General features: G+C 39.6%; 1 protein-coding gene across 2 annotated transcripts; it reads right to left on the reverse strand.

Annotated features, from left to right (window-relative positions):
• Positions 1–41232: 41232 nt before the first annotated feature.
• Positions 41233–103254, reverse strand: meis1b (Meis homeobox 1 b). Of its 2 annotated transcripts, XM_084392136.1 has the most exons (13): positions 102567–103254; positions 100980–101200; positions 99591–99732; positions 99313–99363; positions 98838–98888; positions 97763–97909; positions 89037–89148; positions 73505–73650; positions 57671–57747; positions 47034–47092; positions 46056–46145; positions 45451–45544; positions 41233–42059 (listed from the first exon to the last, which is right to left on the reverse strand). In XM_084392136.1, exons 1-12 carry the CDS (start codon positions 102576–102578, stop codon positions 45486–45488), a joined length of 1167 nt encoding a protein of 388 aa, XP_084248262.1. In that variant the 5' UTR covers positions 102579–103254; the 3' UTR covers positions 41233–42059; positions 45451–45485. The 2 variants fall into 2 exon arrangements, with proteins under 2 accessions (XP_084248262.1, XP_084248261.1); XM_084392135.1 differs by lacking the exon at positions 45451–45544 and having other exon boundaries at positions 102567–103212.
• Between the last annotated feature and the right edge of the window lie 40925 nt (positions 103255–144179).

The following is a 144179-nucleotide window of genomic DNA, read 5'->3' on the forward strand; positions in this document are numbered from 1 at the left end:
TTTTGGTGTTCAGTTCTAGATAAAATGTGAATATTATCATACTAAATCAGCGGCTCCCAACTGGTGGGCCGCAAACCAAAAATGGGCCGTAGGCCTCTTCCTGTAGGGTCACGAACAGCAGGGAAAAACAATGCTATGTAAATAATAAAATGCAAATCACTACATAATTGTGTATATATATAGGATAGTAAAATAAAATGATCAGCCTATCAAGTCTTATCTAGTCTACAGCAGGCCTATCACTGAATGTGCTTCCTGTTCAGCACATCAGTGTTTCCCACAGAGTAAAACAGTCGTTTTCTTATTAATGATCATCATTTCCTGCCGCTTGTGTTCCAGTAACTTGAGTGCATGGCAATAACATTGATCTGAAGATCCTTTAGCCCAGCACTTGATCCCCTGGCCTGTGCTACTGATAGTCAAGCCATGTTTTATTCATCTCTAATTAACTATTTTCATTTCAGATCATGAAACTATACACCACAGGTGCGGGCATTGAACTGTGATCAAATCATATTTTCCCATCTCAGGTCTACATAGCACTGCATTATTTCCTTTTAAAATAAGTTTAGAATTTAAGTGATTCATCATTTGTATAGACTTTGTAAATCACACATTATAATGGAAAAAAATATTACAAATCCATGACATTTTAAAACATATATTTTACCAATAACCAAACTATTATTTTTAGTCTAAATGACATGAATAATAATAATAATAATAAATATAAACTTTTTGAACACAACCCATTAAACAGTAATGTTAATGAATGGCCATATGCAAATAACCTGATGTTGAATTATACATTTTAAAAGTATTTTGCTTTACATCAGATCATTTCACTAACTATATTTGTAGTAAGTCAGTACAGGACATACGTACACATATGGGCATGGCACTGTTTCCCACATTGACCCAACCTAACCTCCTTTAAATAAAAAAGGACAAATTTACAATGTAAAAATGTGAGCATCTGTTTTCATATCCAAGCCTGTATGTTATAAATTGGCCTAGTGTCATTGAAATGTATGTGTGTGGTCCTTGTAAACCTTACATTTTGGATATCCCCACAAAGATGTCAATATCTGAAATTCTTGTCCTTGTGGGGACATTTTTTGGTTCCCATGAGGAAACCAGCTTATAAATCATACTAAGTGATGTTTTTTTGAAAATGTAATAATGCAGAACGTTTTGTGTGATTGTAGGTTGATTAGGGTTAGTGTAAGGGAGAGAATATAGTTTGTGCAGTATAAAAACCATTACGCCTATGGAGAGTACTCACAAAGATAGCGAAACCGAGTGTGTGTGTGTGTGTGTTCCTCACATGTCCAGTGCCAATATTCTGTGAACTGCAGATGTCTCACAGGCTCATTGAGCTTTGACAGGCTGGGATGTTCATCAAAGCAGTAGGGAAGCCTCCATTTCATTTCCATCTCTCCACACATACTAATTACCGTGCCACCACTAATTAATTTACACCACCTTGCAAGTTATGAAACCTGTTCTCATACCTGAATCAGAATCTGAGCTTCAGACAAAAATACAACCACAAAAACATCCCAGACCAGACCTTAAAACGTCTAGGATGCACGAATCTCAGTGCTCAGTTGTTCTGCGGGTCGTCTCGGTTGACAGACAGGCCCGGGTGTGTCTTGAAGCGGCGTGGGGTGACGGTGGACAACAGTAAGGCCTGTGCCATGTTGTGTCAGCAGTGAAGACGCACCATATTCCTGTTTTTAGCGAGCAGGTTCACAGCACAGCAGGAGAATGTGCACACAGTCTCCACCTATCACCCTCTTTCTCACACACACATATCATTAGCTACTACACTTTAAAGTAAACGGCGGCAAAAGGCGGCGAGTGCCTCAACACTTTAAATTCGATTTAGCTGTGCATGTGAAAATGCTCTTTGTGCACTTGAATAAATGAATGGGTAATTGTGCTGTCTGCGACGTTATAGAGGGGTTGATGGCAGCTCGACAAAGTCAATGTCGGAACGAGGTCGTTTTCGCATACGGTGTCGTTGTCTGCGTTAGTCTGTCTGCGAGATCTATCCACACCTTCGCGGTCTAAACGCAGGCGTCTTTTTGCGTCTGTGCCAAATCGCTGACATCGCAATTAATCACATCCTAATGAACATCCGCCTCCCACCCGTGTTGCGTCGGAGAGCTTAATGAGCTTAAGATTCGAGCGCGTTAGAAGGATAGTTTTCATTTACCCTCCTGTAAGCAGTGAAATAAATGATGCTGTGTTCACCGTGTTCTATTAAATTTCTCATGACCTCTTTTCAACGAGCCAAAGCCACAGCTCTGCGTTATGAGCCAAACAGGAGTGGTGAAAGGACGATGTTAGAGGCGCGGGTTGTTCGCCCAGTGACGCCCGGCATGTATGATTCAGTAGTGTGGTGTTAAACACACAGTTCTCCTCATACTGAGGCATCCGCAGTGGCTCCTATACGGGGAGACGGCTCCACTGTTGCCCAAATAAGGGGCTGTTGGTTGGCGAGGCCGTGTAACTCATGGGTGTTTATATCCTCTGATGTGGAGATGGTGTTACCTGTGACGGCTCATTTGCTGCATTTCATCCTGAAGTTCACTTCAAAGCGGTGCTGACGGCTGGAAAGTAAGGGAGTCACTGAGTGAGTTATGCTGAGGTATCAAAGCACCTCCCTTATAAACAGTGTGCTCATTTGTTTCTTTAATTCACTTTAAAATGGCGTAGTATGATGTGTCTGTTGGAATGACTAGCCTGTTAAAGGAAAAGTTCACCCCAAAAGGCAAATCCAGTCATTATTTACTATTTTACATTATTTCCAAACCTTCTTTTATGCAACACCAGAGAAAATATTTTAAGGGAGCTTTGACAATAGATTAAAATGACCTCAAAAGAACCAGACAATGTGATCCATATGACACATGCACTATATTCCAAGTCTTTTGAAGCCATATTATAGGTTTGTGTGAGGAACAGACTGAAATATAAGTAGTTATTGACTGAAAATGTCTCAAATCTCATTCATCAAATTTGAACTGGTGCATTTTGACTGAGGCTGGCCACACTGGACACGTCAAAGCGTTAGGATTAAAGATTATTATTTTACAATAAATGACTCTAGTCAGAAATGTACAGTGAAATCAATGCACGGTGCATGATAATTTTCTTCTCAATTACTGTTAATCAACAGCAAAATGATGCTGACATCACAGTAATTTACTACAGTTTACGTTTTTTACTGTGCATTTACATTATAAAATTGTCTTTAACCATGCCAGTGTAAGAAATTATATTGTTTAATGCTGTAATTGTTTTGAAGTCACCATAATGATGATCAGTGTTCCAATTGCTTGGTATCTTGGACCTGGTATATTCCTACTCAAATTTCTGATCTAGCCAAGTCAGAAGTGTGACAAATGAAAACATTTCTTAAAACAATGACAAGCTAGAATATAAAATAAGCTAATTGGCTGCTTTTAAGTCAGTCAAACTATACTATTATTTGCATTATTTCAGCATCAAGATTACCAATATCTTATTTCAAATTCATAATTGTTTGCAGATGGATATTTCACAATAGCTGCTGAGATTTATCTTTGAAAGGTGTAAAATCATCTTGCAACACAAGATTTTTGTTTAATTTTCCATCACCTAATTATGCACAGATGTCAATACTCAACAACAATGATGACTCTCAACAAATAATAATAATAAAAAAGATAAATTCTGAACATCACAAAATAAACAAACAAAACAAACTGCTTAAAGTGAACCATAAGTTCAGCAGCACAGATAAAACCAACAAGAATCAAGAAACTCCACAGCATAATATATTCATGCCACACTGCATGCTGGGTACCTTCACAGTACATATGCACTGTAGAAATACAGTATGATATTCCAAGAGTGCGGTTAGATACATGAGAAGTCCTACTATGTAAATACTGTAAAAGTCATGCAATTAGTAACCTGGAATATACTGTACTTTCACATTCAAATATTTTACAGTGTATGGGAACATGCTACATCAAGTAGCATCAAATATGTGTTTGATGTGATGGATTTTTAATAGATAAGATAGTAAACTATATTTTATACTAACCATGATTCTAACAATTCTAACATATAAACCTTACTTCCCCTTTCAGGTCTAACATTCTAACAACTTTGGACAGAACGTACTAAAAAGTTCTGTTCTTTGTCTATTTGAGTTATGGAAAATTCTCAAGTGCTGACCATGACAAAATCAAAAATATACTGTCTGTATTATGTCATGATATATTGAGTAATCAACTGAACTCTTGACCCTTTACAATGTTTTTTGATGATTCAAGATATTTTTGCTAATGCCAGTAACAGAGGGTAAAAAGGTGGGGGCTTGCTTTACCAATAGGGATTCTCTCTGAAATTTGTCTGAGATCGTCCGGCCGTGCTTCTTCTTGGGGGAGATTCTCTGATAATTGCTCGAGTACTCTCCCGGCCGTGATTAAAGCATTTAAAGGACATTTGCTGAAGTCTGTCTGTTTATTATTGCTGCGCAGCAAGTTAGAATAGTGGAACAAGTTATTTAGCGAAACACTGGAGACCTTACTAACAAGTGATAGTGCGGAGCAGATTAAGAACACTAGAGACCTTATTCCCAAGTGATAGTGTTCAATAGGGGACGAGACGTCTTAGGCGTGGTTAGATTGCAGCTTAGGTGTCAGCCCGCGCGTTCAGAGGTAACTCAACTGAGTAAAATATTTTCAGGTGTCAAGGACACCAGGTTCAACCTAAGTCAGGTGTGAAATAGGGAAAAAATCTACCACAATTACGATGTCCAGGGTCACACCTGCAGCGTTCTGATTCCATCTGAGAAGTGCTTTTTAAATTCTTTCCCTTTAAACTGATGCAAACAGGGCCGCGGGACTGCCAAAAGTTCTCCTTCCTCAAGTCAACAGAGCAAGGGTGCTGTCAGCTTATCTTGGGCTGGACTTCAATTCAAACTCGGGAGGGTTGGCCAGAAATACGCTCCTGTGTCAGGCTAAGAGAAATCTGAAGGGAGAAAAAACACGTGTGAAATGTACAAAACTCTGACCTTCAGTGCCCTTGTGAATTTATTTAGATGAGATTTTGACAGTGTTGGAGCGATGCCGTGTGCTCTAAGCGTATTAAACGGAGCTGCATGTGGCGGGAATCTTTCGTGGAATGGCAGCGCAACTCCTGAACTGCTACAATAACAAACCTCCATTACGTCAACTGATATGATGTATATGCAATATGATTATTTTTTTCTGTTAGACTGAAGTGACGCGTTGAACGTATAACTCCACTGATGTGAAAAGAAAAGCAAAGTTTACCTCACACAATAGATGGCTTTTAGTGAACCTGGCGGTCTTTTGGATTGTATGTCACAAAGCGCAGCAGTACGTCAATCTTTTTATGTCCAGTCTCTATTGATTTTATATTTTTGTTATTCTCCAAAGATCATGAAGTGTGCCCTTTTCACAGATCGGGTTTTCTAATTACATACTGGTCATAACCAATTAGAAACCTTTCAAAAGCCCGATAACCTTTCGTGTATTTTCTGGTTAAGTTCAGCTTGATCTTGATGCCTGACAATTAAATTGGGCCCTTTCATTAATCTCAAGTTGTCGTCTCTGTTTATGCAGGTTGTGATGATGGGTGGGGGTTGAGTGTGTGTGTGTCTTTATAATTGCATCTGCCACCTCAAAGGCATTACCTCACAGTGTCCTTGAGATATTTTCTGAATTGCTTTGAAATGTTTTTAATGGCAAATCACAGGCACCGCAATTATGCCTCAATGCAGAATAATCATGATTGTTTTAAGGGCAGATCACTTTGAGGGATATTTCTTTTGAGGTTTTATGTGTATAGCTGGTTTCTCGATATTCCTAATGTGGTAATGGTGTTGACGTCATTTCTTTTCTTTTCACTCGCCTTTTTTAATCTCTCTACCTTCGCATTTTCCTTGCATTCATTTGATTTTCCACTTTCACAACGTATCTTCTTTCAGCTAAGCAGCCGTTCTTGACTTTGTAATGAGAGTGTACTTATAAAGTTAAGGGGAAAAATCTTCTTCCTTTTCGAACAGAGAGACTAGATAAGCGTGCTATAGGGGATGGGCCTCTCAGTTGCCACTCTCAAGGGCTCATGGGTAATTATAAGCTTTCATCATTTGTCAGATCACCAGGTATTTCCTACATTAATCTTGTCTCGTGCCCTCCCACATCTTCTTGGATAGGTGCTCTAAGTGAGGAATAAGGTGAATGGGCAAGACATACTGCCTGAGACGGATCTTCGACGATGACCCCCCACCCCTCGTCCCAGCAGGAAGGGGGGGGGGGGGGGGGGGGGGGGGGATTCGTCCCTGTGCTCCGGGGCTGCTGCATGCTAATTTGACCTATTGTTTCGGGGTGACTGCTTTCTCAGTGCCTCCGAACAAAAGGCCTTTGCATGGATCTCTGTTTCGCCTTGTTTAATATTTACATTTGAATATTAGCCTGGCTCCAGCGCTAAGGATATCAAAGCTACTGTGAAGAAAGGAATTTTGCTCTCTGCTTTTGACTGAAGGATTTCGAGAAGGGATTTGTTGTCGATGTTTTGAAGTTTGAGATGCTGCACGCATCCTCGTTAGCGCCAAAAGCTAGAACACAGAGAATATTTATTTGACAATGATTGTTGTGACGTATGAGTTCAAACCCATTTTGTATGTCAAATGTTGTTCCTTCTTAAAAATAAAGTCTGTCTGCACTAGTTTACACCCTAGCATAGAAGCATATTAATGATAAACACAAGTTAATTATAAGCGCTACACATTTCTTCAAAAGGTTTCAGTATAACAAACCAACACATTCGTAACTATTTTACATTTTGGTGAATTGGTGGCGAAATCGTATGAAATCATACAATCTCATTTGCACGTTTTTATATGATCTGCTTATGCTCCACTGAGGGTTAGGTTTGAGGGTATAGACTTTTAAAAAGTTGCAGACTTAAATTTTTAAGAACAATCATCTTGGATGTTTAAGTCATTTCAACTTAAAAAAAAAAAGTGTTGAATCTTATATTATCCGGACCACATGTGATGACCTACCCCAACCCCGGCCCCTAAACTTACTCGTCACTGGGGTTACGACCAACCAAGAGCGGTTGTGGTCACGTGTGGTCAGGTGTGGTCCGGATAACCGTATAGTACCTTTATTAGTTTTTTGTTTTTTTTCTTAAAGTAGCACAATTTTGAGAAAAAATCTTAAAAATGAACGAATTCACGAAAAGTAAAATAGTTTTCTCTTGAGCTCAGGCTGAAAAAAACTCATTAACTGTATTAAAGCTAAACTGTGTCATTTCTGTTCCACTAGCATCAGCAAACAGAACTAGAAACAAATTTCCTGAGTTTACCTCCACATTGTCAGCCATTGATCAACCAATATAGTCCCGCCCACAATCTCACAGCATTGGTTGTTGCTATGTTGGACCAGTTGTGAAGCACAAAACAGAACAAACTATTTAAACACTTTATTTTCAATGGTCCACTTTAGACATTCTTCTAACTATAAGTAACTTTGCAACTACATGTCAACTAACTCGCATTAGAGTATTAGTAGAGTGTCTGCTTAATATCTGCTAACACTTTATGGTAATGTTCCCCCAACAGACATTCTACTGACTATAAGTAACTTTGCAACTACATGTCGACTTATTCTGCTAACTCAAAGCCCTAACTAACCCTGACCTAACAGTCTACTAATACTCTAATGAGAGTTAGTTGACATGTAGTTGCAAAGTTACTTATAGTTAGTAGACTCTCTAAAGTGGACCATCAAAATAAATTGTAACCACAAAAACTATTACAATCTAAATGAGAAAACCAATGATTCCAACAAAATCTATGGTAACACTTTATTTTAAGGTGACATAATTACACATTAGTACATGTACTTACTATAGTAATAACAGTAAACCATAAAAAATTACAAGTTACTAACCCTAAACCAAACCCTAATCCCAACTGTAACTCGTATGTTAATTAATATTACTCAGTGATTATTTGAGTAAATACAATGTAACTACATCACCTTAAAATAAACGGTAACCAAATCTATTAAAATAAACACGAACATATACACTATATCAAAAGTACACACTTTCCCATTTGAAAAGTGCTTTAAATCAGTCTTTCTATTCTAATAATGGCTCTTGAGGAAGATGAACCGTGTGCATGGCTGAAGGAATCTGACAACCAAGTCTCATCTAAGGTTAGTTACCCACAGCACAGCCCCCTCGCACAAGCCCCATGTTAATTAACACAAACTCCATGCATCCGCCGTGGACAGTACGGTAACCCTGCGCCATGTGATTGCGGTGAGGATGGCCGACCAATCCCGGATCAGAATGAGTGCGTCTGGCTCCTTTAGGCCAGTGGGGAAGGAAAGGAGACGTCTCGTAATTAGGAGACATCCACTATAGATACGTCTGCTGTCAGGATGGGTGCACGAGGGTGGCGTGTGCCGTGGAGAGGAGTGTGTCGAGGCCTCGCTGAAGCGTCATTTCTGGAACGCGTCCCGAGGAGACAGATTCGTGGCAGGTTGCTGTGCGGTAATTGGAGATTTCTGGTGATTAAAATTCATTTTCTTTTTCTTTTTTTGCATTCTCTCGCATCTGCATAGCCATGGGAGAGCCCTGGAGCTGTGCGTCTGTGGGTTTGGGACATGTCTGAAGAATGGGTCACTTACTCTCCCCCTCCCGTCTTCTATTTTCCTCCTGAACGAGCGGAGCAAGACCAGACTTGCTGTTGCATCTGAGGGCGGATAAGGGTCAGAGGTCACTTGTAATGGCTTGTAATGGCAGAACTGTAAGAGAGCACCGGGTGCCGATCCACTTCACTTCACTCCCCGTTCTTTATGCCCACTGCCCTTCTCACACAAATGACCTGGGATGGGCCTGCACTCACTAATGGAGCGTTTGTGTGTGTGTCCATGTTTCTAAGTGAAATATAGGAAGCCCAGATATTTCAGCTGATGATCAAAGTTTTATGTCTACTTCTTTGTTTCCAGCTGTTCACCACATAAGAGATAATGTTCTAGAAATATATTATAAAACCTCTTTAGTTTTTAAAAATGACTATAGTTTGATATTTTCACTGTATTTTTGCAACTACATGTACATGTAAAGTTACTCATAGTCAGTAGAATGTCTGTAGGGGAGCATCAAAATAAAGTGTTAGTATAGATATCAAGGAGACTCTGCTAATACTCTAATGACTGATAGTTCACATGCAGATGCAAAGTAAGTCATTGATCAAAAATACTATTACAATTTAAAATAACTGTTTTCCATTTGAATATATTGTAAAATGTCATTTATTCCTGTTATGCAAAGCTGCTTTTTAAGCGTCATTACTCGAGTCTTCAGTGTCACATGATCCTTCAGAAATCATTTTAGTGTAATGATTTGATGATCAAGAAACATTTCTTATTATTATCAGTGTTGAAAACAGTTGTGCTGCTTAATATTTGTGGAAACCATATGTGTGCGATATAAACTATAACATAGTTGTATGTAAGATGTATGTCTAGATGTTGTTGAAAATAATTCCAATGAAATTATTTTACTTGTTGCACCAGTTGTGGTAACAATTGTAAATCTTGAGTCATCCAGTTGGCTGGGATAACATTTGTTCCACCAAAGGCGTGAGTTTGTAACGAGACCTGTTTATGTTTAGTCAAGCAGTGAAAAAAATTCAGTTATTGAAAATTATTGAACTAGTTCATTCATTTTTGCAATTTGTCTTACAGTTTTATTACTCAATTCACTAAAAATGTTTGAAAATAGAAACATGTTGTAACATGTAAAAATGTGTAATTTTAGGTAACAATTTAGTTTAGGGTCCAATTCTCACTTTTAACTAGTTGCTTATTAGCATGCATATTACTAGGATGTTGTCTGTTTATTAGTACTTATAAAGCACATTTTAATCTCTAATCCAACACAATACCTCAATTTAACAACCTTACTAACTAATAAGCAGTAATTAGGGGTTTACTGAGGCAAAAGTCAGAGTTAATAGTTCCCTAATCTAAAGTGTAACCAATTATTATAAATATATTTGATTTAATTATTTAATTCATCATCAATTATTTTAATTTATTAATTGACATGACACATGCAGAATCTGAAGATTACACAACAAAATAACCACAGAGGTGTGAATTAGGGTGTCATCATTACAGGTGAACATTTATTTTTATAGAGCTTTTCACCATTTATTTCAAATTATAATGTTAATGTTTATAATATATTAATCTTCATGCCTCATAGTCACATTTAGGAGATTAAAGATACATTTTATGCAATTGCAAGCAGACAAATGTCAAGTTTGGCATCCTAAAAAGTGAAACTGCTAATATATCCTGCATTAATCTTGTTATTCAAAGATGAGGAGATGTCTCTCTATGGTGTCATGTGTATTGACAAATGAATTTGTGCCAGAGATTATAATGTTAGATTGGACGTCAACGACAAGAGATATGAAGCGTTTCCTCCTTCCTTTTATTTATTCCTTTTAAAGTTGTCTTAAGTATGCATGATCATATGATTAGCTGCATTTTATAATATGTATTTAGCACTGTTCTCCCTGCTGTCTGAATCGATCAGGCAACAACCCACCAGTTGCAAACATCTACTCTAAGCCATATGCTATTTCATAACTAAACGTTCCAATGTCCAAAATCCCAAAATGTCAAAAACAGCATACCAGCCTCTTCTGCCACAGCACTTGAACCTTAAAGTCATATGATATGTGTCAGATGCCTTTCATCCTATACTGAACACTTAAACGGTACAAACATCCCTAAGTAGAGTGTTTTGTGCTCTGAGCGGGATGCACAACCATGCGTCCTGGTACCGATCTGCGCTCGGCTCTCATCGTGACAGCTCAGAAGCAGTGTGTGTGCGGATGTATGGCTTGTGGTGTTGCAGCGCTGTGGTGAGTTGTGACCGTTGCTGGCTCTTTCCTCTGTGGCTCTGTGTCAGGAAGCAGCTAATCTCAAAGCTAAGGAGAAGATGACTACAACACCAGCCGTGAGAAATGTGCTCGCTTCGTCCTCACAGAGACAGACATGATGTTCATATTAGACGAAAAGTTTAACATTTAAGCACATGCAACTGGGAAAATACGCCTTAGCTGTAAAAATAAAGAAAAAATAAAGAAAGGATATGGTACAGGATGATATCAGATGCTAATCGTATAGTACTTTGATATATTAAAATGCTATACATTTAATAAACAAATAATGAATGTATGAGAATTATTTAATAACCAAAGTTGGGTGTAGATACTAGCTCTGCTCACTTATTCACTCATAACTTCATCAGGTGCATCCTGGGATGCTTTTAAACAGTATTGGAAGGAGTTAACTTTTTTGTTTTGTTTTTTTGCTCCAAACAACCAAGAATGAATGAATAAATGAATGGGTAATATAAGGTGGACAGATATGGGTTATTAAGATATGGGTTAAAATGGGTTATGGGCCCTGTTTACACCTGATATTAAGATGTGTTTTGTTCAATTGGATCACAAGTAGACGAGGGAGACACATACCCGTTTACACCTGGTGTTTTAATCCGTCTCTTTTGTCCATTTCAAACACTTCTGTCCTGATTTCTTCGAGGGCAGGGTCTATGGGTGGGTAAATGTATGAGCTTTTTCAGATCTTTAAATCTAATGGACAAAATAAGCTCACGCAATTAACGAAATCAGGAATGGTGAGAGAACATTGTTCTTGGTATATTTTTCACCTTCAAACCAAACTAGGGTCTCCAGCTGACAGAGTTTAAATCCCGTCTGGCTAGTGCGCTTCCCATAATGTTTACGCATTAGGTCAGTAGGCGGAGACTAGAGTCTTTTGTGGCTGTTTGAACACATTCGACCACATGAGCGTTTACACTACGAAAGCAATCCGGTCGAATGCTTTTCAATTCCCTCGTAAAGTGGTCGAAAGTGGACAAGCTCAAACCGTTTTAGACCCCGTTTACACCGATATTTAAAGTCGTCCACTTGTGATCCGAACGAACAAACCACATTTAAGCCTAGGTTAGGTTTAGGGGTAGGTTCAGTGTAAAGGCCTCATTATACTTCTGCGTCGGACCTACGCCGGAGCCTATACGCCGTAGGCAACGTGTTGGTTTTAATTTATACTTCTGTGTCGTTGTCCGCGTTGACGCGCACCTAGGGAGCATGTGAAACCCCGAGGGAGGGGTTCTGGCAGACCAATCACAGCGCTTGTGTCCGCGTAGAATTGACGCGTTGTTACATTTTTGGAGAGGTGCACGTCAGGGTACGCCGTAGGGTACGCGCGCTACACACAGCCTACGACGTAGCTACGGCGGCAGTTCGACGCAGAAGTATAAATAGGCCTTAAGTACATAGTTAAAGACACCTAATATAAAGTGGGACCATTAATTTGAATAAATTGTTAATACCCATCCATGGTCTCATGGTAAACCTTTCTTTGTGTAATGTATGCGTTAGGGCATTTGAGTATGCTGGTGGCAGTGGTGTGTTGATCCCCAGCGGAGGCGTGTGTGTTTGGGGGAGTGAACACACTGTTGTGGGATTGAGTTCAGCTCTGGCGCAGGAGGTGTGCTGGAAAGAAAGGGGATCCACATGATGCTGTTTTATTTTCCTGTGCAGACAATGGGATGCGCATACCTGCTGTCTCGCTGATGGGAGTAGACGTGACCTCCGAATGTGACACCAGAGCCTGCTGGAAAAGACAAATTTAAATCTGCAATTACACCAGTGAAATCCAGTGAAATATGCAGTGCGGTAAAGAACATCAAATCCTCAAGATCCTTTTACTCTTCTCCTGATGATAGATAAATGAGTGTGTTTGAGCTGTCTATCATCATCCACTTATGCATGTTAATTATTTCGTAATACATAAAGCTGCACAAGATAAAATATTGATTTATTTATTTTAATACGGTGCTTGCTAAGGCAAATTACACTATTATACATTTATTGAGAAGACTTTACAATAAGGTCTCGTTTGCATTATCTAACACTAGCTTTGAGAAATTCATTTTTAAAGCATTTATTTAAAATTGGTTAATTCACAGTTAGTTAAAGATACAACTTTTGATTTAAAACATTAGGAAATGTTGAAATTCACATGATCTATGGTTAATAGGCTGTAGGCGTAGTGTTCATTTTTAGAGCACATTAACTCATTTAGTTGACTAATGTTAACGAATGAAACCTACCCTTTTATAGTTATGGATTTGACTATTATTAACTTTCTATTAAAGACATGAATGACCGATTAAATCATGTGAGAGAGGTGGTATTACCTTTTTAAAGGGTTAGTTCACCCAAAAATGAAAATTCTGTCATTAATTACTTACGCTCACGTCGTTCCAAACCCATAACACGTTTGTTCATCTTCGGAAGACAAATTGAGATATTTTTGATGAATCCGAGATGTTTCTGACCCCACATACACTGCAACGTTATTGCACTTTCAAGGCCAAGAAAGGTAGTAAAGACATTGTTAAAATAGTCCATAAGTTAAACCTTAATGTCATAAAGCGACGAGAATACTTGTGCGCAAAAAAAACAATAAAAAATAACGACTTTATTCGACTTTTTCAACATGAACGACATGAGGGTGAGTAATTAATGATGGAAATGTCCTTTTTGGGTGAACTAACCCTTTAAGTGATCAGATTTGATGTTGTGGATAATGAAAATAGTAAAATGGTATTTTAATTTGAACTAGCCAAAACAAAACAAAAAATACAACTGCATAGCAACACCCTGGAAACAATCTACAACACCCACTGTGCCATTGAGTTCTGCAAAGGCTCACAGTGCTCACATTTATACTGGAAATGTAGAAAACTGCATTATATATTTTTTTTTCTACCATGTTAAATGTGTAATAGAATATATAATTTATCGTTTTGTGGTGTTCCGTCAATTATATCAGCGTTGAAACGGTTGTAATATGAAGCAGCTCTGCAGGAGCGCTGTAACAGCTCTCATTATAGCTCATCTCCTGAAAAGGACAGCAGTCTCTCTATAAGGAGATTTAAACTTCAGTTACAGGTTCAAGGTCTTCTAGTGTGCTTGAATCAAAGCAATTACTTTTAGACAGTTTCTCTCTCTCTCTCTCTTCCGGCACTCATTGCTCAATACAAAGTGGTGACCTTGCTAACTGTGTGAATACAATGAATTCTAATGAGAACATTACAGCCTTAAAAATATGTGTGTTTAAAGATCCACCTCTTAATCTATAAATGACTGCTGTATTGAACTATATGCGGTGGAGTCAATATTTACTTAAGTGCGTATTTTGGTATACTGTGATTACGTTCCTCCATAATGTGTGTGAATGTCATGCGGTGATGTGGTGACGGGGGGCTGTAGGGGGCAGCAGGGCTTTGTCTCTCAGCAGCAGAAGCTCTATGAGTGTGTTTCTCATCAGGTCAGCGCAGGTCAGTGTCACTGCAGACTCACACACTCACACACACACTGCGGCAGTGAGTGAGATAAGGCATGTGTGCCGGCCCGGAGACCCTGTGCTATGCTTTATAATTGCTGGGCACAAACAACTTTTTTCTTCAGGTTTTTTTTTTTTTGCATTTTGCATTTTAAATTTTAAATTGTAAAATGTATTGAAATGAATTAGATTTTTATTAAATGACTGAACCTTAAAGCAAACACCCATAAATCTAATACACATATAACAAAATATACATATACTTTGTGTATTGTCTTATGTATTTATTTATTATTATTGTTTATAACAAAGAGTAAAAAGGGTGAAAGAGATTGATAGTAACATGCAAAGTAAATGGATAAATATATGGAAAAAGAAAAGACAAATATGTCCAGAAGAATGTCAATCACATTGCATTTTAATATACAAATAATATGGTGACATCATTGTGGTTACTTTGATTTTAAATGCTATATACATATAATCTATTTATTTGTTTTATGTGTGTGTTTATGAATTGTTCATCCCTTTATTTATTAATTTGTCTATGTGCGTAACTATTTGTTTACTTTAAAAATTCACATAATAATAATAAAAATGTCAAATAAAATGTCTATGCTATATTTCTACTATTTCTGTATATTTCAATATATTCTGTCCTATAAAATTTATATTTTATGAATACTTATTATTGCTTAATTGTATTGTATATAATTGTTATATATATATATATATATATATATATATATATATACTTTATTTATTTAGCTAGGATAGTAACAATATCATATATATATATATATATATATATATTATGATTATTTATTATTTTGTGCCAGGGTAACGTTAAAGCGCCTTGAGATTTTGTGCATTGTGCAAGAGACAAAGAAAGCCCAGGCACCAGGTGATGTTTATTCACGGTGAATCCAAACAAATGGTAAATAAGAGAAGAAAAACAAAAGAAAATCAATTAAAATGACACACTGCCCAACATGTGCGTTCACAGCTTAGAGGGGGGGAAAAAAAAATGGAAAAACAAAATAATTGTATTTCAAAGAACAAACAAATTAAACTGACAGTAATCAAGGAGAATCACATTTGTTGTGTGAGAGAATTGTATTTCAATTATGATAAATTATTTTAAAATGAGTATGAAATAATGGCCTGCAATCAAGCTGGAAATGTCACAGCATGTCTTGAATAAGGTGAATAAGGATGCCAAAAAATATGATTTCCATTTATTTACATTTGTATATGTGCCCTTGAGAGAACACAAATTAATTTAAGACTCAGGGAGTTTTACTAAACAAATAAATGTATTTAAATAGTGTAAAACTCCTCCCCAAAAATGTATTATGGTTTCAAAAAATGAATCTTAACTTCTAATTATGAAAAAGAAAAAGTAGTATCAAAAATAGTCTTGTCATATCAGTTTGGACATCATGTCATTATGATAGGCTATCGTAAGAGAAACTGTTAGGCTGCATGAGAGAGACATTTAGGCTGTGTGTGTGTGCGTGTGTGTGTGTGTGTGTGTGTGTGCAGACAGATTTATAGGTTCAGGTCTCTGTCTGTATATTTACAGTCTCACGGCCTGAGCAGATCCACAGTTCAAGAGCAGGGCTCTAGTCCTCCTTATACACAAACAATCTGAAACGAACGTATAAACCTTTTTGTCTACAAATTCTATTCATATAAACAAACCTCCATGCTAATTTTCCAAAGCATTGGGTCTATTTGTCATTATTAGAAAGGTCCGAATAACAATATTGCCCAGTTATGTTCATTTCAGTGAACTGTGGAATCGGTAACACTTTATTTTACAGTGTCCTTGTTACATATGTTACATGTACTTACCATAGTAATAACAGTAAAGTATGCATACTTACATGCAACTAACCCTCAACCAAATCCTAATCCTACCCTAACCCTATAGTGAGTACATGTAGTTGCTTAATATTACTGAGTACTTAAATATATAATTACACTGTAATAATGACCGTGGAATTTAATTGAGATTTGTGAATATTTTTGAAAGAAGTCTCTTATGCACACCAAGGCTTCAGAAATACAGTAAAAACTGTTTTAATGTTTAATTTTAATCTATTTTAATGTTTAATTAAGCGATTTATTCCTGCAGTCTTCAGTGTCACATGATCATACAAAATGCAATATTGCTGTTTTTCACTGTATTTTTGATCAAATAAATGCATCCTTGGTGAGCATAAGAGAAGGTATATATTTTACTATATTTGAGAAATGCAGCATACCTGTCAAAAACTGATTAATAAAATTAAAGTTAACACTTCAACTGGGTAATAAGTTGATACTAACCCTGAACCTACCCCTAAACCTTTACCCATGTATATTACATTATATTATATGACCCAGTACTTTCTTAAGTACACTGTAAGTACACGTACTGAAAAATAAAGTGCATTTTGGAACAAACCCCTAAAGTGTTAAACAAAACCCCTGAAACCCTGAGCAGTGAGCAGTGACATATAGAGTCCTGCCTGACACCCGCTCTCCATAATCCCCTAAAACACACAAACTCTGAAAGCAAGCACACAGGGAGATCCAGCTTACGTCTCTATTTCTTTCATACGTTTTCTCAGACGCACACATGGAGAGAATGATGGATTGCCGCTATGCTAACAGCATTAGCTGTCGTGCTGAGGGCAGACGGGCGGCTGAGATTTCCGACTCGTGAAGCCGGCAGACTCGGACCCAACAGTTAAGACACAGAGCATTAAATAACACAACAGATGCATGTTTATTTATCCAGCCCCCAGGCCAGCTCGACTGGTGAGTGCATCAACACCAGGGACATTTCCATGCAAGCAAATGGCGCATGTCATGGGTGGAGCAAACATGAAAATGGCTGAGAGGGTTTTTTAATCAAGAGACAATGCTTGATTTTTTTAACCCCCACTCCCTCCTATTGTGTGTTTTTTTTTTTTTTTTTTGCGTACTGGCTTTTTGCCTACTGGCTTCTGAAAGCTTTTGAAAGGGACAGTTCTCACTCTTTCTCTTTATGTGTGTTGGGATTAGTTTGTCCCTAAGTTAAATAGGACATAATTTCCCTTTGGCGACAGTTGGAATATTGATTCATAAATAAATAAGGAAGTAAATAAAAGAATTATTGGTAACACTTTATTTTACAGTGCCCTTGTTACATGTGTTACATGTAATTACCATAGTAATAACAGTAAATTATGCATAATTACATGCAACTAACCCTAAACCAAACCTAATCCTACCCTAGGAAGTACATGTAGTTAATTCATATTACTCATTACTTAAATATATAATTACACTGTAACACGGACACCTTAAAATAAAGGGTTACAATTTATTTTGAGGTGTCATTGTTACAGTATAATTATATATTTAAGTACTGAGTTATAATAATTAACAACATGTACTTGCTATAGGGTTAGGGTAGGATTAGGTTTTGATTGAGGCTTAATTTCATGTAATTATGCATCATTTACTGTTATTACTACGGTAAGTACATGTAACATATGTAACAAGGACACTGTGTTACCAAATAAAGAGTAACCAATTTATTTCAAGGTTACACAGGTTAAGTATGGTATGGTTTAGGTCAGAATTAATCTGTAGTATTTTTTTTTTTTGCTTTGTTTAAAAAAATGTGTGTGTGTGTGTGTGTGTGTGTGTGTCCACTAGGATAGTAAAACTTGAAATCGCCCACAGACAACTGTCCCCATGAGGAAAACGGCTCAATAAACACATTGAAAAATGCCTGAATAAAAATCGTAAAATGCAAAAAAGGTTTAGGGGATGAAAAAAAATACATTTAGCGAAGTGTAATACAATAGATGTCCTCATTTAGATAAGTAAACGTGTGTGTGTGTGTGTGCGCGTGTGAAAGTCTCTTTCCCTCCACTAATCATGCGGTGGTATTCATGGCTCTGCTTTTCTTCCCAGCTCTCTTCATGCCAGTAGAGCTCCAGCCGTGGCCACTCACTGCAGCTTTTCACTTTGCAGACAAAAAGAGGCGACACGGCGCGGCCACGAATAATGCGGTCAAAAAACGCGCTGAGAGGAATTGCTGTGTTTTATGAGCCATTAAAATTTTATTCATCCCTCCTCTGAAGCAGGTTTTGGCCAGGGGTCGTCATGCTTTAAATAAACTCGAGTCACTTCAGCGCTCCACCCCGTATCTTGCCTTCAGACTCAATGGACTGTTTATTAGTGGTGTTTGCTAAGGCAAGCATCACTATTACTCTTTCTCATATACTTATGGATCTGAACGAACCCCTAACACTCAGAACTATACTTTGGTTTGATATTTGTCCAACACCATCTGTGCTACTGACATGAAGGATACCTCAAATCATGTGGCTTACTGAGAAGAGGTGTGTTAGGCGTTTTCCAAGCAATCAGACTTACAACTTTCCCCTTGGAAACAAACAACAAAAAAAAAGCTCAAAGACTGACACGGAAGAAGGGAGCTGTCTAGAAAGCAATCCAGCATATAGAGACTTATCAGACTGGGCCAGTAAACAACCACTTAGCAACCGCAGAGAACACCATAGCAACCACAGAAGCAATGTGCTGTAAACAACTCAGAGCAGTGAGTTTTGCATAGGCAAGCACCATTCACATTTTCTTTTACTAATGTACAGGTGTGTGTGTGTGAAGGTGTGAACAATGCAGTTTCTTCCCCTTTACCCTCGTGTTTTAGAGTCGATTGCACTAGTAAAAATAAAGGTTTCAAACAGGGACCGGTGCTATAAAAGAACCATTTTTGGTTCCACAAAGAACCTTTCTGTAAAAGAACCATTTTTTTGTTTTTTTCCTAGCGTGAATGAGATTTAAATCATCGAAAGTGGATGTTAAAGGTTCTTCATAGAAACGTAGATGCCAATAAAGCACCTTTATTTTTAGGAGTGTGCCTTTAAAAATAAAGCACCCAAACACCAGTGCTGTCCACTGGCAGATAGGTATCCAGTTCAGCGCTCGGCTCGCATGTTGTGCTGCTGACCCTCCCCTCAACTTTGACTCTTGACCCGCAGAGGTATCCGTCATGACAGGAGGCTGCTTAACACAAAACGCTGCCCGCTTCCAAGGGAGAGGAGAAAACAAGGCACAAACACACACAGTGGATTCCTTTATACCAGCCCTCCTCTTTTGTTTTGGACTGAAGAACGTGTTGCCTTTCTCCCCCCCCTCCCTTCTGCTTTCTTCCCCTCTCCTTTTTCTTTTCTTTTCTTTCTTTTTCCCCCCCTGCGCCAAGCAGTGTTCTCGTTCCGCAGCAGGTAGTGGCTGGAAGCAGCAGGATTCTGGGAGATTGTAAGAGAACGCCTTAATGAGCTGAAGGCCTCCTTGGCTGGAAACAAATGTATGCAAATGAGATGCACAACCCGAAAAAGGATGGTGGTCCAAGAAGAGAAGACGAACTGCAGCTGACTGAGAGAGGAGTGAGTCCTCCCTCCCCCCCCCCATCCCCAAACCTGCACCAGGATGAGCTCTACTATCTCTCTCATCTGAGAACTGGTAACAAAAGCACATTTTCTCATCCTCCACTGTAGGCGACCGGCTTTTGCTCAATTACACCCGGTGGAATCGTGCTTAACTAGTTCAGCTAATCAGGAGTCAGGGTGAAGCTGGATGTTGATTCCTCTAGATATATGCAATCAGGTGTAGTTAGAATAATTGGAAATGTCAGGAGTATCCTTATGGATAGGAATGTTGGCAGAAAGAATGATTGAGTGTTTTGCTGTATGTAATCTTGGCACATTAAGTTTGAAATTTAATTCTTAGGCATGGTGAACCAATGCTTACAACTCATATCATGTTTTATTAGCTGATGCATTTTTGTGTGTGTGTGTGTGATGTTTACAGTTATGAATTTTATAAATAATTAAAGGTGGGATTTTCTCTTTTTGGTAAACTTATGTATTGCTATTGCAATACATGATTATTTATTTGTATGGTTTTATTTTTACACAAAAAATACATACATTTCAAATAAATACAATATATTAAATATATGATGTTTTCGTATGATGCAAATTAATTTGCTTACATTTAAGGAAATAAAGGCAGTATCGATTTTCTATGCTTTATATAAAATAGTTTTAATTTATCATGTAACTGAATTTGTGCAGAGTCATCAACAGTTGTCTGAAGCGTGTCGTCTTCAGTGTACAGAAATGTAATATTTTTTTCCTTTTAACTGATATTATATTTGCATTTTAATGCGTGTTTTTTTCCCCCGTTAAACATCATTTTAAATTTTCAAAGGATTTTGGTATTAAACATTTTGGAATTAGCTAGTCTATGTATCGTTTTTAATACAAATGCTCGTTTAAAAATTAAAGCAAATGACTGAAGGCTGATTTTGATTTTGAAAATCGAGTTATTTGACAAAGGTGACATTACAAGTGACAATCATATCAAAGTTTATTATATTTTATAATACAACATTTTTTAAATATGATGTTTTATTTTACATTAATAATATTGCTTATTATTTATTAATTTTGGCGCATCTTTAAATCGAAGAATAGAATAGAATAGAATTACATCAAATCAAGAGGAAATGTTTTGTAAAATTCATGGCAAAATACGTGTCATTTCGGGGTAAAGCATTTTAGCCTGCAGTAATGTTATTTGAGGGTGTGTTTGTCAGCAACGATGTCGCGAGCGCTGCGATTATTTCTCGTAAAGCATCCGTCTTATTTGATCGCTTCTAATAGACAGACATCGAGTGTCGACTGAAGGATTCACAGAAGAGCTGTGCACGCGCCACAGAAAAACAGAAATCTGCAGAATCTGACTCCCACGCGTGCCCGCGGGTATAGACACAGAAAAGAAAGAGGAAAAAAATAAATAAAAAATGCAGCCCTTTAGTGAGAAAATTCGAGAGGCACCTGATGATGGCGAGTTTGACATGTGTTAATTGCTCAACAGCTCTCCTCATTAGGGATTTTGGAATAGTTGAAGCGCTGCAGGGCGGAGAGCTGATGTCTGTCCGAATCAATATACAGCTCATCACACGCCATTATATCAGTATTCAGAGGATTTTACAGTTTAGCGTATTTTTTTCTCTGACTTGTTTATAAAAAAAAAAAAAAAATTGTAGGCTATTAATAAATATTACTGCATATAGGCTATAATGATTGTAATATTTTAACATTGTAAATGTTGCCCATATAGGCTATATAATCTAGGCTATATGTATGTATGGCTGTCTGTCTAAATATCCATCCATCCATTTATTGTCTATATATTTTAATATTGTACATTTTGCTCATATATAACCCAACAATTTGTTTACAGAAACAACCTAGCATTTTTTGAGTGCACATATTAATATTGTAAATTTTGCTCAAATAGGCTATATAATTTAATGTTACATACATATCTATCTATCTATCTATCTATCTATCTATCTATCTATCTATCTATCTATCTATCTATCTATCTATCTATCTATCTATCTGTCTATCTCTCTGTCTGACTGTCTGTCTGACTGTCTATCTATCTATCTATCTATCTATCTATCTATCTATCTATCTATCTATCTATTTATCTGTCTATCTCTCTGTCTGACTGTCTGTCTGTCTGTCTGTCTGTCTGTCTGACTGTCTATCTATCTATCTATCTATCTATCTATCTATCTATCTATCTATCTATCTATCTATCTATCTATCTATCTATCTATCTATCTATCTATCTATCTCTCTGTCTGACTGTCTGTCTATCTATCTATCTATCTATCTATCTATCTATCTATCTATCTATCTATCTATCTATCTATCTATCTATCTATCCAGTCTTTAGTCTTTTTTATTGTATTGTGAAGTTGCACACTCCACCTTGCGCAGTGGTTTACCGTGTAATTTCTCTAATGGCTGAATTCCTGTTTCTTGTTATCACGTATGTTTCCAGCGCCCGGCTCTCATTTGCCCCCGCAACAATGAAACGCGTCATGTATCGGGATCCATTCCTCTGGTAAATTACTTGTTACCTGCTGGCATTTATTTATGTGGCTGTGAATTATAAAGCTTTGTTATTGCTCTGCCTTGGGTGAATTGTTTATGACACCAGTAATCGGAGTAATTGTTATTGTTGAAATGACCTGTCAGCTGGCCCTTGCAGCAGAGCTTGTCCTACTGACAGATAGTGACAGCAGAGAGGACTCCTGGACCCGCACCTCTGATGAGTTCTCCGCTGATAATAAGGAGCGCCGGGCCCCTGATAATTCGCCTGTCAATGCTGCCTGCACATCCCAGATCCTCAGCCAAATTGTTGTCATTCATTTTGACAAAGACAGCAAAAAGAGAGAGAGAGAGAGAGAGAGAGAGAGAGATTACCAAAATAAATTAATTTGTTCACACTTCCCCCATCTCTGGGAGGCTGCTCTCCAACCTGACTCGTAAATCGTGCTCGTCTCGAGCTCAACGTCTACTTCACCTGTGAATGCTTTCGGAGCATATCTGAGCATGCATGAAGCTGTGTCAGCCTGATTTAAAATCTCTGTCAACGCAAACTTTCAACAAATTCAACAGAAATAACACCAGGCAGAGGGATTTTACCACAGTTCAGGCGGTAGAATTTGACCAGAGTCAGATTTCCCTTTCTACCCAGAAGCTCTTGCTCTAGACATATGGCATTAGCAGGTCAGTCTGACTGCGCTGGCGGCCAGATCAACCTCAGAGAGGCTGAAAATCATAATCAATGTCATCGAGTCCGAGCGCTGCTTACAGGAGACATATCAGCCTGCGTCATATCGGCCTTTCTCTGCGTTAAAACAAATCTGGAGTGTTTATGTGTTAAATTCCGTCTCCATTCACTTTAAGAAGCGTGTCACCGAGTTGAATTGACGTATAACGTTTCTGTTTTTCTCGCAGCCAAAGCTCACACTCATCAATAGCGGATGAAATCACAAGCAGTGCGATCCATCATATTTAATTGGGCCTTTGAGTTCCCAGTAACAATCTTTATTATTTCCTGAACCTATGAAAATCAAGGAAATAGTATTTATTGAATCGTTTATTCCGTGTCTCTCTTGCTTTGAGTTTCTTAGATTTCTTAGAACCCTGTCATTTCTGACAATTGCTCATAAAAAATCACCTAATCCCACAATATGGTTCACCTCAAAGAAAAGGAACAAGCTACCAAATCTGAAATGGAAGATTATGATAAATATTCTTTGAAAAGCCATAGCATGGAAATCAGAGGACTGTGTGAAATTAGTTCTGCAGGGTCCGGATGATGATATGACATGAGCAAGGCTCAAATGGCAGGTGATGACAGAGGCTTGATTGCGGCGATTTCATTTATTTGGGAATTCTAGACAGAGTGATGTCAGTGCATGAAATAGCTTTCTTATCTCGGTTTTATTTTTATGATTATTGAACTTTAAAGAATGCCCCCAGTCTTCAAAATAACCGTTAAACATGGCGCAGATTGGACCGTTTTTCATTGCAGATCAACGCTCGCCCGGTCCCCTCCTGCTTTTTTTTTTTAAGCTTTCATTTTTTATTCAAATGATACCATTAACAATCTATTCATTTATCAAGGATGCAAAAATTAGGTTTTAAACAATGCCATTAATTATTGTTTCCAGATGCAGCATGCACAGCAAAGTTGATTATGGTGATTTGAATATAACACAAGCCCACACAGATGGTAGACTTTAGGAAAGAGAAGCCTATTTGAATAGGCTAGCAGACATTAATGGCGATAATGATTTATTTGTCCAGTCTGGCTTTTAATGATATTGTTATTCCACAGTTATGTGCATCCTCATCCCAAAACAGCAACTAAACTCTCCAATATTATATGATCTCTATAGTCTGTGTAATGATTTGTAAAATGATCATATAGTGTAAATTTAAAAAGAAAAAAAAAATTATGTTTTCATGTTCAATTGAATTTATAGCGAAAAAGATAAATAGCATAAAATCATTATTCACCACTTGGCTATAAAGGTGCTAAATGATGATTTTTCATTTTAATAATCTGTATCTGTGCAGAAATATTCTTTCGTTGTGAGAATCTGAGGCACATGTTGAGTGCTGAACCGTGGCTGTCCATGTCCACATGTGTTTTTTATTAATACCACTATTTTTACAGAGAAACCTCTTCAAGAGAAAAGGCTGAGCTGTGTAGGTGAGTTTCATCTCTGATGAGGCGTGGGGTCTCCACAGGGTCAGACACACCATGACACCTCCACCATCTGCCCCACCTCCCTTCCCATCACACACACACACGCACGCACGCACGCACACACACGCACGCACGCACGCATACACACACACACACACACATGCGCACACACACACACTCACGTACACGCACGCGCACACACACACACACACACACACGTACACGCATACACACACGCACGCACGCACAAACACACATGCACATTACCTCCCTATTGCATTGTGAGAAATAAGCACTGGATTGTACAGTATGATTTAATACGGCGTTTATTCCTTTAATCCATCTCGACTGACGTTTCCTATGGGAAGAACAGAGGCTGGTTAACCTGTCAGTGTTTAATCAGTGAGATATGAGTGAAGGTTGTTGTGGTGAGAGTTGGCCAGATGCTGTCAATGAGATTTGCTTTAGGCAATATTTGGGTTATGATTTGATAAGATGACCTGAATACACACCTTCTTTTAAAGGTACTTTACCTAAAACTAAAATTAAATTTTCAGATTTATAAATGGATGACTTGGAATCGCCATTTGCTTTCTTGCGTCAAACATGATGCACCAGTTTGAATTTTCAGAACGATTTTTATTAAATATTAAAGTAAATGTTGTTTGTTGGAAAAATGCTTGTGTTCCACCAAATAAATAAATAAATAAATAAGAACACACATTTTATGGGGACGTTTCATAAACATAATGATTTTTATACTGTACAAACTGTATATTCTATCCCCTTCCACTAACCCTACCCCTAAACCTACACATTATAGAAAACTCTCTGCATTATTACATTTTCAAAAACATCACCATATGATTTATAAGCTGTTTTCCTCATGGGAACCCCCCCCCAAAAAAAATGTTACCCAAAAAGAATTAGGAATTTTCCATCTTTGTGGGGACATTTTGTCTTCAGGGTAGGGTTTAACAAACACACACTGTAAAAAATGTTGCTGCAATTAGTTATAACAACTTAAAATTGGTTGAGATAACTTAAATATCCACTATTTTGAAACTAAACTTAATATTTGAAGTCAAGCATTAACACATACTTTTTAAAGTTGAAACAACACATTGTTTCTCATTCTAATTTTGAATTTTAAGTCATTTTTTGAGAAGATGATATGAAGGTGAGTATGATGACATTTTCAGTTTTGGCTGAGCTATTCCTTCTGATAGAGAGAGGCAGAATGAGGACGTGTGTGTGTGAGCAGGTGCCAAAAGAGAGGCTAATAAACACCAGCTACAAGCTGGATCCTCACTCCAAATAATGTCTTTTGGCTATAGCTGAGCCATTGATGTAACAATACTGTGTTTCGGTAATGACGCCCATGTTGGGCATCAGTTACGGCTCTCTCTGCTGCTGGCATTGGCTTTCAGTCGCTCTCCGTCCATCTCACTTTTGGTTTTGGCTCTTGCCGTTTCTTCCTCGTTCTCACCTTGCCGTCTTTCTCTTTTCTCTCTCAGCATCTCGTCTCTGGATGCGATGCGGGCCAGTTGGGACTTAATCAGAACCAGATGGACACGGTGTCGAAATTGTCCAAAAGGGTCTGAGAACGTGGGGAGCTGTCAGGCCTGTGGAGAGAGTGGAATTCTTCAGTAATAAAACGTGGATTTATCACCTCTCTACCACAGTCATAGCCCTTTCTGTTAAGAGCCGATAGAGAGAGGGAGGCCACTGTCCATTATTCTCGCAAAACTCCGGCTCGGGTCCTCAGCAAGGCCCGAACCATAGCAGCCTTGGGTGAAGGCGCATTAACCGAGAGCTTTCGCGTCCCCTACTGAGTCAAATGAACCTGCTAAAATAGCCGCTTTTCACAATAGGCTGTGTAATTGAAACCAGAATGTGGAGGATTTGATAAATTGCTTGACCCTGTAGGAATGTTAGAGCTGTAAATTTTTAGTGCATTTTGGTTATGTGTTTGGGTAAATGCATGTCTGTTCATGTGTCTTTCGGCGCGTGAGTGCGTCTGTGTTTTTATTATTTTTAATAGTAATGGCTTTTCACTGTCGTTTTAGCAAGGGCATGCACACACACGCATACACACACACACACACACACACACACACACACCAAAACCTTTGTGGGCCTTAAAGCACCTTTCCATTTTAAGATCAAATGGTCCATAAATCTTCCGAACTCTATGGAGTTCCTTCACGTACTTGCTGGTTTACATTAAAGATCGAAAAATCCTTGGAAGGCGAACCATCCGATGCATTTTGCAGCATCAAAAGATTTAGGGGCATGCAAACCAAAAATTGCACTGTTCATATGAAAAACAATATGAAAGTGAATGATATTAAATCATTAGGAAAACTAAATAGGAATTTGATTGTAAGTGAGTAAAAAATAAAGAATTTTGGGTTACACTTTATTTTACAGTGTCCTTGTTACATATGTTACATGTACTTACAACAGTAAATAATGCAACTAACCGTTGACCAAACCCTAATCCTACCCTAACCCTATAGTGAGTACATGTAGTTGCTTAATATCACTCAGTACTTAAATATATAATTACTCTGTAACAACGACACCTTGAAATAAAGTGTAACCGAATTTTCTTAAAAACATTTTTTAACAGTTTTGCATTTATACAGGTCATGCGTCGTCCATGCCGCAGATAGAAAACGATCAATCCGTTGGGGCGCTGTGAGGTCAGCGCAGTGTAAACACAGCACACGGCACGATTTATGGCGTTTGCTGCGGCTACAACCAGAGGTCTGTATATTTTCACATCATAATTGCTTTTTGCAGCTTTTCAATCACTGAGAGCTCTTTTTGTTTTGTCTCTCACCCTATTCTAAGGACTGAAGCATACACAACGGCCCAGGGGTATTTTCACCTCATTCTTAATTCTTAATTTCACCTCAAGTCTTAATGTCTTTCTTCTCTTTTTTTCAGAGTCAAATGAATTGTGCAGCCCTGTTAAAAGGACCACATCACACTTGAGACTTCGTACCGCGGGGTTTCTCACTTGTTGACAGTAGTTACCTGTGCCCTGGCAGACCCTTGGCCCTGGGATAAAATGGCTTCTATCATGGGCCAGACACATAAATATTTCCCTTTCTATTTTCCAAAATAGCTTTTAATTTAACAAGTTTTATGGCTCTAATATTAAGTGCATGTGTTTTACAAGACACTGTGTCCTCTGAGTCACCCCTTGGTTTTCGGCTGCTTTTTTACCTTATGGAGAAGGGGGAAAGACGGGGGGGATGTTTGACTGGGCCTCTACCAGACACTCCCCCATGCTCCCCTTGGCCTGGGCCTCTCCTTCTATGGGACGGCCATGTAGAGCGTCTAGGATTAAGGGACGGGCAACTCCCTCTGTCCGCACTAGTGTGTTCTGGCCCGCTGACCTCTCCCTTGGGGATCCGAAAGTCCAAAAAACCTCTCAATCACTAAAGTTCCCGCACGATGGGGATTCCATGTGTAGACAGCACTAGGAAAAGAATGGGCTCTCGAAGTTACAATAAATATAGATGTCCCTTGATTTTAACCACGGTTAGCATTACGTTTATAACAGCACCCTGGTTATGGATTTATCACTGGGTAACAGAGTTCTGAATGTGTGTGTGTGTGTGTGTGTCCCTCTAGGGACAAGTTTATGTAAAGCTGTTCTCTTTGTCAGGATTAAGTGTCTGTTTGCTTTTTGCTCACATGATGCAGTTTGATGAATAAAAAAGCTCTTTTGAGCAAATCAAAAACTTCCTGTTTAAAAAGCGGGATGGAAACAACTACCTTATAATGAAAACCTGTCATCATTTACTCATCCTCATATTGTTCCAAACCAGTACAAACTGATTTTCTTCCAGGGAAAACAAAAGCAGAAATTTTGAAGCATTTTGCTGTCACTCTTTTCCAGGTAATTACAATAAATGGTCACCAGAGCTTTTGAGCTTCCAAAAGGAAGAAAAAGCACAGTAAAAGTGATTCCGTCACAGTATTGTACAGCACAATGGAGTGGAAAGTTTTTAAGGGATAATTAGCCTACTTACAATTTGGTCAAATGACCAAAAATCGAATTACTTTAGAAGACTTGGAATATAATGTACTCATCATATGGACCATGTTCACTTTTATCACAATCTTTTTTTTAAAGCTTGAAAGACATGAAGGTGAGTAAATGGTTCATTTCCAATTTTTCATCCTCTAATGTCCAAAACAGGTAACAGGTAAAAAAAAAATTTTTTTGTGCATGTATGTTTTAATAAAGTGACATGCTGTCAATTCAAAAGTCTTATACTGACATTGTGTTATTTCTATTCCTTATAAGCTAAAATATATAAGCAAAGTGGTACAACAAAGATGGTTGTCAAAAAATACAGGTTAACAAATACGATTATCAAGGGACCTGCACTCAAAGTGCTGTAAATAACTATAAAATTATATATATTTGCTAATATATTAAAAGTGGCGATACATAACTTGAAATGGGAGTGATCACTCTTATTCAGAGTCTTATTCATTTGTTTATGGGAAGTAATCTGATATTGCTATTGAAAGGAATAATGAGCGTTTGATATAGAAATCAGTGACCTTATTTTCTCATGCTGTGACCAGTTTCAGCTCTATAGCAAGAGTTAGCAGAAACTATTAGAAACAATTCACACATATGTTTTTTATCTGTCAACATCAGGGACCAATTCAAATAAGTGATTTTTAAGAACATATGCAATTGGCTCACAGTATATCTTGCATTTATCAAGCATATTCTCACTGGTTGTTAATGATTTCTTGCGTTTTCATCTTTTATTTAATCTCTCTCTTGGTCTGTCCTCCTGATGTATTAATTCTTTTGATTATTTCTCAAAACAATCTTTTAATAATTCCATTATTCATATAGTGTCTGCTGATTGCAAATGCATCGTGAGCTTGCAATCAGATTTTCAACATGCCTCAATTTCACTAGAGCATTTAATCATAAACATTGATTTTATTTTAAATCAAACAATAAGACGTGAGTGAGCGACGGACAGATGCATTCATGAGAATATAAAAGCCTACGACTTGTACAAGATAAGAATCTCCATCATCTGTAGGCACATGTAGAATAAACAATAGAGGTTTTCTTCACAGAAAAAAACACATACATCTCCAGCGAGCTCCTGAAATTCAGCATGTCATAAATCTACCCCTCTGAATACGCCTGGCATGTTTTAAGGTTGCTGTGTCCATAATACCATATAACATAAGCACACTGCAGTTGATTGGTAGACATAAACATTGACTGCGGCCCGGACGCAGTTTAGCACCCAGCTACAATTCATCGGTAAACTGAACTGCTGCTGTAAGTGAAAAATCAAGGTCTGTTGTCCCAAGAGTGGGAATGGACTTCACCGTCACAACGAGAGAACGGGAGAGAAAAGGCAATTTTGCATCAGCATTTTCTTTTCGAAATATTTGAAATACTTTTGCCTAAAGCTAAAATGTGGCATTCGTCTAGTCACATTTCTTAAAATGGTACTTAAAGGGATAGTTCACCCAAAAATGAAAATTAGCCCATGATTTACTCACCCTCAAGTCATCCTAGATGTATATGACATTCTTCTTCCAGACGAATACAATCGATAATTATATAAAAAAATGTCTTGGCTCTTCCAAGCTTTATAATGGCAGTGAATGGTTGTTTCTGTTTTGAAGTCCATAAAAGTGCCTCTATCCATCATAAAAGTAATCCACACTGCTCCGGGGGGATTCTAGCTTCCGGCCAAACGGCCATACGCAGTCTACTTACGCCTAAAGCACAACTTACACAACTCATGACGTCGGAAGTAGCGTAGTACGTAAATATCAGCAGTGCGTCACATTACGCGCACAAGTTGCGTTTAGACTTAAGTCTAATCTGTATGTTCGTTTGGCGGAAGCTAGTTATTTTACTTTATAAAGTTTCAAATATGAATATTTTTCTTACACAAACGCATTACTTCACTTCAGAAGGCCTTTATTAACCCCCCGGAGCAGTGTGGAGCACTTTTATGATGGATAGAGGCACTTTTATGGACTTTAAAACAGAAACAGCCATTCGCTGCTATTATAAAGCTTGGAAGAGCCAGGAAATTTTTTAATATAACTCAAATTGTATTTGTCTGAAAGAAGAATGTCATATACACCTAGGATGACTTGAGGGTGAGTAAATCGTGGGCTAATTTTCATTTTTGGGTGATCAATCCCTTTAATATGCTTCTGAACCTGTATTTGTTCCATAATGGAAAAGAAAACCTACACCACAAATACTTTGGAGCACTGGCCTGAAATGCTCATGACATCATACTAAAACTGTAGAAATATTGGTATCCTTTTACCATGTATAGGAAATTAGCATAACTCACTGAAACACAGGTGAAACCGATGAAGATGAATGATAACGTGTAGTAAGGGAAGGGAAAGTAATTTTAATACAACATCAGAGCACCGCATAAGTCTAGAACAAAGATGTACCGGATTGAACTAAAATAAAACACGACTCTGATGGATGTAAAATCGAGTCAGAAACACCTGGCGGCATTAGAGCGGTTTGCCTGTCCTCTTAACCCTTTAGCCAACACCCTTCAGTTCAAATAATGCTTTTATCCCGGATCTGCGGAGGTGCAACTCAGGTTACTCATTTAAAGCGCTTATTATTTATCTTCGTGTTGTGTTTTACCCATTGACATCCATTTAGTGCCGATGACCCTGCTTTTACAAACCCTAATAATTCAAAAATGTTATAGCGTGTAACACTAACATTCTCAGGCTAATCCATCACAAAGCCTAACAATAGCCTGCCTCAACTGTGGCACGGTGCACTAAAAGCTTTTATGCTAAATGTGTAGCTTCGTCCAAAGTAAAGTGTGAGGGGTCGGGGCAAAGGGGTCCCTTATCAGATGGATTTGTTTCCTCTACATCTAAGTGGAGAGGGATTTATCTCATACATAAACAGTTGCAGGAATGGATGGACATCTTTGAATCAGCTCAAATATTTGGGCGTTCTGTTTCTCACGCGTCAATGACTTTGTCTCTTACTCACACTTCAGTTAATCCTTCATTGGTCTTTCAACATATTGCCACAGGTATAGAGGTTTAATTACCGTGGAGTGGGAAATAATATTAGGTCAAACAGAGAATTACAGGGGATTTGAGATCAGGGAAAACTATAGCTTTGTAACAACTATAATTTTTTTTTTTTATAACTTTCGGTAACACTTTATTTTACAGTGTCCTTGTCACATATGTTACATATGGTACATTCAGGTTTAGTACTTTTATTAGTACTGGGTATTACCCAGTTGTACACTGTAAAAAAATAAATAAAATAAAAAGTTGCTGGCTTAAATTTTTAGTACAATAAACTAGGATGTTTAAGTCATTTCAACTTAAATTACATAACACTGACTTAAAAAAAAACTTATAAAAACAGCTGCTTAACATGTCCTTAAACATATGTTGTCATAATTGATCATATCATTTTGTACAGTGTAATTACTATTAGGTACATAGTATGTACATGCGGAACATGACTGCAAAATAAAGTGCTACCAGAAAAAAAAAAAAGAAAAAAGATCACTATCAATACATTATATGAATGAATTCATTATTTTTTAGAAATGAGAACCATAAATGGTACAATTTAATTCTGTTGAATACAAATACAACAGCACAGAAGCATCAATACATAGCAAGTCAAGTCGTCCATTTATCATGTTCTCCTCTGCTTTTCAGTTTAAAGAGGTAGAAGAGTCTCTTCCACTTGCTTCAATGTTTGGTTTAGGGTAAGTAGCCGATGGGCTCCCCACTGTTACCTGAAAACCTCCACAGCACTCTTTCTAACTGAATCTCTTGTGCAGAGGCAGTCAGCCAGTCTGATAGACTACATTGCTCTTTATAAACTGTCTATGGTCCATAAACTACACAGCAGAAAGCGTGGCTTTGGGTTCAGGATTAAGACCTCTGCAAGCTTCTATTACTGTAACCGGGTCCCTTTCTCTACATGTAATACAAAGACCCGCAAGCATGTTACTTAAAGTGCTCCAAAGGTTTGCATATTTTTGATTTGGGTAAATTCTTTCCCAGTCGTTGTAATATTTTGGCAATCATGACACCATGGCAGCTAAGATGGTAATCCAGCCAAGTGCCCATCCCTGCGTTGCCTGAATGGGTGCGCCTTAAAATGCTTGTGTAAAATAAACAGTCCTACTGGTATAAACTTGCGGCCTGTCACATGCTCTAACGCCCCATTCACAACCAGACATTGCAAAGCGTTAAAAAAGGCGAAATATTCGTACTGAAGCAGTAAGCTTACAGTGAGAGATGACTGAAAAGAAAACAAAACAGATGAATAAATGGATAAATAGAAAGATTTTCAATTGGATGCATGAATGAGCCAGCAGGATAATCTATTTTATTTGATGCCTCTGCAAAAACTGTTATAATGAGCTGTCAATCACGCTAAAAAGTCTGCTCTACAACGATAATAACTTATACCACGATTATACAGCCTATTGCATGTTAATGATATGAAGCTGCACAAAGAAATACAACCGTCTATGATACGTGTCTTGAACATATCACTGTTTCACCCTTGAGGAATTTGCATTCTATCTAAATAATAGTTTATCCGCGCTTGCACGGTGTTTACAAGTGTGATAAAGTGTGAAAATGACTCCCGTTGATTAAAAGTAAAAAAAAAAAAAAAAAACAGCATGCATACCAAAACTTATAATTAGATTTACTTAATGAACAGTGCGAATACATTTTCTGAGAGCATCCTGTGGATTTGCGCGCGCTTCTTCACTGCAACAACAATAACAAAGTATATCGGCGTCTGATTCACGCACGACGACTGCAGGGTGGGAAAGTGAAAACACGCAACTTCGGAAAAACTGACAAGGTGAGAGAGCTTCTTGCTGACATTTTTAACCCGCCACGGATGTGTGGCTGATAATTATGCGCGCTGTAAAGGCACATATACACTCTGGGTGTTACTTTGAGATCGCTACCGGATTTAATTCATCATTAGGAAATGGTTGTCTTAAAACGGAGCTTGATGTGTGAATAAACAACTGTTTCATTTACAGCATTACTAGAGAATCAGCCCAGAGCACAAAGAAAAGCAGACCGACGTGTCAGGACAAAAACTCAATGCCTGCTGGGACAATTTTAGGGTTTAAATATATTATATAAATATTTATATATAATCTTATGCTTTACTGCTTGATTATTATTATTATTATTTATTGACCAACATGCAAGAAGTCATTATATTGCCAAGTGACAAAGAAAATGATAAAACAGGTAATGATATCTGCAAGGATAAACCCTCATAACTGTGTATGATCAGAATTTTTATTTTGACTTTTGAATAAAAAGTCGGTTATATAAAGGTCAACGAGACTAATCCCAAGTATAAACCTCTAATTTCTCAAAACAAACTGCATTTATTAGTTTTTTCCTTGAACATTTTTTTTTAAGTGTTTATAAAAATGAAGTGTCTTCAATAGGCAATTTTTTTTAATTGTTATAATTAATAAAAGTGTAGCAATGTAGTAATATTGTTATTATTAATATTTCATTCACCGATATGCCAATCCACTGATTTAATTTTCGAGTGTTACCATGATGTTAGCCTATTCAAACTGAAAAGAAGACCATTATAATAGACTACTGTAATTCAGTAATGCAATATCGAATGGTTCTTTTTGATGTATCGGTTTTGGTCATTCTTGGCCATCAGATTCTTGCAGCAAAACTGGCACATCAAAAAGACACGTTCCCATAGACCGAATTACAGCCTCCGAAAATAAATAAATGAGGAGGCCACTGGCCTCGGGTCAGAGGTTTATCACTCTTCTGCTATGCGAGTGGAATTTGTGACTCTCTGCCTTGTCTCAACTTGCAGCTCACATATTTACCTAAAGTAGTCGTGACCTTTTCACCTTCGGTTTCAGTCATGTGACACACAGGGATTTAATACTGTATCAAAGTTTCTCTCAAGAGGTCTCTGCATTCATACCGACTTAAAATGAAATTAATAATAGGATTTTTGTCTTCATTAGATGATTTATCTTCACAGATTTGTTGATTTGCATATAGCAATTGCATATTAAGACACTCTAAATAATTATTTCCAATGGAATATTGTGATTAATTGCTTCAAGGGTTATTGCGACAAACACAACCTTATACTAACAAAGCGGTGTAAGAGATAAAATAGCATTATAATAATTTATTATTACAAAGTAAGTAGAATGCATTCGTTAATATATTTCCGTAGGTGCGTGTGCTACTTTCAACTCAGTGTGAGTTTCTGTATTTGCTCGCAGAATCAGCAGTAGCCTTTAATTATATATTTTGTTGAAATGTTACAGAATTATCATTACTAAATTACTCAAATAAAATGACTTCACTTCCGCAATCGTGCAAAAGTTCTCATAACTTGATAGGCTCTTTTAGTTTGCTCTTTGAATGTGTGTTGCGTTTATCTTTCGCCCCTAACAGCAGATGCATATACTTCACTGTCTCACCGGGATCAAAGCGAAGAGAGAACATAAGTGGTTATTGTAAGCGAAACATAATACCTCATAACATAAAAGAGAGCGGAGAGATGATGCTGCTGAGTGCGTTTTGGCATTCATCGGGACTTTTGGGCAGGTGGGGGTCGGTGAGCTCTCATTAAAGCCTAACACACAACGGCTATTATTGGATCGGATCTCAGCAGGTGAAGATGGGAGCCGGGCTGGCGCACCTTTCCCTGACATCCGAGGCTGCTTTGCCGGCTCTTGTCCTTCGTAAGCTGCAGCCGTGGTGACCTTGATAGTGATCGAGAGAGAAAGTGAGAGAGCGGTTCAGAGATACTACGCGGTTCTGTTGCACGATGCCCCGATTGTAACATAGCAGCGCTCCTTAGCCTACTTTTGCCATTCAAACAGACGAATGAGTAGCCTACCACATTTCCCACGAATGAATAATAATAATAATAATAATAATACTATGTAAAAAAAAAAAAAAAAAAAGATTGTTGGTTTAACTTAAAAAAAAAAGTAAGATGCTTGCCTTAAAATTTTGTGTTCTTTGAAATTAAAAATGTGAGTTAATACAATGGATATTGTCAATATTAAGTTGTCTGAACCATATTAATTATCTAAGTTGATTTGACAAAAGAAAAAAAGTTGTGATAAATAATGAAAATATGTTTTACAGTGTAATAGTAATAATGTCTGTATACGTAACAACTTTCACATTTAGAGATACAGACACTTTTCCAACGTACGCGTCATTGTATTTGCAGGAACCTACACGCCGTCTCATTAATATCTATATTATTATCCGATGTCAGCAGCTCTTCTGTGCCATAAGAGCTTAGGTTATACATCAGTAAATAAATAAATATATGGATATTTTGTCCTATGGCGTTGTCGCCATTCAAAACAACTACACACACACACAATAAAATAAAAACAGATTAAAATAATTATGTTTTTTTTTATTTTTTTATTATTATTATTATTTCTAGTACATGCAGGCTTATTGATAAATCATTCTCATGTCTCTTCATGTGTTGCTATCAGTGGGAAAGCTACTATTGTTCGTCATGCATGGCAAAGGACGCATGTGTTTGCTTCGTGGCTTACCAGCTCTCCCTCTGGAAGCTCAAACACTACATTATTGCTTAATTTGCGTGCTTTATTTTGGACTCAATTTCTTTAAACCAGCAAGTGCACTTTGATGGGGGAAACAGAAGTCACTTGGTGTGTTTAAATATATTCTTCAAGTCCGTTCTGGCACAAACAATAAATAGGCTTTTCGTGCGTTCAGTCCTCATAAACAGTCTATTCCAAACCTTATTTGAAAATTAAATTTTGTGCTCTTTACGCACGTAAAAAAAAAAAAAAGTAGTAATATGTCGAAATGCTGTTCATCATTTTTATACTGTTTGTTTTTACGAGGTTACACACACACACACACACACAAACAGCTATTCTCTATTATGTGTATCAAATATTTTTTTTCTTTAATTGTGGAGTACGAAGCTGTATAATAAGCGCTTATTGAATTGAACGGACAAGAAAGCAATCCTGCATCCTCTGACCCCCGAAAGCAGCCCGCTTTCATTGATCACCCCCTTATGAGATAATGCAATTACAAACATCAATAAGGAGCTGCGAGGGGAATCATTACGTGCTGACAGTGATAGATGATAGTGCAGAAAATAGCGCGTTTCTCTCCAACAATCCTGGAGCCCAGGGGCTTTCAGGGGTGGGCGAAGTCACCAAGGAAACAGATGACATCCAAAATGGCCCTGCAGTTTTGGACAGTCCATCTCTTTTCTCCAGACTTCTCTCTGTTATAGTCCACCAGCTGCCACATAACATTATTCTATGTGGTAACACGCTTGAGACGTTAGTGAAACAAAGTTGCAGTATCATACAGACACACCATCGCTTTCTCACAATTCTATTTATTGGTCTTGCAATGTTATATAAATCGACCTGACTGTTCATCTATTTAGGCTATTGTTCATTTGTTTGGGGTTTTATGGTGTGATTGCCGAAATGTATATTTTAAATTGGTCGTCTGTGAGACCTTCAAAATAAACAAGAAACTAAAAAGCATGATTTGATTCGGGTAGTTAAAAAGAAAGTGACATAGACTATTTACTATATCGTAAAAATAATGTTAAATAGCTATACTTCACTTGAACAACGGGAAATGTTGCTTGGTCTTTACAACACTTTCATTCTTTACAATTGCATTGCAAGTGCTTGCAATACTGTAAAATTATGATTTGTTTTTGGCTATAACCTCAGTGGTTTAACTAAATATATATTTATAAGTAGGCTACATCGATTTGTAGCCTATTATAGTTGTTATTATTATGTAAGACTTATTTTATGTTGCATTTGCAAGTAAAATAATTAATACAGTGTGGAACAATGTTATTGTGCGTATGTTTTGTTTCTGCGGTATTTCTCACTAACATACGAAAAGTCTCTCTCTCTCTCTCTCTCTCTCTCTCTCTCTCACACACACACACACACACACACACACACACACGTCGTGTTTTCATGGGGACTTTAAATAGACATAATGATTTGTATACTTTACAAACTGTATATTCTATCCCCTTACACTAACCCTACCCCTAAACCTACACATTATAGAAAACTCTATGCATTATTACATTTTCAAAAACATCACTTAGTATATATATGATTAAGGTGTTTTCCTTATTTGGACTAAAAAAAAAATCCCCACAAGGACAAGGATTTCGTGGGGACAATTTGTCCCCATAATGTAGGGTTTACCAGTCCACCCCCACCACCACACACACACACTTCGTGGAGCAGTGGACAAACATGACCAATGAATGGAGAGTGGACCACATTTGCATCTGCCACTGCCACTGCCTGCGTGCTGCGAAGACACATGACCCTTTGTGAAAGTTTTCAAACTGAAGCAAAACTACTCGAGTAGGCTACAGAGTAGCCTACAGATGACAGAAACATGCAACAGCCCAGCCCATGCTGCTCTTTATGGGAGGCAGAAAGTCCTGTTTGGGCACCTCTGTGCTTATGGAACAAATTTCTTTCAGTCATTACTCACAGAGTTCAGTATGTGGTCAAAGCCAGATAAAAGCTTTCTTCTTTCTTCTTAAACAACAGATGGAAAAGGCGTCGTCTTTATATGTCTTTGACTGCGGTTAAATGAAGAAAATCAATAATCATGTTCATTTGCAAAGGTCACGAAACGCTCATTAGGAAACTTGCTTATACCCAGTGAGTAAGTGAGAACAGAACAGAATTAACAGAAAACTGATCTTTCTAAACTAATGTTCTGTATGTAGGCCATGATGTCTGATAGGTCTACTAAAATGTATATATTTGATATAGCTACGGTTTAGCTTAGCTGTGCGTTGGCAGTAACTATAGGCTATATAAAGTATAGCTACGCTACGCTTATTATACACGTAGCCTATTACTGTTAGCCTTCATATTTTAGCCAGCACATTAAAATAATTCATTCCAACAACAACAATAGACAATGGGTGCTCCAAAAAAATGATTAAATATGACATAAGCAACATAATGCATATTAATATTAATGTTACATATTGTACATTGATATCAGCCTACTTATTAGTAGCTATATGGTAACAAACATATAGGCTAAAGTGTGACAAAAACACTAACAATTAGCTCCTTTAACTGTACATAAAATTATCAAAAATGTTTTTTATTTTTTATAATTTAGTAATTCACCATTTCAGTCCATAATGAAATCCCTGGATAAACTTCAAGATATTAAATATGCCCCTGAAGGACAGTTTTCCAGATCCCCTAAAGATGGCAGTCAAACATGGGATTTATCTCCGCCCGCGTCTCCAGAGCACTGAATGGCGAATGGTTGAGGAATTCAAATCTGAGGAGCTGAAACGGTGTCATTAAACCGTCGCCTGTGTTCCGCGTTGCTTGAGAGCAAAACATTCGGCAAAGAGAAGGTAATAAAAATACAATGGCGATAGAAAACTGAAAGACGGGTTTGAAAAAGGGAACTTATTGATTTATTATGGGAGTGTAGTTTAACCTGGCACCACCCGTACAAGCTGGGTAAGTTTTTCAGAATTCCCACAAGAACATAGCACATTTCCCTGACGTCGTCTTGTCGAATCCATCGTAAACATACATTTCGATTAGTTGTGTCTGATTTAGAATTATTTAAGCGCTCGGTTTTAGCGGGTAGCTTGGAAACAGCCATCGCCTGGATAATGCCGTTTCAAGCGCTCTTGACGGAGCCATTGAGTGAGTGAAATAAGGCGTGAGGGGGAACTAATCTTCCCATTTAAGTGTTTGTGGCAATTTTATCTAAATGAATTTTAATGTTAAACGGGGGATAATTCTTCCTTTATCCGTCCCTCCACCTCATCTAGCCCCCCGTTTGAGCCTCGGTTCTTCGAACGGGCCGCACATTTGTTGCACATTAGCAAACGTACGAAAGTTGATTATGCAGTAACAAACGTCGTCAATTTCATTCTGCTTTACGACGTGTGATATATGTTGTCCTTTCTTTTAAAAAAGTTGGACTCACCTTGTGCATTCGCCTCGGACCATGTTCACACTTTACATTAAAGTGTTCTTGTAACTTATGTGTTATTATAATTAATTACAACAAAATGTGTAATTAAATGCAACTCTTAAAATAATAACTTCCTGTTAATTTGGGTTACTCAGAACATAATTACTCTGTGGACACTGCAATGAAAGGTGTGACCCAAAGATTTTAGATGGAATAAACCTGTAGGCCAAGCCTCATGTTCAGACCATGTTAATTGTTTATATTACAGCATTCTTGTAACTCATGTGTTATTATAATTAATAAAAAAATAAAAATAAAAATGAAATTACATGCAACGCATAAAATAATAACTTGTTGTTCACTCAGAACTTAATTACTCTGAAAAGTGTGACCCAAAGATTTTAGATGGGATAAGCCTGTAGGCCTATAAAAGTCTCAAATTATGATCCCTGGCTAAAAAATATAGGTGGCTTATAAACATAAAGTTTGATTCAAGCACCAACATAAGCTCTAGGTTTATGTCTCGCTCACATCACAAATGTGTAATAGTTTGGGAAATTAGATCAAGTTGTTTAATTTTGGATTCATTACTTAGGGTGGGAAAATCATGTAATGTGGTTATAAAAAAAAAAAAAAAAAAAAAATTGCCAATCAAATTAAAATGACCATTGGCTAATGAATAATAGAACCATTTTGAAAATCTTCAGTATTAAAAAAGCCCATCTAGTGGGGGGGAAACTACACTCTTATTTTGTAGCTGAAAACAAAAAAGGAAATTAAATTGCCCAAAATTTTTAAAGGATTTGTAGTATATGTGTGACAGCCAGACAATTATTCAGTAAACCTAAAGTGTCAAAAATGAAACACTCCTAAAATCAAACCAGGCCAGGAATCCTCAAATATATGAAAATAGCTCATGTTCCCCTCTTTTTACACAAAATTTATTCATTTACAATGTATACATAAACTCTTCAAAATTCAAACAAGTGATAGCAACAAGTTAAACCAATATCCCCCCAAAAAACCAGGTTTGCTTAATCAAAAGCATGAATCCCAAATCCCATTTATAACTTAAACTCTGAAAGTGTGATGGGTTGGCTTCACACACACACACACACACACACACACACACACACACACACACACACACACACACACACACACACACACACACACACACACACACACACACACACACAAGTCATTCACACATGCTTGTTCTTCACATTCAGCTTCTCACACATCCAGTAAAGGTAAGTGAAAATAATTTTCATTGGTTCCAATGGTGATGGGGCCAGTTCCATTATGATGTATAAATTGGGAATGCAAAATGGAGACCTCCTGTAAGGCAGGAGGATGTGGCTCAGACAGGTGGATTTCACTCAGTTTCTTCCTAAGGCCATGATGAGTCTTGGAAAATCCGCCCTCCCACAGGACAAAAAAAAAAACGTTAAAAAAAAATTGGCCTGGCAAACATGTATTCAATGAAGAATTGATTTATTCACATATATTTTTTTTTTCTCGTTTAAACGCAAAGTGATTTATGGAGTAGGCCAAAAGTCTATGGAGATGGCACACACATAGTGTGGAAAGAAAAAAAGTTCACATCCTTTTTAAAAAAAAAAATCTATTAGAAACAGCATAATATGCAGAACAATACGATAGCATTTACAATACTTTTTTCCCAGTTCTTATGAAAGTCCAATGCAATTTTACAACAGTATACAGTATGTCCTCATCCCTCCCCTTTAGAGGCTGATATAGTAATAAATTCAATCTTTCTCTCTTGCTCTCTCTCTCTCTCTCTTTCTTTTTTGTGTCTAAGCAAAGGGCACCTCCTTTTAAAGTGTCCCATAGTATACAGAAATCTGCTTCTTTCTTGGTCCGAATCTATAGCCAAGATGCAAGCTCCTCAGTCTCTGTAGCAAGTCAGTATGTAATCGGTGCTTCGCAAGCCCCAGAAAAACCAATCGCAGCTCCTCATCTGTCCATCACAGTCATTTAAAGAATCCGTTTTAGTAAATTACTGGGCATGGATGTCCATGAATTGTCCTCCCATGTTAGGGTCTCCTGGATTGAACATAGGGGGGCTAGAGGCTGACATGGGCATGGCAGGGTGTGGCGGTCCTCCGTGCATTAACATCGCTGGGTGGTGGGGGTGTCCAGGGATGTAGGAACGCATGGGAGGGCCGTGCCGCAACTGAGCAGGGTGGTGGGGCATCTGGGAGGCGCTGTAGCCTGGTTGCCCCATAGCCATACCCACTGGGCCACTGTGTGACAGGTAATCCCCTGGCATGCCTTGTAGTCCTAGGGGGAAAAAAGCAGAAGATCACAGTGATTATTGATGATGCATTTGTAATAGTCAGACATAACGTTATCTATATTATGTTTGGGAGGTCATCAAGCCGACAGTTTTCTTTCACAAGAAAGATCTGACTCTGCAATCACAGCACCAGAAAACATACGAGTCATGTGGTTGTAAGAGAAGCCTTCGAGGGAGGACTGTCCTCTGTAATGAATGGGAAGAGACTAGAAGAGGAATCTGTGTATTGGGAGAGGGTGGCTCTCTAGGGACTAACTCACTGGCCTGAACACAGCACTTTGCTGCTGCATGCACCAGGGATCTGTACTCAGTGCCGTATCCATCAGGTCTGGAATCTGCCACGGTCATACCCGACTAGTCAACTGGAAGGTTGTCCTTCACTAAGGTCAACCAGAAAGCTGATATGTAGCTGTTGTTAAGCTTAATTTGCTAATTTTATATTCATCTCAGAGAACAACGCTATGATGAAATCTATCTGAGCGGCTCCCCACTGGATAATAGTGACTATGATATAGTGAATAGTGACCTTTATTTAATTACAGGACAATCACCAATAATTTTACTGTATCTTAAAATTGTCATTACATGTTGGTTGTATTATTGAAATAATACAAATGTAAAGTCTAACACTAAATGGCACATAGGTGGAAATGAACTGCCGTTTGTCCTTAGCACGCGCCACGTCTTTATGCCAGAGGAAGCCACAACAATGACAAATGAGGTAAAATAAGCCATGCCTTTATTCTACGTTCTCCCCTCACTTATCTCACTTTAAACACAATGAGCAAAGGTCTGTGGCTCGCTCTGAGAGCCCCTCAGAGAAACGGCACCATTGTGCTTAAATTAGAGACGAAAGGTGAAAATTTACAAAGGCCGTCACTTGAGAGGCCTCACCTGGGTGCGTGCACGTGCCACGAGCAGAAAGGCCACTAACCCTTTGACAGCGGCAACACAAAGCAACAAATCAACCTCAAGTTAAAACAGCCCCTTTTTTTTTATTATTCTGATTATAGGTCTTTAGGTTTCTGCTTTAGAATGACATATATAATGGTTGGTGTTTTGCACTAGCATGTGGAGTGGTAATCTGTATGCCCCTGCAGTTATTTACTACTAAAGGCCTGACCCAAGCTTTTGAGGGGTCATCAGCTGTATTTGATTTCAATCCTTGTACACGTTGTTTAGTGAGGAAGGAAAACATCCACTCTATCAGAAAAGCAATACTCGGACGTGAAAAGGGCACACGTTGCAAATGTGTTTTTTCACTTAATAAGTCAATCAATACATTGAGTTCCTTGCCTGTCTATTTTCAGAGGTGCCATGGGACCAAATCAACAGGGGACGTTTGACATAGACAAAACAGGAGCCAAACCCCTGAAGACCCATTCCCCCCTAAAAGTAAAAGTTCAGAGCAGAAAAATGGGTACCTTGACCCTGCAAAAGGTTAACAAACTTCTGCTTAATGAATGGGAGGAATGAAATTTCAGACAAAGGAGTCTCCAGCAGAGCTTCCAGCTCACCAAAGCATACCAGCTTTGGACGGGGAGGGCAACATTTTTGTCCATATGCCCATAATTAATGCTCTGCGTTCACTATTGTCTTGAAATTAAAATGAATTTTTTTTTGGCCACCCTTGGCTAATTTTGTTGAAGAAACACAAAGAATGGTACAGGGGGAAATGGCCATAAAACAGTCGTTCCCTCGTTTATCAAAGGCTCGCCCTCTTCTGCTTGAGTAGCCAGGCTTTATCCACGCTGACAGGTGTATTGTTTCGGAGAGCTATAAGCTCTATAATCGTCATGGGCAGAAAGCATAACGCTTTGCTAAGTAGGTTTAATTGGCTTTGGTTTTAAGTAATGTTGCAGTGTGACTGCTTGGAACACCTTAATTTCAGGTCTTTGGACTTCCCAGCAAATAACTGCTTAATCTCGCCTTGAGGAGAATTCCTCAACTAATGAAAATTGCTTATAAAATATAATGAAGCCTTGGTCTCTTAATCAAATAAGATAACGTTTTTTTGTAATAACCTATTAATTTAATTGGTCGCGAAGTATAAAACACATCACTTACATTTAATTGACCTAGAAACTATAGTAACAATATTTAAATTAGACAAGCTAGGAATTTTCAGTGATGAAGCAATAAAGACCAGGCATTCTTCACCATGGCGACATATTTCTGTCACACTCTGCCTCCTTTCTTTCCTCATTTCCCCCTCTCGCTCGCTCTCTTTTTCCCCTCAACCCATCTCATCTAAGATTCCACACGCGGCCCAATTACAGAATTCGGCAAGCAAATTGAGGCTGTTTAAAGCAGGTTTCTCACATGTCTTCTGGGAACTACGGCAGCTGCTGTAAGCAGCCATTTGGACACCGGGAAACACTCTCAGTGTTTAGATATGCACACAAAGCGTGGACGTGACGTTTAAAGCACAGAGCTTGTGTTATCAGCCCATGTCTTTCGGTTAAAGACCGTCAAGTAGAGAGTATCTTTGACAACAGAGGCATTCTGTGCTTGGCTGCATTAATGATCGCTATTTTTGTATACTGAATAAGTCAAATCCATTTGTCACACCGCTTGTGATGGCATATTTAATTTGGATATAGTCAATTAGGCTGGACTAAGCTGTGTACCCTGCTGTGCACACCTCCATTTTGCACTCCTTCATCTCCCCTGCCTTTGCCATTAGTAATCCTATTAGGAAAGACAGACAAGAAAATAGTGGACCAAGTCAGGGTCGATAGAAGCAGCTCCACCTAAAACATTCCAGGCAAGACTGACATAATTTCCAAATGTGTGGCTATGTATTTGTCTGTGGGGTGAGAGAGCGATTCTTTGTGCGTTGCCTCGCAGGTTGGTGTATAAATGTAACTCATGCATCAACTGTAGGGAGACAGATTTATGACACTTTGGGGACATGCACTTTTCTCTCCTTGCACTGCTGCAGACTGCTTACATTTTGCCAATCAGTCTGTTGCTATGGTAACACACCCCTCCCTTTCTCCACGACCAAAACCCCAATCTCAATCCCCCCACCCTCCATTCGCCTCTTTCCCCACACAGCTATTCCTCCTCTCTGCTCTCTCTCTCGCCCACACTAATTTCCCTTTTCTATATGACTCAATGCACAGTTTAGTAACATGGCCAAAAATGTTCATAAGTAAGAAAATATGACAAAGATCACACACACACACAAGCACACAAACTCCTGATTGAAGCTAGTCACCCACAAGAACAAGAAATATTAGTATCGGTAAGCAGGAAAAAGCAGTGTGTTGTCTCGAGGAAAAGAGACATTTCTCTCCCATTTCATAAAAGCAAATCAAATGAATTGCTGAAAACATTGTGGATGCTTGGTGACCCTGCTTTTGTACTTACTTCCCCCATTGCTTTGCGATTGGTTAACTAGAAGGTTACATGTAGTGCCATTGTCCCTCCATGCCCATATTCATGCCCATCCCACTCATAGGCCCTAGAAGGAGAGAAAACAATCGAAGAAGAAGATGCCGAAAGATGAGAAAATAAACAGACAACAGCTCAGAGACAGGAGGTCAAGAAACAAAAGCACAATCCCCGTTTATTAAAAGAAAAGAGAAGAACACCATCTAGTACAAATAAGACAATATAAATAAAAAAAATAATACAAGTAAATAATGCATTCAAAGGTTGGAAGGAAGCCTGGCTTTGGACAAATCCAGCAGTTTAACTGGTGAGGTGGGAGGGAATGAGTGATTAGCAACAGCTGACCAGTTGCACAGGGTGGAACAGACTTAGATTAAGAGAAGAGAGCAAATTATGTGAAGATGGTTATTAGAAAGCAAAAGTCTAAGAAAGGAAACATGAAGGGACAAAGGGGTATAATGCATTGGACCACACCTGTGCTAGCCAAGGGTCTCAGAGTCAGTCTGAGAAGGAGGTAGTGATGGGGGGCTTGTGGGAAGGTGGGAGATGTCAGAGGAGAAGACGACACGCCAAGGTCTTACCAGGTGGTCTGATTCCCATGTGCTGCTGGCCGTCCATCACGAAGCCTCCCATGGGTTGACCATCTGGGTTGTAGGGAGCTCCTTGACTTACTGCAGGAGGGTACGGTGAGGGAATGTGGGGGAAATGAACAGTGGTCAATTAGTGCTTTTAATTAAGTTTCAGTCACAGGAGAAACATCATCTGTTAGCCCACATGCAGACTGAGGCATTTCGCACAGTTTCTTTGGGTTTTGTGAGAGATAAAACACTTGACAGAACATGCTCAATGAAGCTTAAGTACTAGGATCAAAGAACTAAGCATATATCCTATAGATGCAGAAAAACCTTTTTAGACAGCACTTTAGTGAAACTGTTCAATAATAAATATAAGGAAAACCAAAGTGATATATTTTTCCCCACACAACCTAATTGAGATGTACTTACTTACCATGAGTTCACACTATTGAAAGTGTGTGTGCTGGGGGGTTATTTGGTCAAAAACAACAGCTCAACCCCAATGAATGCCTTTGAACTTTACTGAGTCCCTAATGCAACCCTGCCCCCTGAACCCTATTACAGGTAATAAACTTTACAGCAGTCCACAACAAGCCATGCACCAGGGGCACTGTTCACTAACACATTGGCAAACACAGCCAATACAGAATACAAAATACTGATGAATATCCTCTTTACTTGGCCGAACTGCTCTCCACTTAACTTTTGGAGGATAATGAGTTGGATAAGGAGGAAACAGTTGTAGTTACTGTTTCAATACTTTAATCCATCGTATGTGTTTGCTCGCTTATCTTTGTCACTGGGTTATATAGCGCCCAAGTCAGCATGATTAGTGCTTTGGGTTAATTGGATGGATTTTAGTGGTCAATCATTGTTGACATCCAGGCTGGGCTAAGTATTTACCGGCAGGTGGGCCTCCGGGTGCATGGCTTGCAGGGGGCTTTCGCCTGCGGGACTTGAATACAGAAACTATGGGGGACTTGCCTGCTCGGTTGGACTGGTCGATCATGGGCTGCACTATTCTTCTTCTTGCGTTAATGAACCTGTAAAAAACAAGATAATGCAACATATGATGGAAAAGTGACTGGAGTTTTTGCTGTCTTTTTCTGCAAACACAGTCATGTCCATGCTTGCTGCTGTCCAGATCAGCCCAGATAACTAATCAGAGGGGTAATTGGGGGATTTTTTTCTCTCTAATCCTCTAGTACTCCAGTGGGAGTGTCAGCGAGTTGTTCCATAACACAGAAATGTTCACAAAGCTTATGACTTGTACAAACGTGCGCTGGCTTAATATATATTGCCTACTAAGCGAAGTGAAACAAAAGCACTTTGAAGACAGTGGTGTTTTTATCTATCTCTGCAGTTCAAGAGACTCCTTTTCCTTTTTTCTGTCAACTTTATTTTAAACCACTGAGCAATTCCACCCCTGATGCCAGATGTAACGCAGTTGATATGCACCACAGGAATTAACATGTTTAGGAAATGTTTACTAACAGAAAAAGTGTTGCATTGTCAAAGAACACTAGTACAAGCCATGTTTTCTTTTTCCTTGTGTCTCCCTAGAGGGAGAATAATGAAACTGTGGGTTCAATGAGGAGTTGTTGTTTTTTTACTTCGCTGAAAAAAGCAGGCTGCTCTGCATTTCTGCATATTGTGCATAACATTTATGACAAAAACATATCTGGCCCCCGTAGCTTCTGACCCACAACCTCCTTGCACCATACATCAGAGTGCTCTGGTCTTGTTGTGCCTAAATCCCCTCTAGTGACCCCGTGACCCTGGTCACCTCCAGGAGACTAAGCTCAGGGGTTCCAACTTGATTTATGTCCTCCTGCTGTTACCACAGTTGGACACTTCCATTTCATCCTTTGAGGGGGGAATTAGTAGACTTTTAAGGAAACAATAGCTCCACTCCTCTTTTCAGGCTGAGAAAAGCAAGGGAGGAGAGCTTGGGGTGGAGGGATAGAGCGAGAGAAAGGGAGAAAGGGAGAAATAAAGAGACAGAGCAGAACTAACGGACAAAGAAATTTTCACATAGGCATTTGCTAAGCTTCTTGCTTCTTAATTATAAAATGGATCATTCGAACTTATTTTAACCCAGAAATCACCTACAGTTTGAATAATGAACTATATTATTCAGATTTTTGTTTTTTTATTCAAAAATTGTATTCAATTTCAATTTTGGTTAAGGTGACTTTTAGGTACTCTTCATGCTTACCCATGGTAATATTACTGTATGTAGGGAATGGCCTCTTGTGTTGTAAAGTTTTTTTTTTTTTTTTTTTACCAGAGAACACAACTTTCTCAATATATTTATCACCAATATCACTCTACGGCATCACCTTAAAGGCTGAAAAAAAAAAAAAAGATTGGGGAGGAATGTACTGACATGGCAGTGCACCATCAAATGAGAGAATGTCTGGAGTTTTATCACCAGCAGTGGGCTGGAGAGCAGGGGGAGTCTCAGACTAGGCATTCCTTTTACTGCCTTCATCTCAGGCTGGGGTCAAGGGGGGGGGGGGGAGTTGTACTGTTGTCTATCTGCTGACCTCTGCCGTTTGGATTTTCCTCACTCGCTCTCCCTCTGCCTTTTTTCCACTCGCTTTCTTTCAAATTGTGGAAATGGCTGTTCTTTCTTTTTTTTTTTTTTAAGGTATCTTAAGCTTCCTCTCTCGTTCCTCCTTATATCTAAGGCCAGATGCGCCAAAAGCTGGAACAAAGGACAAGTGCTACACAATACCAGGCAGGGGGATGGAGAGGTGGTGGGGGTGAGGGTGGGGGTGCAGGAGTGTGAGGAAAAAGAGAAAGAATGGTCATGCTCTGTTCTGTGAGCCAGGCGGACGCCCTGGCGCTGACGGTTAAGAAGGCAATCAAAAGGAGCAGAGAGCCATACGGGCCAGGCTAAAGCTGGAGCCTCCATTAGGAGTAAAAGTTCACCTTTGCGCGACCTCTCCGCGCTATAGGACTGCGTTTATGGCCTGTTCAGTTTCTACTTCCCATAGGCACACAATGAAGCCAACTATTCAGTCTAGCTCGGGACAATGGGGGGCTATTTTAAAGCAAAACGCCACTAGTGGCACCTCCAAAGAAGGATAAAAAGAGGAGGGTTAAAAATACAGAGCTTCACTAAAAGGACAAGAAAAAAAGATTGAAATGAGAGTGTTTATAAGCCAAATGAACCTTGATAGAGGGCAGTTTGGTTCTTCTCATTCTGTTAGTGTGTGTGTGTGTGTGTGTGTTTCGTAATGTGTTGGAGCACTATTGCTCATTCCAGACTTCACTGACAGTCGATCTGATCTCTGTCGGGTCTGCCAGGGCCTCCGCTAATATCCCACTCTCATTACAAACGCACAGGTGTAGCACGAACGGCACGTGAAATGGCCAATTAAAAGCAAGAAATTGTCTTTTTCATCAGCTGCCTTTGTTGCGTGACCAATTAGGGAATAATTTAATAAGTGTTGCTGGAAAGATCCGGATTGAAGATACAAAAGGTTATATTTCAGTATGTCTATCTAAATGCATATGAAGTGTGTCATTTTTCTCAGAAATGCCCCCTTCGTCTGCTCGTTCCTTTTCTCTCAGATGTAAACTGTTTGAGGGGGCGCATGCATGACTACGGAGGACCGAATTCACTCATGAAATCACATTTCAACACACTCAGCTGCATTTACATGTATATTAAAAACCCACAAACAGGCATATCAGTAATACTGATGGAATAGAATGATCTGATGATTCGGATCTGCATCTGTGGCTCTACAGGAATCTCCAGGAAAAATATGCATTAAAAAAAAAACAAAAAAAAAACATAAAATATGTTATGGTTTTAGGATAATTAAAAGTAAATGTAAAAAGTAAGAGTGCATTATCAATTTAGCTATTGTGCCAACTCTGTTTTTGGGAGAAACGAGCTATAAATATAGCTACAAACTACATTTTCAGTAGTGTGACAGAAGCTCAGCTGTTTTTAAAACATTGTAGCTTTTCCAGTTCCAAGATACTTTGTGACAACACTACATTGCTGTTTTTTTTTCGCACTGTATTGCACACACACATCAAACTAAGTAATATTTATACATAGTGTTATATTCATTGTTTTGTATTAAAAAAAAGGACTTTTGAAAAAAAATCATAAATGAAAAAAAAATTATTTGAAAATAATCAAATGAATGTGCTTTCTAGCTTTGTAGCTATACATTTATCTGTTCAAGTTTAATGCTGTCACCCTAATTGTGATGTTTCATTCTTCATTCTAAAATTATACTAATTAAATTATAATTATAAATGAAATAGTTGTTAGCTTCTACTGAGCTACTTTTTTCAAAATGATAGCTCAACTGCGTAACGATTTCAAATAATGTGTAACTTGTACATTGGCAAACTACATTTTTGAAGTAGCTGCTTTAATTCAACTAGCTAATCAAGCAATAAGACCCCTCTGGTGAAACCAACTTTATTATCAGTGTCTGCTCCAGAGATCCATTTACTTAAGTAATTAGTAATTCACATGTTGGCATGCCTCAAGGCAATTTTTATAAATACGAGCATCTCATCTCGACCTAAAAGTCATAAAAGTCCACCTCGGCTCCTCCTCTCTCCGAGTCAATCTGGGGTCAGTCGCTATGGCCTGCCAGTGTTTAAATAAACTAGTCCAGCTGTTTGCTGCACAAATTCCATTTACACTCTTCCTCCCCCCACCCCAATCCACCCGCTCTCGCTCACACACACACACACATACATACATTTACACACTCCTTTTAATCAGTGCACTGCAAGCCAGGCCTGGAGGAGTGGTGTTAACCTGTTCCATTGCTGGAGACAGGCTAGAGGCAATGGGGCATACATAAAGGACCAACTTCCAACACCCGTTTGCATCTCTCACCTCAGACAATTCCATTCAGCCACATCACACCCCTCTTCCTCCCCTCGCACTGCATGTTTCTGCCTTTCTCACTTCTCTTCATGTTCTTAATAACACAGGTCTCCCCCTCGACCCCTCCGCTGCTTCTTAGGCTGCCCTGGTTGGTGGAATCCCATAAGAAGAACCCACTCTGCTGGGTCTTGAGAAGCAGGGGCCATGTACACACTATTGCTAAAGATGGATGCCACTCCTTCGTCAGAGTGCTTATGAAAACGACTTGTTAACGCAGTGACATCATTCTCTTTTAGACACTGACAGATCATTTGAGGTGTGGTGCTGGAAAATCACAGAAACATAGGCATGTGTCTGGACTTATTTGTAAATTTTGCTTTAGCTGCTAACACCAGCTAATACCAAACCTGTTGGCTTCCGGGTTTATTGCATACAACTGTGAGATTTGCCATAGTTATCATCAAGTCGACCTCTGGAATTTCTAGAGTGACTCTGGTATTCCGTACACATACAGAACAATATTTTGGGGGATTCACTCTCACATTTTAATGTAGTCGTCACTCCCAAAGCTTTGTAGTGTGTATGTGGCTAGCAATTCCTTGCTTCTAATTTCCACAGACATTACCGGGATTACCTGGTCCACTCTAGCAGAGAAAAACAGCCTGCTCAAAGAAAACAGAGGAGATGTAAAGGAGGCTCTCAAGTAGGGGCTGGTCTAATCCCTGCTGCATCAGCCCCCCTCCAACAGAGGCTGGCTATTACTTACGCAAACTCACCCCCACAAGCTCCTCTCGCCAAACAAAGTCGAAACCTTTCCATTAACAGAGCTGTGAAGTCCCCTCTAAAGCCGCTTTTAAAGAGTGGGGCCGCCGCCTGGGGGCTGAGGAACACACTTTATAAACACATAGTCGGTCTGTGAGAAAGAGAGAGGGCCGCAGCAGTGATCACTACGACTTGCTCGAGAGAACAATTCAGCCAGGAACATGCATGAAGACTTCAGTCCAGAAAACCTCCAGCTTGAGGCAAGAGGAGACCATTGTTGTGATCAACCTCTGTTGCGGCATTCAAACGACCGCTGAAAAACAAAGCGGAGAGCGCAACTGCTGCGAGGTGCTGGATATGCTTCAGAGACGGTTCCCCACTCCTCTGGAGTCGGGGACTATGAGGTCATTCTTGGCATGAACGCGGCCTGCCTGCTCTCCTCTGATTCTCCACCCAGTCCAGAGAGAGCAAGAGAAAGAGAGCAATAATACATCAGTGAGGGAGGGCACCATCACATGCCCACTTCACAAACACAACATTGGAACGCTCTCCATTCCATGTTGTTGCCTATCTCTGAAGGCTCTTCATGCAGCCTGATGCCTCAGGCAAGCGCTCGGGCCAGAGAGTACTCCCTCTCTGTCTGGGCAAGCATGCAAACAAACAACTGCACAGTGTTGGGACGTCAACTGCAGCCCTGTGTGTGGCAGCACATGGCACATAAGAGAGGAAATGACATCACGGCGGCAGGTTTAATAGGTCCTCCGCCTAGCTGTCACTGTGGTGGTCTCTGCCGGGTGCTGTAGAGCTCATGCTGGCACCGGCAGTTCTATTGACACACATACAAGACCTTACACATAAGATCTGACTGGCCTTACTAACCACGCAATAACCAACTGAGTAAAACACTATTTTTACTTTAATAACTGATAATATGTTCATTTGAATAACCAGTAGAGGCCTTACATGAAAGAATTAAGATTTGTGATCTGACAAGTTTAGTCACTTTTTTTGCTTCAACTTGCCTTACAAAAAACGTACTGTGGCAGCACCACGTTAGTATCAGATCAAGTACTGGTACTGTTTGATTTATGCATCATTATATTTAATATGAAATGTAAGGTGTTGCAAAGAATAGGTTAACAATGTAAGATGTTAACAATAGAAAGCAAGTGACAAAACGACAAAATGCATACGTTTGTCGACCAATGACAGACAGGAGTTTTCACGGAACTCGTTTAAAAATCATTATTTTTGCAATTTCATTTGGTGAAGCTAATTGTGCAGAAATTGCACACTTCACATTTTAAAGAAAACATTATGGCTTGGAGAATATTTCTACTTTTTTATACATTATACATTGCCTATAGAATAAATATATGAGGTGTTACTTGCTCTAGTGTGCTTATTTTTGTGGTTGTTGTTGGAAGGGTGAAGTTCAGCATGACCTTGCAATCACTGTAATGCTAAAAGCTCATTAGCTAATCAGTGGTCGGCTCGCTAATCAGCGGTCCAATCTGTTCCTAGATTTATAAACATAACCAATATGCTCTAGTGCCAATCCACCCTCCGTCTGTCATGTTCACATTCCCCCACAAAAGAGAGGATAAAAAAAGTAGAGAAAAGAAGAAAAATGTAGGCATTGCCTGGGGCCTGTTGTGATGTAAGACAGAGGGAGAGAAAGAGGGGGGTGCACCCTTGTATGGTTCACAGACTCTGTACGAATGCATGCATACACACACGCACATATCCTACGACAACTTACTGCCAAAGAGGCATCCATGCACATATATCTCCACATATAGAGACACATTCTCTCCGAGACAAAGAAACTATTTTAACTCCGCTGGTCTCGTTTACACACATATGCACACCCAGTCCAACACACATTACTACACATGACTAAACGCACACACATACACACACACACACACACACACACACAGAGAGAGAGAGAGAGAGAGAACCACTCCAACTTGTCTGCTGTTGACACAACACAGAGATCAGGTCTGAGCAAGTGCTGAAATTCCAGTATGGCAGAATTGTTAGCAAACACTTGAGAACAGACTGAGCCCAACTGTGCAGCAAGGCAAACAATCCCTATATCCATCCAGCTTCATGGAGCTGAGCTCTTCACTATGTTTCCATCTTTGCCTGATGTAGCAGGGGGATTTTGAGGGTGTAGGTTGGGCCACATGCCTGTGTCTCGCTGGTGTAAATATGTCTTTTGTTTGGCGGTTTGACCCCAGGGTGTGTTGGTATTTTGTTGAAAGGCCACGGATATTCACGCTAAAGCACCTTGACAGGAAGACTGTGTGAAGGCCGCTCCGGGACATGGGCTATGGCTCATCTCACCCAGACCTACTCGCGTCCTTTGGGCCGCTGTTTCATGCACACACACATACACACATACATATATACATATGCATATATGCACAGAGATACATAATTTTTCAGCTTACATGTACACCACATTCAGAATTATAGATCTAGCAAACGCTTACACATATAAAGTCTACCAGAACTCAGAGAAACATTTTATTGCTCAGATGTTGCTCTTTGAAAGCTCAGCAGAATTTATTATGTGGATAGTTATATAACGTATGTAACTAGTTATGTTTTATAAGTATCAATTTGTCTTCAAAATTTCTTTGGAAGACATAAAAATAGAAACAAATGAGAAACAACTGAAAAGAGGGAACTCATTTGTGAAATCCCTCTTTTAAATCTCATTGTAGTCTAGGAGATACCACATAGATTTTGCTTCTGTGTTGGTAAAAACATTGTGTATCACCTCTCGAAGAAACTTACTGGGTCAGGGGTCACATTTTCCCCTAAGCTATAAGAACACTGCCAAATACTGCACACGAAATGCACATAGAGCAATCATCCAGAGCTTTTCTTGAACAAGTTTCAACTTCTCTTGACATGGGCGGGCTTGGCTGTCAAAGAAGTGAAGCATGCCAGTCATCCAGTTCTCTCTCTCACTCCTTTTTTCTCTCAGGCGCAGAAACCTGATCCAGGGTGTGTGGACGCTGTTTCTCTAAAGTAGCCCCGCCACACTTCACTCCATGCTTTTAAGACTTTCATAAAAGCCGCCTTATTGACAAAACAATCCATCCCTAAGGTTTAAACAGCATCTTTAAAGGGATTATTAAATTCCGTCAGGAAGGGAAGAACGGGCAACATGTGAAACCCGATGACCCGCCCATTGATTTTACATCACGGATCTTTATGGAGTGTTCTGAGAATGCTTCCTCTTATCGTCAAAGGCTAAAAGTTTTCTTTCTCTCTTCATCTTTCCTTTTTCTTAATCTTCCATCGAAGATTTACATTTGGATGTTGAACGACTGACTGTACCTCCACATCATTATGCGGTTGTACATAATCCCTATCAAAGCTCTGACATCAACCCTCCAAAAATAGATCCCACACCGTCTATCCACATCCCCTCTTTGATGCCGCGTTGGCTCTCTGTGTCTTAGGCTGTCTCTGTGTGCTCATGCGTGTCCACTGGCACGCATGCGTCTCTGCTCATGTGTGCGTTAGAGTGTCCATAAGGGTGTGACTAAGTGTACATCTACTGCGTATTGTCCAGATTTGAGGAATAGGTTTCAAACACTCTCAATGTCGAATAAACACACACACACACACACACGTGGGTCGATTGTTAATATGTGGACCCAGATTTGCAGCGGTCCCTCACGTTATGTTATCGCCAATAATTCATGAGTGATCAGCACCCCGCATGGCCTTTAGCATTTTTTATTTAATCTTCAGCCTGCGGATTCATCAATAATGGACACATACATGTGTGTTAACAAGTCTATGAGAGCAGGGCTTAAGGAAGCTGCCATTTTCGGTTGATCTCTTGTTTAGCTCAATCTGTTAGCTGTTTGTTTGGTGTCACGTTTCCTCATGTTCACCCTTGAGTCCAATAATCAAAAAAAAAAAATTTGCTTCGAGATATAGCTGAATGATATGGACTTACATAGTAATTGAATAGAGAGGCATGCTACAATCTAATTATGTAAATCTTGCACGAATATTGTATGTTGGGAGTAAGCTATGTTGGCTCTGTGCTTTGACTAGTCTGATAAATAGAATCACAGCTAGGGAAATTGCCTCTAAAAATCAGCAGGTCAGGAGGTAACATCACCAGGGGTTGCCATGGAGACACCCAATGGTGAGCTTCCTACTAAGCACAACCACAGGCCTATGAAATGACAGATCCTACTCTCTAACCCCAAATGTGCTGAGCCTCTCTCTCTCTCTGTTTCCATACACACTTTCCATGTCATCTGCGCCCTTCTACACATACCCAAACACACATCAGCATTGATGCACACAATCTGGGAGAGGGCAGCAAGATCTCAGCATGCAGGGTTTAGCCGCTAATGCCGCTTAAATCGACCACCTCTGGTTCATCGCTTAGACAAGTGCTCTTTCTCCCGCATCCACACCAACACAGGCAGTATGACAATTCTTCCAACATACACCAAATCCTGCTACAAAATTAGTCAGCCTAGCAGCCAGAGTGCTGGTGCAGGACAGGACAGTGTGTGAAGTAATTGCCTGTGTTCTCTCTGCTAACTAATATGGCTGAAAGAATTGATCTCCCATGGGTTGTTGTGAGGTCACAGAAATTGATAACCCCAACAAGATTCCCTGTGTCCGCCAGCCTGCGTCCCACTGATAGGCCACTTTTGAAAATTAATCCTCATTCTTAGTCTTGTCTCCAAGGTACCAAACTGAACAATGGTAAGGATTATGATTATGTCAGAAATTACATTTTGTGTAATGGGCTTTAATACATCTCCCATCTCTCTAGCTCTCCTAACATCTGGTGTACATAGCAAGATATTGTTTGTTAATAAGCTTGAGAAGCCTGATGGAATAACATTATGTAATTAGGATACAAAAGTGTAATGTATTACAGTTCAATTTAATATGTTGAGCAATACATTTTATAAAAACAACAAGTGCTAGCAGAATTTACATCTTTAAATAAAAATGTATAGTCCTACCAACAATTACTAGAATACAAACTTTCAGATTTGCATTCCATAGCACTTTTCCAAAGGCGAAGCCAGTTTCCACGATAAATGCAACTATCGCATGCAAATGACATGACACTCAAGCGAAACATGTTCAAACCATGTTTACAGTTGCCAGCTCACTGCAATGACTTTTTAACCAAAAGTAGTTTGATGGAATGAGATTGGATGATTTGTTTTAGAATGCATTTTTAAAGTAAAGTAAAGTAACCCATCCCATGTTCTGAGCTCCTACATCAAGGCCGGTTTATTCTGTTAAATGGATTAGGGCATGTGATCAGATCCTTAGCAATATCAATATCTGACACTCAGAGAACAAGAGCGGAGAGTGTTTGCAAACAGAATTTCATGTGAGGGTCTGGCGAGGTTGTTGAGAAGAAATATGTGGCTAAGGTTGTTCTTTGTGTTCTTGCATCAAACGTTCCCTCCTGTGCTCAGTTTCACCTCTCCACTCCCTATCTCAAGCCCTTCATTAGACAAGGCTAATAACAATAAGTATGTACTGATAGCCATCTCTGATAACAAACGCACCCGTGCAAAAGGTTCTGTCAACCTTTACAGAACTTTTGACGTGGGAACGGCGAAAATACTAGCCGGTTAGGCAGAGACAACGAGTCCCATGTCACAGTGATTGCGGGGCAGACGGGTTTCGAGAGGGAGCTCAGAGAGGCGCAAGAGTAGCTGCTCTCAAAGGGTTTCATATTTGAATGAGAGAACAAACAAGAAAAAAAGAAAAAATGTTGGAAAAATCCTGGCGGCAATATCCCTTTGGGTGAATTGATTTGCAGGGAGATGAGGCGATAAGTGGAAGACTGATGGGAGGGGCGAGTAAAAGCGGGGGGAGGGGAGTGTATTAATTCAAATCATTAGGAGCTGCTTGCCAGGGGCGAAGCTATTGATTGCATGTAAACACAAAAGTACAATTGACTTACCAGTTGTTCACTTGTAGTATAGTGAGTCCGGTGTCTTGTGCCAGTTGCTTTTTCTGTTCTTCTGAAGGGTAGGGGTGCTAAAAAAAAAGAAAAGAAAATCACAGGAAATGATATGAGAAACATTGTAAATAAATCAATTAATGAGCACATTTGTTAGTGAGAGAAAGGTCTGAGGTACAGAAGGGAAGCGTTGCTCACACATTTGTGTGGAAAAGTGGCAAAGCAGCTGTTAATTAGTGTGAAAAAGTGAGGTGTGTCTCTTTCTTAGAGTCATTAATGGAATATGAAATCGTGTAATTAATGGCAGCGAAAAAGGCAAGCCAATTATAAAGTTAAGTGAAGTGTGGGAACAGAAACAGTAATTAGAGTGCTATGCCGCACAACCCTACTGAAATATATTCTAGTCATCTTTCTGCCATGAATGCATGATGGAGAATGGATATCTGAAGCCTTGCGTGGAATACAGACCACATATATTTACAAACCTCTTCCCTTTTTAAAAGCTGTAAGATAACCATCATTTTTGATGATTAGACAGTTAACATCTAAAATGTCAACATGGACAATCCCAAAGCACTGAAAAAAGCTTCTTCGATACAGCTGAGTTCTTAAAGTTATGAACTTGATTTGAGCTGATCCAGCTGTTTAAATAATGGTGAGCTGAGATTTGCTTGATTTATATTAGCGTTAGTGTGAAGTATGGAGCTAGCTAGCTTTGAGTCTAAACAATGTGCTGTTCACGAAAAAGACAAGACAGAGCCTGCGTTGAGGCCCCTGCTGAGCATGTAAAATGGGAGGTACAGTGTACAAAGATATTTACACCATATTTATACCTAGACAGAGAGAAAAAAAGTGAGAGAGAACCCTGTGCACGGCCTCAAAGCACAGCAATAACGGCTTTCCCATTTCTGTGGAACACTATTTTCATATTATGCTTTGTCAACACAACACACAGACCTGGACACATCCAGTCTTTGTGGATGGCTCAGTGTGCCCTTTGTCTCACTATGCTAACAGATTCAAACCTTCTAAGCCCAGTACCAAATCTGGCACAACCTGTTAGAGATTAACAGAGACAGGGGCTTTAACTTGGCTTTGGGTTGCAAATCAAGCAATGTGACAATGGATTGCTGTTAAACAGCGACTTCAATCCATAATGAGTCAACATCATTGACACTGCAGCACAGTAACTGGTTGAGCCATGTATGAGGCAAGGAAAGGGCGCTTGTGGATATAATTTGCTTTTACTTACGTAGATCTAACATATAGCGTTGCAAAGGAAGACATCATCAATTGTCATTCGGATTCACCCTTTGAGAAGTATAATAAGAACAAGGCTTCCAAATGAACAAACAGAAATGTAAAAATGGTTGGCGCCACGGGTTGTCTGCTCTTTTTTGAGCAATAATAAATTGGAATGTCTTTCATGTTGCTGAATGCATGTTTATTTACTGGTACTGCCAGAGAAAGCAAGCTGTTTTCCTGTCGCTCTGTCATTTTCATGTGATCCAATTGTAGGTAATTGGAACAAACTGTGGATTATTTCATGCAGAAAGTTATAATTGTAGTGACACCTCCAGCCATTTCTAGAGTAGATTAAAAAAAATCTCCTTCTATTGTCTGTCGTTATAAACTACAATGGTAAAGTTTGCGTGAAACCAGGCCCAGGACTGGAAATGTGAGAAAACAACATTCCAGCCTTTCTCACTGTCATCTGATCAGTGATCATCGTTGATAGCAGGCCTGTGAGCATCAAAAATGTAATGGTAACTATAATCATAAAATCAACTCCAACATTAGAGTACTTTCATCCCTGTCGTATTCTGTAGTTCACCAAATCATCTGAGAGGGAAGAAGTCGTGCCCAATTTTAAACACGGACTGTGTAGAAAATAATGGCATTAAGTGTGGCACAATGGCTAGTCAGCCCTATATTGAAGTACATGTCTGGACAAAAGAATCAGAGGCCTCATGACTTTTGGGGGGAAGGCAGTGCCGAAGGCTATATGACAGCACTAACGCTGCCTGTTCTGCTGCCGGCCCCACAATGACTCCAGTTCTGCGCCACTGCAATTCCAGGAATGAGAGCGCTGGGACCGGATGAGATTCACACATCATTGTGTTCTTCACACTACCTCTCCTACACTAAAACCTTTTAAATTCCGTTTTACTCAGACAACACAATTTGGAAAGAAGAAATTATCATATTGCCAGACCATTTACATACAAAATTATTTTGAAATCTCTTCCACAGCTATGTTTTATGAGTCAAACATTATGTGGTCCAAACTTGTAAAGGTAGGGGTAACTAGGGAATGATTCACACTAAAACTCAAATGTTAAATATCATAAAAATATTGATGAAGTATAAAATGAAGAATGCAATGTGCTGGCTTCACTTTTAAGAAAAGTAGTGGGAGGACTGTCAACTAAGGCAACTTGTTAGACAACTTTACAAAATGAAATGTTACAACAATGCACAATGGGGTGGAGAAAACGAGCAGTCAAGTTTCAGCTCAACTTAAATGTAACCTAATCCTATCCTAACTTCTCATTAAATCCTAGAAACCCCATACAAAGACCTGTTCAGTGATTGACAGGTGGCTTCGACTGTGAACATTCAGCAGTACCCAAACAGGATTCCTGTACAAACGCCAACTGGGTCAAGCTCTTTCGCCTACAGCATCATATGTGCCTCACCTTTGTTGTCATAATGACCCCGATGTAGCCACACCAGTATTTGAGTAGAATGGGGCAGCACTGACTGAGGCCCTATTTACACTTATTACTGTACTTATCATATCTGGAAAACATCCAGATACACCTCTAACTTAGGTCCTGCCTTTTTTTCGGTATTTAAGTAAATTGTCCAGAGTCTATTTGCAATCACAACAGGTGATAAAGAAATTTCCTTTACTGCAGCAGACTTTGAGCTATTATTATTTTTATTGTTGATTTGGCCTTTTTTTTTTTTTTTTTTACAAATTGTATTGTTGCGACAATATTTTTCTCTTATCTGTAGGTGACTCTGATTTCAGATTTGTGCAACCCCTTCCCTCATGACATTCCTAAATGTTCATCCATTCCAACTCTTGTAACAATCTCCTCATACATCTTTTCCATACTTGCTGATGTATTTCATAACATTTAAAGCTTTCATGAACACATGAATGGATATGTTTAGACATCCTTTTTTTCCCTTTTGTGTGGGTCTCCAAACACCAAATTATCTCTATGCGTCAAAACAGTGTGATTTAGATTCTGGTTTAACGGAGAGAAACCAACAGATTTTATTATAGTCAGAGAGCGACTGAGTATTTTAATCCTCTTGGCAGCAGTACTGGGTGAGAATTGTTTTCTCAGGGTCTCGTGATGCTTTAGTGAGAAAGCAATAACACTGCCTAAAGAACAGATGGAAAGTCTCAACGAATCCTCCCTGTTTCCCTTCGCCTATCTTAATGATACGTCTTGTCCAAATATACTACTCCTTTCATCAGAATTTCCAGCCTCTTCTGCACTGGTGGATACCAAGCCAACGATGCTCAACGATCCTCCCCGTGCTCAGTTCTCCATCATGTATCTTATCTTTGTGTGTGTGTGTGTGTGTGTGTACCAGTGCATCAACAATTGTCCCTCCTGGTCTTCCTCCGTGACCCCCCCTCAGACAGGGAAGAGCGTAGAGTCCGTGTCCTATCAGCAAGATAAGAGAGGTGAACAGGTCTCTCCCATTCTCTCGTGCTCTCACTGGTAGAGCTTTGCTTCTCGAAACAGAACTCAGACTTCCCCCCTAACCCTCGGTTGACTCTGCTCTCCTTACCCACAATTCAGAGCGATGGCCGAGAATGCTGTTTTGAATACAGCCAAGATATGAGGAGTCAAGTTGTGTCAGGAGACCTTTCCGTGGGAGAGGGTAGAATTCCAGTATTTACTGCACTGTACCCTGAAAGCTGAGAGGTACAACTCAGACTATGAGAGCAGAAACATGAGAGGTGTGTACTCTTGCCTTTATGTCTTTGTGGGGAGAGTTGTGTCTATGTAGAACAGGGAGGAGGAGGTCTGGATGAGCTCCAGCTGCGCTCCTTATCAGGTCCTTAGACAGGATTCTCTGGTTCACTGTGAGGGGAGAACTATTTTGGAAGTTCTTTTCATCTCTGCGTTTTCTTCATCATTTTGCTTCCCCCGCAAAAAAAAAAAAGCCAGAATCCCAGCAGTATTTCTTTACCCATCAACTCCCAGGGTTGGCTAAGGCCACATACTGAACACATCCTCCCCCCAATCGCTGTGGACAAATCTTTTTGTGTTCCATTTAACCAGTTAATTACAATCAGCCACAATCCCCCTCTCCCCCACTCTGCTGCTTTCATTACCCACATTACCGTTATTATCGTTATGTTCTATTTAAGGGAACATTTCTCTCTATCCTGTGTGATTTGGATTAAAGAAGCTTTCCATACAAGATTAACTTAATAAAATAAGTGTGCTGAACATGGTGCTTATTCCTCAAACAGAAAATTAGTGGGGAGGCATGGCACAAAAATGTAACATGCCCACTGAGTCGCAGGACACAGTCACAGAATTAATCCTTGTGGCTCCATCTGACAATGCCTCCACTAAGTGCCCATCTCCCAGAGAAATGTGATGTCTAATACTAAATACGTTGCAGGGGCGACTAAGGTCAGTGGGTCCTTTCAAGGTATGTGAGGGTTCATTTCAGCTAGGTCTCCACTGCAGCCTCACTTCCATATTCCTTGTGGCTAATCCCCATGGAAGCCAAGCTGCCCCTGAGGAATGCCTAAGGCTTGATCCAGGGGCCATTCTGGCCTAGGTGTCTACTGAGTATCATTTCCATATCCCATCTCAGAACCAGCCACTGTACATGTGGGCTGCGTCCACCGCTCTTCCGTGGTTTGGTCCTTGAGAAAACAGGATTATGTCTGAAGTTTAGTGCTCCACCTACTCCAGCTCTGCTAGCATTAACTGTACCAGAGCCACAGCTTCAGGCCTTCTGCAGATAGGGCCACCTACAACATCCAACCCAAACCTTAGGCCGGGGGAGGAAGGATTACCCTTGATATTTGGCTAAGAGCATTATCATCTCTCTAGACAATTATGCACTTGTTGTCTACGTCAGTAAGATAGGCATGTGAGGCATCCCAGCTTTGTAGAAAAGTTATTTACTATCATTGAAAGGTGTTGTTTCTCAAGAAAGCACAATAAGTCTTGACCTCAGAGATTTTTCTTGGCTGAGGAAAAGTTGAGACATTTCAAATTCCTTTTTGTGTACGTGGCATAAACATGACGTTTTGTCCTTCATTAAGGAAAAACAAAACATCATATGGGAAACTGAAGAGAGAGGGAGAGAGAGAGAGAGAGAGAGAGAGAGAGAGAGAGAGAGAATCTTATAGAAGAAAAAAAAAAAAAACCAGCAAAGCTTCTGTAACCCAATTTCTTCCTAAGATTGATTCACCAATGAGACAACAACAAAGGAGAGAGAAAAATCGTAGATTTGGAAAACAACTGGAGGCCAGGGTTTAAGATGCCCTGGCGGAGTTGGTGACTGGCTGGCTCACAGAAAGTGTGAATGCTTCATTGGGAGCGCCACTAAGTTTGTAGCGAGCTAAGTCAACACAAAGCCGGCATATGAATTATTCACACACAGTGTTTTTAGAAATCCTTGTACTACAACAAGCTAAAGCTGGGGAAATTTCACCCTTGGAATTTTTTTCACCATTTAATCTCTACTTTTGATAAAAGAGGATATGTTTAATTTGGTTTCCAGCATTTTAATTAGTCATCCTCTTAAAAACATTTTTTTTTTTGGTTTAGGGAATAGGGTGTAACACAAGTTCTTATAGGTCGGGAATAGGCACTCTTGTTTTAAAGGCAACTGAGGACAGAATGCAAGTCTAAAATTAAAAGATGGGTGTGGGCTGGAATACAAATCAGATCTATCCATATCTGTGTAAACTTCCAAGCCCACAATGCTCTAAATCAGCATTATCAAATTTTAGCTAAAGGCTTTGCATCCAAAAATGCAAAGTGCAACAGGCAAAAGACAAAATAACACATATCTGGACACCCGGATTTGTAAGCCACTTCATTTGAAGAAAGTGGCTGGTATTTGAATAGCTTTACATAGAGGAGAGCAGAGCTATATTTTTCATGAGGTGGCCTTTAGCTTCAAGCGCCTGCAAAGAGGTAAGCCAGGTCCAGGCACTGATATAAAAGCCAGTCGCAGTAGGGTAGGCAGCCTCTTATTCAGTCTCATTACAGATACCAGTGGAAGGGTGGGGAGTCTGTGTTTAAGGGGGATGCATGTTGTTCCACACCTGCTGTTCACAGTCACACGGTAATAAGGGGGCCAGCCTGCAAACACTGACTGGAGCTTGGTGGACTGCGGCTGATGAGCCCGGGCTAATTCAGGGGTGATTATGTAGTTTACTGGACCACTAAACCTCTTTAAGCTTGTAATTACAGCCTATTTGAGGGGGAACATTCAAAAGCAATTCAGCTGCGCCGTGCCTTGCCACGCCGACCGCAGCTGGAGGTAGGCTGCTGGCACTAGGCGGGGGAGTCTAATATCTGTGGGGAAGGGGATTTTAGCACAGTCAGTCAGGTAGCATCATGGACAAAGAAGTATACATGCCACCTCGGCACACCAACTCTGGAGAGTGCCAGCCAGCGGTTGTGCTTGACACACAAAATCAGAGCGGCTTGAGATCATTTAAAGCTGATAAACACCCAAATTATTGTTTTAGCTATTGTCCAGAGGACTGCGAGTGAAATGCAAAGCAGGGCTATTAATGCATGCTTCGGTACACAAGCTACTCCACCCTCCTGCCTCCCAACAGTCAAAACTGGGTTTGTTGAAGGTGGGGGCCGAGTGGCAGGAGCAGGAACTCATGGTGCATTAAATGTTAAGAGAATCGGGTTACTATATTGCACCTTGACCAAAGAATCCTTTCCAATGCCTTTACTTTCAAGGAAATTATCCTTTAGCTAATTCCACTGAAATGTGATACTCAAAGGAAGCAATTTCGGAACCACAAAAAATTCTAATAACCTGCACGATATTATTATGTTATTATCATAATTACCCTTTTGCCCTGGCCATTTTAATTAATGTTCAATGGAGAGCCTGAGGGGGAGGAGAAACCTGGTCACGGTTGGAAAAGAGTTAAAAAAGGTAAAGGTATTTTACAATTGCTCCCTTATGCCATTTCACTGCCTGGATAATAGTTGGCAGAGTGAAGGAAAGAAGAACACAGAGACATATTTCTCCTTTCCTCTTCTTTTGTGATCTCATTTTATCTCCTTCTCCCACCTCTTCTTTCTTTCATTCTCTCTCTCTCTCTCTCTCTGAGCGGAAGACAGATCCTTCTCCATCGGTGCACAGCTTATACAAATCGATGACTTAATCTGTCGTAACAAACAAGTGAGCAGCGCCTTGCCTCTGTCTGCTTCCTTTTCCACCACAGCTAAAACACTCCGCTGATAACAGAGAGAAATAAAAATAAAAAGGCCCACAGACTAGCACTCTCTTCCTCTCCTAGTGAACTCACACTTTCTATTAACGTCTGAATCTAATCTGATGAAATACGGCCATGTCTGGTTCAAGACACATATTGCAGATGTCTCACACTAGGGAGTGATCCCCTGGCTGCACGCTGAAATCTCTATGGGGACGACATGGATCAGCAGGTGCTCTCAATGCAGCTCCCATGCAGCCATGCATCCCTTATTGCGACAGGAAACACCATGCACTCAGCGCGGCAGGAAAAGGTCAAGATCCACTATCAGAGCTAAATGGAGAGAATCCTATTCAATAGTTGAGTATATGCCAGGTCCTGGATAAAGTTAAGGCAAATAAAGACAAATCTAAGAGGTTTTAAGTGTCTGAGACCATTTACCCTTTGTTCATCACCTTGGGAAATCAATGACAACAAAGACAACGGCACTTTAAAAGGGTTTTGGATTCAGCACACAGGACATGCTAGCTCCATTAAACTATGTATGCACTTACGCATGATGGTATAAAATAATTTCATTTATCTCCTCTCCAAGACAGCACAGTTAATGAAAAACTATAAAATGCTTGCCGCCCGTTTTGGCCCACTTCGCTTGCAAACTGGATGCAAAATGAAGCAGTGTCAGTTCTAGGTGATACTGATGCAGGAATGAGTGCATGTGTTTCAATGTTTGTATACTTTTTTTTTTTTTTTCAGACACATTGCCAGACAATTACGCTGTTGATGCTCTGTGACTCCATGAAGGGGAAAAAACCCATCAAGAGGCCTGAGGGTAGTGCCGTTTTCTCCTGAAGAACTGTTTGTCCCCAGATGAAAAGCACAATGAGCTCAGAGCAGCACGCATGGCTGAGATTACAAGTAGGAGGAACCGAATTGATAAATTAGTTCAGCAAACGTGCAAACTGATTACCGCGTCTCTGCTGCCATATAATCCATCAGGCATACACTGGCGCACATGCACACACAAACAGAGTGAGCCAAGAGTATCTGGGACAGACTGCTGGAGCTCTGCTCTGTGGGGGAATGCTCTGCAGTGGCTGTAAGTAAAAGGTATTGAGCTGGTGACTGCAGGCGGAAAGATCCCTGAGCACTGACGATTACAGCATAGCTAGGGTAAATCAGCAAAGCTTGGTCTGAATCTCCACACATAGCGCCATCTAAAAACATCAATGGACCTTTAACTCTTGGCAAGACCATAGCTAAACTCTAGCCAACAGTACTCCTAGGATTAAGATGCATTACAGAATAGAACACGCTGGACTGACACCCAAAGATTCAAATTGACAATGCTGTATAGACATCCAAATATGACTGTCCTTATGTCACCTCAGGTTGTATACTCTGCCCTTCCCAGCTCTGGCAGTTGTGGATCAAGCATCTACCATAATCCCTGATTAACATCCTCCCTAAATGCCCCATAAGTCCATCCCAATGACAACCGAACTAACACTACCATGGTCACCAACACTGAGTGATTAGTGGATATCTAAATGGAATGTACCAGACTTCAGGATATTTATACTGTATTTCCACAATAGGCTACTGAATTTCTTTGACAGACAGACTGCTCAGGAGAGCACCACACCTGAGTTCCAAGCTTCTTCCAGAGTTCATGCTGACAAAGCATTTTAGTGGGATTACACATAAACTAGAATTGAGAGACAGACAGCACAGTTTGTCACGTTAATGCCATGGCTGGTATGCAGACAGGAGACCATGCTGGCCTAGCATGATCTCACACTCAACAGTCGTTAGTGGCTAATCCTTCACAAGTAGCTGATAATGAAATACAATACTGTTATGATATAGCAGGCCGGAGTATAACTTTCTCTAACTGACAACGTAATGAAAGTTCCTAAGAGTTCATGTTAACAAGCTGGACGGATGGAATTCAGTGAGGCCCACCTGTGTAGGCCTACTAGTGGATATACATGAACACTGTCTTCTCCAATGACATGGCTGCATCAGTGGCTGGCCCTGTGGGCATTATAAATTTGTCAGGTTCTAGAGAGCAGCGAGGAAGTCTGAGGGACAACTCTCATCTGGACCAGCTATGTTTCAACAGTTCAGAGGTTACATGAAGTAAAACTTAACTGCCTTTCAGGGACATTACAGAGGAAAGGAGCCAACCAACTGCGTCGGGACGCAGAAAGAGAGAGTGGTGTCAATTAAGCTCTGTTCTGTCTTTGTTCCAAAGCCTCAGTCCAAAGGTGCAGCTGATGTTGGGGACGCTGTGGTGGGCTTGGGTAGAAAAACGTCTACTGATGTGGTGCTCATCAATCAGGGCACAGATGGCCTGTGAAAGGCTGTGTCAGCAGTGACAGAGCAGCGTCCATCCACCTCTTCTTGCACCATGTGGAGTCTGCCAATTCAATCCATTCTGCCCATGACACACCAGTGCCTTTTACGCTGTCACCCTCGAAGCCTTGCCAATGATGGATATACAGTCTTTTTCCACCCTCTCTCTCTTTCCCTCTCTAGGGGTGAGGGGTGGGGGTGAAGGGGGCTGTCTATCCACAAAGACCAGCCCCAAAGAGTTGCCTGCCCCACATCCCAGGGGCCTGTCAGTGGGGTAATTGATGATGTTTTCATTACAAGATGTGGGAGCAGGGGGGCGCATCCTGCCTCAATGGGCAGCCACAGCCCTAAGATTGACTCAGCTGCCTCTTCTTTGACACCAACTTTTATAAAAAAGCATCAAGTCACTGCTTCCAAATGTCTCACACACACAAATAAACATGTATCCTCTCTCTCAAACAAAAACACCACAGAGACCAAAAAAAAAAAAAAAAAAAACCTACAACAGCTGAGGTAAAGACCCAGTTGGCTGAAAGAAACATGGTAAAAAAGCAAAGAAGCACAGTTCAGAAGAACATAAAGTACAGATGGAGTCAAGAAAGAAGCCTTTTTTTTTTTTTTTCTCAAAGATCCACAGTGCTTGATCCTCACTGTCTGAAGAATTCCTTGAAGCTATTTCAATTTTATGGCGCCTCCAGTACTCACTGCCACTTAGATGAAATTAAGAAATAACCAGCGACCTTAGGCTGCTAAATTCAATTTGCAAATATTAATCTACATGGACTTTCTGCTCTAGTCAAAAATGAATGAACGAGTGAATGAAAGTAAAAACAATGCACACTCAGAGCTCCAGGTCATTTGATTTGTGTATGTGCATGGCTCTTTTGAGGTTTGGCCTTGTGTGGTAAAGGTGAGAGAACACTTGAGAGTAGGGCTCCCCACCAGGCCAAATGCGGAGTACCACACTGGGGTTGCCATGGGTGATCAGTGCGCTGACATCTCACGGCAATAAACAACCACGGACTAATGGCGTCTAAGGCCTAGTTGACCTCTGACCTCTAATAGATGTGGTGGCTTTTTTGACAAGGCTATTCAGAGTGGGCTCTTGGCTAAATGTTACCATGCCTAAAGTTTGTTTACAAGGATGTTACTTTTCTTGACAAAGAGGAGCCAGCCAGGAGCCTCAATTGCAATAATGGTGCCCATGTTTTTTACGCGATACAAAATGGATCCTGTGATGTTACGTAGACAGACAATTCTGGGGGTGTTTATGTTTCTTTCTTCAATTTCATGGTATTCCTTGGATTTCAAATGATGGATGTCAAAGAATTCATTCCCATAGTAAAATATTGTATAAAGACACATTGCAAAAATTTACATTTTAGAAATTATATATTGTCTAGAAAATATTGCATGTTTGATAAATTACAATTTTATTTTTGTGTTTGCAATGTGCAATTTAAGTCTCTCAAAAGTTTTCATTGAGGCGATAACAGGCTAGCTTGACAACTAAAGGTGGTCAAGGCAACACATCATCAGGTCCAAACCCTTGTGATAAGATCTGTCAGGGCACCCAGTTGCTATGGTGATATGCGTGGCGGGTCTTGCTGTTTGAACAATGTCAAACACACAGCACCATCTCAACCATTTCACAGACAACTTTCAGGATGGTATCTAATGCTAAGAACTATGAATACAATGGCTTTTTTTGTTTTTTTTTACTGTGGATCTATCTGTTGGTCATAAGTACATTTGTAACGTTCCTATTTTGCTATGCACAGCACTTCCATATTTTTCTACACTGCACAAGTTCATAGATTTGGATTAATATGTGAGACATGTTAGTGCAAATCTTATCTTGACTTAGTGAATTAAATTGAGCATGTAGGAAAATTCACTGCTTTGAGCCAAATGTATGACTCCCTTTCAGTGTTTTTTTTTTTGTTTTGTTTTAGTAAAACCGAGAACCCCAGCCTTTTGAAAACCCCTATGTGCTTTCCATGCACTACTTTTTGAGGAGGTCATATGCTGAACATCTGTAATTTTGCCCAGGAAATCATCAGCAGGCCAATTCAAACCAACTCTCTCCCCCTGACTCCAGCCTCCAACTATGGGGCAACAAATTCAACCCAACTCCCCGAAGAGGACACAGCCCGTTCCCCCTTCTGCTGGTCCAACCAGCTCAGGGCCCTCTGCACGATTCAGTCCATCGAGTGCAGAAATGAGTTATAGCGTTTTTCACACCTGGTTCTGCTCAAGATGCAGCACAGTTGAGGTTTGGCAAAATGTGCTCCCAGCGAGTAAGAGAAAAAACAAGAATGTTGCCTCCACCAGAATTGTTACATGTGTGTGAAGAGGGTGCTAAATTGGAGCCTAATTGCATTAAAAGCGATTATGCCTTCCAGTCTCATTTTGAACACAAACACCACGTAAAATGGGGGGGGGGGGGGGGAGCGATTGCACATTGTGCTGTGGTTTGCTTTTTACGAGCTGTTATGGAGGCTCCCTCTCGCTCTCCGGTTCTGTGTACAAACAGGACGAAGCCCAGAGCCAGCCTAATATTCAGCTGGTCCAGGATCAGTCCTTATTGTGGCAGCATAGCAACAATCTGAAGCCTGGCTTTCATCTAATTACTCTATCACATAATTTAGCAAATTGCCCTTTCACTGGGGAGCCGAGTGCAAAAACATAAGCACAGCGGGATTTGGAGCAATGGCTTCCATTTATTACTCTTTTCTTGTTAAATTAAACAAGAAAATACTGTTTGTGAGATAGAGAGTGAAAATCAGGAGGGAACAAGGAATGGGAAGGAGGGGGGCAAAGAGTCCAATTTCACGGCCACGGGAACAGGAAAGCTGCTCAGTGCACCCAGCATTCCTCTCCAGGATGCCTGGCACAGTCTCGCTATCTTTGTTCAGATAAAATAAAAAAACAAACAACAGTTAAAGCAGGAAAACTAACAGAAGTTTAGGGCCTTTTGTTTTTTGTTTTTTATTTCACCACAAAGTTTATTGGAATGTGTTCACGCCAGCTTTACAGCATGCTAAAACACTTGTGAGTGAAGAGTAATTAGCTAGCATCTCTCCCTCTTTCTCCATGCTATTCTCAGACCTGCAAAACTCCCTCTTCCACTCGCCCTGCAAGCCAGCTAATAACTGGGAACTGAAAACAACTGATTAAAGAGCAGCTTTAGGGTGTAGCTACCCCATAAGCCTTCACCGTCTCCTCTGTATCAGTCTCCGTTCCGCTTATTGTTTTCCTCTCCTCCTCTTCCACCGAATGGCTCATCAGAATTATCTTGTACTGCCACCCACTTCACACTTCCTTCTCGGCACAATGGCTTTACCGTTTGATTCATGTGACATGCAAAGAGCGCATTCCTTCTGCGGTTGGTTCTTGAACTGTGCAACACATATATTTCTCTAAGACAGAAGGCTATCATCTGCGTGTGTTGTTTGTGCCGCTCGCTAATTGCCGCTATCTTTATCACCAGGGGCCAGACATGAGGACTGCTCCTTCACACATTGATTCAGAGGAAAAGAGACGTTCAGCAACTACCTCTTACATCAATCCTGAGCTCTCACACTTTCTCCTTCATCTTTGTGGCCTCAGTTGAGACTTTCCGACGTCCTTTGAGTAAAAGACAGTTGGGAACGGAAGGCGAGACGATTGCATTGTCCGTAAGGTCAGTCATCCGTTCCTCACGTGCTGCGTGTTGTTTTGTTCCCCATTCAAATGCTGAGCTGTCAGAGTGAAGCACTCAAAGCAGGGAGTGAAACGAGTCTAATTTCTCAAGTTTGCCGTAATGAGCGCTGTACAAACCTATTTACGGCAGAGCCTGAAAGTGTTTCCGTTTTTGTTTCGATCTGATCAAAGCAACGCTCATTGTCTCTGTATTAAAGTCAGCTTCCTTTCTACCACTTTCTATCGGTCTAATCTATCCCTTTTTCGCTCACTCTTTGTGGGGTGCGGGGTGACATTGGTTTCTTTACCTTTTTTCATCTCAAGCACTGTGCGCTCTCTCTCTCTCTCTCTCTCTCTCTCTCTCTAAGGAGTGTTTACAGTCATTTTCAATTAATTGGAGATTGATTGGATACTAATGTCAAGTATAAACGTCTACTAGCGATCGCTGTCATTTCATTCAAAAGTGTCCCACAATCACAATGCAAGGCTGTTAGGGGTGTTTGCTTGTTTGATGTTATGTGGTTGTTTGCTTAGTGTTCTAAGTAGTTGCTAGAGCACTGCTAAGTGCTTGCTAAGGTGCAAAATTGTACGGTATGATTTCTTCAATGTAATAGCACATCGTTCCTTAACAAATCCCATCATTTAAGATACACAGAGCACAAACAGCCGAGGACATGTTACGCAGCAAAGTTGAATACTTAGAGTAGGGGTTTGTAGAGCAAAAGTAAGAGTGGTATTTTAAGCCTAATCTAAACTCTAACTGTACCTTTTAAAAAATAATGCATTTTTATAATAATAATAAACTATTTATGAATCATTTTCACCTTGAAGATGTCCTAAAATAGGGGGTTTGTCAGATTTAGCAAACTTCCAGGAGAGTTTTGTCCCTGAAGTATAGTTAAATACAAACACTTCAGACAGAACAAGCTCTCAATGACACAATACTGTCCACCAAAATAGTCAGCCAAGACAAACAGGAAACTAAACTTCCATCAGTCTATGCTCTTGTGGATATTGCACACTGTTGTTTGTGTGTACGTATGTGTGTGCCTGTGTGAACTGGCAAATGGCTTTCTTTTCACACACCTTTCTCCTGGGGCCGCTAAAGGTGGTAGTTGATGGGGGTTTGAGTGTGTGTGTGTGTGTATGTGTGTGTTGGGGGTGTGCTTGGGGCAGGTGAAGTTCTGGGGTACTCAGGCATAGTTTCTGTGCCACAGATGTAAGAAATGGGGGGCAGGGGGCGAGCATGTGGGGGCTTTTGGCACTGATCAAATGGGTTCCCTTTTGACTCCAGCTTGGTTAGAAACACACTTCCTTTCAACACCTAAAAATGCACGCTGCTGGCCATAATAGCTACTTCAGTCATAAAGCGTAACACAAACAAGTGAAGGCTTAAGTAATATGTTCATTGAAAATACACCTACGTGAACATTTCACTGTCTTTAATTAAGAGACATTATTATTATGAGTTGTGCGGAGCGTGCATGTGTGTGTACAGTATGTGTGAGAGAGCGAGGCTGGCAGAGGTGTGTGTTTAGCCTGTGAGAAGGGTAGATATATGGAGATAAGTGGTGTCTTGACAGCACTCCGATTACTTTGTGGTAAATGAAATAGTGGAAGTGAAATCCATCAAAGCAAGAGGAAGAGCCAACCACATCAATGGCCTGTGCTGCTCTATCACTTCTCTATGGCAGGTGTGGACAGCCACAGTAAGAGAACCAACCACCAGCCCAAAAACACATTCAACTAACTAGCTAACCCTAAGTTTTTGATCATGTAACTTAGACGTACACTGGCTCCACTACGTGATTTGATACTACAAATACCTTGTCGTCATTTTGAACAATACATACATATTTTTTATACATATAATCTAAATGTTAAGCCTCACACAATTGTAAAGTGTGCTTGCTGTCTTCTTTTTTTAATTATATGCCACTTGGTTGGACACTTTCTTAATGTAATGGCATATAGACATCTTTAAGTGTTGTACCATAATCCCCATCTCAAGTCAATGTTAATATGGATAATACGCTGACACACACTATACGGAGAACTCCTAAAAATCTCCATGAATAACAGTAAAAAAGTATTGAAATCGACGACTTCTGTCGTCTAACTTCTGTCTTTGCTATCTTTAGTTTGATGCTGTTTTTTTTTTTTGGCCTAAAACTTAGAGCATGTGTTGTTAAGGCTAGGAAAGATAAAGTGAATGAAAGCATGTGCGTTGACTATTTCAAGGGCTTTGAAGTGCAGCATTCAGAATTGGCTGTAAAAGACTCAAAGAGAAGCAGCAAGAGGAAAGATCACTTTACTGAACTCACCGTCAAGTGCTGGAAAAGCCATGCCCTCATAATGTTGGTCGCCACTTTAGGGAAGATACCCCGTTTTTTATTCCTCTTCTTCTCCTTGTCGGGGTCGTCGTCATCTCCTGTGCTGGGTGATGCCACACTGTTGTCCAGACCGTCACCTGTCAAAACACACACCACACACACACACAGGTCCTGATCAGTAACAGAAACACAGAAGCAGGCAGTGCATCCCCCACTCCCCACAAAAAAAACAAAACTAGGCAACAGGGTAAGCTGGCAACAATAGTGCTTCTTTGAAGCGTCACGTCTGAATGCATTCATTTTTAATACTTTTATAAATAACCCCCCTTTCTCATCCCCCAAACAACGCTCAGAAAAAGAGAGAGAGTACAATGGACTTGTAAGGTCGCATTTCCCCCCTGCCTTCCAACACAGTGAGTCACCAATGAATTGAGAATGACAGAGAGATTTAGTCTTCATTATCCCAGGGAAATATTGATTGAAGCTCGCCCCGGTGTCTTTTTACCTCAGGTGGGAGTTACACACTATAAAAAAGGGGAAGGAGGGGGGTGAATATGGCTGCTGCACAAAACGGCATCCCTTTCAAAGAGCTGCATTTTAATAACAATGCTGCATGGGTGTTTGCAGCAACCTGTGGGTGCTCGATAAGGCTTTATAATGGGCAGTTTGACATACCAGAGCAGAGGAGATGGCTTACGTCGCCTTTTCAGCCTCACATTGCCAGTTTGCTTGCGTACGCTGATTTTATTCAGATCCCCCAATTATCGTACGCATTCTCCCTCACTGAGAGCCCGAACCCGCCACTGAGAAGACTTCTGATAATTGTTATCATGAACCCGCAATTCAAATAATAAACCATAAAAGAAACACGAGCAAGGCAAACAACAGCACGTTGCAAGCGCTTCAATAGCGGAGGCACAGGAACGAAGAGAGTAACTTATTGATTACATATAAAGCACTTCCAAAAGCCCCAGCGCTATTCGTACAGAGAGATTATGGTGGGTTAACTCTTTCTCGCGCTGTAGCTTTCAGTCAGCGACATAAGGCACCTGTATCATTGATAATTAATGGAAATGTCTGCAGTAATCCGGTTGGAGATAATTTTTTTCCCAGCTCCATGCATCAATAGAATAATCAAGGGTCTAAAAGAGTCTTTGCTCCCCATTACCTCAGGCAAAAGAATTCCTGAAAGCATGCCTTGCGGGCACCTGAATTATATACGCCATTAGGAGAGCGAAGGCTTTCTACATTCCATATAAAACACTCCGCCAGCCCTCTCTACCTAGGAGAGAAGCCCCAGAAAAAGCTGAGACTTTTTAAGTGAAGACTTATGTAGATACAATGGCTTTGCCTTTTACACAAGGGCACTTTCCCTCAGTCTGCCACTTACTAAGAAACTGACCAGAGCTGAATCGCCCTCCCCCAACACACACAGACACAAGAAAAAAAAAATAAAATCAAAACTAAAAGCTGTCAAAGACGAGTTTCGATTACATCATTAACTGATGCCAAAAACAGCCCTGGCTCAGAGAGCAGTTTGTCTTCCGACTGTGTTTAGGCAAATAGAACTTCCCAGCTCCCATCTGGAGAGTCAGTGGCACCGCTGGTTTGTAATCTAAGACACCATTTTCATTAGAAGCAAATGCTTCAAATCCGGTGTAAAGACTAGTTCGTGTTCAGCAAAGCCTAAAATAATAAACCCAGGGCTTGTCCCATGCGAGTTAGCAAAACAGAAGCAAACACTGGATATCAGGTCAGACGGAGGAAGAGGGAAGGGGGGGGTATGACGAAAGAGTGAAAAAGGGCAGGGGCCGTTTGAGTGATGTCTGAGGTAACTCTGTTGTGTGTGTGCTCTCTTGAGCTTTGGTCTTCCGCCTCTTCTAGCCATTTTGAACTATTTAACCTCTCTTCCCCAATATTTTCCTTAAAAACTAACCTCTTAAGGCCTACACCTTGAAGGCAAACGAGGGGGAGGGAAACGAAAGCTGTCAATTTTATTGGGATTTCCATTTTTTTACGTAATTTGATACCGATTTAACTTAGTCGAGTCTGGTACTAATTTCACCTCTTTTTTAGCATTGCAGTGTCAGTGTAAGCACACGGCAGTGTCTATTCTGTCAGATTGTCATCCATTGCTACAGTAACTGTTCAGTTACATGCAACAAAAAATATGGCATAGTGTCCTTTTTGTTGTGTTGTAAGAGATTTTGTCAGAAAAATCAAACATGCAAAAAGGCTCACAAGAAGAAAGCATTTCTGATTGGCTAAAAAGGCGTCACTTCCCTGACTCTTTTCTAGGGCTGTAACAGAGATGTACGTTCAGGATACCTATTTCAACATGCTGATAGCTGTCATTTTTACTGTTATTTTCATCTTCGGTGCAATTCAATACTGGCTCGCATTATTCGACTAGGGCTAATTTCGCATCTATTTTAGCACTGGTGTGTCTGCTTAGGCATGTGGCAGTGTCTATACGGCACTTTCGTTTCAAAATGTCAGGCCGTTGCCGAGCTTCCGCACTCTACCCGCGCCAAATAAAGACGAATGATGGCGGCGAGACTGAAAAGGTGGAAATAATCATAAAAATGATGCTAGTCCATAAACAAGCTCACAGCCTCATTAGTCCAGCAGCAGGCTCCACTGGCAGATTTATGCGCCTTTTCGCTGATGCCATGAGGAAATGCCACGGGCGAACTTTGGCCAACTGCTAATGGGTTATGACAGCGTCTTAGCAACTACTGCAGGGAGGGGGGACGCGCGGTCCGGTCCGCCACTGACAGAGAAGAAAATGTCATCTCATCTGGCCATGTGTGGTGGAGTCTATGCAGCAATTAGAGAGCAGGCCAGTGACTGGAGCAGGCCAGAGGCTGAGGAGGATGCCCCGCGGCTAACCAGGGAGAGAATTTTTTATGACCCCCTCGTATGCGCACACACACATCCGCGCATGAGATCAGCATGTGACGCTCTAGATGCCTGGCTGCTGCTAAAATCAGGTTAGCTTCCCAACATGCCTTTGTCAGCCAGCTCTTCTGATTGGCTCATCTGCTCCATCTCGATACCTGTCTCCTGCTCTCTCGATCTCTTCAGCCATCTCTCTCTCTCTCTCTATCTCCACCACTCTGTCTAACTTACTAAAGGCGCTTTCTGACATTATCAGAGAGATGTAGGCTAATCTGTTATGATCCGATTACTCAAAAAGGGCACTACCTGTTCCCCTTGCCGTTTGCGTACACAACTCCAAAGTGTCAGCCATTTTTCTGCTGCTTTACAAATTAGCAGAGTGGCACTTCCAATTCATCAAGCACAATGTCAAGCGTTCATTTACATGCTACAAAAAAGATGACTTGATGCTACATTTTTTTAAATGCTCTGCTGAAAAGACCAGTCAGGCTGGTTAGTTGTTGGTTTGGTTAGGAGAACGGAACTTGCTGGTAAAGGTAGTTTAAAGGTTTAATATCTGTGATTTTCTGACATGATAATAGCATTGGATCAACCAATGATGTGAGTTTGGGGGTGGGGCTATCTGTTTATCTAAGCAATAAAGCTTCGTTTATTAGCAATATGTTATTTTTGCATTTATGATTGAAATTTAGACATGTCACTCATAACAAGGCCATCGGGGATTGTAGTTCTATCAGAATCTAAAACACAATGTATGCTGTTTCTCATCAGGGTTTCATTTGAATCTTTTCAACATTTGGATAAGTCAGGCTGTCATTGCTCGTGCTGTATAGCTTCTTGCCCAATTTTAAGAAGTGTTTTGACTACATTTTATTGGCCATGGTCTGATGGATGAGGCCAAGCTGTGGAAACAGATTGGCTTTTGCTTTACACCACATTTGGTCCATGGATGATTTCTAGAGCACCTCTGGCCTCTCCCTGCGGAGGGAGTCAGGTGACCTGTGCTGCTCTCTCACTCTCCCTTAACATTCAAACACACTCTCATATGACTGTACCACGGCTTTCCTGGTCCTGCAAAACCTCAGCCTTAAGGGCCTGCCATCCGCCTTCTTTTCACTATGCACACATTCACACACGTTCACACACTCTTCCTTCTAACACACACACACAGAGTCGCATATAAAGAGAGTGGGCAAATGGGAAGAGGGGAGGGTCGGGGAAGAAAAGATAAAGCCGGGTTCATTGTATTCAGGCCATTCACATGGTTAGAATGGACCAGGCAGCGGGGGTTCCCTTTGCATGGGTCACAAGCGCCTCCCACCTCAAAAATATTCTGAACATGCAGGAATTCCTGCGGTATGATTCCCAACAAGAGACACTCAGATTAGCAGGGAGCTTGCCGTGCACGCTTGCCCCACCATACATTTTCTGTTCCTAAAATACATACAAACATTAGTAGCGGTCTGCTGACTGCAATCACTTGCTCTTCCAGCGAAATGGCCTTAGCTCCTCTAGTTTCTGACTTGGAAGGATACACAAAAAGGAAAATAGAGGGTTTAATGAGATGCGACATGGCGGCAATGTGGCAGATCTTTAGTTATGTTGACTATGTTTGGCTCTTTGAGAACTGATCACTTGTGTCTTGTGATATGCATAGCTGTGCATATGTGTGTATTAATGCTCAACTACTTTTTCGATTTATAATTATGAAAAAAAAAATAATACTAATCTGCGGAGAGTCATAATTACAATCTGTAATTACCCGGGATTCATTTGAAATAATGACAGTAAATAATGACCGATTTAAATAACTGCAGGCATCTTAAATAATGACACTGTTTTCCCCCCTTTTATTACACATATGATGACAGTGACAGATCTGTAATTCATAATTTGAGGGGGAAAAAAGAGTGTAATTACAAGTCTTTCATGCCGTACCTCGTGCGTCTCTGTCATCGCCTCGCAGCGGGGCTAACAGAGAGAGGGTAATGCATAATGTGCCTCGTATTCAGTGTTATAATGCCTCTAATTAAACGGAGTCGCCCGCGTGAGTCCTAGCTGAGAGCTCCTCATGCATATTCCCAGGTCTCCGGGATCAGGCCGCTGACATACCCACAGGTGATGGCAAAAATGTCATTGCAAATGTTACGGCTCTTTTTCGTCCATGTCTGTGTAGGGGTCACTTCCACTGAAGCCCCCGACACATTGGAAAGCATACTGAGGCCCAGGGGCAAAAACACAGCATTAAACTGAGGTCTCTCTCACTCTCTCCCTTTCCCTCCCCTCCTCCTCTTTTCATTCTTCCTCCGGTCCGTGTGTCGAGGGGGGAAAACGGTCAAATGAAAGTGTAGGGCCCTGAGTTTACCCTTTCATGTCGAGCACTTTTACTGTGTAACTATTGATTTTTCTCCTTTGTAATTTTTTTTTAATCTGAAGATATAAGGCAGGCAGAAAAGGCAGGCTGGTGAGGTTCAAACGGGAACACTTTAAGAGTCCTCTGATTCCACCGAGGCAACACACACACACACACACACACTCACACTCACAAAGAGTATACATGCTCTATTCTCCCTCTCTCTCTCTCTCTCTCTCTCTCTCTCGCTCTCTCTCAGACAGCTTTTGACACCTTCTCCAGGGCCAGCTTTGTTCGATATCCAGGCAGACCGGATGGCTGTGAGGAAAGTGTTTTTTAAAAAAAGGAACATGGCTCGCAACAAAAGCTAAGAGCCTTCGCTGGTCGCAACAACAGCACTACTGCAGCAATCTGCCTGGAATTCAACTCATCTGAGCGCTTTTAAACCTCTCATCATCTACTGTAGGTGAACCTAAAACAATATACACACACACAGCCAAATAAAGACATGACATCCATCCTCTGACTCAATTGGGAACAGTAACTTTTCAATATCTGTAACAGACAGAGGCCTGGGAGATAAACTGTTTTGTATTGTTCCTTTGTATTTTTTGGTATATTTTAGTAATGAGCGTAACGCAACCAGAGACGTGTGGTTAACTGCGTCGGTCTTCATTATTGGCTTCTGGCAGATCATTTTCCACATGGCAGCTATCTAAATGACACAGGCTGAGATAAGTGCTCTAATGCACAGGGATTTTCCCCAACTGCAGCGTATCGCCATCCATTGGGCTGTAGTACAGTAGATAATGTGAGGGTATTTCACTTCTAATAATAGCCTGCTTGGTCTCCCCTGCGTTTGTTAAATGTAGTTAACACGCAGAGTGAATTGTATGGCAGAATTACACAATGATCCCTGCTTATAAAGAAAACCCGGGCACTGTTATTACTGAAAAGATGGTGGTGGGAAAAAGTCATCCAAAGGATGAAATGTAACATCAAATAGCTTTTCTATCAATGATAAGCTGCTCTTCATTCAGATCCATTATGTCTGCACATACAGCAAGACCCCCGTTTCACCTAAAGAGTCTATATGGAGAAAGTTAACAGCTAGCATTTCCGTTCATCTCAATTCCATCTGCTTAGATAGCTTGATTGGATAGATATACATATGCCTTGGGATTATTAATTAATAACTACAAGAACACACTTCCAAGACTTTTGCTGGTGACTTACAGATTTATGTGTTGATATATGTAAAAATATATTGGAAACATTGCATTTGTTTATGTTTTTGAAAGACGTCTCTTTAACTCGCCAAGGCTGCATTGTCATTTTGCGAAATATTATTATAAATGAAAAGAACTGTGTTCTATTTTAATATATTTTCAAATGTATTCAAATTATTATTATTATTATCAATGTTAAAAACAGTTGTGCTGTTTAACTTTTTTTTGGGGAATTGATGATACTTTCTTGTTTTGATCATTGATGGCTGCTCTGTCAAGTCTTCGTCATCGGTTAGGAACCTGGGTGTGCTCTTTGATAACAATCTTTCATTTCAAAGTCACGATTCAAGCATCTGTAAAACCGCATTCTTCCATCTTAAAAATATATCTAAATTGCGACATATGCTTTCAATGAAAAATGTGGAACAGTTAGTTCTCAAAATTCTGGCCAGTTGATAATACCTAGAATATCAAAATCGACTGCTGGCGGTAGATCATTCTCCTATTTAGCACCTAAACTTTGGAACAGTCTTCCTAACATTGTCTGGGAAGCAGACACTCAGTCAGTTTAAATGACCTGGCATTCACATAGAACATTATACATTTCTATTATTCAAATCAGTTAAATGATTATTAGGCTGCATAGATTAGGTCAGCCGGAACCGAAGACACGTCCTATAACACCCGATGTACTCGTTACATCATAAGAAGAATGGCGTCTACGCTAATGTTAGCTTGGTTTCTCCCAAGGTTTTTTTCTCCATTCTGTCTCCTGATGGAGTTTTGGTTCCTTGCCACTGTTGCCTTGGCTTTTGGCTTGATTAGTTGGGGACATTTAATATTCAACAATATTATTGATATGCCTTACTTCAGGTGGACGATGGTGCAATTTTCTTCTAGAAACAAACTTTGTTGTATTATTTTCATTATATCGCTGTGAAGCTGCTTTGATCCAATCCAATAAAGGTGACTTGACTTGACTTTCTTAAGAATTATTTGAATGAAGCATTTTTTTTTATTGATTTATTGTTTATTAAAGCATTTATTAAATATAAATATTTTGTAACATTTTGTCAATTTTGATCAATTTAATGCATCCTTGATGAATAAAAATGTATACATTTCTCTCTTTTTTTAATATTGCCACAAAATGTTTGAATGGTATCATTGATTCCACAAAAATGTTAAGCAGCTCAATGGAGAAGCCATGCTGACAGCCAAACCTTGACCCTTGGTTGTGAAAAATGATTAAGAATAAAGACAGGAAAAATTAAGTCATTCCAGGATGAACTGTAACATCAGGAGGCATTTCTTTAATAAGCTGTCCTTCATTCAAAGTGACAGATCCGTTATGCCTATATTTACTGCAGTCTAACAAAGGCCTCGAATTCACCCCTGTCAGACATGCTGAGGCCACAGGAAGTGGAGCAGAGAGAATGTGGGGGAATTGTAGTTCTATCAGCTTCTGGTGAACTAGGGAGATAAGGCTCAGGGCTGGAAGTGACGGAAACAGAGCTGGGCTGAACGTCTGCTTCCTGACAGCAACAGATCAGGGGCGGCTGGACGTGGGCGATACCATTACAGCTCGGCTGTGCAGTCCTCTATTGAGACCACAAACACACACGCACTTACACATATATTCACAAAGAGCAGGGACAGCTCTGAGGAATTTTTGGGACATTTTTTAGGTTATCAAGCTGGGAATCTTTCTGGTTCCTGCCATTCTTTGACTCAATCGGGCTCCCAGGGCATTGCTGGTGATCGGGTTACGGCTTGCACAAAAAAAAAGAAAAGAAAAAGTGCACGCATCCTCGCACACACATGCATTCACTCTCTCTCAAGCACACATTAAGCAAACACACCCTCTCTCCATACACACACACACCCTCTAAAAGCATACAACTTTTGTTTGTTTGTTATCTCTCTTTCACTCCTTAAATCTTAAAAAAAGAAACGCTTGAGGAGGTCTTTATCTTTACCCCTAAATCCCTTCAGCAGGTATCCATGTCAAAAGACTAGGGCTAGGCTCTGGGAGAGGATTGTTTAGTAAGGGTCAGTCCTGGGTCAAGCTTTCGGCCCGTTGTTAACACAGCCCTCCCCCTGGTGCTTTTTGCACCGGCCTCCATCTGCACACACCTTCGTCCACCGCCACTCCAAAACTCCAGCACCCCAGCAAATAATCCCTCTCTGTGAGAAGTCTCTGGTGACAAATACAAAGGTCAAATAGCTTTAGCACACAGTGCAAGGGAAGCCAAATTCCCCAAATATGGAGCTTTGGTGGTGTTTGCTCGCATGAAATTGACTTTCTGGGGTGTCTCCAAAAAGGCTTGGTAAATTCCTTGGTTCTTCGTTGGGCTTCAAGCGTTTAAGGTCTTTGCGATTGAAGTTCTGACGTATCAAAATTAAATACTTTGGTGTCAAGTGGTGGACAATACATTGTTATTCATATAGGTAAATTAACATGTCAAGGAAACCAGCAATGGACATACCAAAAAAGGCTCTGGAAAATGTCAATAAATATGAGGAGAAAGACATATGGAAGAAAAAACTGACAATCAGAGAGTACAGTTTGGTCTATCAGGGAGAACATTTTGACCTGCTACCAAGCGTCACCTCGTCATATCTCTTCTGGACAGCTCACAAGTCTTTGTAACAGTCCCAGGACCTCACATGAACAGTCCCAGTCACTATCGGCAGGAAAATATTCCTCATGCAGTATTATCGGTAGGGCAGCATATGGCAAACTAGCAGCAGGCTACTCATCCTCATCCTCTTTGGAGGCTAAAATTAGCACAATACTGTTTGTGGCTTTAAGCTGGACTCAAACCCACTGTGATACCGCTAATAAAAAGACTGGCCTCCTGCTTAGAGAAAGAATGTACATCCCTACAGATCACGGGAGGATTATCCTGCTGGGATAATGTTTTTTCCTGCAATGGCTGCAAAAAGATTTATATTTTTAATCAAATTTTATTCGGAAACAATATATCAGGCGCTCATCGTGGTTGACTAGAATAGCTCCTACAGGTCAATGGGGATATTGTAAAGAGTATCGTCAACAAGAGACGTCTTTTTGGCTGAGGATAACCCGAAAAGAGATTGCTAATCTCTTTATCAAAGGCCTAAATAAACTAAGGCGAGTGCATGTGACACAGCCACACAAGAGCATCTGATTAATGAACAAAGAGTTAAAGCCTGTTTGTTTACTGTCACTCACTGTTCTTCAAACTCTCTTCCCGACATCCCCCTCCATCCCTCCCTTCCTTTCCCTTCCTTTTTGCCTCCCTGCTCTGGCCTTCCTGCCCTCTTTATCAGGCGAACCAAACGGTGATAGCATATCTCATTGGGCGATATCAGCTCTTTCCTAAAAACTTGGATACAGCGTATCTGATAGACACTCAGTGGGTTTGCACTGCTCCTCCCGGGCCGTGCTGAGTAATGTTCACTCAGGTCTTCTAAAGCAGACCTAATGCATTGTGACACGTCAGTGATGAGCTGCGCTGATTTGCCAAATTCACATGAACCTCTACAGCACAGATCAGATGACGGGGCACGGCGTGGGGATTTTTTGAATGGAGCAATGGGGTTTCCCAGCCATTAGCAGCAGATCAGGAAAAGGAACAGAAATTGTGCAACACAAAAAAACTAAAAAAACATGACCCCTCTCAACAGTGACCCTGCATCTGACGAATCAACTATGAACGAAGCGGATATCCGAAAAGGAGCACTTTTCCACTAGCTATTTCAGTAATCAATTATCAGTATTCTACTGATGACCAATAATTCTACAGTTGATCTGATCTTGCAGTAATGTTGCTGACCAGAACATCAGAAAAGAGAATTTTAATTTCAAGTTTTGAGAACGTACAAGCAGATGAGCGATAATGACAGTGAGTGGCTGTGAAGGGAATATTCAGCAAACACCAAAAATCTGGTTTTGGCAAGAAAAAGAGGGATGGTTTAGAAGGACTTCCTGTACACATGGAGACAGATGAAAAGTGTCTACATCATTAACACACCACAATTATAGCATTTGATCTAAATTTACGTCTGCTTCCCACTAAAACTGAACATCACATAGCAAATGACTCCAACCCGAAACTCCTTCTCCCAAGGGCAAAACACCCTTAAAGGCGAAGTGTGGAATTTCTGCACTACTAGTGGTACCAAAGAGAATTGCAAAAATAATGATGGCTTTCAAACATGTTTCAAACGCTCCCCTTTCTTCCATTTCTCGAATAAACCAGTAGTTCCGCCCCACACCATTGGTTGAGACGATGTTGGGTTGCTTAATTTCAATTCTGTTTGGTACCACTAGAGGCACAAAAAAACTAAAAAAAAAAAAAAAAACTTTAAGAGGATGACGCGAGTCTTTACAACAAAAAGAGATGCAACATTACCACACTGAACCAAACTCTTATATCAGAGAAACTTCAGAGGAAGAGGAGTAGATAGAGGAAGAAAAAGATATCAGTAGCACTTTAACCATCCATCTCCCAGAGTTCACATGGTCATGGGTGGGGGATAAAAGAAGTACTTCAGCAGTAGTTAAATCCCAGAGCAAACAGAAGAGCAAACACAACAGTGACACTTTATATACCAGCTTTATGAGTATTATCTGCCCAGAGACAAGGTGCTCAATCAGACTATGAAAGCTAGTTAAAGGCAATGATTAGGAAAGCAGAAGAAACAGCTGATATATGGGGAAAAGGAGGGGGGGGGGGGGGGGGTTGTTTGCTTGCACTTTCTCACTTTTCACTCTCCTTTTTCCCACATGACAGAGGACATCACCCTAATCCCAAAGGCAAACTGTCCCTTGGTGTGGGAACCAGTGGCGTTTCCCCTTTTTTCACCATGGGACTGCTGTGCGTACATACAGTCTTATCAGGAGTAGGGCCATAAAGCCATTGGTGCTGATCGTTTTCGGAGAAACAAGTGGTAGATTGTTGGTTGTGCCATCACCACTGAGATTCAGTGGGGTCATAAACACGCCAGTAGTTCAGATTCCCCTAAGTTCCACACGCTATCCTTCCCAGAGGACACCTCCATTCGTGCCCCTCGCTGACACCGGCTAGCATCTCCGTGACTTTTTTGTAATGGCAAAATTCAGCCAATGTGAAATTCAAAAGCGCATCATGCAAAGCGGCTTGGAAGAGAGAACATGGTGCATTGTGTGGAATAAAAATGGTTCTTTGATTTCATACTTCTTGTCAAGCATGTGCATTCCCAAACGCTTACCTGCACTTACTGGAATTGGTACCTTACTCTTTTTCCTGTGATCCCTTGCTTTCTCTATGCCTTTCCCTCTCTTTCTTTCTTCTCTGCTCCTTCTGTGGGTGTGTATGATGTGATGTGTGATGTGTGATGTGAATGAGAGAGAAAAACAGCAGGGGTTGCTCGGGCCGCCTGGTGCCGGTCTTAGATCCCTGCACTATAAAAACCGCACACCTTTTATCAGCCATTATGCCTCTGATTTAACCAGATTACCCCACCAACGTGCTGCCACTGATACACGGAGAGAGCACAGAGCGATCAGCCTCCCCCTCCTGTGTGTAGCACTTTTGCATGCACAGAGAAGAATCTAGTGAGGCAGGAACAACTGCTGACTGACTACACCTGAATGACAACATAGAGCTCCTATCGCTCTTTGAAGCACAACATTCGCACACACCAGGCACGATTAAAGCAAAAAAACAAAGTCAAAGAGCAAGGGCATCCAGACAGCGAGCGAATGGAGAAGCGTCCTCCTAACAGCTCAAAGTGACTGAGATAAACAAAGCCAGGACCCTGCTGTAAAATCAAAAAGGAAAGTGATCAGCATTGTAGTGCACTCAGCAATTGAGGAGAGCACTGAAAATAGCACATGAGAAATGCAAAGGCATGCAGGCGGCACTCAGAGACCGAAAGAAAGAGCGAGAGAGAAAGGGGCAGGGTTCTTCCAGTCTGCTGGACAATCGTTGCAATTAACGGGTGACTTTGACAAACACGTGAGGCGGGGGCTCGGTGGGCGGATCCAGCCTCAGAGGTTCGCTGGCGTCCTGTCAGAGGCCGTGTCTGCTGGTCAGTCTCAGATGTCAGCCAATCACAGAGCAGAGATGGTGGCCAGGAGCCAATGAGAGCTCTCGCTCAGACTGACCTTCACACAGGCCGGTAGCAAACTGACCATTAAGTCAATGATGACAACAGCACTCACCACAATCAATCTAGCAAAGTAATGATTAGTTTGATGCATGAAGTTTAGCTGCACCTTCTATCGACACTCTAAGTAATAGCATCAAATGAGTCCACGTAACATTTACGGTACTGTTCATTGACCTGTATATTTTCTACAAGTACATTCCAAAATTTTCACACATCTTAGGCCGTTTCAGTGGGTTTTTACTGTACATTGACCTGTTTACACCACACCTGAATGGTCGCACTCGTCAATAGACATTCCAGTCGAGTTTGGTCAAGTAAATGAACTTCATAACTCGCTTTGAGTAACCCACTTGAGCTCTGACTGGCTCCCACAGTCTTACCGCAGTACAGTTTTGGAGTCCATGGCTCTGCATGTAAATTTATGCAGACAATAACAAGAGCCTCACAGGAACTATTTGACTTGGCACACATGGGGCCTTTCGCAAATGGGTCCTGGTAATTGCTGATACATATCTGACTCCTGTAGTCATCACCTTGTTCCCAGACCCTTTGATGAGGCAGAGAAACCCAAAGCCTTTCAAAACACTCAGCATGATCTCTGCGTATGTGAGAGCATGTCATTTTCCACGCGCCCTTCCCTTTTTTGGTAGGGGTTCATATCGCCTTCGTTCTCAATGCAGCCCAAGGGTGTCTCTTTTAATCTGGGTGGGCGCTGGTCTTGCCAAGAGTCCAGAGTGAGCAATACTCGACAGTCCATAATAATGATTTGTTTTCTTTTTACCCACTGAGGGTGGATGCTCAGAAAAGATGGCTTCAAGATACAATTCCAGAAGATGTCCCCCGAGAGGACGGCTGTTAAACAAAGGCGGGTGCATACGAGCATGCTACGCTAATATATGGGGTCTAATTAGAGATGGGCTGGACTGAGTCTCTGCTGGACTCCGCTAAGAAAGTTTCTGTGAGTGCAGTGAGAGAGGAGCGGGCTTTATTCTCCCCCCTTAAAGGGGAACACTCGCACTTTGAAGGGCACAGAATCACGAACAAGGAAAATGCTGTCCTCAGTCGTACTAAAATGCTATTTAGGTGCGGTATGGAAAACATGGTGTGGATGGCAACCACTAGAACCATCAGCTATGGTGCCAATCTCTATGTTGATGGGTTACAGATGTACTATGTTATGCATGTTCCTTTGCAGTTGGAAGGTTTATGATCATTTGTTATGATGCTGTTATTGCATAAAAGTCTTTCTCATTTCTTTCACTCTGGTTTTTTATTTCAAAGATGCAGGAAATATGCAGTAGCAACAAGACTCTTTCTTATAGATATTTATAAGGTAGATAACTTGTTAAAGCTAATTATAAGTGTAAGCACATGGAAAGAAACAATCTCAGGACAAAGTCTGAGACTGAGAGAGGGGGCCAGTTGGGGACATATTGGCATGAGTTTCTTGGCTAACAGCAATGGTCTTATTGGGATTATGAAGTCACTCCTTACAGAACATGCTAATGCGGATAGCACCACTGCTTTACACAATCAGCAATTAACCCACATTAACATAATACTTCCACTAAACCTCCACTGGCGTGAATAAGGCCGAAGGGGCTGAAGTGCTCGGGTCATTTGTTCACGCTGAACAAACTCAGCATACATCCAGGTTCATAGCTCAGCCTCACAGCGGCCCTTCCTGCTAGCGCACGACACAACAAACACTCATCCAAAACACTGGGGTGAGGGAACATGAGGGGACGAAGGAGGGGGGGGTGGACATTAAAAGCCTGACGATAATTGGAAGTATGTGAAAAATGACGTGTCACTTTGGTCAATAAAGAGCAAAGGTCACCGTAGGCAGGAGCCCAAACTCGGCACAAAATGTGCTCATTAAGGCATCCAATCAGAGTGTGGCGAGCAACCGGCCATTAGTCATCGGCCATCTGACCAACTCGGCCGGGCCGGCCTCTCTCTTATTGCTCTCCCTCTCTGTGGAGGGGGAAAACCGGCGCTGGTAAATAAATCGTTGCTCAGTCATCTGGAACATAATGTGGTCCTTTCTGCTCTCATCCTGCTTTGCCTGCTGGCTGTGCAGCCCTCAAACTGCTGCCTTGACATCCCTTTCAATAATAAATGAAGTTGCTTTTTGCCTACAGTTTGTTTGAAACCCTCCTCCACTCGGCACCTCCTACGCCAGCTCTCATTGGCGAAAACCACACAACTAACCAATCACCATGCCGAACATCTGATGACTTTGTTTACGGTTTGAATTTTACAGACATGACATGAAGTGAGTGAAGTTGGCTTTCATTCCTTTAAGAGGGAAACTCTACCAAGAGATATCCAAGATTGTTTTTTTTGAGGATTTATCTTTTCTCTTTGAAAGATTAAAAAATCTTGGACTGGGGTATAACAGAAAATATAAAGCTTCATCAGTGTAAAATCTCTTTTGTTAGACTGTCATCACCAGCGTCTTTCTTCAGACCCCCTGCCCAGATGGGCCCAGAGGAAGGTTCATTAATGCAGTCTTATCACAACCAGCTGATGGACCCACGCCACATCACCGGCCAGCAACGGCCTAAACATCTGCTTTAACTCTCTCCTGCTCTCTACATACACAAGCTTGGCTTAAGATGGTAAGCTAGACACATCTGCATAGTCAGATACTGACACTTTCATCAAAACATACTTTTTGCACTGCACTCTGGAATACTTGACTCTGATTGGTCAATCACGGGCATGCTGCGATCAAGTATTGTGCAAACTATACAACTGATCGCTATCCCATATTTTCTACCCAACTCTCTACTTTACAGTCCTGATGACACTGTCAAGGTTTATTTTATGATAATGGTGGGGTGGCTGTACATTATCCCTTTCATATGCATCAAAGGATGTCTCAGAACTTTACCTTGCTCGCTGCTGTTGTCCCCACTGTGCGATGTGTGTCCTCCGCTGGATGGTCCCGGTGTGCCCCCGGAGCGTGTAGAAGCTGTATCATCATGGTCTCTGTTCCATGAGGTCTGTGAGGAAAGGGAGAGAGAGAGAGAGAGACATAGAGTAAGACATCAGATCACAGGAAAACATGCACACGCTACAGTCCCATGTTACAAAGACAGCTGGCTTTATCAGATGTTCCTCATTTTGTTGTTTTTCATCCTTTTATATCAGTCCCTGCAACCTCACACAAAACTTCAATCAGCAAAAGCTTACAAGACTTATGGATCAAACCCAGTCACTGAGCACTGACGCCACACAGTCACTGGCTTCCTTAGACTCACACAAAACAAACAGAATGGAGCAAAACAGAAGAAAATAAAAATACAGCACTATTTTAGTGAACAGATTTAAATTGTAAGTAAAAGAAGTTGTATTACCCAAGACAGAATATCCATAATCCAGAAACAAAAACTAAAAACAATGAAAGACGAATTAGCAATAGCAGCTATGATGTGTATGCCTGTCCATACACATGAACTGGCTAACTCTGAATACAAGAAGAGCCAGTCACTCATCTCTTATATCCCAGAGCGAGGGAGGGTATATGTGTGTGTGTGAGTGTGAGGCTGTTCGCTTGTCGCTGGCCTAGCGAATCAAAATGAAATCAAATAAGGGCCATTCTCCTTGAAGTTGGGAAGAGGAGGAGGAAAAAAATATAGAAATCCTATTGACAATTAAGCTTAGGTGTATAATAGAGAGAAAGTGTCAGCTGTTGGGCGGATGGTATGTGGCAAATGGAGCAGACATGGGGATAAAGAGAAGTGGACGGAACAATGGCGAGCCGAGGCCTGCACACACTCAGCCCCATGCAGGGCCTACTTGTACTATAGAACAAAACAGATGTTGCCTCTTATCACAGGGTGCCTCCACAAAAGTAACATTAGTGTGGGAGGAAAATATGAGCATCAGAGATGATAATGCTCAATAGCAGCCACAGAAAATCTTTAGACCTTTTTTGTTGTTGTTTTTTTTGCCGATTTTGATGTGAATATTCAGTTCTTGGGATTTAAACATGGAATAATGTGCTAAACATAGTTAAGAATGGTGTATTCTAACTGAAAGCTGAAAGTATAATCAAAATAGACAAAGTATTAAATAGGAATGACTTTAGAACTTTTAATTTCTGTGGAAATCTGAGAAGAGTTGTGCACTCACATATTACTAAACGTATGCACAAACATAGCCGTGCCAAATTAAATAAAAACAACAACACTGTGTTCATGTGTGATTTGTACTTACACAAATAAGTACTAAGTAATATTAATTAACTACATGTACTTACTATAGAGTTACGGTTAGGGTTAGTTACTATATAATTATGCATAACTGGTAACACTTTACTTAAATCCTATAATCCATTATAAAAGTATTTTAATGCATTAAGTATGCCTTGTAATGAATCTTATGATGCATTGTATGGTCTCATGAATAATTGTAACCACAGTTATAATGCATTAAAACTCGACAAACAACCAGTATCAGACGTAACAAGGAATCTGTGAATAGTATAATGCATTTTAACTTTGGTTACAATTATTTATGAAAAGATATAATGCATTATGATGTACATTATGAATACTTTTATAATGCATTATAGACAAAGGCTTTAAGTAAAGTGCTACCGCATAATTTAGTGCTTTTACTATAATAAGTGCATGTATATCACCTTAAAATAATTATGTCTAAATGTAAACATAACAAACATAAATGTATAAAGCAGTTTGGAAAATGGAACGTTTTAGCTCTGTTGATTTTATAACTACACTCCTGAAGTAATTAAACATATTATATTATAAACATACATATTGATCTCTTTTATTTATACTGTACTCTTGAGATTTCTTGGTAAATATAAAAAAAAATGGAACAACCAAACTGCATTTGATATATTTGCCACAAGTCTCCTAAAAACTTGTGATGCAAAATAGTGCCAGCCGCTCTAGATATATTTTTTAAAAATGTCCAGAAACAGTCACAAAAAAAAAAACAAGATGTATTCTGCAGCATACCAAAAGTATGCCGTAAGAGGTAATCTAGAACACATGCCCAGGGAGCAAACAGTTAAAACTGAAATTGCCAGTTTCTACAACTCTTTGTAAAAGAGAAAACGAGAGAGAGAGAGAGAGAGAGAGAGAGAGAAATGGAGGGAACTTGTTTATTCAGAGCTTTGTGGAAAAGAATGGTACAGCACCCTGGAGACCGAGAACCCTAGAGTCCCCACACGTAAAAAGGATGTTTTTTACGCACAACAAATCCCACTTGAAAATATAATTAGAACGGAGAAAATAGCAAACTATTGCATTAACTGTAATTGAACAAAAGAGCAGCGGGGCTTGTGGGAGGCTGTCGCTCGGCCCCATGGGAATGGGGGAGGGTCTCGGCCGAGGGTGAGTGACATCTCCAGGGTGCACTCCAGTCTATTTATAACTGCCCCGACAATCTTGTCCACCACAGATCTAACAGCTAATTAATAATATAAAAAAGCGCAGAGCAGTCCACCGTCGAGCAGACACCCGGAGGAAACCGCACAGGCGCATGAGAGAAGGAGTAAATATGTGGGCCAGAATGAACAGCGGGTGGAGGCGGTGTGGATGCAGATGGTTACAGGAGAGATGAGTGCCTGTCCTGCTGCACACAACAACACACTTGATATATTCACTGTCCCTCTAATGAGCTAGCTACAATTTATTCAGTGCTTTTTTTTTTTTTTTTTTTTTTGGTGTGGGGGGGGGGGGGGCTTCATCCCTTCCCCCTCCACGTTTTCTCTTCCCTTGCTCCTTTTCTCTCTCCCTCCTCGTGTCATTCTCTCTCTCCGGTGCAGGATGTAGATTAATTCAATGCTTAATTGTTTAGTAAATTCAATTTTCCACATTCTATTCTGCATAGCTTTAGCTAAAGTTCTTAAAGCTGCAGTGCGTAGCCCAGGGAGAAGCGTTTGTCATCTGTGCCTTTCCTTTTTTCTTTTTTTTTCATTACCATTTTCTTCCTCCACCACTTAATTCGCCATGAAAAGATTTTCCTTGCTGGAAATTCTGATTCTGCTATGATCGGTGAGGCATTCCAATTCATTGCATTTTCATTGTGTTGGGTCTTAGATGGAAGCTCTCTTTCTCTGCACATTATACACGCACTCATGCAAAGAATATTGGGCTTCCAATTCATTTATAATAATAAAGAAAAATGTTTCAGGTTACTGTAGACTTCACAGGGGAAAGAAAACTCATAAACAGTATATGTTTACAATTTCATGCCACAGTGACTGCTCTCTCACTCTCTCTTTTTTTTTTCTTTTTTTTTTAACACAGACTCACCAGTGTCACATTGTACTCGGCTATTTTTGGTTCCTGGCTTTATCTAGATAGCACAACAAAACGGACAGAGAGAGAGAGAGAGAGAGAGAGAGAGAGAGAGAGAGAGAGAGAGAGAGAGAGAGAGAGAGAGAGAGAGAGTTTTATATGCCTCATCAAACCAGATTAGCAAAGACACTTGAACAAGCTCACTAAAATACTCAAGCTCTGCTGGGAAATACTTGGGAAGCACAAGGTTCACACATGAGCTTTGCCCAGTGGATTGCAACCAGAAACTAAATCTGTTCAGGACACTTGTTTATTTGTTTACCCTGGCTTGTTGATAAGGCTGAGATCCTCGATGTTGATAACAGACCACGTGGCTGTCGGTTCAACTCTGCAGAAAAGCATCAGGGCTTCTTAAATGAATGGATGTGGTAATGACATGCACAAAAACAAAAAGGGAGGGTGAACGCTAGAACAGTCCAATACCCCCAAACACCTCCTTTAACAAATCTTACAAAGCAAAATGGAGCGAAATCGGGGAGGAGGGACTTTTGGTCTACAGAGAAAGCGAAATCTCTTCAAATGGCCTGTGGGTGAGATCTCGTTTCAAAACCAGTAAAGTCGCCCTTAATGGCACTACTGGATAATCACACATCTCCTTTAATTACAAAACTGGCTGAAAGACTTAGGAGTGGAATCCTCAAGCTTCATTTCTCAGAAAACGATGGGAAGTTTAACTATGAATATAATTTAGACAGAAAGTTACACTTAGCATGAAGCAACGTTATATGTTTATGAATAGTATATATAAATATGAACAGGGCTAATTTATATATCTCATCAGCACATCTTTAAAAAGAGCAGTTAACTCGATGCGTGATGCCTGTTTTCAGTTTAACTAATCAAACACATTTATATCATTTTCCCGTGCCACTTTTTCAAAGGGTACAATAGTCACGTTTGCTCTTCATATCACTTGTTGAATCGTTGAAAGCAGCCAACATTTGTCCAGATAAAGAACGAGGGATCTCACCTTCTCATTACTTCAGCAAACAGAATGATTAGATCACATAATCATTTTAACATTGCCCAACTAGTGTACCAGATTTTGCGCACTCAGCTCTTATCCAAAAGTGTGAAAAGATGTTTGCTTGAGCACAAGTGATACATTCGACAGTGAGGATAAAACAGCAACCAAAGGAATCTCTCATGACAGGGAAACAACCCTTTAAAACAGTCCTATATGTTCTCATTCACTAAAAGCTGAGCTTATATTAACTAAATTATGAAGCACAAATTATTAAGCACAAAAATAGCACAACTTCTGGGTGGCCTCTATGCAATTCATCAATAACATAGTAATAACACCCCTAGTTTTTAAATTGGCCCTGGACAAAACAGCAAGGAAACTGCAAACAGAGAAACTATTCAGCATTTCAATTATTTCAACCCCTCTTCAGGCCGCATGGAATAATCTAAAGAGCCCTCGAGTACTGAAGTCTGAGCACTGCGGAGGTTTTCATGGCATTGAGTTCATTAGCAAATGGCAGTGCCTCTCTGCAATTAAAGACAACTGTGCAAACGCTGCAGCCCGTGGAAAAGAGCGTCAGCACGGAGCAAATACGTCACACACAAGTTACCATGAGCCAGCCAATCGGAAAACAAATGATCCTGCTTTGAGCTGAGGCACAAGAAGGCAATAAACATGCCGAAACTAAAGATAAAGTCATTACTCTGACGCCACTAAATCTATTAGTTGATAAATGGTTGTATCAAAATCAATCAGTCATGACTAATTTCACTCAACTATTTCTATAACATAGCACACTTAAGTAATAATTGTAACAAACGAGAGAGAAAAAAAAGTAATGTGTGGGTGAGTCTTCAACTGGAATACCTTTTCTGTCCCCAAGGTAGAAAAAGAAACCAAAATCATTCTTGTTTTGCAACAAGTCTATCATAGTTTTACCCAAGTCACTTTTAAGGTTTACATTATTATAGCTTTATACTTTTATTGTTGCTTTTGTACGTTGTTCTTTTTTAAAGGTTTAAATGTAAAACTTTGCACTATTTCCTAAATTAATCTAATAATTTCAGTTAATTTATAATCTTAGTTAATTTAGTATTTTATAACAAAAAGTCACTGCATGTCTATACTGTTGTCATTGCATCACACAAAGCATTTTAGAGAATTAAGAATTTTTCCATTAAAGTTAAATGAAAATACTGTTTCATTATTTTAATTCAGAAACAAACTATTTCATTTGATGAGTTTCAAGCTAACTGATGAACCTGTTGAACCTGGTTTAGAAAAAAAAAAAAAAAAAAACTTTCTCCACACGCTTCAATTTTTTACATACAATCAACTTGGATGTTTAAGTCATTTCAACTTAAATTACATTAAACTGACTTAAACAAAATTTTGTTGAATCTTGCATAACTCATAAAAAAAGTTGAAAATTGCTTAACTTATTTTGAGTTCAAGCAATGTAAAAACATATGTTGTCATAACTTATTGATCATATAATTTTTTTCAGTGCAACAATTGTCATAAATCAAGTCTAGAACTCATTATACAAAAAATACACTTGAAGGTTGATCAAGCCTGTGATCAGATCAGTAATAGAGAAACATAGTTTGAAACATAGTAAAAAAAAAAAAGTGTGTGTGTGTGTGTGTCACACTTTACATTAGCGTTCAAATTGTTTAAATAATATACGATATATGAATTTATTAATATAAATATATATTTTTTAAATCATTAATGTGGTAATTATACACATATATAATATAAAGTGGAAGCAGGATCTACTGAACAGGATCCTTCAGATTGAAGACCGCAGTGAAGGGGTTAACTAGTAGTTAACTAGTCCCGGCTCCGCTCATACGGCACCTGAGGCTCATATGGCCGCGCGTTTATCAGCGCAATATAGCCTACGAGGAAAACAACGTGATCCAAACTGGCTGAGCCGCATTCACCAGTTCGAGAGAGAGAGAGAGAGAGAGAGAGAGACTCTGACTTTTTCACCCCTGAGCTCTGCCCTCCTTCTCTTCACACGATACTTGCAAAACAATGCTAAGCTGGAGTTGAGACATTATTGATACGATGCTTCAGTGCACGGAGGACGAAAACACAGAACAGCGCTGGACCACAGAGTTTAATCAATTCTATGTATATTTCAGATTTTCTTATGCTGCAGTATTCCTGCTGGAATAAATTGGCCTTTGAATAAATGAACCGCCTCTCTCCCTCTTGTTAACATTGTTGAGAATTTGCACAAAGGAGATTTTTTTTTTCTTTTCCAGTCCAATTCAACTTTATGCCCGAGGGCATATATTAAAAATACATATGGAACGAGATAATGCATGAGCGACGCAAATTCGTTAGGGATGTCACCGCCTAGCAAGCTCAGAACTGTACCCCCCAAAAAAAGAAGGAAAAAATGTAAAATACATATAGGACCTAGAGTCAAATACTCGAGGAAGTTAACTTTAACACTGTTTAACAACTGCACAGAGATCGCCCACTATACGCATCTAGTTATCTTAAACTTATTGGTAACACTTTACAGTAAGGTTAATTAGTTAACATTAGTTAACAGTTAGCATGAACTAATGAACTGCACTTATTCAGCATTTATTAATCTTTGTTCATGTAAATTTCAACATTTACTAATACTTTATTAAAATCTTGTTAACATGAACAGTAAACTAACAAACAAACAATGAACTATCGTTAACAAAGATTAACAAATACAATAACAATTGCTCATGGTTATTCATGTAAGTTAATACATTAACTAATGTTAACTAATGAACCTTACTGTAAAGTGTTACCAACTTATTTTTAAATTTAAAGCTCTCTATCTAATTTTAAGCAGTGGCCCACAATCCTGGCTAGCGGCTTTATGTACGATTCATAATTAAACAAAAACAGATTCTACCTCGCATTAGCAAACTTTTGAAAAGTTGGTCAGTTTACATTGGGGAATCAGACTTTCAGGAAAGATGTAAACATCTAATACAAGCCCTAATATTTAGACGTTAGACGTCATCAAGAAAAAAATATATAGGACACGTCTTCATCTTAAAGTCAATTAAAGATCTGAATTCGTGCCCTCGAGCAAAGCATAAATTGCTCTTATCAAGTTATATACCTGCATACCCAAGGGTCTTCAGCCTAATTTATTTCTATCGCTTAGATTCATCTCAAGTAAAAAAAATTGACACATGCATAGAGTTTTGTTAAAAGAGTTATAAACACAATTGACATCATGCTATTTAATGCTGCCGTTGAATTAGATGCATTATCCGCACAGATCTGCTCATTAACATAATCATTAATACAGCCGAGATAGAAGACTAAAGCAACCAGAGGTCGTTTTATTAAAGCCTTGTTTAGTAATGAATGGAACAGGGTTTTCTCTTCCTCATATAAAAGCTGGTGGCACTCATTGGAAAGATAAAACTGCTCGATGCTTTATTCGACCACTCAGCCATATGGAAGATGACGGATTTAAATTATTTAGCCTAATCGCTTCATTACTTTTTATGCTGGCGAATCCACTAATCCCCTTAATATAGCCACTTTTTTTAAACAATTGCCCCTCCCAGGACTCATTTTATTAATAAAAAAAAAATGGTAGCCTATATTTTAAATAAATATTATCGACGTGTTGCGCTAAAAGCAACGGACACGTAAAAGTTTAATTAAAAGTGCGTAAAGTTCAAGAAACATCAAAGAATCCACCCGCACAAACTGGTGCATATTAAAAAAGCACAGAGACACAGAATTCCATATCTATAGATTTTCCTATAAAACACACACAGTACTGTATGGCACAGTAGCTACTGCTCAAACATGAACGCGCGCTGCTTATGAGAGTAGAACTCTGAGCGAATGCGCGCTCTTGTCTGAGGAAAAACACTGACAAGGCAACTAATGAAGCGTGAACAACAGCAGAAAACCAAAGCACCAAATCTCGAAATGTCTACTATAGCTATGTCTCCATTAGCTTCGTAATATTTCCGTAATATACAATAGATAGCCTAACCATTTGGTTTGATTAAAAAAAAAAAGGCAGACGAGAGAAAAGAAGAGGGAAAGGACTAAATTAAAATCGACAAGAAACAGGTCAAGTTTATGGCAATGCTTTCACGAGCTAATCTCCTCGGGTCAGTTCCGGGATCAAACCGTAATGAAGCAATAATGGGCCACATTATTCCAAATTTTTCAATCCGATGGAATTTAAAAGCCTTAATCGTATGCAAATAACGCCGAGCAGAGAAAGTGACCCAAAAGACGATCTGAATGGCCGGGAAAGAAATGGACTCCTCCACGTACCTGATCAAGTGGCCCCGATGATCTTGTAATTTCTTCACTGTCTGATTTTGATCCTCCTTCTCTGTCGTCTATAACCAAGTCGATGGGCATCTTTCCTTTCAAACAGCTGATGTACCGATGACAGAAATTGTCACAAAGTTCATGTACCTATAGATACAAAAGGAAGCAGGGAGGAGGGGGGGGGGGGGGGGTTAAAAAAAAAAATAATTCACAAAGGGTCATCACAGTGAGTTGACAAGTGCATCCAGAACTCCTATTGACATGGAAAACCTCTCCCAATGGCCTTCTCTGATAGCTATCAGACGCATGCAGAATGGGAAATAACTTTACTCTCTCGCAAAATAGAGATATCGCAGAAAATTGACACTGACAAGACGACTCACGGGCAACACCGTATTCAACACCCGTGTTAAATTCATCTGCTCCCGGGGTTGTGGCCATTAGAGAGATGGCCTGCTTGACTGACATTTAAGGTAAACTGTTTAATTTCGTCCGGTTATTTCATTACCACCTCTTTACAAGGGAATAATATGGTGGATGACATTCAGTGGCGAGAGGAGAATTCTTCATTTATGGCTGAATGCTCAAAATATCGCTTTGCCGCGTTATCTCAGCACACATAACCCCAGAGGCACATGCAAATATCTGGAGACTTGGAGCCAATGGTTCTTATGTGTATTCAATACTGTAAAACTATATGGTTTGGCGATAAATCACTCGATAGGCTCACTCTCGTCGTGGAAACAGGTGTTGATCAAATTCCTCCAAATTTGGATCGCTGATAACAACCGCTGATAATCAACACGGTCGACTTTATCATATCATATTATCATATAGGTCTAATAAATGAACCGAACACCGTTAGGTGGCACAACAAGCAGAGAAACACTGAAATTACTGCTCTGGAATATCTGTGGCCGTGGAAGCAGGTTGCATTGTAATTAAACTCGGAGGAGAAATAGGCAGCGTGATTGATTCTGACACTAATTACAACAGACCAGGAAAAATACATTTATGCAGATGAGGCCCATAGGTTTGAAGAGAGGACTGGCCAGTTGGGGGAAACTTTGATTACCTTTTCGAGCTCCAAAAGATGAAACCGTAAAACTTGAATGGCTTGTATCATCTGGGGGAAATGAACAAATGAAGAAAAAAGGGGTTCACTTTAAAGGTGACGGAATCAACAGGCCCAGGACAATTACAAACGATAGTTACGCAATTAAGTTATTTATGACATTTAGGATCATTTACGACATGAGATTACTATCTAGGCAATGCATGGCAATTAAAGTCAGATTATACTACATTTATGAATACATTATCACTTTAATCCATGCTGTAACCAGTGTCCACCATCAACATACGCTTCAATGCTAAGAAATAAATTGTATTTAAATTCAACCCTTACCAAAAAAAAAAAAAAAAAAAAAAAAACGGTAGTTATCCATAACAATTAGCAATGCTATGAATAAATCAACAAAACTTTCTGAATATTTAATAAAAGTTTAAAACTCTTGCAGGCAAATACAAAATAATAATAATTTACTCACCAAATTATCCAGCTCAGGGTTTGATGAAAATAGCGGCTTTTCTGCTCGGATCTGAGACGATATGCATGTAAATAATTTAAGATTGCGAGGAAAAAAAGTACGTTCATTTAAAAAAAAAAAAATTAGGCATTGATTAGCTCATGTGTTTATTAATGTACAATTAATATAAAGTATTATGATGGTATGGTATAAAGTTACAGACAGTACATCAACTACACATTAAAACATGCAAAAACTTTTCCTTTTTTTTTTTTTTGCGCAATAAAACATTTTCTGACCTGTTTTGCGAACACTGCTATATCTTCATTGAAAGACTCTGATGAGCACACATCGCCTCCAGCCACACCGGGCTCTCTAGGTGTGCAAGTGGCTAATTCACATTTCTCAAAAATCAGTGCTAGAAGTGGGAACAGAGGGTGCCTGGAATAAAAACACACGGGTCACTGCGGGGGAAGCTCTGGATTAACACACGACACTTTATAACACTTCACAACTCCTTCTCATTGTATAAGAACGCATTATAACTAATTGAATTTATGTCAGCAAACAAAACTGCTTGAGTACCACTGCGCCACGATAGTATGGTGAAAGTGTTTATGTCGATTCATTTTCTTGTGACTTGCGTTATAACGAGCTTATTAGTTGTGCATAATACTGTGTCAAATGTAAACTGGACTGCTGAACGTATTATCAATATAAATAGTGGACTACAAGGTTAGAGAACCTCAAATGCTCGCGTTGAGTCTAGGCCAAGCATGCAGTTTAACGTGGGCCTATATCTTGAGTAAATGTTTAGGGTCGTATCTAATCCATAATGAATGAGAGGAAGTTCTATAGCTTGTTACTGAATGCGTATAAATTGCTGTTTCGAACGGCAACCATATTAATATACAGCACTGTGACGAGAACTATTATGCTCAAGCAGCTTTTGTATGCTAGGCGCTTTTGGATACACTCCGCACATATTTGCACATATCATTACCAGGACATGTGCATGAGAAAAAAAAAAAAAAAAATCCTTTATTGTTTTTTAGGAGTGTTTACAGTATAGGAATCTGTCCAAAATATGTATTTTATCCATTTAACAAATAAGCAGGCCTGATGTTAACAATTAAAAAGTTCTAGCTGAAATAGCCTATAACACACACATCGATGTTTTATCCGCAACAATTTTGGTTGCACTTTATTTTACATTAGCTACTTACAGGGTACTTAGCTAAAAAAAAAGTTCTGGGTAATATAAGATAACTACCTGGGTTAAGGTTAGGTTTAGGGGTAGGTTAAGGGTTAGTACTGAGTTATTACTAATGTATTGTAAATACTATAATAAGTACATGTACATGGGGAACAGGACTGTAAAATAAAGTGCTATCCGATTTTTTAAATGCAATATTTATCGACTTAAATATTGAAGATTTAACCTAAACATTAGTAAGAAAATTAAAACAACAATAAAAACATGTCACAAAAAGAAATGCAAAATAAACAGTAAAACATGTTTTTAAAAGGATGAACTAATCCAAAAGTAAGGAGGAAAACTTTTAGAAAAACTAAACAATCATGGCGCCTCAAGTTCTCAATATGTTTTACAGAAACTATTACGGGTGGAATAATGTGTTATGGGCAAACTTCATCATAAAATATATGTCTTGGCTATCTCCACGTACCCGTAAATGGAGTCTTTATCTCTTTTTAGAGCGTCATTGACGGATGAGCCCATGCTGGGCGGCATGGCGTTGGTGTGGGCTGTGTGCGGGTACTGGTGGGAGTGGAGCTGGGGCCCGTGGTTCAGGTGAACAGCCTGCATGGATCTGGCAGCGTGCGGGTCCCCGTACATCGTGCTCGGGATTCCTACTCCGTCCATCCCATAGTGGGGTATATCTTCGTACTGCACACACACACACGAAGGGCAACATTCCCATGTTGTCACTTTTATCTCTTACAGAATGCATAAATAGAAAAACTACACTAAAAGAAAATATAAACGGCAGCTACATCGGATGTTCTCGGACAAAAAAAAAAAAAAAAAAAAAGAAGCTTATGCGAAATGAAAACACGTTGTTCTGGTATTACAAAACAATTAAATATATCAACTGTACATTCAGACTATCTCGTGCTTCTAACACTATGCGCAAAAAAAAAAAAAAAAAAAAAAAAAACGCCATTTATTGATTGCAAAAGCTATCATGTGATTTTTAATAAACAGACAGACTTAGAATGTAGCGTCGGACACATTCACATGAAGTACTGAGATACAGCTTTAATGAGATCATCACAAAAATATCACTTTTAATGTACATTTTATATTTTCACAAGTGTAGCTCGAGTAACAGGTAATGCCATTTGCATGTAATAACTATGTATAATATTGTTGTCAAACTAAATGCATTATATTAACATATGCAGCACTATTAAGATTAGTCTGATTAAACACAAATTTACGTTGGTCATTCGAACCTTCCAGTTAAATTGAATATTTGATTAGTTTATTTAAAATAACCTATCAGTGACATTGATAATTTATCGTAATAATTATAAGTGTCGTGATATTGTAATATAGGAAAGTGTGATGATGAGAACATGACACATTTGAATTCTAAATCTGCAGAGGTGTAAGCAGGACAGCAGGGTGCTGTTGTAGTTCCTCCATCCAAAGCAAAAGGTCGGATGGTTGCGATGAAATCTACTTTGTGATTGTTTACATTTGATTACAAATGCAAAGGAAAAAGTGGCCAACTTTTACAAGTTCAAGCGCACAACTGTTTGATTGAACTGCTATTTGAAAGTGAGTGTTATTAGAATATAGGCTAGTTTAAAAAAAAAAGAGAGCTCGGTTGAATTTGCTCCCTATTAATATTCCTGCACAGTGTGTCATCATAGCATGCATTATGATAAGTTTTAGCTATGAAAGTTGAACTATTCAAATAGTTTAAAAGCTTTAAATAATTTGGCCTTTTGAGGAGATACTTGCAGTGCGTTTAGTAAAAGTATAGTTCAAAAATTAGGAATTGCTCCCTGTCAAACGTAATTAGAGAGTATCATATTTTTTTTTTCCTAAATTGTTTCAGTGTCCCAAAAGAGACATGCACGCAAGTGAGCGATGTAAAAAAAAAAAAAAAAAAAAAAGAGAAAAAAAGAAAAGCTGGCAGGCAAAAGAAGAGAAAGTTTGACTGCGAGACTGTCATCGGCCACGTCTCAGTATTTCCAACTGCTTTCAGCAATACGGAGTCGAAGAAACTTTTCGGGATACGTACCCTCTGCGCCATCGCCCTCCACACTCCCTCGTCTTCCTTTAATCAAAAATATATCCCCTATCAGGCCAGGGTGAATGGGAAATAAACACGCAAATTCCAAATGCGGGATATGTTTTCCCCCTAAAAAATCCAAACGCCTCTTTCAAGCGAGCGATGAAGCCAGTCCTTCACCACAAGTTCAGCCAGGCGCGTTCGGCGATAAGTCCCCTTCGCTTTCTTTCCCCTGGACAGCGACAAGGATCGAGCGAAATCTTCTTTTCCAAAGCAGTATGAAAACAGCCCCTCAAACAAAACTAGCGCATCTCATGGCTTTCTGCCACTCCGGCTGTCAATCAATCAAACGCGAGCTTGTCAAAGTGCTGAATGAATGATGATCCTCTGCGCGCTTCCACTGGTTAGCACCCCTAACGAGAATACTACTCAAATGCACAAAAATGAAGCTCGCTCTCGTTTCTTTGATCACTCTCGGCTCCTGAGTTGATTTTTTATGCAATAGCTTCTAAATGAGAACAAGAGGAGGTGGGCTGATAATTCTGGCTTAGTTTTTCTTAAAGGAGCCACGATCGATGCTGCGAGCTGCCTTTCCCCGTTTGTGTACAATGAGTGTGTGTTGAACGCGGCTCAGCAGCTGAATCTGGACCAGACTGCAGAAACCCGGAAGTAGTGGTGGCCATAACAGGTCGCGTCTTGCACAATGCGATGGGCCACATCAAGTTCCAGCCAGAGCAGGGGGGGGGCTGAAATGTGTGGGACGCAGGAAAGCGCAGACCACTACCACGATTCAACATGAGCCGAGATATAATAACATGTACAGACCGCGTTGTGCTTTTTGGTCGACGGCACTGCGTTCATAATTCATGCCAAACCGTGCAATATATAAAGTCATGTACGTGTTTACATAAAAGCAGTGACTGTTAGGGGAGCGTGGACTCTTTCACATCAGGTCACTCTCAACACTGCTTATGTTTATTATCAGTTATGATTTTAGGATCTATTTACAACAGTCGAGAAACTTGGACACCCTGTTTAAGCCGCGTAATGAAGTTTACCCACGCGCCGTGTGCTATTACGCGGAAGCCTATAGAAATGTACAGCGTGAATAATACGAAATATCAGGGGTTCTCATGCCAAATGCCTGTTTACTTTACATTTCACACAAACATCATTATTCAGAAACAGCATATGCTGCACTTCAGCAGTGCTGCGTGCGCTCTGAGCCAAAACACCCCCGCCATTTGTGAATGGGCTCATCCACTTACTGTAGGATCTTAGGAGTTTTGGTGCAGTGTCCAATGAAAGCGTGCTACAGTGAATCAAGCCGTCTATTGGTTCAAAGAAAGATCAATCATTAATTTATCGCTCGATATGCTTCCATAAATGAAGAAAGGGTGGAATGAAAATACTGTAATCTGGAGGGAAAATGTGCTCTTCGTATTCTGTTTTGTTCTATGCTCTCTCTCTCTCTCTCCCACATAGTCTCCTTCTCTCTCCCACTCAAACACACACAATACTCACAGAGACAAGATATTCATTCTTTTTAATATCTAAATATTTATTTAGTTTTGTCATTTGCTCATTCACTCTTTCTTACCATCATATTTCCATTCCTCATTAAAAGTTGTGGATATCACTTTTTGTCAGTCTACAGTGATGTGCAACATATTCCCTAAAGCTTAAACAGTTTGGAGAGGTGGTTTGTGTTCTGGTACATTTAAAATGCATCTCCCCAAATAAGGGAATCTCTTTGTTATTATAAATAATACATCTTCCATAAAATGCTCAAATGAAGGCTGAATAAGCGGCTTTAAACACACACTGACTGATGTTAGGCTGGAGTGCACCATTGTGGGCAATACAACTGACCCGGTGACAAGGTGTATGAAGTTTGTCTGAGGAGCATCTGTCATCGATCAGAAGCGATTAATGCGAGGAACAGTGTCTTATCAGCTGCTACGAGCATCACACAATCCTCGCTTCCCGCGGAAGAGCCGCGCGCATTCACAGGCATGAAATTACTATCAAATCCCCAAAGCGCTCGGCAAACGAAGGGTGCGCGCCGCGCGGTGCGGGATCTGATGTGGACTTAAACACGAATGAAAGGAGGATTCGTGAAGCAAATGTAACAGATATATGACTAACCCAACGCCGCACAACAGACCTTTATTGGTAAGTGGCTATTGTCTTTTCTAAGTCTACAATAAAGTTTTAGTTTATCTAAAATAATGTTAGTTCAAAATATTCTTGTTTTTTCAGTTAAGTATAGTCGCAATGCATATTGTGATGTATACAATATGCGTGGAAGTCAACTCGTTTGTTTTATTGATGTTTGTAATCTTAACATTAGTTTTGTGTCTGTCTCAATTATGTGAGAACCAAACGGCATGACTTGAAAGCTGTACTTACCCAAACGCTTAACTGCTGTCACAGTACCAGAATAGCATTATAAAGTAATTAAGTTCCTTCAATTAGCATCTATAAAAGGACGCTATAGAGCACAATGAGGGCATGGACTTTCACTGTTTAGGTTGCCTTTTAGTGAGGGTCAGCAGATTGCAGCACGCATCACTGAGTTAATGCCATCATTTCGGATAATTTGGGCTTAGAAAGAGATGTGAATCGGTCGACGTAAAATGTTTCGAAATAAGTTTACCGAGAAAACTAAACGGAAAGCACTGGCGACATTTGTACAACTACGCAATAGGGTCGAGTGTGTTTCAAAGTATCCATTTAGGCTTCATTTAATTATCAAAATTATGGTAACACTTTATTTTACTGTGTATTTGTTACATGCTACATGTAAGTAGTTAGTAATAACTATAAACGATACACAATTACATGCAACTAACCCTAAACCAACCCAAACCTTATGTGTTAAGTAGCTACATGTAGTTAATTAATATCACTCAGAACTTCAGTGTATAAATACAGTTTAACAAGAAAACCTTAAAATAAAGTTACACTTTATTTTACAGTGTCCTTGTTACATGTTGAATGCAGTTACTGTAGTAATAACTATAAATTATGCAAAACTACATGCAACTAACCCCAAACCGAACCTTAACCCTGTAGTTAGTTCAGTACATGTAGTTAATTATTATTACACAGTGCATATTTACACGGACACCTTAAAAAAAAAAAAGTGTAACCAAAAAAAGTAACCACAATTATTTATAGGCTATGATTAGGAAGTATTTAGTGCACATATATATTAAGGTAGAGCATTAAGCTATACAATAAATAAATCTAATTTTAGAACAAGGGTTTTTGAACTATTCGGCTGTTCCTTTTAGCACATTTGAAAACAAGAACGTGTTGGAACGCATGAAGACATGTGGATGTTTATTACAAAAATGTTCCCATTCTGCCTCAATATTTGTTATTCATTTGAATCTTTCTCTCCCTAAGTCGCTATTGAAAGCAACATGCCGCTGTGGTTCAGAAGTCAAACGGAGGTCATCCTTTATTTCCCCCCGCAGCGATCAGCGACCAGGGGCCAGTCAGCAGTGAACCCTGCCTTCTCCACCACTGACAACTGCATGCAACTTACAAGACTAGCGGGAATGGGTAAGACGCATGGGAGAAAACAGCAGGCTACTAACTTTCTTTCTTTTTTGTATCTTGCCACTGCCTGGCTATAATGCTCTTACAGCGTGTTTCAAGTGCTTGTCAAATGTGAAATATTTGAATATTCAAATAATCATTTAGCTACTCTGTGCGTTTCCTTGTCCGAGCGCACAACGGACACGTTTTAGACAATTACTAGCCAATAAAATAAGAGAATATTTATTTTACTAATCGTGGGGGAAGATGGCAAGATTATTACGACGAAACTGTAAAACTAAAAAAACTTTGTGCACTTTTGATGGTTCAAGTGTTTTCCAGGATACCTGAATGAATCAAACACGTGCACTGCGTCCAGGAATTTTAGGAACAATTAGTCGGAGGGGGAAAACAATGGCTAAAATAATTTTTTATACTACAGGTGTTGTGAAAAAAAAAAAAAAAAAAGTAGATTAAGGCTATTTACTTACGTTTTATTAGTTGGAAACATAAAAAAAAAAGAAAAAGAAAAAAGCGCTAAGCATTTGTTTATTTCATGTTTATGTATAGGCCTATTTAAAAATTAGAAATCAGTGTGTCTAATTTCAATTTTTAATTTTATTTGAGTCTACTTTGTTGTTTTATTTTGCTTGATCTTATTTTATTGTCAAAACCTTCTTAATTGAGAAACGTACTGCAGGCCAGTTGGATTTGCAATAATGTAAACTACTACAGAAGATCCAAAAGAAAAACATATTTTTCATATGCAAAGGCTCGCAGTGACCTGTATGCTTGATCATGTGCGCCTTCTACTGGAAACACACTGAATTTTCTTTCTTTGTTTCTTAATGAGAGACGCAATGACTTTTCTGACATGCACAAAAACATGCGAATCGCCGTCTCTAATCTTAAATAATAGTTCAAATACTAATTCTTAGTTTATTAATGATGCTAATCAATTATGACAATTTAGGAGACTGCATGGATATTTAAAAGTAGCCTACTTGACAAAGTTTGATGACGGAGCATTGTGACAGATCCGTCAAAGGTTGAAATCTAGTAACGTACTCTTAATTCAGCTTAATCTTTATTATTTTATGTTTGAACCTCCCTTACTAAAATCTGCATTGCATATCGCATGGTGTGATACTGATAGCCATTTGGATATTTGTGTTAAAAACAAATAATCAGAACATGTCCCACTTCGCCTGTGTTCATCTATTAATTAGCAAAAAAAATCATTAAAATAAATTGCGCGTTGACTTCTTGAGGTTTTCGGCTGTAAATTATTTTTCTGTTTTCCCGTAACTGACAAACATCAATTGGGAATAAGTCAAACAAAAACAGTAATATTTAAATGATAAATCTTCAATTAATAAAAATAAAACCTTTCACCTACGCACGCTTGTGTCGACATGAAAAATGAAAAACTAAACAGCAGAAGGGTCAACAGCCCTTCACAAATTATACGACAGCGTTTACTTTCTTACTTTAAGTTTTAAATATTATAATCAGGTTTAATAGGGATTATTATTGGATTTCACACTAAGAAAGGTGGATGGCGCAGTTTGCAATAACATTAATAGATAAGAACCATAACGAAAAGCACTTGTGAGATATCAGTGTGTTGTTACATTTGAAGATTGTTTTGTTGGACATAATTAAACGACATGTTATCAATGAAACTAACACTGTAAATGTCTGAAAATGAGATTTCTATTAAAAAACCCCACACAAATACTGCACTTGAATTTGTGTTTTTATTGTGAACATCAAGTTTTCACATGATTTCTAAATTTGTCAGCTTTGCCTGTTGACACAGTTGGGATCGGAAAATACCGTGTCTGAGTCTCTGAGAGTGTGGTGTGCTCAATCCCTCCCTTTCTCTTGGTCTATCAGCTATAAGTGCCAAAACATTTGTCACTTGAGTTATTATTTCAGGTGTGCTAATGGGCTCAGAGCCACGAGAGAGGAGGAGGAGAAGGTGGGAGAGAGAGAGAGAGAGAGAGAGAGGCAGAAGGAGAGGGGGTTTGATTAGTGTGATTTCATTTGACCGGAGCCTATAGCCACAGGCTGGCAGAGCCCAGAGGTGAAAAGAGTAGGCCGCTGCCCTCAATGAGAGATAGCGAGAAGGGGAGAAAGAGAACGACAGAGGGTTTGTGACGCCTAAGCCAATCACAAAGTGCAGGGATGAGTCTCACACCTCCGGAGGAGGCTGTGAATTGATCAGCACCTTTGAGAGAAAGAGAGAAGAGGGAAAAAAAGGAGGGGTGGCGGCAAAAGAGTGCTTTTGCGGAGGACGTGTGAAGACCCATATATTCGTGCAAGGACACAGGGAGAGAGCCAGGCCTGGGCTCAGAGTACCAGCACACTAATGAGTCTCTGCCAGCCAAAAGTCTTCATATTAAGACCATCCTTGAGCATGCAGAAGTTAGAGGGCACTTCTTTGCATGTACTGTACAATCCCACCAATGGCAACTAAGATGGACTATAAATCCGGTAACCTTACTATAAGTTCTATTTGTCAAAAATATTATCAGCTTGACTTCTGAAGTTACACCAACTCAAGGGTGGTCTGAGATTGAATTAGCTCTTTAAAACCTTGTTTGCTGAGCATATTGATGTATTTTATACACATATTGAAACAATGTCGAATGCGTCCTTCCCTTTATGTAGCCTTTCTTTTGCATCATAATATGCTTCTGTGTTAAGAGGTCCTCATCCTCATATAGAAAGCATTTTATTGGACCAAAATTTGGACACGCCCATGGGTGCAAGATGAGTCATCAATATTTTTGGTCTGTTTTTATTTGTTTTAATCATGTCTATCTGCTAAATTAAGTACACTGGCATATTGATGATCTCAATGCTAACAAGCCAGAAAACTGCAATAAAAATTGGTAATAAAATAAAATAGAATAAGATGATATGTATTACTACAATTTCATACAGTACTACAACAAGGTTGATTGAGTATTAATTGATGAGGGACATTCCTCATCTGGAGAGATCAAAATTTGGACACGCCCATTAGTGCAAGATGAGTCTTTAATTTTTTATTTCTTTGGTATGTTTTTATTTATATTAATTATGTCTTTTTGCTAAATTAAGCTAAGTACACTATATTATCTCACTACTGACATGGAATAAAAGCCAGACTACTCTAATGTTGGTTAAAATTTTAAATTAGATTTCTTTTTATGTACAGCACTTTGGTCAACCAAGGTTGTTTTAAAGGTGCTTTATAAATAAACTGAATTGAATTCAATACTACAACAGAGTTGATTGAGTATTAAGGGGAGGGACATCCTCATCTGGAGAGCTTTGGACACGCCCATTAGTGCAAGATGAGTCATCAATATTTTTTGTTTGTGTTTATTTGTTTATATGCCAAGTTAATTTAAGTACACTAGCAAATAAATGATCTCAATCATTAAAAAAAAATAAATAAATAAAAACCTTTACAATTATACTTTTTCATTTTATAGTTAAACAAGTTTGATTGATGAGCTAGCTCAAGTTTAAGTGAAACAAAAGACCTCACCTGTGGATCAATATGAGAAAAAAAAAAGTAGCCTTCAAGTCAACCACGCACTCAATCAAGCAAATATTTCTGGAGTTGGTCATTAGCTCTTTGAAGCACTGGAGTCCCCCGGCTAAACTTCATAGCTGTGCGGTGTAAAGGAGGTTGGTGCGCTCGGGTCCCTGGGGGCCAAACTCTTGCCCTGGGGTAGGCCACAATCGCTGAGGCTTCTGACCCAAACACTCCACACTTTGATTGTAGACGCTCTCGATTAACAATAGACTGAATGGGCTCTGACGCCGTGGGTCTCGCCTACTCCCTAATGGAAACTTAAACCAGAGAGAGAGAGAGAGAGAGAGAGAGAGAGAGAGAGAGAGGTGCTCCAAGGCGATACAAGCTGCAAACATTAGCTTGAACATCGCTGGTCGTGTGCTGATCTGGAGATTTACAGTTTATAAAAAATACCAACATGAACATCAAAAATTGTGTAATGAATTGACTTTACAAAACAAAACGGGTTCACCAGAGAAGGAATTTTCAGTATCAAGGTGAGCCTCTTGTGCCACGGGAAAGCAGGACTGCGTTTGTGAACAAATGGTGTGGGAACAGGAGCGCTGAGCCGGGCCACAGGGAATGTGCTTTACACCGAGAGTGAAGTTTACACCACTGTCACATGCAGCACCCTGTTAAATGAGTTTACAGCTCAATTCAACAAAAAACAACATCAGTTAAGGTGATAACTACAACATGGTAATGCCACAACACCCTTTAAACATATACAGCAAACTGACAGCTGAGAATTGATGTTACAGCAAGACCTTTAAGATTTACACTACCGTTCAAAAGTTTGGAGTCGGTAAGATTTGTAATGCTTTTGAAAAGTCTATATGCTAACACAGGCCTAAATGATTTGATCAAAAGTAAAAACAGTAATATTGTGAAATATTATTACAATTTAAAACAACTTTCTGTTTTAATATTTTTACACATTTAATTTATTCCCGTGATGCAAAGCTGAATTTTCAGCATCATTACTCCTTCAGTGTCACATGATCCTTCAGAAATCATTCTAATATACTGATATTTTTTACATATAAATCTTTTGTAACATTATAAATGTCTTTACTGTCATCACCTAGAAAATAATAAAACACCACAGATTATGTACGGTACCAGTCAGAAGTGTGAACAAACTTGACTGAATTTATGTTTCTCATGATCCATGATTTTAAAACCTTTTAATATAATAATAGGTTTGTAGACAAATATCAATTGTGCCTATATATATATATATATATATATATATATTAGTGCTGTGCAATGATTAATCGCAATTAATCGTATCCAAAATAAAGTTTGTTACATAATATATGTGTGTGTACTGTGTATAATTATTTTGTATATATAAATACACACATATGCATATATATAATATATTTGCATATATATACTGTATATATATATATATACACAATTTATATTATATATACATATAAATATTTTATAAATAAACAACACAATTTTACTTAAAAAAATAATGAAACTTAAATAATGAATAAAAACAAATTAAAAGAATGAGATGGATCAGATAATGAAAGAAAAGCAGTCAACAAGTGTCCAGCATGTTGACTCCATCCCATTACATTGGTTGAGAGAATGTCCAGCAGAGGCACTAGCAAAAATAAGCTAAAGTATAACTTTTTTTTTTATATATTATAATTCTGATACTTCCAATTGTGTTATTTCATAGTTTTGAATAAAGACTTTACTATTACTCTAAAATGTTGGAAATAGTAATTCTAAACAGTGAGTATTTGTGTCCAAACTTTTGCCGGGTAGTGTATGTGATCTGACATGGCGTAAAGTAATCTGGAGAGAATGCTGGACCACTTTATGGGGAAATGGAAAACAAAACTCCAGTTCAGGTGCAGGCCACCGGTCCATGTACGAACAAATTTAATTATTGATTTTCTGAGAAAGTGGCATCAGTTACCTTAGTAGTTACCTAAGCCTGCTGTTAAGCAGAATAAAAGGAAGGTCAGGGCATGTGGAGGTCATTCTGCTTTACTGGGGAACCGTCTCAGGTTGGTTGTAATTAGGGATAACTTTGCCATTACCACACGTTTAAGTCTTTCAAAGTCACCACGAAATCAAAATCGACAGGTCTTTTTTTAATGGAATTTTGCTGTATTTATTATAAATGATTTATCTGTGCACCTCATTATTTATTTGTGCCCTCTTAATCTTTAATCAAAATAATTACTTTTTCTCTGAGAAACTTTTCTCCTCCGATGACGGGCGGGGCAACCTGTCACTCACATGACATCACATCAATAGCAAACCAAAACCATCCAATCAATTACAGATGAACAAAATCAGGTCCCGCCCTACATTTGTTCTTGTTCGAGAAGCCGCTTCACTCGGATATACGTCACAATAGGGAATTAAAGACTAACGCAACTGGTTTATGATGACTTTAAGGTTTTACCTTATTTTCTGTTTAAAAACAAATCCTCAGCGGAACATGCGAAAACAACAAAAAGAGTAATTTGTCCGTTTCGGTTCTATCAAAACACTGCACTTGATCAGTTGGACCAATAGCGTGAGTTTGAGGCAGGACTGTTGGTTTCACTTTACTTCTATGATCTACTTTTTTTTTTGCATTTGTATTTGCAACTACATGTCATAGTCAGTAGAATGTCTTTTGAGGAGCTTCAAAATAAAGTGTTAGCAGATATTAAGCAGACAGTCTAATGAGTTAGATCACATGTAGTTGAAAAGTTACTTATAGTTAGAAGAACAATCAAAGATGGAGGACTGGACAATTTTTTTGTGCAGAAATAACACACTTCACCTTGAAATGATGAATTTGTCACCTGCTATTACATCAAAAACAATGTGTTGCATATATATATATATATATATATATATATATATATGAAGTGATGTGTTTGCTGTATATCTATTTTAGAAGCATAACGCCGCAAAGATGTTCCTCCGACAGAAAATGCATCTTCCGTTGTTTCATTTGCCGCTTCTTTCATCTAAACACCTGGCCGGGGCGAATTACTTTGCGCTGGCGTCCTTGTGCCTTACTAATTGAACTGTAAACCCGTGTGCAGATCCATTCATTTTCCCCCATGGCTCCCAGCGGCTGATTTATCTCCACTGATGGCGGTGTGCATCAGCTAAAAGCAATCCTGTAAATCACAGGCCTCTCCTTCGCCGCTTTCATCACTTCATTAATTTAAGATATCATTACGGCCGCTGGTGACATAACTCTGAACAATGGTACACGCTTAAGATATTAATCTGCACGCTGCAACAAAGAGCCTCTCTGTCTCTGGCTGATTTAGCCACTGCTTATTTTACGCCGCTGATTTACATTGGGTCGGTAAGCCGTGCTGATTTGGCTTCTGTCACTGAAAGATAACAAGCTGTCAGAGTTTTACACCCTTATAGTGATTGTGTTGCTTTTACAAGAAGGCTGTGTCCCTCATCTGTTGACATGTAGATGATGTTTTCTTTATTAAAAAGGTATGCGCAGATACTACGCAGTTTTTGAGGTTAATAAAAACATTACAAAAGGTAGGTTGTTGTTTTTTCATGAACTGATGTGCCTCATTATATTTTATTAAAGTGTTAGGAATTTTTTAATTTTTGTTATTATTGTTAATTGATTGGTTTTAGATTATTTAGCTGTGATTATTTTAGTACTACAAGTTAAATTGAATGAAAAGATAAGAAAAAAATGAATGTTGACTTGATAAAATACAAAATAGTCTCCGTTATGTTCTCCATTATAGTGATGCCAGTCAATACGGTGTAGCCATAACCGGCCGACAGCAGCCGTTGATCTTTACCATCGGAGACAGTGTTCATAAACACACCCCAGCAGTCTCTCAGAGTTTGAGCCTGTGACAACAAAAATACACATTTGAAGTCATTTCGAAATTTGGGGCTCCTACCAAAATAGCGGGGGGAGTTCAAAATCACAGGACGGAGCATAAACATTTTAGAGACTGACCCCTGACCCTTCGGTGTTGGCGTAATTCCTGGTGTGGGTGGGGGCCCTGGAGCCGCAGTGAGGGCCGTTTCTGTCTCCCAGACCAGCATCCCCTGCAACACGAGATCCCATGATAAAGACTCGTACCTGCATTTACGGCACAGTAAAACTACTCTCTTGTTGTTCTGTCACTTTACAGCACCGTAATTACCCTTGAACAACACATGGTTTTCATTTGTTTCTCCAGTGACAATAAAAGCAGAACGACAGACACTAGGCTTTAGGCAGGAGATGGCAGTGTACATAGTTATGTGCATTAAATATACAATACACTATATCATTAAAAGAAAAACAAAATGACCATACTGCGAAATTAATATGATAATAAGTGAGAATTCATGCTTATTGTTTACATAGAGGTTAGTGCAGATGAATTAGATTTTTTTCTTTTATTCTAAATCTCTCCCTTGAATGTAAACTGGCATGCATATAGTTAAGTGCAATATATTGCACTTAACTATATGCATGCCAGTTATATAGTATATATATATCAGCAAGGATGCATTAAGCTCTATTTTTATCAAATAAATGCAGCCTTGGAGAAACTTCTTTAAAAAACATAAAAAAAATCCATAGTATAATTTCAGTCTTATGCCTTTTTTTTTTTTTTTTTTTTCTTAAAGAACTTAAGAAACGTAAGATTAAAATTTAGGGTCCAATTTTCACTATTAACTAGTTGCTTATTATCATGCATATTACTAGGATATTGGCTGTTTATTATAAAGCACATATTAATGCCTTATTCTGCATGACTATATTCTACATCACTTAATCCTACCCAATACCTAAACTTAACAACTACCTTACTAACCATTAATAAGCATTAATTGGAAGTTTATTGAGTCAAAAGTCATAGTTAATAACTGAACTTCAAACTAACAGCAATGAACTAACTGTAATATCTGCACACCAAAATGTAATCAGTCTTCTCCTTGCATTTATTTCCATATTGAATTTTAATCTGTCTTTTTTCTGGCGTCTATATCTGCCTTTAGACTGCAAAAGAAGACACAGATGAGGAGTTATGTGCTGAAAAAGCGCTCAGCTGTCATGGCAATAAAAGCAAAAAAATATGAATGGTCCTAAAAATATTTACTTCGTTTGATATTGGCATGAAATATGACCCCAGACATATTCATGACAAGTTTCTTGCCAGGACATTTTTAAAAACTTGGCTCTCACAAGCATGACGAAAGACAAACCAAGTGTAAATATGTAGAGATCAAGAAGTTCTTCACTTACCAGTCAATGGAGTATCTGCTTGGGTTACTTCACTTCTAGCTTCAGCTCGTGATAAGGGACACATACACTAGCAGGCTACCTTAACATGTTTATAAAGTTTTGTCTGAGCCTCATTAAGCCACATTTAGTCGAGTAGGGTGGGTAACTGCCAAAAGCACTCCAGACCCAACTCTCTCCACAACGGCCTGGCTAACAAACCCCAGAAAGACACTATGTAAACACTTTCCTCCAGTGCTCTCCAGAATCAAATGGTTTGAACTATTTGAGCAATGCTCTCTTAATGGTTTAATACGCCAGACAACTAAGCCTGAACACTGTGTTTAGGAACAGCTGTCCTCAAACAGAACTGGGGGAAAATCCGCGCTGGCAGATGTCATGTTGCTATAAAGCACGCTATAAAATAAGGATGGAACTACATATTAAAGTTTAGATGGCATGGGAAGTTCAAATCTAAGAATCTGTCATTGAAAAGCACATATCGATCAAGCGACAATCTGAATATCATGTCACTCAATGTAAAACGAAGGCTCTTATATACTAAAGCCAAAGTTATTTTCGTTCTTCACGTAGCGGTGAAAAGAATCGCAAAAGACATTTGCAGCTGTGCACTGTTAGCGAACATCCCGACGCTGTGTATATATGGAAATATATGCGATTTCCTCTCAATAACAACAACAAAAATGACAACGTTGAGAAAGCAGCAGTTAAGAAAGCATCTGATGTGGATATGTTTGCATGAGCTCAAGTAAATCGCATCTATTTATATAGCACAGATACATAGAAGAGACTGAACAGAAGAAATAAACCAGAGATTTCCACGTCAAAGAAGGCGGAGCTCCAGAGCACACCAACTTATCACGTTATTGCCACGAACCAATGGCAGTTTGGCGTTTACTAGCTGTTTTGAACTCCCGAAGCAAACTTTGTTTTGTTCAAAATGATTTCATTCCTCAATTTCGCCGGTATATCAGGCCTTAAACCTTGTTTTTTTTTGGGGGGGGGGGGGGGGGTGAGTGGTGCTCTTGTTTCCCCCACTGTGGGGCCTATAGACCCATGAGCGGGAGTGAATAAAGGAGCAGAGGGGAAGATTCATTAACAGCACTCCATTAAATTTTTGGGGAGGACTGAGCCTGAAGGACCGGGGTCACAAAATGGGAGAGGGGCACTTTTGGATGCTCTTGACTAAAACTTACCCATGTCTATTTAGGCTCTACAAAGGCCATTTTAGGGAAAGCTGGACTCTGACTCCACGACTTCAGATTAGGTGGAGTGATAGGATTAGTCCTTAATGACTCGGACTTTGAAGACAAAGAGAGCCTCAGCAAAGAGGCTTAGATATGGAAGAATTAACAGAGCTCCGCCAGCGCCCTCCTCTCTCTCTTCTCTCTCTCTCTCTCTCTCTCTCTCTCATCCTTTCTCTTCTCCTGACTCTCTGTTTGCTCTGCAGTGCAGGTAGAGGTCATAGAGGGCACAGGGTGACTGCACAAAGCAGTGGTCTGTTTCAAAGCAGCTGTGAGCATGTCCACTAAATACTACACACTAAAGCTCCAGAAACATTTACAGATGGGCCTGCGCTAATAAATGCAAGCAGCCCAACTCCACTGCACGCCTCAAATGTTGCACTGTGAAAGTCCTGTCCTTTACATACTACAAGTATTTGGACTCCACAAAAGGATGTTTGTTGGCTTTGAACGATATAGAAAATAGATAATACTGGTTGTCAGACGTTACAGTCAATCATGTCGATAGTTAATGTGATTCCATATATCCACTAAAAATAATCAAAACACCAGTTGATTAAAAGGCACTGGAAAAACGGCTCAAAAAAACGTTTGTGGCATTTGTTTGCAGATGCCACTTGGTTGATATTTGAATGCAATGGTATTCAGACCGTGTTCAAATTCTTTTGGGGCCACTGTAAACGCACACATGTAGAAGTTCAGCATGATCCCAACAGTTGCAGATACTTTCTGTATTGCTCCAGATTGTTAAGTTGAGCAGACCCACAAGGGAATCTGTATTCGCAGAAAGAGAATCAAGATGCCCATCTTTCATAAAGTTCTACAAAAAAAATTATAATTAAACTATATATTTGCCTAATTTAATAATGCTTTCTTTCCTCGTAAATGTCAAGTCTTGTTTCTAAAATGATCTAACTTTACACTGATAGTTAAAAAAAGGAAAATGTAAGTGTCCTTAAAACCAAGAAACTAGTTAAGAAGCAAAATTGCATAAAATGTGACTTATTCTCATGGATTTTAATGTGTATTTTGACTTCATGCATGAGCATTTTTTATTTTTTCATTTAGTTTAAGCATAAGAAATCAGTCATAATTTGCTGTGCAGATTTACTTCAGGTAAATTTATCTTGTTTTAAGGATATTTAGATTGTTGTAGTTGGAAACCAAGACAAATATTTTATGCAGTGTGTGTTGTCCTCTCAGCTCATTTAACAAATTGAGTCTGTTTAAATCTATTCCGCAGAACTGAGCAGATTTTCCACCCCAAACGGCAGTCAATCCAGGCGGCGGGGGAAAAAACGTAGCGAATTAGTCATTGTGATTGTGATTTATCCTAAGGAAGGTGCGAGTGTATCTTATGATAGTGTGCCTCTTCATTTACCACTTTATTTCATTTCATCTGACTATAGCCAAGATTAGTTATTGATTACTGAGCTTTTAAATTATTCTAAAGCAAAAGCCAAATAGCACAGTCATTATGGATCCACTATTGACATGCCCAGTATTTCATTCCATTTTCATAGCCATGAAGCCATCAAGTAGAAATGATCAAATAATAAGATGGATGATTGTTTTATGACTTCTGCACACTGTCATTAGCTTTTGCATTCACGGAAGTAAATAATAAATGCAGTAAACGTCTCCCATTTCAAGCTGTTGCTTTTGTGTTGTGTTCAGTTGTGTTGGTGACATCAATTCTTGTGGAACTTTGGGTTTGCTTTTATTTGTCAAGATAACTGAATCTGTCGTTTTTCTCAAAATCATCACAACAACTCCCAACTAAACTACATGGCAAGCATGTATAACACTTTGAGCCAGAAAACGGCATGTGCGCTTATCAGATTGGTTTTGCCTGCTTAATAGGGCAAAAGGCAGCAGGGCTGGGTCAACACTGAGGGTTTAGTACCCAAAGTGGCTGAGAGCCTCGGGTGAGTTTATCAAAGTGTAAAAATGCTTAAACCAGCAGGGCAACACAATCCTTGGTGCTTAGCGTATAAATCACCATATATTCTAATTTACAGGGCTGCAGCTAAGCCTTGTTATGAGTAAATACATCCGCTGGCAGTGATTGTATCAGGGTCCATGGGAGAATTAGACAGCAAAAGAAAGTGAAAAGTGACTGTGTGCGTGTGTGTGTGCGTGTAAAACAAACCTCTTAGAAGAACCAAGCAGAGATCTGGAGAACTAAAGCACTTGAATACAATGCCTCCAAAGGATTTGTCTAAACAGATAGAAGCCTGTTCGTTTTTTTGTTAAGAGCACAAAGTTAAGTTTAAGCTTTTTTTTTTTTTTTTCTCTAAACCAGATAACAGGATTCTAGTAGGTCCACAGAAAACTGTCAGCGGCAAGTATGTCCAACAGTGCTAACTTTGCCAGCATCTTCTTAATTTACTTTTTAATTAAACACACAGTTATCCAAACATGGTATATAAACCCTTTTATCGAACAACACACAAAACCACAAAAGCTGCGAGTTTTCTTCTCACAGCTGAGTTAGTTGATGTGTTCAGTTGCATCTATCTACAATAAACGAGACCGAGGGGGGAAAAAAAAGAGAAAAGTTTCATATTTCTTTAAACCTCAAAAGTGTTGGCAAACACAAGAGAGAAAAAGTTGGCCTTAATTCCATCTCACGCTGAAGACTTTGCATTTTAACTTAGTGGGCTCAGTTGGCTGAGGTCCTCTCGCCCGTAAATTGGATATTAGAGGGCGATATAAAAGAGGCTATGTGTGCGCTCCTAGCAGGGAATTATTGCATCCAATATCCCATCCGCCTGTGCAGATCCTCATCTAATAAAGGCACAACTATATTGGTCTTCAACTTTATGAAGCTCCATAGTAACACGCATACAATGGGATTTGCCCGGGTCTCTCAAGCAGGGTTTAGGACAATGCAGATATCATTGCATTCCTCTGCTCTTTAAAGCCCTCCGCTCCAATTTAAATACAAGCATCCAAACAGTGCAGTGGCATTCTGTGGATCCAGCTCTATGAAGAGCTCAAATGTTTTAGAGCGGCGTCCTCAATCTTCATATTTTGCATTGGAAGGGCTCGAGTGGCCCCCGCTGTCCCAGACCCTGACCCAGCCCCCACCCTCAGTAATCCTAAAAAGGGGACACAGCAGCAGAGAGTGTGAAATTAAATACATTACAGCATTAGGGATTAAAGTGTTTTATGGGCAGTTGCTCATCCACATCAGACTTTAGCTTTTTAAACCCTAACATTTGATCTGGGTTAGGAACCAATGGCTGAGAAAGGAGTTGGACTGATGTAGGACCCACAAAAAGAGGGAGAGAGAAAAGAGCTATAGAGAGTGTGTGAATCTGTGTAAAAGAGAAGCCATGCGCACTCCTGGGAAGAGAGTATTTACAGCTGATCCTGTTGCTGGTGGAAAAAAGCAAACTGACAAAATCTCCTGCAGGAGGCCGGCCTCGGTTAAGCTGCTCTGCTTTTCATAAGTGTGTGTAACCGAGGGGTTTCCTTGCCACTGTTGAAGAGGAGATGAAAAAGAAATGAGCCTTTACGCAAATATGATTTCATTTAGCAATTCGTTCAGTTATCAATTTTGATGATATCTGGCTATATAAATAAATCCTAAGGTTTAAAGTACACCTCATCTACACATCACAGTTTCAGATGGAATTTACCTAAAATGAAAACTAAATTGTATGCCTCCCTGTCCTGCTCTATCCCATACAACAGAAGCTGTAGGAAAATGACCAAACACACCACAAAAGTCTGTACGACTTCATCGCACCAGGTTTGATCGAAATAAAACTGAATTCGCTATGAGACTTAGTGCGATTATTGAATCGCAAATGCTGCGATAACTAAACATTTGCGCTGCGTGTTTCAGAGTGAAGCACAGCACTGTGTTCTTACACGTAAGCAGTTCGTGATCTGCTGTTTTCTGTATCTCACAGCACTCAGTTTGCAGTAAATGCTTCTGCACATGAACTCATCTCTGCATGTGCTCTGATTTTGAGTCGCTTATAATATGCATTTAGGAATGCTACATGCGGCAACCATCTTCCCATTTGTGTAATGAGAAGCAGTTGTAAGCAGAATTGAGAGTTTCTATTGTGCAATTCTTACTTTTTGCCTCAGAATTGAGATAAAAACTCGCAATTGGAAGTTATAAAGTCTGAATCGGGAGAACTCACAACTGCGAGAAAAAAGTCAGAATTGTGAGATAAAAATGTTTAAATGTTATCTATGTAAAATGTTATGGGCTTAAAAATTGTATTACTGTAGGGCTAATACATTATGCCCCCTATGAACCGCATATGTGTATATTATGTAGACCTATTGTTTAGCAGACTAATCATCGCAGGTTTCATCAGTCCAGTCTGTGGCTTACAACCATAAATGCCTATTTCAAAGGGCGTCTTCGACGACTGTATAAAAGTGAAGACTATATTTTTTAGCATTCAGATCCTGACATCCAAAGGCACAATGGATTTTGCCCAGTTTTTTCTGCCACCACAATGCGCACGCATCTGCAGTGACATATGATGCCAAATGGTCTATTAGTAGTACTAGTAGAAGTATTATGGTCATTTTAATGTATAATCACACATTTTTTATAAAAATTGTGCAGCCCTTGCAGATTTAAAAAAACAACAACACATTTTTAATCGCAATCACAATTTCGATTTTATTAGATTAGATTAGATTTTAGATCTAGTCATATAAACAATCCTGAAATATCAAGTTTGAAATTTCGAGTTTAGCAAACTCACGAAAATAACTTGATATATCTATTTGTCTAGATTTGTTTTTGTTTTTCTCAATTCAGCTTTTTGAAATCTAAATACAGTCTCAGTTGACACAAACAGCTATAACACATTTCCTCCTAAGCTCAGCAGTCTCAATGGCCACTTCCTGTTTCCTTGGAAGGCCCAAAATGGGAATAGTTATCAATATCCAGCAAACCTGTTCCTCTCTTAAACAACCCTAGTCAGATTACCAGCTATCATTAATCTTTCTCAGGAAAAAGGGCATTTGTCCTTGTCTGACAACATCATGTTTCATGAAGAAAAATACTCCAAAATACTCCAATTGAGCGATTGCTGGGTTGCCTCAACAAATTATGAGCTGAAACGAACCGTTAGTTGTTGTCTAGCGCTGAAGTGCCGAATGGAGTTGAGAGGAAAGAGGAGAGAAATGGCAGCTGTCTTTGAAATCACCGTTCGGGCTTCTAATGAAGCTCCTGGGACTCAACTCCAAACTTCATTAATTGGTTTGGACTCTCTTCAAAAGGTTCAAATCAAAGCCTCATAGAAAGGGTCACATTGTTTACTTTGATCATCAATATCAATTTACACATCACATACAGAAGTATCCGTTTACAATTCAAGCTGAAATGCATGAGATCTAAGGTAATGTCATTGTCAGACATTCGGTGTAGACGACACACAGTATTCAGTCCAGGCTTCACTGTCAGTATTTGATATGAGATGGGAAAGTGTTTTAAAATAGCTAAATGTCACATGCGAGATATCATGACCCTTGAGGGGTACATTAGAAGCATTTGATTCCACGGATTACAATGCTTATTCAGTGCACATGGAGGGAAAAAATATGAGATGGATCTTTAATCTTCCCTCTATGGTCTCCTGCCGTTTGCTGCTGTCTCCGACTGCGGGGTTTGATTTCACCTCCTCCAGAGCAGAGAGCGGTCTCCGTCACCGAAAGACCAGGAGCCAGTGCACACGGGGGCCACCCACTCAAGTAGAAAGGCAATGGGAAACTGTGCAGTGGAGAAGGCTTAGATACCTTTCCCTCAGGAGTAATACAGGCCCATGGAAAGGCCTTGGCTGAGATCTGGTTGGATCTGAGCCCAGGCTTGTGGTCCAGAGTAAAGGATGAATGATCCACCAAGAGTCCATGTCGTGTGAACTTAAAACCATTTCGCTTTCTCCGCTTTCTCTTGCCTGCCGTCTGCTGATGACATACTGTTTTCAGAATTGGATTCTGCACATGCATTTAGTCAGCAGAACATGTTCAAGGAACCATCTAGGTTCAGGTAAAGCTTAATCGACAGCATTTGTAGCAATAATGTTGATTAAAACCAGAAAACCAGTCCCTCAATGTTCTTTTCTTTTTTTTGTGCACCATCATAACATTAAAAAATAAACATTACGATGCGGTACTTATACAATGGAAGTAACTGGAGCCAATTTTTAGAGGATTAAAAAGCAGAAATGTGAATATTACACTTACATAATTTTTTTCTTTTAAAACTGTGTATTGCTTGATCTGTAAAGCTGTTTCAGGGTTTATTTTAGGGTATTATGGTTAATGGCATTGTATTATCATATAGACAGTCTTGGCGAGTATTCACATAAACACAGTCAGTTACGTTTCAAGTGAACGTAGACGGTTGAGAAAGAAAATGCGCGTGTAACGGTATAATGGGTCTGTGTGTCAGGTCTTAAAGTGACAGCAGCCTAATATACGTGCAGCCAAATTATGACATAATATAAAAATAAAAATAAATCTACATGGCAGTTTTTCCCCATGGTATCGATGTCAAAATTGTGGCCAGTGAAAAGGCTGAGTGGCTTGTGACTTTGGAAAACCATTAGCCACAGTGGCTGGTGAGAGAAAAAGTTAATGTTAAGCCCTGCATGTAAATCACATGTAAACGAATATGTGAATCGGATTGCAATGTTTAGGGTTCATATAAACAGATTCGGATTGGTTTCCTTCCGGTTGATGCTGTTAATACTGTATTGGCCCCATTCACTTCCATTAAAAGTATCTCAATGCAAAACAAATTTGTAATTAAATTTTTGAGGTAGTCAGCATTATGTCAACCGAGTATAACTTGTACTGAACTTGTACCATGCGTATAGCGCAGTGTTACGTGCGGTAAAAACAGTCTAGAATACCTTGGTGTCAGGTGGGTGCACTGCCCCAGGGACTTATGGGAGAAAGTGCAAACAAGGTGAGTCCCTGAGGATTAACTTGATTACTAGACCGAACAGGATTACGGCAAGCCAACTCCAACACGTTTTGCTGCTTTCACCTGACGGGGGCATAAACAGTACGCACATACGTTGCCAAGCACGGCTACAGATTTAAACCCCGTAAGCAGGTTTCTACAGGTGACAAGTCAATTATTCTCCAATGTAAACATAAATGAGGAGCTGACATCTAGCCACAACTGAACATGTCAGCAATGGCAACAAAAAACAGCCCAAGACACACAAACCAAAGTAAGAAAGAACAGATAAATGAAATATCAACAAACAAGGACCAGGCCCTGGCACTGCCTGCTGGAGAAATCCAAATGAGACTGGATAATGTGGGCCTTCATGGGCTACATCCATGGCATTCCCCTTCACATTGCCATTCTTCCTGTTAGAATTGAAGGATTATGGGAAGGAAGTGCTTTGATTAAACACAATGGGCATCTATCCTCTGTTGATTTGAGGGATTCGGGAGGCAAATCCCTTACAAAACCAGATACAGAGACTGAGAGCGCTGGAGGAGGAGGAGGAGGGGGTGCGGGAGGAGGAGGAGGAGGAGGATGAAGGGGTTTGAGGTGGGTTAAGATGCTCCTCTGAAATGCACTAGCTCCTTGAGCCCTCCGTAAACACTCAAATAGAGGCTTCAGATCTCTATTTCTCCCATTCTGACTGCTTAAGACAGAGTGCCAAGTGAGTAAGTTCTGCAATCTCCCATAAAATCTTGTATTGGTTATCACAGATTTGATCATTATCGAGAGGCCATGTGGATATGATTCCATGTACAAACCCGATCAGGGAGTTTATGAGCTGGTGATTGCTTCGACCTTGTGGTTTCGTGCAAGTACCAAATAATCCAATAACACGACGACAGGGAATGCAGCGTAGCGAGAGCAGCCTGATATCAAGAAGGTGTTGCTCATAAACAGGGTCTGTGAGACATAATGACAGTGTATACAAAGGACGGCGCCATGCAAACAAAACCCTTGTCATTTGTTGTCACTTGGCATAAATAAACTGATCAAGCATCAGGAACAGAATGTAATTGTTTACTTCAATTGATTTACACATTATTAACTTTAGGGGTCAACGATGATGCTCATTTTCATTTACTAAGAAATACATAAAGTGCAGTTCATACACACAACAACATGAATACATAAGCACGTATTTAATTTCTGAATTAACATTTAATATTCAACAATATTATTGATCTGCCAGCATTGACACCATTATATGAGAACTGAACTGAGCTGGATGAAGACATCACGGTTTTCTCCAGAGAGGCTAGATATAAAAATGAACTAAATGAATAACTTTTTTACAACAAAAAATCAACCATCGCTGAACTTACTTAAGCTTGACTATTACACTATTTTCTCCTGTTATCACTGTAAAGCTGCTTTGATACAATCTGTATTGTAAAAGCGTTATATAAATAAAGGTGACTTGACTTGACTTCAAAGTCAACGAGTCTCTTAAAATATCAGATAATTTGTCTTTTTTATGACAAGGTAAGGTTCAGGTTGTTTTACTTGGTTACACCACATGGCATGAGTCAATTATTTCTTGAAAAAGCTATAAAGGTTTTTCGAAACTATGGGACCAACGTGATTTCAAATACTTGTGAGTACTTGTCACATATGTTTTAAACTAGAGTTTTTCCTGTCTTTATTTTGGACACTCTTATATGTCATCATTGACCCATTTGATCTTAGTTGCTCTTTTGAAGTTTTCAATTGTGTATCACTCCAACCCAATCCAACTGTCTAAATTATTCTATCCCGTATTCAGGAGGAAGGTAGAAAACAGGGTTAAAGTCCAATTATTCCATACTAGTTACCTCATGTCCTCATTAAAGAGATTTTTTTTTCACCTCGGTTTTAGGTTACAATCTTTGCAAATAGTGACCTAGGTCCTGCCTTGTCAAGCCCCCTTATCCCAAATGAATCATGAGGTCTTGTAAACAGTGCAGTGATCCAGTTTCTTGAGGGAGTCAGGCTGTAAGGAAAAAAAAAAAAGGTCTGGGGATTTGCAATGGATTTACACATATACAGTTTCAGCTAAGTTCCCCAAGGTCGGCCTGCGAGACCTTCACCCGTCAGTGCCTTAAACAAGGCGTTTACCACCCAGTCTCTTCCTGGCCATACCACATTCGGAGGGGGGAGTCCCACACATCAAACGCGTGTTCTCATTTAAATTCTTCTGTGCAGGCTGTGGGATTTCATTTAATGAGCTGAGAAGCGCTGTTAGACAGCTGACTCCGGAGTTGCCCCGCTGAAGGAGACATGGGCAGACGTCTCTCACCTCTGAAGCCGACCCGACCGAACGTACGGGTCCGACAACCAGGGGTGCGCTTCCCGTACAATGACATAACTCGCTGCTTAACTACGATAGTACGAGGCATCGTTGAAGAAATCAACTAGCTAGTCACGACTGTTTCCCGAAACCGTATTGTCACAAATTAGTCGTTCAACCTCGTTGGGTAATGATGTCACGCACGTGTAATAACTTCTTTTAATGAATCTGTTTGAGATCGAATTAATGCTAGATGGTTTGCTATCAATTACGGACATGGCATCTGAGGACAATTTCAAATTTTTCTCAGTTATTTTGCTTTATTTCCAGATTCAATCATAGGCTCGTTCTTTCGTACTAGAGTATGTTCGCACATGCGCACTCTTCAAAAATGAGAAACTAAAAGACAAAAATGACATATGTATTCTAAATAAATTATACAGGTTGTACTGAATGTCAGCTTGCTTATTTTGATCAAGATAAGGATTTCTTGAGTCCACATGTCATGCAAACAAGAAACTATGCTTCTAACCACAGGTCGAGATCTGTCGTTCCAAACACACAACTTTGCGATGCTGCTTGCGAATGTTCGTTCCGAAGCGGGAAACACCGACTCGTTGAACTATGCCGATAACAACGGAACTTGCGACTGTAGTTGGCTAACGATGCTTTTCGGGAAACGCACCCCTGGTCTGTAAAAGATCTGAATTCATCGTGCATTTTTTTAAAATCTAGAACGTCTCGAGAGAAGAATTTCTTTTCGTGACTCTGACTCTGATTTGTGGCTTCACTGCTAGCGAGTCGCCGTATTGTGCGTCAAGCACAGCGGAGCAGACCCGACCCGAGCGCGGAGCAGAGGAGGCAGGCCGGGTTTCTGCTGGCAAGGTGAGCACAAAGAGGCTCTTCTGTTCCTGCGGACCCATCCCGGGCCCCTGCCAGGGCACTTTGGCAGCTTGGTGCTTCCCTGGGGCCGAGCACCGGAGCCTGCCCAGTCTTGCCCTACCACAACAGCTGCCAGCTCTCGGCCTCAAACACACACACACACAAACACACTCCGTGGAAGCTCCAGTGCTTTCTCCCCACACATTCAGTCTCTAACCCCTCAAATCTGAAAACTCTGTTTCCTGAGTCTGACACCACTAAGCCTCCCTTTGGCGAGGGCTTTTTTTCCTTCGCCGCTTTCTCTCTCTTTTTTTTTTTTTTCCTCCTTTCCATGAACGTCATCTCTCTGCAGGAAATGATACCCCACATTCTTGACTGTTTGGCTCCAAACAGAACTGTGCAACAGAAGGAGCAGCAGAGTATGAGAAGAGACAGTGTCTGGAAGAATTGTCTCTTTTTCATTATCTCAGCGTGCCTCTCTGTATCTTGCACTCCCATTCAGCGTTTCTCACATGCAAACACACACACACTCACTCTATGGAATTACACAGGACTGTGAGAACATACTGTGTCAGCAGTCTGTCTTGCATATACAGAGAGCTAAGCTGTTAACAAAATAATTGCTAACAATTTCATATACACTATATATATTTGAGACTACTGTTCAAAACTTTAGAGTTGGAAAGTTTTTTTATTATTATTTTTTTAAAGTCTTTCATGCTCACCAAGGCTGTTCACTATTTCATATTTCATTTCAAGGTTGCTTACTATTTTTATAGTAAGAAGTAATAATGTACAAAGTAAAATAACTGTTTTCTAATTAAAACATTTTAAAATGTAATTTATTCCTGTGATCAAAGCTGAATTTTCAGCATCATTACGCCAGTCTTCAGTGTCACATGATCCTTCAGAAATCATTCTAATATGCTGATTTGCTGCTCAAGAAACATTTCTTATCATTATCAATGTTGAAAACAGTTCATATTTTTGTGGAAACCATGATACATTTTATTTTTCAGGATTCTTTGATGAATAGAAAGTCCAAAATGATATTTGTTTGAAATATTTGTTTGCAACATTTGATCAATTTAATACATTTACTTTCTGAATAGTTGCTCATTTCTTTCACAAATAAGTGTTATAATAATGAGTTTTATTTATTTATTTAGCACTTTTATCTTATTGATTTTGTTCATTTATATTTAATTACTTTAACTGTAAAAACTCTTAACACCTACCAGAGCTTCTGTGCTTCAGACTTACAAAATAGACCTAGACTTTTCTTACTGAGCGTTTCCAGTAAATGGTAAAAAAAAAAAAAAAAAAAAAAAAAAAGTTCCCATAGACTTCCACAGAAAATGTATACATTGACCTAAGCTCCAACTAAACACTGTTTGTTGGGTTGATGTGTGTTTCATATTAGTTGAGTCATGTTTGACTAGCCACAAACAACAGTACTTTGAAAAAGAAACAGACAGAACTCTAAAGTGTGGCATCATACCTATTTGACGATAGCTGTGGGTCCCAAACAATTGTTCATGCTTAAAGACTACAGTATTTTCACATGAGTATCCCCTTAAGCGGACCAAAAAGTGATCTGGATAGTCCAGTTGACATTGTCAAAGATTCAAATTTTGGTCCATTTCATACCGATAAAAATTAAATTTATTGATTAAAAGTAATTAAATTAAACTTTTGAGTTCATTTATAACCTTCACATATGAGAAACAATTCCTGTGAAGCATTTAAAACCCCTGAACAGAATCAACACCCTTAGAAGGGGCTTCTGGTCATTATGCTTTTACAGTATGAACACCTCCTGAGTGAAAATAAATATATCATTAGCAGATACAACAACAGTTCTGGGTAACTAGCATCCCAGAATGCACCAGGTATGATGAGGGAGAGAGTAGGCAGCTGTAAGACTTACATTTCAGGACATCTGTGTGTGTGTGTGTAAACACACAGGGTGAGGGCGAGTCTGCTCTAACACTGTCAGTAAAGGGACATCTCTATTGGGCTGCTCTGTTATGCACTTGCTAAACAGCTTTCTGGCAAAGCCACTCCAGATTCCTCAGTGATGAATCATGGACAGGAAGACATTAGGCAACAATTAAAATCAAAATTAGAATCAGATGATAAAGAAAGGAATTTGCTTTTTACCATGCGTTCGCTGAATTGTGGCTGCATGAGAGAAATACAAGATGACTTGCAGCAGACGTGACGGAGACATCTCCATTTATGACGCGCTGTGTTGGCTGAGACAGCGGTCAAACGCACTTGATTGTTATTGCCTATCTGAGAGACAGCAGAGGATTTGAACGCACTTTGATTTGGCTTGAATGTAATAGAGAATATCTTTCAAACAAAAGTCTATATTAAAAAAACTCAGCAGTATCCTTTTTTCATGATCAACACAAATAAACGAATAAACGTATTATTAGAACAGCTGATGATGATGATGATTAACAAAAGCAACAACAATAATTAATATTCATATTTTTACTTCTTCTAATAACAAGCCTAATAGTTAATAATTAGGTTTATCATTTTTATTTTATTTTTTTTATGCCAATCATGAACAATAAAATAATTAGAATGCTAGATAGTATTGTAATTAGTAATAGTAGTAGTGGTAGTAGTCCAATTAATAACTAACTAATTAACTAATTAATCCAATAATAAGCAAAATGGTTAATTAGTCAGTTTGTTTTGTGTTGATCATGAAAAAAGAAATTGTTATTATGATGCATATAAATTATTTTAAAAGCTACACTCTAAAAAATGCTGGGTTGTTTTAACCCAACTTTGGGTCAAATATGGACAAACTCAAACATTGGAGTAATTTAAAAATGTAACCCAATGGCTGGGTTTGTCCATATTTGACCAACCCAACATGTTTTAGAGCGTAATTGGGTAGTTTCTTCTGATTACTATATTCATTTTTGCTTTAATTTCTCAGCATTGTTTTAATAAATAATAAGTAAGAACGGGTAAATAAAAAGACAACAACAACAACAAAAACCTGTTTTTAATTCTTTTGTGATTCCCAGGGTTTCCGTAATGTTTCATAAATGGCATTTTGGTGTCGCAATATTCCATCTGGTTGGCCAGGAAAGGAAAGTTTCAGAGGCGGCTCTCGTTTCATCCTAACCCAAAGCTTCTATCCTAGCTCCCTCTGGTGGCAATTACAAATTAGTGAGTGAAAATCTTTACCTTCCTGTCTCCCATTATAGCTCAGTGCCTTTTGTGTTCATTCTGAGTTCATAACTTCAATAATACATCACATTCTTAGTCAAATCAGACACGTACACAAACACAGTAAAGCTACGATAAGAACACACTTTGTACATTATACATTCACATATACAAAAGTTATTCAATATGGCATCTTGAAAAGTCAGTTTAGTGTTTAGATTGAGCTTAAACTCACATAGCAGGTAAAGGTGTGTCTGAAAGAGGCCAGGTCACTGCATCATTCAGAGATTTTCTAGATCCAAATGCCTTCTGATGCACCCTGCACAACACACACACAGCTCCACAAGATCACAGGAGGGAAACACGTGTTCGCGTCAGCCTAAAGCCCCCGGGAAGACTCTGACAACCTTTTAACCCGTCTCCCTGTGAAATAAACAGACACACCAGGATGCTCATCCAGTCTCATCCACAGGAACGCTGTGGATAATTCATGACGATTCGCATTCAGATAGTTATGAACGGGACATTCGAGGGCTCGCAAAAAAAAAACAATAAAAAAACCATGTATATACTGCAAGCGTAACGTATGCAGAGATGCTCATGCGGCGCATTGCAATTCATCGTGCGAAATGGCTCAGGTGGCCTGATGTGTTCGGTGTCAATCACTTTGATTGGCAGGCATATGTCAGAATTGGAAAATGCGACATGGAGAAAGAGACAGAGCTAGGCTTTTCCAGCCTAGCGCCAAGGCATGGCCTATTTTAATATTTCATCTAGCCAGAGAGAGTCTTTCGCTCCATAGTTTAAATTCTAATCTTGTTATGGCAGAGGTGCATGTAGTCTGCAGGCTGCGGCACCAAGCAGCTCTAATTCCCTCTGTTTCTCTCTCCAGCTAAACAAATTATTATAAAATTCCATTATTTTTCCATTATGCATATATGTTTTGGTGGCAGAGCCACTCTGCAGAGCTCTCTCCATTAAGTGGTCTGGCTTTTCCTCATCAAAGGCCAATACTTCTGGCCCTAAACACAGCTGAGTCCTGTAGGACCGTCATCATTAGTATATCATTCAAATGCCGTTCATTCGCTAATATGGAGTTATATCTAATAATGGCATTTCTGGTGGCTTTTTTCCCAAACCCTAAAGCAGCTTGTAACCACGGCCGCCTTATTCATCTCTAGCCTTCAACGAAAGAAGGTTTTCATCTCTCCTAATAGATAATATTCCCGATATATAAGCCTGTGGAGATTTTTCCAGAGCGTAAGAGACATATGGGGAAATATCTGTTGGGCTGATCGACGCACCATCCTTTAGCCTTGGACGGCGGGCCGCACCGAGTTATTTTTGGCAGGAGGAGCTTCTGTTTTCGTACGTTTAATAGGCAGCGTATTTAAATGTCATCATGATTTCATTTTTACTACCTCGTCCGAACTTCCTCTTCCATAAATTATGGTCAGTCCATAATGGAGATGAGTTCATAACTCTCTGCGCGTGTCGATCTGTTTGCACTGGGTTTTGAGCTTCTTCTGAAATAAAATGGTAACATGAGATTGAAGGATTATTTTTGTGTAGATCTCCCTCTCTGTTACCCACAGAATCAACTCATCAAGCTACTTTAGAGTGGAGTTAAACATGCCGAAATGGTTCAAACTAGCGTATATAACATCTATCGCGTACAAATGAATTTGCGTCAATGAGCCAGCATAAATCTACACTGGAATTGCTTTTCTTCCTGAAGTGGTGTCATGCAATGCCTGGGAAAAAGCCAACGGCTCATTCATCTGACTGGCCATGCAACACAATCATGCTAAACAGCTAACCACTCACAGTCTTCTTTTTTTACCACAATAATGTCCTCTGTAAGGCAGCAAACAAATTACCAGCAAGTGAGGCGACACAATAAATCCATGTGTTTCTTTTTGTGAGTGTGTGAAGCTCTTTTGTGTGCGAGGGAAATGGGGTGTAAGACACACACAACACATAGCAATTATCTCACAGTGTCCCTGAAGCGGTGTAGCATTACCCTAGACTCCTGAGTTATGCTGTTTAGCTCACTGCTGTGTTCGCCTTTGTTTTAATAGACAAACACAAAGTTTAATTCCTTCTGGGTCAGACAAGAGAACTCAATGAATGGGCTAGACCTTTAAACACACACACAAAAACGAGGGACTCGTTTAGCGTTAATTACTCTTTGTCATTTGCTGCTATCCAGCAGCGGCGCAGTAAAATGTCACCGCTGAAATTAGCCTCAGAGCTGAGCAATTTTCCCAGCTAAATTGCCGAACGAGCATCGCTCCGTAATAGGTAGCGATCTGCGGTAATATGATGAGATCGTTTGGAAAAAGTCAGGGGGACTGATCAAAAGCAGGCATTATCCGCACTGATGTGGTGACCCGGGGAACATGTGGACACAGCTGTAGTGTCATGTGACGTGTGGGGGAGCAGGTGCCAGTTGGCAAAGGCGTAAAGGTGGCGAGCGACCGAACAATTACTGTTATTCATAACAGGACCAGACCCGTTCAAACTTTGTGTCAGACGTACCCAAAGTGTAGAAATCCTCTTAATCGTCTGTCAGTCCGTGCCTGGTGTGAATGCACACTGGAAGTGCAGCTCGTTAATATTCATAATTTGAAAAAGATTATAATCGGGCCCACATGGAATCTGTGACTGATGATTTCCACAGAATTAGAGCTCTTGTCATTCACAAAGTTAGTTTATGACATATTTTGGCTAATTCAACCATCCCTTCAGCAACTCTCTGGTCGATTTAACACATTCAGCAGAATTCCGCAGAAGATTCCATCTGGGCCTGGTTAGAATTCAAGAAAAGTTGGGAAAGAGTGTGAGGGTATGTTTACACGACAACGGTATGCTTAAAAAGGATACGTTTTTCCTTTGAGTTTTCCGCGTACAGACGACACCATTGCCAAAACGATCCCCATTCACACGAATCCGTGAAAACGACTAAAAACGCCGCCAGGCCGTTAGATGGCGACGAAACGCTATCGATTGAACACTTGATACGCATGTGCATGACGTCATCAGAGATTCACGTTTTTGTTGTTCACACGGAAGCCGTTTTCAAAAACTTGCACTTTGAAACCCGTTTTCAGGCACCCAAAACGCCATTCCTGTGTAAGCGAACGGCCAAAACACATACAAAGTTTTACGTTTTCAGTTGAAAACGGTGTCGTGTAAACAGCCCCTAAGACAGAATATCTGATATCAGCGGTTCAGTGTGTGTAATGTGTTCACATAGGGCTTTCTTTGTCTCAGATGTGTGGCCGAGAGAAGTCTGCATTTTCTTCTAACCCACTTTCTCTTCGAGTAATTGTTATTAAAAGAATAGAAATGGGGTCAGAACTGGAAGCAGTTCTTGCTTCTCGCCCTGCGTGTAATTAACATTTCACAGCGCATATCTCATTACAGAAGACAAGGCCACTTTTACCGAAAAGAGTGCGATGCATTAAGATTTCACCAGGCTATAATCTGACTTGCTATCATTAAAGAATAATGTAAACCTTCAAGTGATTTAATTGGATGTCTATAGAGACATAATAGAGGAGTTAAAGTCTTTGTTTAGTATTCACTTGAACTGTCTGATTCTCTCTCTGTCTCTTGCTTTTTCACTCACAGCTGAGTGAAGGCCGCAACTAGACTGTGTGGTATGACGACAGATATATGTATATTTATTTAGAAAGTTAGGCATAATACAATGTGGAATTTAGGCGTTTATGGTTGTCAAGCCATGATGCAACTTCTGCCGCATCAATATGGAAATCAAATGATGTGCGCCTAACATTGGGGACTGAGAATTATACGGTTATACTTATTCAGAATAAGGTTGTGGCAAAATAATGGTATTGAAGAAAACCGTGATATAAAAAAAAATATGTTAATACTTCCCTTATGATAATATCGTAAATAATGGTAGACTCCAACATAGTAGGAGTGTCTTGGACCTTAATGCTGGTTGACGCCTGTACAATATGATTCTATTGCAGCACAAAATCATGTCAGAAGAGATTATATACTAAAGCGAGACACTCTACCCACACATGTCCTTTTTTGGATTCTGTAAAAAAAGATGCGTTAAGTTAGGCACACATTTAGTGTTGTTCGGCAAATATTCAAAGGCAAAATCTAGTTATTTCAATAGTAATCCACACGATCAGAAATTTCAAGTGAGAGTGAAACATTTCAACATGCAGATTGTATTGGGTTCAGGTGAGAATTTGCCACGTTGACCAACAGAAAGCTGCTTGGTTTGAAAATGACTTCTGAATGAGCTGTGCTTCGTACATCCCTACACTACTGACAATAGACAACTGAACATTTTTGCCGAAATTTCGATAATGTATCCTCAACTTTAGACAGTCTGTAGAAAGTGCTTTTTGTATGTTTTTGTACAGTTAAGGTCCAAAATGTTGATGTGTTTTTTTCATATTCGTCATTCGGTGGCTCTGAATTGTCTAAACACCTCTCAAAATGCTTGCTATGGATGCGAAAAACGCGGATAATCCAACCCTATTCGAATTTTGTTTATGACGGACGAAAGTTTCAGAGGCAGTGTGTAAATGTGATTGACACAACGTGAGGTTGTATTTATTTTTTAACATGCAAAAATTTCTGACAAGAATTTTGGACTTACAAACTCTAATTCTGCCTCCATAAAATCATATTTGGAACGTGATTCACTGGTTATTAAAAATGTATTTGCCAAAATTAAAAATACTTTCTTTTTTTTTAAATTTGTGATGGTGATAATCTGATATTGTGACCCTAATTCTCAACTTGTTCCAAAAAGTACCAGAGCCAACATCACTCAGTTCTGGCAAGTGCACCTGTCTGGATGGAAAACTGTAATAAATGTCTCTGGCGCTGCAACGCTGGTGCTAAATCTACAAGTACTAAGAGATTAAGTATTAAAAGATTTGCTAATGGAAGAGTTATGAACTGTTCTTAATGTTAATCATTAAAAAAAATGTGAACCAAAATCATTCAATTCTTTTACACCATTTACCCTGGTTTTGAATGTGCCCATCAGATTTTAGAGAATTATCATAACTATTGCTATTTATTATATTAGGCCCTGGTTACACCTGGTATTGAGTGTTTTGGTCGATCGGATCACGAGTAGACGAGGGAGACACATTCCCGTTTACACCTGGTGTTTTAAAGGGTTAGTTCACCCAAAAATGAAAATTCTGTCAGTAATTACTCACCCTCATGTTGTTCCAACCATGTAAGTCTTTCGTTCATCTTCGGAACACAAATTAAGATATTTTTGATGAAATCTGACAGAATTTTGACTCCTCCATAGGCTTCCAGTGTGACCGAAACTCACCGGCCCAGAATAGTTATTAAAACATCGTTAAAATAGTCCAAGTAACTACAGTGGCACTACATTAAGTTTATCATGCGACGAGAATACTTTTTGTGCGCAAAAACAAACAAAAATAACGACTTTATTCCACTTTTCATTTCCTTCTCTCTGGGCCTCGTAGTGTGTTTGCGCTGCGCGTCTGTGTTGCACGTCATCACGCAACACTCACATGACCGGCGTCGACCAATAGTGAGCCTACGTGGTGACGTGTAACACAGACGCGCTGCGCAAAAACACTACGCAAACCAACTAGACATCCAGAGAGAAGGAAATGAATAGTGGAATAAAGTCGTTATTTTTGTTTGTTTTTGCGCACAAAAAGTATTCTCGTCGCTTGATATACTTAAGATTGAGCCACTGGAGTCACTTGGACTATATTAACGATCTCTTTAATAACTTTTCTGGGCCAGCAAGTTTCGGTCACACTGGAAGCCTATGGATGAGTGAAACATGGCTCAGATTTCATCAAAAATATCTTAATTTGTGTTCCGAAGATGAACGAAGGTCTTACGCGGTTGGAACAACATGAGGGTGAGTAATTACTGACAGAATTTTAATTTTTGGGTGAACTAACCCTTTAATCCGTCTCTTTTGTCCACTTTGTAACACTTCTGTCCTGATTTCTTTGAGGGGAGGGTTCAATTTACATATGAACGTGACCGAAGACGACGGAAAAACACACTGTGAGTGTGTGTTAGAAATCAGGAATGGTGAGAGAACATTGTGCCTGGTACGTTTTTCACCTTCAAACCAAACTTGGGTCTTCAGCCGACAAAGTTTAAATCCCGTCTGGCTATCGCGCTTCCCATAATGTTTACACATTAAGTCAGTCGGCGGAGAGAAAACGCTCTTTTGTGGCTGTTTCGTCCACATGAGCGTTTACACTATGAAAGCAATCCGATCGAATGCTTTTCGACTACCTCTGAAAGTGGTCGAAAGTTAGACCCCGTTTACACCTGTGTTTAGTGTCGTCCACGTGTGATCCGATCGACCAAAACACATACCAGGTGTAAACAGGGCCTTATTTACACTGTTTTGAGTCTTTTGTTTTCAACTTAAGGGTAACATGATATGAAGCTTATTTTGCACTGAGGCCAGCTTATTCATTTCTATGTTGCATGGGATTAAATGACTCATATCATGATGTAACATTTTGCTTGTACCGCCCAGCCCTCATCGCAACCATGCTGGTTTGCTTAACCAACAAGCGGTTGGGACCATGACGGGAACTTTAGGCACAACAGTTTGTTTTGAAAGACGTGTATGAGTGAAAGAGAAAGCGGAGGGAACCAAACCGTGACGCTCGTAAAGCGAGAGACACTTATATGCATCCAATTTCCTGCGAACACAACAATCTCTCACACGGGGTTAAACGAATCCAGGACTGATCCTTTGCCACAATAAAAGCAAGTCAAGGCTGCAGGAGATTTCCACGTCCATTAAGAGAATGCGGCACGGATGGCTTTAAGCGGCGCGTCGGACCGCGCTGGGATCATTTCCATGGCAGGCTGGCAAGGAGGGAAGTGTTGATGGTGGCAGACAGTGAGAGAAGAGACGCGGAGATATGTGTCAAATTAGTCATGCCGTTCAGGGGCTTGCGTGGCTTTATCTCAGGACAGTCTCACTCCCACCCCCCCCACCCAATGCCCTGGGACTCGCGGGGTGAGAGTGCTGTGAATGCCTAACATACACACACACACACACACAGCTTTTGCAGCTGGAATCATGTGCGAGACATTACGATATTGAGCAGAGCATGAAAAGTATTTTGAAATGTACACAACGCCTGTGGTATGTTTTTATTTTCCTCCCAGTCGTTCACACCTCCAGTACGGACGCAGGTTTGCGGGGAATGTCGAAAGCTCTCTCAGCCTAAACCAAAGATTGTTGGCAAAACAGTAGCTTTCGCCTGTTTCTGTTTTGTTTAACTCTAGGCAACAAGAACAAGACCTTCAGGAGTCATGCCAGATTACCCACTAACTACATCAGAAAGAGGCTCGTATAAATTAAAGGGAATATTACCAAGAAATAAGCTTCACTGTCTGGAAGATCTGAAAGGTGTCCTTTAGGGAGAAATTAGCGCGATGGCTCTCGCACGTCGCAGCCCGTGTCTGTTTTATTTTGCTCCCTAACGAGCCGTCGTGGCCATACGTGATTGAGATTTTTCATTATTGTCGCACACAGATGGCCATTAGTTAGATGCTACCTCAGCCAGACACGGGCTGTCTTTGTCCTACTGAGAAATACTGCACATGCCGTCTACAGGGGCTCTCAAACATTCAGCCTGCCGCAACGACAGTCTCAAAACATGAGGTGCGGCTAGAAAAAAATATGGATTGCATCCCAATTAACAAACTTTTCTCCTTGAAGAACTCACTCACTTTTCTTTTCTTTTTTTTTCTTGGAAGCAGCAGGAGTTAAATCAAGTGTCCAAAACAAGTAAATCAGTGTTGGAGGAAACTACTATAGCCTGTCAAGCTACAAGCTAGTCAGAATTTAAAGTAGTTACTAAAAACTACACTAAACGACACTAACGACACTAAAGCTAAGAAGGCTAAATCTTTTTAAAATATGCCAAATGAATCAAACTTGAACAGAAGTGTGGAATTATTAAGATATTTGAAAGTCTGTTATGCCCATCAAGGCTGCATTTATTTGATGAAACATTTTTACAATTTAACATAACTGTTTTCCATTTTAACATTTGAAAATGTCATTTATTTCTGTGATAGCAAAGCTGTATTTTCAGCATCATTACTCCAGTGTTCAGTGTCACATGATCCTTCAGAAATCATTCTAATATGCTGATTTGCTGCTCAAGAAACATTTCTCATTATTATCAATGTTGATATAGTAATATTGTGAAAACCATGATTGGACACACTCTAAAAAATGCTGGGTTGTTTTAACCCAATGTTGGGTCAAATATGGACTAACCCAACGTTGGGTTAAAAAATGCAGTTTAAAAATGGACAAAATCAAAAATGGACAAAAATGCAATTAAAAAATGGACAAATTGCATTGGTTACATTAAAAATGTAACCCAACGGCTGGGTTTGTCCATTTTTAAATTGCATTTTTAACCCAACGTTGGGTTAGTCCATATTTGACCCAACATTGGGTTAAAACAACCCAGCATTTTTTAGAGCTATTGAAAAGTTTGAGGAAAATTAATACTTTTATTCAGCAATTAAACACTGATAATAAGGAAAATCATTAATACTTGAGCACCAATGACAAGTGATGATAATTGAGCACCAAATAAGCATATAATAATTTCTGAAGGATTGTGTGCAACTTTTAAATTGTAACAGTATTTCACAATATTACTGTATTTTTTATGCAATAAATGCAGCCTTGGTGAGCATAAAATATATATATTTTTAAAAACACTTTTGAACGGTGGTGAAAAATTGCACAAATTATACAACTAGGATACAATTTAAAATGACTATAGAAAGCAGTAATGAACAGCAGCGTTTACTTAATATGTAGCTATAAATAAGGTCCACAGGGACTCAAATTGGTGAATGTTCCTGTTAGGAAAGCACATTTGATAAAACTACAGCTCACTCAGCAATAACGTTGAGTGCGTAATACAATGTGGCAGCTACTTGTTTGAATAAAAGTTTTTTTTTTTTTTTACTTGGATAATTGGCTATTGAAAATGGTTGCAGAGAACAATGTCTGTGCAGTTCTGTGTGATGCTTCAAACTGTTGCATGGTGATGCCATATAAATCCTTGGATTAAGCCGTTTTTTCCGACAAAAAAATTCTTTGAAATCAAGCTATTTATGAAATTCTTGGGTTTAAACCAACATATTTTTTTATCCGTCTCACCGCCTTTCTTTTTATTCGAACACATTAGGGGCCAGAATCATAGTGCCAAATCAAAACCAGCAGTGTGTGCGCACATAAGCTTAAACCCCAGAGGTCATCTTTAATGATGCCAGCAGTTTAGTGAGGCTAACCCCTTAATCCACACAGGGTCGCGAAGCATCAAAGCAGTCCATGGTTTGTACAACTGTCAGTAATGAGGATAATGATGTAATTTCATTTAAAAAACAATTTAGACTACAAATTTAGAGAGATTTCTTGACATTATCATCATGATTTTTGACATCATGTGTAGATACACATTTAGCATTGAACTTTAATAAAGGTTTTAATGCATTTTAATGGATGGAATTCGCATTTTGTGGAGATTACTGAAAGTCACCAGGTTGTACTTGCGCGGACCCACAGCTTCACTGCTCATATATTTACTGCTCTGGCTCTTTGATAATGTGTTTATGGGCACTGGCAGGCCGTTCGGTTCAGGGCAGGGAAGTAGTGTGTGCTCTCTCTCTCTCTCTCTCTCTCTCTCTCTCGCTCATACGCACACGTGCACACGCCGCACAGATTCAAAGCCTCAAAAATTCAAACTAACATTAAAATTGTTTTATGTGTAAGATCCAGTGAACTCCATTATTTTCCTGCACTATTTGCTTGAATAATTGAAGAAAGAGAGCTGAATTATGGATAAAGTGTACAGTCTGAAAAAGGGGTTCATGCGCAGCCTTGGGCAAAAGCCAGTCCTTAATGATGTCTGGAGTTGGTTGAGGAGAACTCGTTAGCTGCAGAGTAATTTTCCAAAGGATTAAAAAGCATCTTTTAAAGCAGCAGGACGGGCTGCCGGAATGTCAGGGAAACACCCCCTTCAAAAGCAAAGCATTTCACATTTCAGAGGGGAAGAAATTGTTACAGTAATTTCTTTTTTGATCTTACAGTGAATTAATCATTTTGTTAATTATTAGTTTAACATAATTGTCTTTGGAATTGACGCCTTAATTGCTCTGTTAAATTGTTATTCAACAGTCTCAGTAAATGTCAGTTTCTGGCTGTTTTGTCAGTTTCTGTAATTGGTACATAATGATTGAAGCTTATTGACTCGTCACTGTTGATGAAGCGTAAGAGACTAAATTAGCAGGCATTTATTCAATTACTGAGTCTTTTTAGCCAACTGTCTTGTGGGCTGTGTTTGCTGGAGATTTCAGGGAAAGTATATAAATATAACTAATACACATCTTGTATTTGGACGTCTTGAATGAACACCAATACTGTTTGAATAAAAGCACATTCTGTTTCAGGTAAAAGATATTATAAAACAGAGAGTTCCTGGATTTGGATACTTACCAAATATAACATTCCAACTGTGCTAAAATATAAAATAATTACGATAACTTACACCTCTTTACCTCTTTAAGTCTTTGTACACTACCGATCTCCCCAAGGCTGCTCCCCAAGGCTGAATCTGTTTGATAAGTGAACAATACAGTGAAAACATTAATATTATTAAATATTATTGCAATTTAAAATAACTGTTATATATTTGATGCGAAGCTGAATTTACAGCATCATCACTCCAGTCTTCAGTGTCACATGATCCTTCAGAAATCATTCTAATAACTTGTCATAAACGTAACGTAAAATAAAAACCCTAACCCTAACCCTAACCCAAAACTTGATAAATCCTTATAACAAATCATCTAATATGCTGATTTGAAATATAATAGAAATAGTTTGTAACATTATAAATGTATTTCGGTCAACTGGTCAAAATCAACCTTGCTGAACAATTTCATGAAATATTACATTTGAAAAGTAGTGTAAAATCAAATGGAAAGATGTCACTTATTCACTTTGCTTGATAAAATGTGCATATTTAATATATATATAGATATAACAGAAGTCAAGGCTGAAGGAAAAGCTTTTAAAGTTGAAGTGTATCATTTCTGCACCACTAGCCACAGAATTGTACGGGGGTCTGTAAGAAAAAGTCTCATTGTTAGACTTTAAAGTTTGAAGATTTACACAGCCGGTCTGTGGAGGTGACGTTTGCGCGCGGCAGCATATAAACAACCTTGCCGAGTCAGTGGGGAGTCTTCCTGCAGTTAGAAAGCCATGAGAGAAACCAATTACACACATTTGTCTAATTATCCAATCATAAAGTCATTATCGGTTTGGCACCTTATTAACATGCCTTGGCTAACACGCAGTCGCTCATTTGGCCCTCACTGTGGGCTAAAGTTAGATAGCTGATAATAATCACCCCTGTCAGACTAGTCATTAGCCCTGAGCTGTTCGCTAACTACAGGCTCACTTGCTGCTACCTACCACACTAAAGTAAACTTCACGACCTTGAACCCACCATTCAGGATCTATTCAAGCTGTAGCGATAATAATATACAGTGTTGGGGAGTAGCTAGTCCCGTCTGGACTCCATCGCGGCTTTCATTGGCCAAGGACCGCCCAGAGGCCGTTGCGTTCCGCATCATGTTTAGGGGCGTGAACATTTAACTTTGATGCCTCTACAATAACAGAACGGTGTGTAAAACTCTTGGACGTATTTTAAAGAGTCTGTGTCGCGAACTTTACATATTTCACATACTTTTGAAAATCCAACGTTTAGTTGATCCTGATAAGCGCTTATCATCACAGTTGTAAACACGACTGCTTTCTTTTTCCATGAGGGGGTTTGGCATTATGGCATCTTTGTTAACAAGGCGGAACGCCAATGAACGCGACACACACGTCTCACGGAAATCCTGTAGAATTCAACCAATCAGACTCCTGAAATGTTTCCAATTTGTGTGCCACATGCATTCAGCCAGAGGTCTGTGGCCGTGACGTCTGAGGCTGAGACTATAGGGAGTAGCTAAATAAAATTAGCAATGATGCTAACTTGCATTTTTCAGTAGTGTGACAGTTGTGCTGCTTAAAGGGTAAAGTAAAATATGAATCAAAAGTTCAAGTTTGAAATAGAATTTGATAAAAAATAATAATTTGAACCCAAACTTTTGAACAATAGGGTACTGTATATAAAAGTTTATTTCCACACTTAGTTTCAATGTGGTTAGCGACTTGTTTTTAGCTTGTAACTACTTTTTACAAAGAGTAGCTTGACTGTACATTTTAGATTGTGAGTTGTACATTTTCAGAGTAGTTTTCCCAACATGTAAGGGAATGTACAGCATCTTTCCTGCTGAGATTTAGGCTATATGTAACGGCGAGACACCGTTAGGAAGCCGCGAGAAATAAGAGAAAACAGGTAAAAGCAAAAAGAGAAGGAGAGTGTCATCTCAGCACATTCATAATTGATAAGTCCAGAATCCCAGAGGGCGCGTGATGCAACAGAAGTTCCAGATTGTTCTCTTCATCCACTCTCTGCCAGTCAGAGGGCCGTGCTGAGATAGGAGAGAGCGGGCCGAACGTGAGAGCCGCGGCGCACAGATGTTGGTGCATCTGTGTTAGTGAGGGGAACTGGGCGAACGCTGCACACACGCATAGGCACGCAACAGCAGGAAGGACTGATGCAGAAGACAAAACTACTGGACTGCTGATTTAGGGTAAAAAAAAATCCCCGGAATTACAAAAATGAGGCCATGATCTAATGTTCTAAATATCTAACGCCCTGTTTACACATTACGTTCGGTCGACTTTGGCATTACTGTTGTCTCGATCAGATCCCAAGTAGATTGACTGAGACACATTACTGTTTACAGTTTTTTTTTTTATGACCCCCTGTATTATAGCATAATGCATTTCTCATAGCTGCTAGTCTCCGAATAAAAAAGCCTTGGAAGAGATGGAGGAGGGTGGAATTAAACTTAGATCTGAGTGCGAAAAGAGCCTTAAAACATGCACTGAATGATTGAGAATCAGAAGCCCTTGAAACCGCAACGGCAGAAGACAGACGAAGGCTGCATTAATGAAAAATGAATGAAAAACTCTACAATTACAATTACACTGTACATCTGCCATTGGATAAGCATTATTCACACTGCTGCCTCATGGCATTGTATTGGCTGTGTGACATCCATCCCAAAACATTTGTCTACAGTGCCAGCTTTATAAAATCTTCATTATATGAGTCTGACACAGATGAAGGTGACTGTAGATAATGGGGCTTTATTCCGCACAGCACAGTCAAGGTATAGACAGACAATCAGTTTGTCTCTATAAAGATGCACAGCTGTGTTTCTGCGCATTCAAAGCACCCGTATTCACAGGCCAATAAAGACCTTCTTTGTTTTAGCTGGCATGAATAGACTGGCCTCTGATTGTCGTTTTATCTTCGTGAGGTTTGTCTCATTTAGAAGAGCTTTTTGTTTTGTTTTCTCAGTCTCTGACTGATTTTCCTGTGAGGAACAATAGTGAGCTTTCTCTGTTTTAAACCAACAACGTCTGAAGGCCTAATATCTATGTAAGACAAGTCAATAAGAAGGAATAAAAGACAAAGTTTGATGTTGTTCCTTTGAACAGAATTCAACAACCTTAGGAAATTGAACTTTCTAAAGATGGAGATGCAACATAAAAGTGGTCATCAGCAGTATGAGTCATTCTCATGCTATATACAAGGGAGAACTAAAGCAAATGTATCAAATTTTTGTACATTAAGTGTAACATGCATGTTCTGTTTTTTCATCATTGAGCTTTGGTTTTCCTTATTAGTCTCCTTGGTTGTTTGCTCTACACCTGTACTGTTTTACCTTGATTTCTCTGTCTGAGTATTTTTAAGTCCTTAGTTTCTTCAGTTCTGTGTTCTGCGTCTTTAACTTTTTGTTGCAAGTTACCCTGGTTATTTCCTGCGTGTTCCATTTTTGGTTTATGATTATTATGTTTTTGTTCAATGCCTCGTGATCGTGCACTTCATTGCAACAACACGTAACAGAAAGATATTTGAGATTATTTCTGAGAGACTTAATATTATAAATAAAAATGTTGTCTTGCACTATTTGAGTAATCGGCATAAAGTCTGATCCACTTTACTGCTTATTCTGTTCAAAGAAGCACCACGTTATGTAGAAAGGAAAAGACTGTAACCAAACACTTTTTTTTAACATGCCATTTAGTTTATCTGAATACAATTAAAAAAAAAATATATATATATATATATATATATATATATACAGAACTGTATACACTACAGAAATGTGGAAATGTATAACTAATTTAACGTTAAAATTGTAAATATTTATAACATATATGTTATTATATGGCAGCATATAATAATATATGTGCTATTTACATATATATGCATTAGGGCTGTCACTTTACGTTCGAAAATCGATTGCACAATCGATCGGACCAACCAACACAAGTTTCGAAAACGAAAATAGGGAATCGATTTTAACGGTCTTTACGCCCGCAGCGAACGTGCGTCACACAGCAACAGCAGGCTCTGACAAACACACATAACAGCAAATTATACTTCTGCATAA

This window comes from Rutilus rutilus (genome assembly GCF_951802725.1).
Source record: "Rutilus rutilus genome assembly, chromosome: 20".
NCBI classification, from domain to species: Eukaryota; Metazoa; Chordata; class Actinopteri; order Cypriniformes; family Leuciscidae; genus Rutilus; species Rutilus rutilus.

What these genes read in the sequence shown, in the direction of transcription:
- meis1b (XM_084392135.1), bottom strand. An exon ending in ACCCTGAGCTGGATAATTTG is followed by an intron (nt 98,889 to 99,312) that starts GTGAGTAAATTA and finishes CATTTCCCCCAG; the next exon opens with ATGATACAAGCCATTCAAGT. An exon ending in CATCGGGGCCACTTGATCAG is followed by an intron (nt 89,149 to 97,762) that starts GTACGTGGAGGA and finishes CTTTCCTCACAG; the next exon opens with ACCTCATGGAACAGAGACCA.